Source organism: Peromyscus californicus, unplaced genomic scaffold (genome assembly GCF_007827085.1).
Source record: "Peromyscus californicus insignis strain IS unplaced genomic scaffold, ASM782708v3 Scaffold_2__1_contigs__length_46816999, whole genome shotgun sequence".
NCBI classification, from domain to species: domain Eukaryota; kingdom Metazoa; phylum Chordata; class Mammalia; order Rodentia; family Cricetidae; genus Peromyscus; species Peromyscus californicus.
Window position 1 is genome coordinate 33777016 of NW_026294540.1, and position 143777 is coordinate 33920792.

Consider the following 143777-nt stretch of genomic DNA (forward strand, 5'->3'; position numbering starts at 1 on the left):
TTGGGGTGAAACATAGACCAGCGGTTGCTCTCATGAACATTTATCCCTGAGAAACAAACACTTGTGGTCGCATAGAGCCATTGCGTGGTTTTTATTGTGGCTTTATTTGTAATAGCTCAAAGTGTAAACATCCCAAATGCTCTTACACAGAGGAGTGGTTAAACAACCTCTGCTTAATCGCTTAGACAACGGAATACTACTCACCAATGAAAAAGAAAACTACCAACATGCACCAGCTCAGATGGCTCTCCAAAACCTTGTGACTGTAAGAAGCCCAAAAGTCACACAGCATGGGATGACAGTTCCGTGACATTCTGAGGAAAGGGTGAGGAAGAGGTCTGTGGTTGCCACTAGCAACAGGCATATGATGGGGGAGGTGATCTGTGTGAGGAAAAGCCCAGTGTTCATGTTGTGTCTTCATTGTGGTGGTAACTGCATGTGTCAGGGTAAGTGTATGTGTGCGCGCACACACACACACACACACACACACACCTGCACATAAACCAAATAAGCCCTGATGCATCACAAATACATGCAGCAGTCTGTATGCTGGTTTCCAGGTTTTGATCCTGTGATAGAGTGTATAAGAGATCACCTTGGCAACAGCTTGTGATGCTCTGAAACATCACAACTTTCTATAACTCTACATTTCAAATCTAAACTATATGACATCAGGCTGGGGGCCAGCTCAGTGTAAGTACTTGCCTCCTAATCATAAGGACCTGAGTTCAGGTCCCCAGAGCCGCCATAGAAACTGGGCCTGATGGGGCACACTTACAGTCCTGGCACTGGGCAGGTGGAGACAGGAGGATCTCCGGGGCTCGCTGGCCAGCCGGTCTAATCAAATCGATGTGTTCCAGGTTCAGTGTGAGACCCTGTCTCAAAAATTACAGTGGAGAGTGATCAAGGATGACATTTGATGCTGACCTCTGGGCTGCAACCTCAAACATACACAACACACACTCACACAGGCACACACATTCACACACATCTGTGCACACACACACAAGCACGTGCACATAGACACACTCACACACCACACACAAATTTTGGGAAGTAAAGCAAAAAGGCCAAGAGAGTAGTCGTGACAGACCTGGGGTTTCCAGAGAACCTCCCATCTGCCAGGACTTCTGAGTGACGGGGAGCTGTCCGTGGTGCTGAATAGAACCACCCTCTCCAGGAGACCCCTGTGACACTGACTCTCCGCCCTCCTGTACACATTGCCCACATCTACTTCCTTGCCATCCCCCCGCCTTTGCACAGGGCACCCCACTCTCTGCCAGGGAAGATAGAACCCCTAGGAAGGGAGGCAGTCGGAGGATCCCAGTGGTCTTGAGCAGATCTCAAATTTCCATGGTTATCGCTGGGTGGAGCGACGATGTGAGCTCTCTTTTCTTTATGTTCAGCTGTGTTCTCAGGCTTATGTAATAAAAGGATTACTTCTGAGATAAGAAGAATCAATAAAACTTATTATGCTTTATAAAATACCATCGCAGGCTCCCTGGGGTTCGCAGCTCACTCGGATTTCTTCACACTTGCAAAGAAGACCGCCCAGCCCAGCTGACGCCCTGCCCCAGTTTCTAACTGCAGTGACGGCCTGCCTCCCACCCGCCTCCCTGCTGGGTGTGCCCTGGGGGGTCCATCCCCCTTCTCTGGCCCAACCTCCCGCCTCAACGCTGCCAGCTCCTGTCTGTCCTTCAAGGCCTCACATGAGCATCTCCCTTGAAGAGTGTCCCTGTCCAGAGGAGACGGTGGCTTTCTCTGCCACCATCATGGCTGGCATGTTGGCATCAAGGCTGGACCCTTCTTTACATGCTTTGCCTCTCTGATGTTGAACATTGGTGCCAGGGTCTCCTGACCCTTACTGTCATGCCACACAGCTACTGAGGAGCTCGGAGGGTGATGGGGGAGAGATGGGAAGAGAACAAGGGAGTAGGTGATTCCCCATCCTGCCAGCTGTGACCCACCCCCACGGTCCCTCTCCAGGGTCCCCTGGGCCTGTCTCTTTCTCTTTGATGAAGTTCACCTTCCCTGTGGTCCCCTACACTCTTTTCCTACAACCAGGGTTGCTGCACCCTCAGGAATGGGAGTTCGCTGATGTTTCCCAGAGCAGGGCACAAGGTATGTGTCCTATCATTGCACATTGAATAAATGAATAAGTGACCTAACGGATGTTTTCTGCTTTTGCATTCTTCCCTTCTGGGGGGATCTCTATCTGATGCCCAGTTCTCCCCCAACCCTGTCCTTTAGGAAGTGACCTGTCACTCTCCATGGCATTGGCCTGCTCAGGTGGACAGGGTACTGCACTGTATACTATATTGATGAATTGTCACCTGCTGTTTGAGCTCACTGAGAAGCTGGCTCAGAAGTGGGCTGTACCCTACCCTTCAGACCCAAACATGGCTGTCTCCATGTGTCCTCCAAGACCCCTTGTCTGGGGATGGGCTGGTCCCTCTAACTCTGTGTCAGGGAGGAGAGGACAGCAAAACAGCCCAGGAGTGAAAATGTCACACCCTCGAAAACAGCTGGAACCATCTCAGTAGTGTTCATTCTGTGGTGTGAACATGGCTGTAACAGGAAAGCTCAGTCTGGACTCCAGCCAACTGCCTCAACTTCCCCAGTCGGTGTCTGCTGGATGTCCTGAGGCCCCATTGGAAGAGGTGATCTTTATCTGCTGCTGTTTGTTTGGTGGAAGCCTCTGGTTGGTGTCAGTCTGAGGGTGTGCTCTGCTCTCTGTGGGAAGCCCCAGCTGCCTGCCTCAATGGGCAGTTGGTTTCTGCTGAAGGTTTTGAGTCCCTGATTTGACTCTCTCTCTCTCTCTCTCTCTCTCTCTCTCTCTCTCTCTCTCTCTCTCTCTCTCTCTCTCTCTCTCTCTCTCTCTCTCACACACACACACACACACACACACAGACTTTAGATATCTATATATTTAGTAAATACACTCATTCAAACAAAAGTATGGCTCCCAGATCATTCTCTGCACCATACGGAACAGACACCTATGACTGATGTAACCCCAGGGTCACTCTCATGGGGCTGGCTTGTGGAAGCTAACAGGCATGTGGAATAGGCTTTGTCCCCCAGAGTCCTCTCATCCATACCAGCCACCTGCAGCTACCCCGTGTGCTGCTTTGGTGGCAGAGACTAACAGGTGACACTGTCCTGTAACAGGAGGAGAGGATGGGGTGCCATCCCCACACCGGATGGAGGAGATAGCTGGGACTTGGTACAGGAACAGTCACAGAGCCCCTGGTTCCAGTTTCCAGAACTTCCTCCCCCACCTGGGAAACCACAAAGCAGGGGCCATGGGCAGAGTTCCCACATCCCTACTCCAAACTCAGCTCAGACCCCACTCACCTAGGGCCTGCCCTCCCTCTTCTTTCTCCTTCTCCAAGCCAAGTCCCATCACTTCCAGGAGCCCTACCCTCCACCCCTGGCTTTCCCATTGTCTTCCATACATCCCTGTGCACCTCTGAGCTGCCCACTTTCTTCCATGGCACGTAGCTGCCAGTCCGCATGTTCCCAAGCTCAGCTGGGCACAGAGTTTTGCACACAGTGGGCACTTAATAAATGTGTGGGTCAGAGCTGGAGAGATGGCTCAGCAATTCAGAGCACTGGCTGTTCTTCGAGAGGACCCAGGTTTGATTCTGAATACCCACATAGTGGCTCATAACCATCCACAACTCCAGTTCCAGGGAATCTGACGCCCTCTTCTGGCCTCCACAGGTACCAGGCATGCACATGGTGCACGTACAAACAGGCAGGCTAAACTTTTATACACATAAAAATAAATATAAAAATATTTTTAATGTGTAGGTCTTCCCCTGGCACCTTAGCGACCATGCTCTAAACTCTTTCTAGTGAGGATGTGGTGGTGTGGGGGTCTTTGTCACCAGCTCACAGCAGATGCAGAATTGACTCCATTGGCTCCAGGAGGCCCTGGGAGACTAGAAGCTGCTGCCTGGGCTCTGGAGCTGAGCCCTGCGTGCCTCTCCTGCCTCTTGCCCCTCTGCCCTAGTCCCTCTCCAGACCTGTGATTCTCCCATTATACCCCATCTTGACGGCAGCTCTCTCTGTCCTGTCTCTTCACACACATGCACTGTCTGGCCAGCTGCCTGGCCTGCGAGGCTGCTCCCTTTGTTCTGTCTGTCCTGGCCCCCTATAAATAGCTATTTTGCCTCCTTGGTGACAAGGAATATGTTGAGCAGGCCTGGCCACCTCCCTCTGTCCTGTAACCAGAACGGTCATTGAGTGGCTATGTGCCCCTGGGAAGAGAAGGCCCTTCTCTGGGCCTCTACCACCAGCTCTGGATCCTACATTCCTCTCTGGATGTGACCACTGTCTCTGGACCACAAATGGATCCTCTCTTGGTACTCAGGAAGGTACAGAGCTAGGAAGGGGTTGAGCTGGTTGGTGCCTGTTAGGCTGGATAAGAAAGGACAGGACATGTGGTCGTTGAGGGGGACCCATTTAGAGGGTTCACTGGTAGGGTGCCTGTCAAGTGCACCCTGGTTAGGAATCCAGCATGGGCTCTGTGTGTAGCTCTGAACTGGCCCCCGGGACTGTGTGGGTCTAAGGAAGATGCCTAAGGTTGGAGGAAAGAGATGAGCCTCGTGTCCCCGGGAGTATGTAAGCAGAGACTGCTGTTCCAGGGCTGCCTGCCCCTGGCCTCAGGCCTCCCCCACCCTCTCAGGCCTCATCTCCCGCTAGGCTGGGACCTAGGCCTATTCCCCACAGCTCATCAGACACCAAACCTACCTCTTTTTATAACTGTGGCTCCATATTCAAGTCCCCAGGCACCTCGCTGGATCCAGGATGTTGGCATCTTACTGGGTGCTTGTCAACAGACCGTATTAGGAACTGTTTTCCCTGGGTGGGGAGCCCTCAGTTACTAGGACCTCTAGGGGGATGAAGAGAAGGTCCTCAAAATAGTTGGGAATATTGATTGGGAGATATGCCTCCTGATTGCTCAGGTAAGAGGAGGGCCTCAAGTTTCCATGGGTATGAAGGAACAGGGTGTCCTTTCCCTACACAGCACTGGACCTCTCTGGAAGAGACCAGCATTGGGTGGGGGTGATCACAGGGCCCCTGGTGCTATTGTGCTGGCATTGGGCTAGAGGGTTGCAGATGGGTGGTCCTTGACAAGGGTTGACTATGGTCTCAATAACAGGAAGTACTGAGGCTAGCCTTGGAGTGGGACTTCCTCCTATCAGCTCCAGAAACTGAAGAATTTAGAAAGATCCACTGCTCATCCCTTGAGGATGGACCACCCAGAGAAGGCCACATGAGACACAGCATGGTCAAGAAACAGGGAAAGTTTGGCAGAGTAGGGCCAGCTGCAGGAAGATGAAGGTTGGCTTCGTGGTGCAGGGCAGGGAGGGATCTCTCTCCATGTGGGTAGGACTCTGGGTATGGAAGGACTCCCCCACAAACACACCCTCCAACCTCACATCAACCCCACCATCACCACCAGCTCAGAGGAACCTCTGTTTATTCCAGGCTGTCCTCACCCTCAGCCACCAGGCCTGCACACGGGCCCTGGTGTTACCACAACCCTGCTCAGTCTCCTCCGCCTCTTATTCCCAACCCACCCACACTGCTTCCCACCCTCACCGAGACTTCCTTGACCAGTGTGAGGCACTAATCTTTCCCCGGGGCTCCCGCTGAGCCCATCAAAGCCACTATCCACAATCACATGCCTAGTTGAGACCCTGAACCACCATCCCACCCCCAGTAAAAACCCACAGAACACATGTATTTAGATTTTTTTCCTTTGCAGATTTTTTTTTAGTAGACATAGTCTTTTTTCTCTCTCATTTTACAGCAAACTTTGCAAATATAGATTTTTTTTTTCTGTACAATGGAATAGCTACAGTGACAATGAAGATGGGACTGGGGTGGGAGGGACCTCACAATGCTTCCCAGCCTGCACCCCTCTTACCACCCTGTCCTGCCCCCAGGCACAGTCTCCGTCTCCCTGCTGGGGTCCCACAGCCTCAGGAGACTGCCAGAGTCAGGAGGTCCATCTGTCTCAGCTCCACCCCTCTGCACTCCACAGACTGGGAGATCATATTTAGGGCGTGCCGTGAAGCTGCCCACACTTGGTCACGCCCCCTCCCCATGATAGGTGAGTTAGGTCTTTTTTTTTTTAAAGAATTTCACTTTTATATATATATTTTTTTAAAAAGGAAGAAAGGAAAGAGGAAAGAGAGAAGAAAGAGAGAAAAGGAAGAGAAGACTCAAAACAGGAAAGATAATGGAAAAAATCCCCCTCCCCCACCCCCACCCGTAAGACACAGTTTTCCGAAGTCCCGTGTGTGTGCATGTGTATGCATGTGTATGCATGTGCATGTGTGTGAGTGTATGCATGCGTGTGTGTGTGTGTGTCTATATGTGTGTTTGTGCATGTGTGCATGCTTGTGCTGTGTGTGTGTGTGTGTGTGTGTGCGCGCGCACGTGTGTGTGTGTGTGTGTGTGTGTGTGTGTGTGTGTGTGTGTGTGTGTGTGGCTTGCTTGCTTGCTTGCACCAGGCAGCAGGCACAGTACAGTTTACATGAAAGTTAGTCTATCTACCGTCTCGGCCACCTGCGGCCTCCTCAAGCTGTCCCTGCAGGCCAGGCGCTGAGCCCAGCAGCCCCCTGTTGTGCACGTATGTTGGGCTTAGTGTTGAGTCTCAGTCAGGGTTAGCTGCTGCGGATGGTCTATCCTTTTTGGTCCACTGAGCATCACGAGTTTCGGAGAGGACAGGGCCTTGGGCCCTGCCGAGGGATGGAGGGAGATTCAGGACTTGTGCTGGGCAGACACGCCTTTCCAGTAGTCTAGGATGTCATGCAGGTCCTCATCTTTGGCAAACTGGACCTTCTTGCGCAGGGCGTGGCCAGCCGCCATGAACTCTGCGTCATCCTTGTGCCTCCGACGGCTCAGTCTGAGGCGCTCCCAGATGCTCGGGGACGCCCTGCAGGTGTACTCGGGGCTGGATGAATAGCTCAGGTTATGGTACTGCGGGGACAGCTGCGAGTAGACGAGGTCTCGGGGTCGTGGCCGGGTCAGAGGCTCCAGGATGGATGCCTTGCGGCCACCGAGCCCCTCATGAGTGGGTGGAGGTGGTGGTGGAGCAGGTGGCTCAGCAGGGTGGGAGCCGGGGTACGAGTGCCGATGCTCGCCATACTGGCGACCCTTGTCGGCCTCAGCCCGCAGCACGGTGGCCGCGGGTGTCACAGTGAGGATGGTCTCGGGCACAGGTGAGCTTTTTTCAATGTACTTGGTCTCAGTGGCTGGGGCCTTATGTGTGCCGGTGGCCTCAGCCCGGAAGGAGCGAGGGCTACGTGCAGAACCGCTGGATGAAGTGCTGGCCCTGGGGGGCCCGGGCGCAGCCTCCACGCTGTGGTGCCGCTGCAGGCCACCGTGGCCAAAGGCATCTTTGTATACAGGGGACAGGAAGCTGTGCTTGCTAGCCAGAGGCTCGGACAGCAGTACCAGCTGCGGCTCAGCTGCAGGCGCGGCCCCGGGTTTGGCGCCCTGGAAGGAAGTGGACTCAGACTTGAGTGCGTCGATGCAATTGTTAATGATCTGGTTGACCCGATCCACCTCCTTGGCGATGGTGGAGATCTCCGTTACTGAGTGCTGGGTTTCCTGGCCTGGCCGGCTCAGCTCACAGCTTCTGCGTTCTGGCGGCTCCCCTGTGCGCACTTCAATGTAGTTCCCTTTGGTGGCTTTAGGGGTCTCGCTACTCTCCACCAGCTTGTACTGCTCCACATCGCTGGTGGTGGCTGGCAGGTAGGGTATTCGAGTCACAGCCTCGGGACCCAGCAGCGGGCCCTGGGTCAGCGGGGCTAGCCCAGGTGCCTCAATCTCAGGCCCATACTTAAGTTCAATGATGGTCTTTTTCAGGCTGCCAGCCGCTGCCGCCACTGCCTTCTTATGTTTCTCCTCCTGTCGCCTCCGCTTGCGCAGGCAGTAGTAGACAGCGCCCAGAACCAGCACCATGCCAAAGAGGCAGCCCAGGATGGTCATGATGTAGTGAGTGGCTGTGGAGGGGCTGGGCACGGGGCCAGGTGGGCTGGGCGGTTTGGGCAGGCAGATGGTAAGGCAGGTGTGGTTGTGATGGGTGCCAGAGCTGGTGGAGACCACGCAGTATGTGTAGTTGGTGAGGGTGTAGAGGTTGGTGAGGCGGATCTCCTCCTGAGGCTGGGTCAGCTTGGACACGGTGAACGATTTGCTGTTATTGTACTGCTCCAGTGTGTACATGCGGTTGAACGGGCTCGGCAGCTGCACCATGATGGTGGCCGAGTTTTGGGTCAGCTGCTTGACTTTCATGGAGGGACGAGCCTCCATCTGAGTGGCCAGGGTAGTGAGGACCACCAGCGGCGTAGTGCCGTCACCAGAGAAGCACTCATCATCAGGACAGGGCATGTCGCTAGGCTCCGGTGGAGGTGGTGGTGGCGAATGTCCTGGCTGTGACCGGCCTGGCACTGGGCGAGGTGGGCCAAGCACCTCAGCTGTGTAGGAGTCCTCAGTACACACAGACTGCAGTTTGCTGAGGATGCTACGCTGGTGGCCATGGCGGCCCTGGCCCAGCAGGAAGTAGCCGGCATAGACAGGAGGTGACTCACACTGTACCCGGTCGTGGGTCTGCGTGGCATTGGTGAAGGCGGCCAGCCAGCGCAGGAAGCCCAGCAGCTCACAGGAGCAGTAGAAAGGGTTGCTGTAAATTTCACACACCGAGAGCTTGGTCAGGCCTGCGAAGGTGCCGCTGCCCAGCTGCTGGATGCGGTTCATGGAGAGATCTATGTTGATGATGTTGGGACACTCCCAGAAGGCGCTGGCCATCACCACCTCAATGAGGTTGGCTTGAAGGTACAGGTACTCAAGCTTGCTCAGGCCCCGCAGCATGCCCTCCGTAAGGTTGCGCAGCCGATTGTAACCCAGCTGCAGCACCTGGAGGTTGAACTGGCCAGAGAAGGCCCCATCCTCGATGTAGCCTATCTCATTCTTGGTGAGGTTGAGGTATGTGAGGTTCCCAAAGCGGCTCAGGGAGGCATACTGCACGCTGCGGATGCGGTTCTCGTTAAGCCGCAGGTCCACGATGGTGTTGTTGATCTGTTGGGGGATGGCCTCATAGGGCGGCTGGTTCTGGCTGCAGATGGCCAGCCACACAAAGCCCTTGTCACCCTCGATCAGCCAGCAGTCACCTTGGGCCAGCCCGCCCGCGTGCAGTAATGTGGCGGCTGCCACAAGCACCCATGGTGCACCCCACCCATGCCCAGCCATCTCGGGACACTCTGCCTGTGGGGACAGGGTGGAGGGCTGGGCAGTGGCCTCCCCAGGGGACTTAGGGGTGGGATGGGTCACTGCCTGTACTGTCCGAGGTGTCCTGTCCCAAGCTGCATGGCGCAAGTGTTGGGAGGGAGAATGGCTCCCTCACTGCCCGCCACCCCACGTCGTCCTCCCCGGGCCTGAGGTGACCACGGCCTGCTTTCCCATGGGCCTGTGTGTCCTGGCGGCTTCTCCTGGCTCCTCTGCCTGAAGTTCTCTCTGCTGCAAAACAAGAGAAAAAAGAGTAAGTCACAGAAAAAGCTCATGCCCAAGGTCACTGGGTGCCTGTCTGAAGAATTCAGCAGAGCCGTCCACCCATGTCTGCTGTAAAATGAAAACTCCGATACTTGTCCTAGATCATGGGGCTGGGCTGAAAGAGTCTGGGATCACCAAGGAAAACAGACGTCACTTTGGTCATTTCTTCATGTGCAAGGTGGACATGATGTCCCCTGGGTGGCCAGCTCAGAGGTATTGTGATGGGCGGTACAGTTCAGTGAGCATAGCCTTGGATCCACAGGGAGCAGCCTAGAGAAGGGACTCAGAGTCCATCCGGCAAGGAGTGCTAAGGCTGGATAAGGGCAGGACATCCATCTCATTGACTTATTGGCGCTCTGCCTGCCACCTGGAGTGCTTGGATGTCACTTCTCCCCAAGAAGGGCCAGCCACAGCACCTTCAGAACCGCCTGCAGGGGGTGCCGGACACCCAGCCAATGTCCCCAGCCGGAGGCGGATTAGTTCTTCTTCTGCCCTCAAGGAGGCAGGCGGGGAAAGTGGCCCGGCACACCCAGGGCTTGTAACTGGTAGAGCTCAGAGTGAAATCTCCCACAACATAGCCCAGCAAGCCACCTCCCTCTGGGCCTCAGTTTCTCCAGATGAATCAGCTGGCTGATCTCTGAGGCCATCTATGTAGATAGCACCCAGGACTTGAAGCTGTCCCAGCACGGCAGTGGAGGAGTGACAACCCCCTTTGCCAAGAAGTCCTCCTGGGATTGAGGGAGAATGACGACGGCTCAGCAAATCAATGGGACTACTGCCAAGCCTGGCGGCCTGAGTTCAATCCCCGGGACCCACAGGGTGGAAGGAGAGAACCGACTCCTGCAGGTTGTCCTCTGACCATCACCCCCCAGTACACACAATTAATAAATAAATGTAAAACAATTTCTTTAATTAAAAAAAAAAAGTCCTCTCCAGGCTTAACAACAGCATCCTCCACTTCCCAGGGCCAGACTCACCTCCCTCCATCCGCCATGCCTACAAGCAGCCTCACCTACCCATGACTGCCCTCCCCAGCCATGCACACCCCCGGGACAAGGACTGTGCCTCCCCAGTCCCCAGAGCCCAGAGTGCATGAGACTAGAACTGTGGGGTGATGGGAAGACACCTCACGGGAAAACTGGGGTCCTTTATACTCTGGTCCCTTTTGCCCACTTGCAGGATGGAGAAATGGGTATTTGCTTGTTAATACAGGGATTTACAGCAGCCTTGGTCACTGCTCAGTGGCCTGGCCAGCAGCCAGCTGAGTGTATTTCACCAATATTGACAGCAGCAACTAGGCTGAACTGAGGCAGCTAAAATGAGGAGGAATATATATATATATATTTCTCTCCTCTTTATAAACTTCATAAATGGGACCTGGCTCCCGAGGGAATCCATTTCTAACAGAGAAAGATGAACAGAACAGATTGGAAGCCCAGAAGAACTCAGGCACTGCCTTGGAGTTCAGCAGCCTCGGGTCTCCTTGGACCTTATGATCTGGAGCTGAAAAGGGGACATAGGACATCAGAGTGGCATGATCCTTGGCCAGGAGAGCCTGGGGATTCCTTTAGGCTCCTCTTCCTGGGTTTTGATACCAATGTCAAGTGCAGCGTGGTGGCTCAGTTTATCCACGATGCCTGGAAGCCTGCACCAACAACCGCAGGAGAGTTCAAGCCAGAGAAAGGCCAGTGGAGTTAGCCTTGAGGACACTGACCCGGGTGGGCAGGGCCTTTCTGTCCCAGCCTCCGGGAGGGGTGGCGCCTGGTGAGAGATCTTAATCAGCTGTAATCTCTTGCTCAAAATAACTGAAAGTCGAGTTAAGCAGGATTACAGGCCCAAAGAGGCGCCGTGGTGTCTCCTGCAGTGCGCCAGCCTCCTACGCACCCAGTTGCAGGTGTGTGTACGGACATTTGCATCTCTGTATCCTCCTAGGTATGGGTTTGCATGTGCATGCTCACCTAGACACATGGGACAGGCTATGTGGGGACCCTGAGGTCCTCTTTTGTCCCCTCTTACCTCTTTCATACTCCCTTGTCACCATGTCACCCCCTGCACGGCTATCTCATCATTTGTGATACGACTCACAGTGTGGAAACCAGCCCCTGCTCTGCATCACCCCATTGCACTAAAGCCTTCCAGTATGATGGTGGGCATGCAGAATACAAAGGCCCCTGACTCCAGCCATGGTCTAGTCCTCTGTATCTGCCCACTCCCCACCCCCAGCCTCCTGCCACCCCACACCTAGGCTTGTCAACAGTGCAGAGATCTTCAGTGCAGGTCAGGGTAGGAATCCACAGATGTTCCCTCTGCCATGGCCAGAAGCTCCTCAAGCACGAAAAGATAGACCCACCTCTCACGTAGCCTCTGCTTCACAGGGAACCCCACAACCTCAGCCTCCTGGGCTCCTAAATTCTCCTTCCACACTTAGCTTTACAGATCGGGGAAACTGAGGCCCAAAAAGAAAGACTCATCCTTGTAGTAGGCAGCTGTTCCAGTTTTGACCTGGAAGTACTACCCTCAGTGAGGCTTCCGGTAAATGTCACGCCTACCTATGACCTGCCCCTGAGGCGGGGCTGAGACGGGAGCCCTTAAGAACTGAGATCCCAGCACTCAGGAGGCAGAGCCAGGCGGATCTCTGTGAGTTCGAGGCCAGCCTGGGCTACCAAGTGAGTTCCAAGAAAAGGCGCAAAACTACACAGAGAAACCTTGTCTCGAAAAACCAAAAAAAAAAAAAAAAAAAAAAAAAAAAGAACTGAGATCCGGATGTACCAGCTCTCTGGGCTCCTGGTGATCCTGGATGCTGGATGGTAGACTGAACAGAGTTCTCCAGAAAACCCTGCTGGACTGCACTTCACTTCTCCTGGAGCCTGAAACCTATCCCTTTACTTGTTGTAAGTTACCCCAAAATAAACCTCCCCTTTAACTATGTGGAGTTGCCTTAATCAATCTCCCAAAACATCCTGGGTCACACTGTGAAGTGGACCATGCCTCTTCCTGTCTAGGTCAAGGACAGGTTGGGAGGGTTGACCCAATGACACCCAGAGCCACGGCACAGAATTAGGTGGAAGACAGGGCACATACCATGGGTCTGGGTCCAGTACTAAGGCCATGCATGGAACGCTATGAGGAGTAGTTACCAAGGGAACAGGCCAAATTGCCTCAGTGGGTTTTGATTGCCCAGAATGGTGTCCCGCCTCTAACCCAAGCTCTCCTGCCAAGCTCTGCCATTCATCCATTCCCTCATTCCATAATTCATCCATTCCCCTGGTCCTCACCTCACCCTGCAACCCCTCCTCATCATTTCCCCTTCCACTCTGTGCTTAGTAATTCACTCATCAATCCACAGACTCCAGGCTGGAAGGCAGTGCACAGACCCTGCACGAGGAGTTGCAGCCCGGCACCAGGCCCGGTCTCCCCATCTGGAACAGACGTTCTGGGCCATGGGCCACATTCGGTGTCAAGGTTCCTCCGCCCACATGTGGATACCTAATGTCAGAAGTGGAGCCAATGGCTGTTGGACCAAATCCTTCTGTAATTTCCCACTGAAATAAGAAACGCACGCAATCTGTGTACCCCGTCCTTACTCAGCTCGTCCTGCCCTTCAAAGCAGACATTCTCAAAAGGGTGACCCATGTTTCCATCTGTCTCTTGACTTCATCTTTTTCCAGGCATTTCCACCCAGGATCTAAGAGAGTGATGGCTCCTGTCTCTGTCGCAGGTGACCTCTGGGCCACCAACTCCTGACTCTTTGTCTTGCTCACATCATGGCAGCCGTTGGCACAGGTGCCCCCATCCTGTCCCTGAAGCTGGGTTCTCAGGTGGGGCCTGTGGCTGACTTGTCCAGTGCTGTCCCCTAACACTTTCCAGTTGGCTGAACGACAATCGGTCTCCACAGCCCCGGCATGTCCTAGCTTGTGGATGAGGTGTGCAGACATGGGAGCCGACAGGGAGCTCCAAGGCCTAGCTTGGAGGATAGACTCCACCGACAGAGTGCAGGGGCCAAAGCCAGGTGCTAGCTCAGCTCCCTGGGACCAGTTGACAGCTCTGACCACTGAGCTATCAGAGGCAGGAAGCTTCTCATGACGGGGAGGCGTTGAAGCCGGTGCCGGGAGCTGAGGGCCAGGCCATGTGGCCTGGATGGAGATGGCAGAGGTCCCTGAAGGAGTCAACTAGCCATTTAAAGAAATGTCACAGTGGGGGACGGCTTAGTTGGTAACACTCACCATGTGAGCGTGAAGATCTGGGTTGGGGTCCCCTTAACCCCCCGTAAGAAGCTAAGCGTTATAGCCACAATGCTGGGGAGGCAGAGACGGGAGGATCCCTGAGGTTTGGGGCCCAGACAGCCTAGCTGAATGAGGGAGCTCCAGGCCAATGAGACCCTGTCTCAAAAGAAAATAAAAATGAAGAGTGAATGGTACCTGAGGTGGCTGACCTCTGACCTCCATGTGCAGGTACACATGCATGTGCATGCATGCACGCATACACATTTGCACTCACGTGAACACGCACAGAAGGAAGGAGGGAGGGAGGAAGGGACAGAGGGACGGAGGGAGGGAGGGAGGGAGAGAGGGAGGAAAGAAAGACCTATCACAGGCCACAGAAGCATTCAAAGATACCCTAGGAGTGAAGAGAGTGTGGCTTTTCTAATAGGCTTTCATTAGACAACTGACTTGCAGATTGACAAGCCTGGGTAGCAAGACAACCTCCGGTCCTACCCTGCTCTATGTGACGCTCTCCCCACAGCAGGGGGATGCTGGGCATGGCGTTTAAGAACAGCAAAGGACCCTCAAAGGGCCATAAACAAAGGGACACAGTCTGGCAGGAGAGAAGAGAGTCTGGGAGACACAACGGGCTGGTGGGCAGGGCATTAGACGGAAGGTCTTAGGGGCTGAGTAGGAGTTCGTGAAGCAGAAAGGAGGCTGACCACAGCAGGCAGGGGAGGAGGCAAGGTTGCACGGTCCTGTGATCAGAGCCATCACCCTCCAGGGACCGTGGGGTGTTCAGGGGAGAGGAGAGTAGGCAGTGCCAGGCAATACACCACGCTATAGTGGGTGGCTATTGGGACAAAGTTGGGACTTAGTTTCCATCCACCTCTTCCCCTCACTGCTTCTCACCACTTCTCTCCTCTTAGGGGCCAGAGAAACTGAGGCTAGGGAATCAAGCCTGTGCTGTCCAAACCTTCCATTTCCAACCTCAGGCCTCAGTTTCCCCACCTGAGTGTCCTTGGGGTATCTGCAAGGATTCTTCATATAGTGAGAGGACCAGCACCTCATGTCTGGGAATGACTCTTGAACACACACACACACACACACACACACACACACACACACACACACACACACCTGTGGGTGCTCATGCAGGACCTTTGTAGCCCAGGGCACCATGGGGACAATGGATCGTGCTGTATTTGTCTTGCCATTCCAACCCTGCAGGCCTTCACTGATGATGAAATAGAGTGTGGTGTTCTCGGCTTTTAAACTTCTTACGATCAGATTTGCGTAATCATGGCGGACGAGTGGGACTGATCACATGTGTCTAAAAATACGGCTCTGTCCTCGATCATGGAGCTGGAAGAGCCGCCGGGGCAGAGCTGGAGCCAAGCCAAGGCTTCTGCTGATGGAGTGGACTTCCTTTCCCATCCTGCACCCAAAGGGGCAGTGTAGGCGGAGGGCCAGGGCGGGACGCAGAGAGATGAGTGGAAAGCTATCAGTCGATAACTTTTCACCGTCCCAATGTTTTGCCAATAGATCATGTTTACTGCTAACGCCCGCCTGCCCGCCGCTGCAGCAGGGCTCCAGCCAGAACTGCCCAGCACTCTGCCGCAGAGCCCGCGGGGCTGTGATGAGCAGGTCGGGGAGGATTGAAGCTGCATGGTCCCAGCCTGGCCAAGAGCAGGCGGGGGCCAGCCTGCTCCCTTGCTGCTCATCTCAGGTTGGGGTGCTAAAGTTAGTTTGGCCAAGCTCGGGCTGGGTGACCTTGGGAAAGTTACTGACCCTGTCTGAGCTGCTTTTTGGCTTCCTAATCGGTCAAGTAGAGATGAGCTTGGCTCTGCCTCCTAGGGTGATGGTAAGGAAGCATGCTCCTGGCTATTTAAGGTTTCTAGAACTTTGTACAGGGTTGTTCTCTCCATTCTTCATGGGTGGTTTTCTAGATCCTCCTAAGGAGACAGAAGAAAGGCCTTGTAAAACAGCCTGGGTAGAAAGAACATTGTGCAGCCCTGGCTTCCCATAGGAAAGGCCCCAGGGACCCCCCTCCAGTTCTCAGGGTTTCCTCATTACCCACCAAGGCTGCCTGGATCCTACCTGCACTCCCAACAACACCCCCCCACCCACACACACACACCCGTTCAAGCTCGGCATGGCCAGGAGTGCAGAATGGCTGAATCAGCAGCCTGGCTCCTTGGGAATTGGCCACAGGGTCAGGCCTGGCATGCCCTGGGCCTTGCCTGGCCCTGACTTTGTCCTCCAACTGGCCAGAGAAATGGAGGCTAGAGAATACCCTTGTCCACACCATGCCCCTCCCTGTGAGGGCTCAGAGGTCACCAAGGAGGGTTAAAGTGACAGGGACTGTCCAACGCCAGGTGACCTTGTAGGAGAACCCGCGGGTCTTGACCCACCTATTCAGAGAAGAAGTACTCTGTAAGCATAAACTCTGTTTTCCTCCCACAATCTACATTTATTGAGCATCTACTGGATACCAAAGCCATCAGTGATGACCTCAGCACAGAGAGAGAAAGGGGGGAGGCGGGGGGGGGGGAGAGGAAGAGGGAGGGAGCAGGGGAGCCTCAGAGAGAGAAAGCCAGCCAGGAAACAGACTAAGCAGGAGAATTCAGCAGGCAGTTTGTAGATGAACAGTCTCCTGATTCACTCCAAAGTTCCAGAGGGGACGGTGGAGCTGGAGCCAGATGCACAAGGCAGCCAGCCTCCCCCTGAGGCTCTGGCCCAGAGATGCAGGGAGGAGGGAGTCTGGTCTGCGGTTTCCTTCCCAACCAAAGCTGGGGGCCCCCAGATCACTCCCTGTGGCCCTCCCTCCCTCCCTTGCTGCTCCAGGCTGCTCTGAAGTTAATTAGGGACCCAAACACTTAATGGTCTCTTAAGCCTCCACCGGGCATCTTTTTTAAATTAAAAAAGATGATGTATTGCACCATTGGAGGGAGAAATCAGTCCGCAAAGGCTCCCTGCTCGGGCGCTGGCAGGCATCTTCGGAGGAGGATGCCAGGCTGGTCCCTGAAGATGACAGACAATGTGTGACCCTCTCCAGGAACTCTGCCACACTCCCCATCATCAGACAGAGAGCCTCATTTAAAGGCAAGCATGGGTCTGGGTGTCCCATCACACCCCGTAACTCTGGCAGCCAGGAGGTTCTATCTTTAGTCTGACCTGAATCTTTCCAGTTGTTCTGAGGGCTGCTGTTCTCATCCTAACCTGAGTTCCAGAAAGCCCCTTTCTGATTCTCCTGACCTCGAAGACTCTGACCCTATTGGGGGTTTGATATTGGCCTGGTGGGAAGGCAAGGAGTTATTGTAGAAGGCCGGCTGGTACCCGGGGGATGACATGGGCCACATTTCACAGTTTGTGTTCCACCAGCCAGGCCTGGGTACAGACACAGTGACCATCCGAAAGCTATTCACCAGGTCAGGCCAACCCTCGAGTCATCGGCACCCTGGCTGTTGGATCTGCATTCATTTTTCATTGTACTAAAGATTTGGGGGGGCGTCACTATTTTTGAGCTAAGGCTGTAAATGAGCCACTAGCCCTCAGATTTTACAAATATCTGGGAACTAGAAAAGTACATAAGGGGAGATGGATCAGTGGGCAAGGTGTTTCTGTGTAAGCCTGAGGACCTGGGTTTGATCCTTGGTCCCACATTAAAGCCAGGCCTCGTGGCGCATGCTGTAATCCCAGTGCTGGAGAGGTGGAGAGGTGGGGCTCACTGGCCCCATGGATCCTGTTGAATCAGAGAGCTCCAGGTTCAGGGAGAGACCCTGTCTCAAAAGTACTGTGGAATGACTGAGGAAGACAGCAGACATGGGCCTCTGCATACATTCAGGACCACACACACGATTCATTAATGAGCAATTAGTCCTCCAACATTGCATTAATTAGGGAAATTAAGAAAAACACCAAATCCATCCTGAGGGTATTGGCATTGAGACATGTGTGGCTGGAACCAGTGTGTGGCTGTAACAGCCCTCCAGCTGTCCCTCTGTGGGACACACCTCCCAGCAGATAGGGGTCTATGACCTTCTGACAGAGTCCACAGCCCTGACAGGAGTGGGTAGGAAGGGAAACGGCCCAACATCATTCCCTCACGCCCATGGCTGCCCACATGCTGTTTGTCCTGAGAACCACCAGCACGCTGCGAGTTCTATGGAGGTGAATGGAATGACAGCTTTCCTCCTACCTGGGGTTCACCCTGCTTCTTGACTATGGAATGGCATCACTCCTGCCATCGCCAGGATGCCCTGTCCCCTAGGAAGCTCCTGTAGTCACCAGTCACTTCTCAGAGGCCACATCATGTCCACCCCAACAGGCACCAGGGGATGACGGTCACTCACCAAGGCAGCTCCCCGAGCCTGGGTGTGGTGGTTCACAACTGTCATCCCAGTCCCCAGGAGGCTGAAGCAGGAGGACTGTGAATTCATTGTCACCAGACACTTGGGGTTGAGACTTCAGCCCTGGCTCCCACAGCTGTGCAGAGTGGGGACAGGGGCTTGCCTTCGGAGAGGACACTGCCTTACGTTTGCGTGACTGGAAGTCTCATGTTTGATGTCCCCGTCACATGGAATGTGTTTTCCTCTGCATGGAGAAAGGATTGGAATTGACTCCATCCCCCTCCTAAGTAGCAGCAAATGGGCTTGACAAGATGTATCGATTAATCTATTTCTTCTGGTTGATTTCTGATTCTCCAACCTCGCCCTTTCTGCCTCCCTCTGCAGCCTTGCAGGGCTCCCAAGCGCCCTCAGGACCTCTCCGTTTCATCGTAAATGATCCCACCAGGGCTGGGGAGGTGGCTCAGTCAGTATAGTGCAAGCAAGAGGCCTGAGTTCTGTTCCCAGCACCCACCTAAAACTCCAGGCCCAGAGCTGAGGAGGCAAAGCCAAGGCACTCCCTGGGGCTGGCTGGCCAGTCAGCCTTTCCTAATTGGTGAGCTCCAGGCTAGTGAGAGATCCTGTCTCAAAAAAACAAAGTGAATGGTACCCGAAGAACAGCACCTGAGGTTGGCCTCTGCCTATACACTTGCCTACACACACACACACACACACACACACACACACACACACACACACAGACGCATGCATGCACGCACGCACACAATTAAACAAGTGATAAGAAATGCACCAGCAGCTATAACAGAAGGCAGCCTCACAGGACAGTCTCCCAGGACACTTCCTGCCTCTCCCTTCTGTACCAAACTATACACTTTCTGTCACTGGTCACCATTGTCCTTCATATATTTAGCTCCATATCTGCTAAGACAAACATTATAACTAAATTGTTTATATATCCTGATTTCTTAATTCTGCTTTTTTTTTTTTTTTGTACAGAATCTCATGTAGCTCAGGCTGGCCTCAAGCTCACTATGTAGCCTAGGATAACCTTCAACTTCTGATCCTCCTGCCTTCATCTCCCAAATACTGGGACTGCAGGCATGTGCCACATACCCCATTTATGCAGTACTGAGGGTGGAATCCAGGGCTTCACACATGACAGGCAAGCACCACACTAACTGAGCCACATTCATAGCCCCAGTTATTTATTTTAGTTTTTGAATATTCATTTTTGGGGAAGGGAATAGTTGTTTTGAAACAATGTCTCCCTGTGTAGCACAGGCTGGCCTGCAACGTTCAATCTTCCCACCTCTACCTCCTGGGCACTGGGAGTCCACCACACCCGGCTCTGAATATTCTTCCAGATGAACCTTGAGGACAATTCTCTGCTGCTTTTCAAAACTGGCCACCTAGTGCTGAGGGACTGTGTTGAAACTGTAAATTAATTCTGGAATTAACTCCCAGGGAATGTTCTGGCAAGCCTCTTCGCATTGTTGTTTTTTCTTCCTGTCCCTCAGGAAGACATTATCGAGCTCTTTATAATGATCCTAAATTTTTCTTGTCAAATTTTCTAGAAATTCCTTGGGGCTTCTATGCTGTTTTTTTATTGTACCCATCTCAAGCGGGGACCAATTATTTCATTACTTGTTCAGACCACTTGTTCTTTAGCGCAAATGAAAGTTATTGATCTGTGTTACGTGTTTTCTCTCTGGCTCTGTACCTTCATATTAAATTCGTATATTAAATTATTTTTTTCTGTTGCTTCTCTTGGGTCTCAAATCACACAGACAGCAAATAATTACAATTTTTCCTAGAGATGGCTGTTCATTTCGCTTTCCTGTCTTATTGCTATGTCTACCATCACAGTACAAAGAGAAAGGCACTGTCTTTTTTCTAATAAAAGTTTTTGAACAGGAATGATTTTTTTAAGGCCATCATTTCTAACAGTCTTGGCTGAGGCAGATCCTCTACTCTGATAGCAAAGTACCTCCCCAGACCTATTTTTAGCTGTTCCTTTAAAACCAGAAGTTGGCACCAGGGCTTGGTCAAATGCCCTTTGTCATTTATTAACACAGTGTGCTGGCTGACTGGTTGGTATTATATATTATATTAATAGATTGCTCTAGCTCGAGGCCATCTCCAAATTCTTTGTATGAATCCTGAATAATCAAGGTGGATCATCTCTCTAATATTCTTCCGACCCACGACTGTCTGCTCTTGTCTTCCCAAGGAGATTTTGATGGTATTCATGGACAAGGATGGTGTGGAGTTTCAATTCTGGGGTGTCTTTGCCACTTTGGGAGTGTGTGGCCTTTTCTACACTCTCCTCTAGGTGGTCATGGGCTCAGCCTCTGATGTTCTTGGAGAGGAACCCCTGCTCTCAGGGGTTCGGGTTCTTTCTGTGGAGCTGTGTAGGTAAACATCCCTAACCTAGACCATCACCATCTGGGGTCAGCCCACAGTAGGGCAGGAGACAGGGTGATCTCTGAGACTGCATTAGGGACTCGGAAGGACTCTTGATTGGCAGATGTAAGAGCAGTTAGGGGGACTGTGGGGACTTTTGGGAGACAGTCCCCAATTAGTGAGGTCTGATTTGGGGGCCACTCCCTGCACCCCTCTCCAGGGCCCACAGGGCTAGGCTCAAGGACATCTGTGCATGGACATGTGGATACTTTAACACACCCCAAGGGTACTGAAGATACACAAGAAGAAACAGACGACCCTGACTCAGCTCGTGGTTCATCCCTCCTAACAGACAGACAGACAGGCACCATGGACAACATCAGGGCTCCCAGCAAGGGCAGTTTATGAAATACAGCAGTAATGTCACCTCCTGTGGTTGCGTGGGTGGCTCTACCTTACCAGGCCAGAGAGCTGGCTAAATCAGCCAGCACCAACCTGCAGCTGGGCCGGCAGCTCCCAGCATGTCCTGAAAGTGACTTCCATGCCCTCCTGCTGTGGGTGTGCAAGTTGTTTGTGTGGGAACTGGGGGATGGAGGCCAAGGGCCTCCTCAGTGACTAGCTGGGGGCAAGTACCAAGGCTGAGCAGAACTAACAGTGCTACCAATCCCTTCCCTGAGCGTCTGACTCACAAACCTAGATGTGGAACAGCTGCTGGACCACTTGTTATGCAGCAGCAGCAGCACTGGAGTCTACCTATCACACACCAGGGACAGGCAGGTGGCGGCCCCACCTCCCAGTTTCCCCCCCAGTCTGCTATCTGCTGGGAGGGTGTCCCCAGCCCTCAGAGCCATGCTGAGCAGCCTCATGGTTCCCGTGGCGGAGGCTGGCACAGGGACTCTAGACAGCACTATTGGCACAAGCCAGGACCCTGGAGCTCTTCAGCCTTTTTCTCCTGCCTGGAACACCTGCCAGCTGTAGGCTTCCCTGCAAACCACCACCCTAACTACTTCTTCTCCTTCTCCGTGGGTGTGGGGGAGGAGGGGCAGAGGTAATCCAGGCTACCGTCCCTCAGGCTCTGTCAACCTTATTTTGGGAGAAAGTCTCTCACTAGCTAGATTGGGTAGGCTCGCTGGCCAGAGAGCTCTGGGCATCCTCCAGTCTCAGCCTCTCCAGCACTGAGATTACAAACATGTACCTCCACATGCAACTTTTTATATGGGTGCTGGGGACCTGAACCCACTGACCCAGCTGTCCAGCCTCAAGGATGCTCCTGAACATCTCTGACCCTCATTTCACCTCTCTGACAGGCGGGCCAGCTGACAGAGCCACCGTGACAGTGAGCATCGAGGCTTTCTGTGGCTATGCACGGCACAGGAGAAAAGCCAGTGTAGTGTGCACAGGGCACGGAGTGGGCAGCCGCAGACCTTCAGCTCCCTGGGGGGAAAGCACTCGGTCTTTCTGACTTCTCTCTCCTCCCTTTAAAAATGGGGACAATGACGTGGCCTCCTAAGAGAGCCACCCACCCACTGAATTCACACCGCCACATCACCGCTCCGCAAGATGGCTCCTAGGCACTTTAACCTGTGATGGGAGTGGGAGATGGAAGGGAGAGAGGCAATATGGCTGAGGCTCAGGAGGGGAGAGGGTGGGAGAGGTTGGGAGGGGACAAGGGTGGTGGCTTGCTTGAGGGACAGCAGACAGCACCTAGCCCGAGCCAGGTGTGGCTTGCCATGAAGTCACTCAGCTCTCCAAGTCTGAAAAACAAACAAACAAAATGCAACCAATACCCCAGAGAAGCAGGGAGGGAGGGCACAGAGGCTGATGAGCAAGGCAGGCAGGGGTGCGAGATGCGAGGGGAACAAGGGCAGGGGCTGCAAAGCAGAGGTAGAGACCGGAGCGCCATCATCTGGTCCCCCCATGAGTTGGGAAGGCGGGATGTGGAGGCCACGGGTGGGTGGGCCTGGCCTCAGGCTCACATGCAGTCTTTAGGGACACAGCTTCTTTCTCAGCCAGGCCCAGAGGTCAGGGTCCCCGGAGCGCTGGCTTCTGGAGCCATTAGGCAGAGGCTGCTAGTCAGGAGGCTGAGGAAGGGTGAGGCTGGCATCTCCAGGCAGACAGAAGAATCTGGAGTCAGAGTGTGGGGATAGAAGCTCTCCTCAGGGACTGGTGAGAACTCTGGGAATTATAGAGTCATCCCTGGTTGGGGAGGGGGCGTTTTCGGGACACTGATGAACACTTGGGAGTCATCAGCTCCCTTCAGTCTCTTTCATTGGATAGAATAAAAGTAAAGTCTGGCCAAGTTACACCAGTGTCTAGCAATGTCAGAGCCTAAGATCTCCTCATCAGAATAAAAGTCTGTCTCCTTCATGCTCCTGGGCTGGAGTGGCCACAGCCTAGGGCAGAGTCAGGATAGAGATGAGAGTCACAAGTCCAGAATTTTCTATCCTGAGAACTGCCAGGGCCAGTGTGTCTGCTCATGTGATTTCATGAGCAAGCATGTCACCCTTGTCCCTGACTCCCGCTGTGCCCGACCCTAGCCTTCGCCACATGCTGCACACACGAGTCTGCCTCCTGTCTCGCAGTAGGAGCTCGGCCGCCTGCCTGGCAGCTGGGAACCTTCCATATTTGGTGTCACAGTTGGGCCTGGAAGCCACCCAACTGGGGTGTGAGCACAGCCCCAGGGTCGCGCCAGGCTGGCTTCCTGATGAAGCTCTTGGGGGTTTAATCCTGGCCCGTGGCTCCCTGCCTATCTGCCCATGTCTCTGAGTCCCTGTCTGTCACCTGCCACCCGCAGGCAGCAGCCTGTAGGCCATGCACCTCTTAGCCAGAACTCCCAGTCTTTCTGTCACACACACACACACACACACACACACACACACACACACACACACACACGTCCATCTTCCTGCTCTCTACAGAAGACCCACATGGCTGCTAGGACCTCAGGGCTGGCTGAGGCAGGATTTAAAGCTGGTAGCCTTCCTCTGAGGCCACCATCCTATTCCCCAGGTTCTTTCTACCAATGCCAGGCAGGTGTCTTGCGCCCACCTTAGGGGGCTGGGCAGAATCACTTCCCACCTCTGCTCTGGAAGACCCTGGACAGCCTCCCAGATCCCAGATTGAACTCTCTTGGACCTGATGAGTCTCAGGGCAGCCTATGGGTTCTGCCCCCACCCAGCCACACTGTGACACGCTTGAAGATCCCACAGTGAGATCCAGAGCTTCCTCTTAGAAGGGTTAGCGGCTCAAGTCATCTTGTGCAACGAAACTCGAAACTCGCACCACAAAAGTGTGGGCAGAGAAGTGTGGTCCCATGTCACCCACGGGGACAGGAACTTCAAGAGGCAAACTTGGATGATGTCATAGAGATATACGAGCAGAAGAGGGAAGACGGTGCTCTGTGTGCTGCCTTTATATCAGCTTGACGCGAGGTAGAGAGACCGGAGAGAAGGGAGCCTCAATAAAGACAATGCCTCCGTAAGACTGGGCTGTAGGCAAGCCTCTAGGGCATTTCCTTAACTAGTGATTGATGGGGGAGAGCCCAGCCCATTGTGGGTGGGGTCATCCCTGGGCTGGTGGTCCCGGGTTCTATAAGAAAGCAGGCTGAGCAAGCCATAGGGAGCAAGCTAGTAAGCAGCAGCACCCCTCAGTGGCCTCTGCATCAGCTCCTGCCTCCAGGTTCCTGCCCTGTTTGAGTTCCTGCCCTCACTGCTTCTGATGATGAACTGCTACATGGAACTGAAACAGTTAAATAAACCCTTTCCTCCCCAAGTTGCTTTTGGTTATGGCGTTTCATCACCGCAATAGTAACCCTAACTAAGACAGTTTGGTTCAGCACTGCTGGGCACTCAGCTGAACTCAGTTCTGACCTTGAAGGACATGAAGAGGTCTGACTCACATCACCTTCTGAGAAGTCCACATCTGTTCATACACCTATAGCATACAGTCATCCCATGAGGCTGAAGGAGCGGTTCCCATTTTACAGATGGCGTACATAGAGGCTCATTCACCCGCCTGGGTTCCCACAGCAGTGAGGTCAGAGTTCAAGTCAAGCAGACTGGTGCAGAGCCTGCGAATAATCTTAGGTCACATGACCTGCAGGTCAACAGAATGAGATCCAGGACGAATGGGCAACCTTGGTGGGTGAGGAGGGAAGAATAGGAGGTTTCCTGGGAAAAGTTCCGTGGGGCCTGGAATCCACAGAGCATGTGCAGGGCCACAGCCTCAGGCTGCAGGTGAGTACTGATTTCTCCAAGCCTGCTTGATGAGTGGGGAACCTTCACACCTGGGAAGAAAAATGCAGGAAAAGACACACATGTCCGAGAGCCAAAATCCCAGGCTGGGTCTAATCCCTGATGAAGCTGGAAGAGATGTCAAAAGATACACACAGCAGAATCATTCATGTCGGCCAGAGAGGGACTCCAGGAGTCCACAGGGTGTGGAGTGAAGGTGTCACAGGGCATGCACACTGTGGAGCATTATACAGCAATGAAAAAGAAACAAACCACCCCCCACAAAAGCACACTCCTGAAAACACCCGCTATACCATCCCCTGAGTCGAAGTTTTAGAATTTGCAGTGGTGTCCTTCACTGGGCTCGGGTAAGTGTAAATGTAAAACTGTGTGAAGATTAAAAAAAAAAAATCACAAAATCAAGGAAGGGGGAGGAGCTCCATGTGGCCTTCTTCACTAACCCGGTGGCTATGGGGGAAGGTCCCCAGCTCAGGGGGTGCTGAGGAGATGCTTAGTGGGTGAAGTACCACACAGGCGTGAGATTCTGAGTTCAGTCCTCAGAACTCAACTGTAAAGCCCTAGAGGAGGGAGGGGCAGAGACAGGAGCTCCCCTCCCCCACCCCAAACTTGCGCTCACTGGTCCAAGAGTCCAGGCAAGTCAGTGAGTTCCGGGTTCCGCAGGAGACCATCTCAAAAGATATGATGGAGGACAGTCAGTCACTAGCCTCCACGTTCATTCACACACGCACACCAATCCACCCCACCACCACCACCACCACCACCACCACCACACACACACACACACACACACACACACACACACACACATACACCATACATAGAAATAAATAAGATCCTCCTATGATCCTAGTACTCAGGAGGCTGAGGCAGGCGGATTATAGGTTTGAAGCCAGCCTGAGCTACAGAGGGAGCCCATGATGTGTCCCTCTCCAGATGCTATAATGGCCAATTCTGTTTTGAAGACTTCAGCCAACTCAAAATCAGACAGGCAGAGAAGAGGGACAAACCCGCTACTGTGCGCGGGAAGCCTCCAGAGTGTGAGCAGCCACCTGGGAGGGATCTCCACTGTGTTATTCTTTATACCTTTGGTCATAGTAAATATTTTATAATTAGTGAAATATTTATTAGGGATTCCTTAAATATTTGAGATGTCTTGAATATTTTATAATAAATTTTAAAACGTTTTGAAAAGGAATGGCCTGTGGTGTCGGACTGAGCTCCCCGTCCATGGAGGTATGCAAGGACAGGCTGCCCTCAGGGGGGCATTGAGCCTCAGAGCGGGGTGCATTGAAGCAGTGGTTCGTGGGGTCCTGCTGGGGTGGGTGTAGAGTGAGGATCAGGTGTCTGTCTGTCTGTCTCCAGCTCTGGCTGGGGGACCTTCTGGAGAAAGGCAGTTTTCTCTCATTCTGAGGACAAGGCTGAGTTGCCAAGTCATCGCAGGGGCTCTGGGCAGCAGCGGACGGGAGCTCGGTCCATCTCTGCCTCCATAAGGACAAACTCCATCCACTGCTGAGGGATGGAGCTGGCCCAGGGATGCTGAGGGGTGGTCCGGGAGGCTGCACACCCGCTTCAGCTCCGCAGTCACACATCTCTCCAACCACCCAGGAGCCACCTGCCCACCTCAGCCTCTGCCATCACTGGTTTCAGCCCAGAGTGGGCAAAACGCTTCCCTGAAGACACATGGCCAGATGGGATTAGAAATTAGCTGAAATCTCGACCCCTCTCCAGGGTGTTTTCTATCCCTTCCCAACGACATGGGGCCTGGAGACATCTCCTTGGCAAGTGGATTCTCCCTTGCTCTGTCCCCAAGGTTTGCAGGGGCCGGTGGCTTGGGCAGGTGACGGAGCAAGGAGTTGGAACTCAGACTTTCCCGGAACCCTTAAGTGACTATCCTTAGCTTTATTATTATTTATGTGTGTAATGTTCATGCTGTGTATGAATGCAGGCATAGTCACGTGTATGAGGGAGAGCAGGTGTGTGCCATCACACACGTGTTGGAGACAGAGGCCAACTCCAGGTGTGAGACCTTGCCTTCCACCTTGCTCAAGGCAGGGTGTCTTTTTCGCCCCTGTACACACCCGGCTAGCTGGCCCTGAGCTTCTTGGCAGTCTCCTGTCTACGCCTCCGATCTCCCTGTAGGAGCGCAGGGAGTATAGACATGGGCCACCACATTTGATATAGGTGGAATTCGAACTCAGTTCCCATGCTTGAACAGTAAGCATTTTATCTGCTGTGCAACCTCCCCAGCCTCCCTCGTTAACTTGAATGTTGCCTAAAGCCTTTGGGCCTCCAACCAGAGCATAGGCAGAACTTCCCTAGCTGACCATACATCCTACGTGACGATTAATGGACCTCGTTCTACGCTAACGTGCTGTGTGGACAGTGGACACAGCCCTCTCTCTCCGGTGCCCTTTCTTTCCTAAGTATAATAGTTTATTCTTGTTGGGAGACTCCTAGCAAAAGAAGGCGTCCTGGGAGGGGCCACAGAGAGCCTTGGAAGTGACACTGTGCGGGCTCCTACCTACATGCCTGCTGGCTCCTACCAGGTCCCAAGATCCCGGACATCCATGGAGAATCTATGTCCAGGAATTCTGGTTGGTCACCAGCTTCTGTTCTCTTCATAGCCTTTAAACTTGAGGTAAAGGGGCTTGCTGCCAAGTCTGACGACCTGAGTTCAATTCCCAGACCCAGCATGGTGGGAGAGAACAGACTCCAGCAAGTTTTGCAAGCGTGTGTGTGTGTGTGTGTGTGTGTGTGTGTGTGTGTGTGTGTGTGTGTGTGTGTACACCCAGCTGGGATACAGACACAGTGGTGGGAGCCAAAGTAGTTACTTTGGCCCCAGACAAAGAAACCACAGGTGGAGATGCCTGCCCCACCTGCCCTGGCCACCAGCCTCTGGGCTATTGTATGTGGGATACAAACATTTATCTTATTTACCAAGTTTTGGCTCATTCTCTCATCTTGATACAGAGGAAAACCTTGCTTAGGGGATTTGGTTACCGGGGAGGGGGCTCATCAGGAGCATGGAGGGTGAAGGACAGGAAGATAGGAATACATCCCTACACCTCAGCTTGTCTCTGACATATTGGGTCTTCCTCTCACGGCCTCCCTCCAGGGCCCACCCTGGTGAACCTGTCCGGCACACCCACAAGCTCCAGAGATGGCCCCCATGGAGCACACCTCAGAAGCTGAGCCTCAGGCTCCCCACATCCTCCACTGAGTGCAGCCCTCCTGGATCTGCAGCCCTACTGGGTGTTTCAAGACCAAGCAGCCATCAGATGCCTGTGATCTCGGCGCAGCAAGCAGATTGCTGGAGTCTGGGCAGAGGCCAGCTCCTCTCTGTGTCTGTCCTCACAGCCACAGCACCGTGAGTCACTTGGGCAGCACTACGGAAGGGCTCAGGCAGAAGACATCCGCGCTATGTAGACACAAGTAAACGCTACCTTCTGCTCCGGGCCATGTGTCCCCACATCACAGCTCTGAGGAAGCCACAGCTGATGACAGCCTCTGGCTCTGTGTCCTCAGCCTGCTGCCACTCAGGTCACTCTGAGCATCACTCCAGTCCCCTCTCCTTCTTCATCATGGCCTGCCCCTCCCCCTACAGCTCCATCACAGTTCATAGTGATGCCCTGAGGCATGCTGGGATGGTGAGGGAGGGAGGGGGCATGCAGGGAACAGGGGCCTAGCCACTGGGAAATATGGGTTACAGCAGTGCATGGGCTGGTATATTCGGCAAACTCAGCCTGGCCGGCAGATGCATCTACAAGATTCCTTTTCCTTTTCCTCTCTCATGCTCTCCTTCTTTCCTGCCTGAAACACAGATGCAATGGCTGGAGGTCCAGCAGCCGTCTTAAGACCGTGAGGACAAATGCTCAAGATGACAGTACAGGAACCAGAACCACTGACTAGTTCTCAGGACTGTGCCTGTCACCATGCTCTTCACAGGAGACAGAGGAGCCCTGTGTGTGGTTCAGCCCTACAGGGCAGGCCTCTGTTTTACACACTCTAACTGGCATAACATAAAAGAACATTGAACTGTTTTATTAGGGAGTGGCTCCCAATTCAAATTCCCTGCAAATGCTTCTGACTCTGTTGGATGGAAAAATCTCAGGCCAGGATTGCTAGGTCTTAATCTCTCTCTCTCTCTCTCTCTCTCTCTCTCTCTCTCTCTCTCTAATAAAGCAATAGCAAGCCTTGGGCTCTGAGCCTCCCCAGGGCTACAGCACCCAATGAGAATTTAATAACATTGTTTTCTTTCCATTGAATTTATTTTTATGATTATGAATTCTATTTATGGCCGGGGAGACCTGTTTTCCATTTGTGTAGTGCTATAAAAAAATGTATTTAAGTTTTTAAAAAGCGGATTGATTTAGAGAGAAGCTGTGAAGGGTGTCGTGGTAGGAGAGGTGGGGGCCATGAGGGCACAATGAGGGGTGTCTGGGCCCATCGCCCTGCGCACAGATCACTGAGTCACCTCTGGGGGTGAGGCGAGCACAGGCCATGAAGGTCACAGCTGCTTGCTGGGGACACAGCCTTGATGCCCAGGGGCCCATGCAGCCCCGATTGCTTTGGGGAGTTTCTAGAAAGCCAGTCTCAGAGTCATGAGTTGGACAGTTCGGGGCCAGGTGGGGGCAGGAGTCTGGTCATCCCAGCCCTCTCCACGCAGCTTTCCCCGCCTGTGGCAAGGAAGGCTTCAAAAGCCGGGACTCCGGGAGCCGCATGACCTTTCGCTAATTAGCTGGAGTTGTTTGCTGCGCTGTCTCCAGCCATTCCCTAGACAGTGGCTCAACAGGCCAACATGGACGCTGTCACCCCCTGTCGCCCTGGGGCACATAAACAGTTCTGAGCCGGAGAACAGCAGAGCATGGCAAGCTGGCTTCTGCAGCATGGGGCGGGGGGCGGGGCAGGATCACCAGGGCGGCCAGTGGCTCTGGACAAGTCAGCAGATGTTATCTGGATAGCATCAACACTGCTGGAGAGAAGCTGTGTCCATTTCTCAGACAAGGAAAGAGAGGCAGGGAGGGGGAGAAGAAGCCTTCACAGGGGGTCTGGGCTTCATCACATCAGCTCCAGGCTGTTCTAACCACAGCCACCAGACAAGCTCAGTCCCTGCTCATGGATACAGAATCCAGCCAAGGACTACGTAACATGGAGGGGTCTTTAATATGGCTTGCAGGGATGGAGTCTCTGTACTAGGAGCAAGAATGCAGAAGTGGATATGGCAGCACCTGAAACAATCAGATGTAAGGGGTCCTGGGGAATGGAGGCAGGGCTCAGTGGTAGAGCACCTGCCTAGAATCCCCCAGGGAGGGGCTGAGGTGTGGCTCAGTGGTAGAGCACCTGCCTAGAATCCCCCAGTGAGGGGCTAGGGTATGACTCAGTGGTAGAGTACCTGCCTGGAATCCCCCAGTGAGGGGCTAGGGTTGTGACTCAGTGGTAGAGCACCTACCTAGAATCCCCCAGTGAGGGGCTGGGGTGTGACTCAGTGGTAGAGCACCTGCCTAGAATCCCCCAGTGAGGGGCTGGGTGTGGCTCAGTGGTAGAGCACCTGCCTAGAATCCCCCAGTGAGGGGCTGAGGTGTGGTCAGGGGCTGACCTAGTATGAAGGAGTCCCTCAGTTCCATCATCAACACCTACAAATTATAACTCAATACCAGCAACTGAGGAACAATGTCCCGCCCCTGGGTTCCTGAGGAAGCCCAGTGGAGCATATGTGTGCCTCCTTCAGACCTGCAGGAGCCTGGAGGCCATCTGCTCTGCCACCTGCCTTTCTAGGTAGCTGGCTGGGAACTGTTCCATCCTCCATTCATTCAACAAACACTCATTCAGGGCCTGTGTCTGCCAGGTCCAGGAGGCTGCATTTTAATATGTGAAATGTCAAGCCTGAGGCACAAACAGAGGGAAGGAAAGGGGATGGGCCTAAACGAGGCCTAGAAGGGCAGGGGTGGGCACGTCTCCAGGTACAGGTGCTGCATGTTTAGCACGGTACTCTGCTTCCCCATTTCTCCACTACTTGCCCCTAAGGACCCACGCATCTCACAAATACTCACACTGAAGAGGCCCAAGAAGCCCTGCATGGATTTTGGAGGTTGAGGGGGTGGGAAATGACTTCCCCAAAGCCCAGTGGAGACACTCCAAAGGCAGAAGGGCTTGGGAGGGAGAGGGAGGCACGTGATGGTGTGAGAAGGGTGAGGCCAGACTCTACAGCCCGGAAGTCCGCACTCGGGACTGTGCCAATAGCCTGAGGTCAGCGCAGTCAAGTCTGCTCAGCATCATGGCAACCACCCATGCTTGCTCCCCGATGTGGGTCTCAGCCACCATGCCAGGGTGTATCTGGGGGTCCATGTCACTCAAGCACCTGCCCCCTCCTCTCTGTGTGTGGCACAACAGAGACCAGGTGCCTGCTGACTGCCTTCCTGAATCCCAGGCACTGTGAGGGCATCTCCATCCCTGACTCCTCTTCCCTGAGACCTCCTGGACCATCTTCCTGAAAGGTCTGGTGGCCCTCCAACCTCCAGCAGAGAAAGGCACGACATGGGCCCATCTCATCCCCATGTGACACAGAAGAGCACCCCACAAGTTTCCAAATGCTTTCCTACTGCAGTCTGGGAAGTCAAAATGTAGAATTCTTCCAAGCTCAAACGCAGCAGGCAAGTGACATCTGGAGAAAATCCCACTCAAAAGCCAGACTTTCTGGAGAACTGCCTTAGGTCCCAACAGCACCTCTTGTTGGTCATGTGTGGTATTACATCCCAGCTCTGCCAGAAAAGGCAGAAAGCTAACAGATGGGCATAGAGCTCAGAACGGAGGAATCCAAGCCCCGTTGCCCCAAGAGGACACATCTCCATGATCTTGTCCAACCTCTACAGGTGTAGGTGGGCTTCTGGTCAAAACAGCACCTGGGTAGTCCCAGAAACATCTGCTAATGGCAGAAGCCTCATCCAACTTTCCTACCAGGAAACTACAACTATATCTGTGGCTGCAGCTCCAGACAGCTCTGGCTGCATCTTTCAGTCCCAAGTCCATCCCCTGTGGCCTCTGTCTGTTATCGAGGGACAGAGCTTCTGCAGTGGACTCCACGAGCAAGGCGCCTACCTATCGAATGTCTGGCTCGGCCTCTATCTCCATGAGAGACCGACCAAGCAAAGACCACCACCACCCACTAGCTACCCTTCCCTTCGTCCCCAGGGCACAGGCTGTTTGGAGCCAGCCAGGGACCATGACTTGGGAAAACTAAGTCAGGAGAATGAAATCTTGGCTCAAGGGTATCCCTGTAGCTGAACTTACCAGTCTTGGGGCCACTAACAGGCTCTACATCTACCCAGAAGATGACTTCATTCATGCATGTGTGCATTTAATAGTTCATGCATACATTCACTCACTTGTTCATTCATCCATTCATGCATTCATTCACTCATTCATTCATCCATCCATCCATCCATTTATCCATCCATCCATCCATCCATTCATCCATCCATCCATTCATCCATCCATCCTTTCAACGCATCGGCTTTTAGTCCTTGAGCATCTAGAAAGTACGTAGATTCTCTGGTAACCATGTCAATTCATCCTTTTCATTCAGTCTAAGAGGCCCTGTGGCTGAGAAGAGGAATGAATAGCATTCTCCAGTGTCTTGCACCTCAGAACATCCTGGGCAGGGGACTTTGAAGGCAAAGGGTTTTATGAGGGGTAGCGAGGAGGCTCTGGGATACTTGTGCCCCTGGAAGGCTGGCAGAGCTGGAGGGCCAGATGAATCTGTACCCGTGCCCCCAACTGCATTTCCCAGGCTGGCAGGGAATGTTAAAGGTGACAAGGAACCTGTCACTGGAGGATTGTGCGTGTGTGTATGTGTGTGTGTGTATGTGTGTGTGTGTGTGTGTGTGTGTGTGTGTGTGTGTGTGTGTGTGTGTGTGTAAATAGACAGTGAGTGGCGGTAATTACCTAAAATTGTGGGTTAGGAGCGGATGTACATAACCAAAAAATGTGTGGGGAAGTGGGGGGAGCACTCATCAATTAGAACTAATTACTTAACAGCTAATTCAAATAATAATGGACTGTATTTGAATATGCTAACGAGGCCCAAACCTGCCTCTGTAAAGGTAAGTGGAACAAAAATAGCAGGGGGGCCTCAGGGCTGAGATGAACCCAGGGAAAACAGTCATGTTCCTTCTCCAGGCCTGGTCCCGGCCCCCACCTCCTCCCCGTCTCCAGGCCTGGCCCTGGCCCCGGCCCCCACCTCCTCCCCATCTCCAGGCCTGGCCCTGGCCCCGGCCCCCACCTCCTCCCAGTCTCCAGGCCTGGCCCTGGCCCTGGCCACCACCTCCTCCCCGTCTCCAGGCCTGGCCCTGGCCCTGGCCACCACCTCCTCTCCATCTCCAGGACTGGTCAAGGTCCCTGCTCTGGGCCACCTGTCCACCCCCAGCAGCCCCAGCTTCCAGCACTTGGCAGACCGAAGCCTGAATGCAGCGACGCCCAGGGGAGAAGGGAGAGTGCATGCCCAGTTAGCCCCACAACCAGCCCGAGACAGGAGAGAAAACTGAGTTCTGAGGACAGCCTGCTAATGACACCAACCCAGGGCAGGGCCGGGACACAGTTTCTGCCACCATCAGACCTCGCAGCAAAGCTGTCCAAGACAGAACACTAACACCAGCACCACTACCAAGTGTGAGCGGAGGTCGGGAGACCGGGGGCAAGGCCTCTGTAATCCTGCTGAGCTATGAGCCAGCTCTGTGTTCTCGTAGCTGGTGCTGGGTGCTGCCACACCCAAGTCAAGGCAGTTGCCAGGAGTCTGTCGCGAACGTGAGCGCAGGCTTGCACATGCGAGTGCACACACCTGAGCACAGGAAGAAGTCAATGTGAGTGAGCTTCAAGCCCGGCTCACTGGTCCTCTGGGAGATGGTTGCGGGGCAGGTCTCTCAGGTACATGATCTTGACAGGCTCAGAGGTGATTAAGGGCTTTAGCTGGCCCCTGACACATGTTTGAGTAACAGCATTGGTGGCTCTGCTGGAAGGGACACACACACACACACACACACACACACACACACACACACACATACACACACACACACACACGCACAGTAGGAGGCATGCCACCAGGCCCGCTTGTGGCTGAGACCTGGATGGCTCGGGCTATAAATTGCTTCGGGTCAGACTAGGAAACAGAGCTCACGGGTTCCGACTAGAGGAAACGGTCCTGCGGCCTCACAAGTGTGTGCTGGCATTCAAGTGACATCTCTGGCTGGTGGGTCTTTAATAAGCCCCTGAACTGCTTGCTGTGCCTCAGTTTCTCTCACTTGGGCCTACCTAGGAGCCTCAGCCATCATCCCGGCTGCAGGATCAGAACTCAGGGCCCAATCTGGAAACATATATATTGTCTGGGATACTGGGGAAAAGAGAGTCAGACCAAGTTCAGAACTCCAAGACGGGAAACCGAGTCTTCACTAGCTGGAGTCTTCACCAGGGTTGCAATGGGCCAGTTAAGTGCCTAGGGCCATTATATGGGGAGGTAAACTGAGGTTCTGATGCCAGGTCTCCCCGCCTGGCTGGTGGGAAAAGGGTATGAGGTTCTTCCACAGACGGGTACCTTTGGAAAGGTCATGGCCTCTGGGTCAGTGCACTGGCCAGGGCAGGTGGTACCTTGTGTTCCAGCTCTCTCAGATGGGGGCACCCCCAGTGTTCCCAGGATGAGGGCTAACTGATCGACTTGCAAATGTCCGGGGAAGAGGGGTGGGGAAAACCAACAGCGCCCAGAGTTGACATTTGCATTTCAAACACTTATATCAGCAAAACAAATAACAGTAATTATACCATTTGCATATTTGTGCCGTGATTGTTTAGCATGGGGGGAGGAGGGACGCCTGCTGATGCCAGCAGTCCAGCCTCATGCACAGCTGTTCCGCCCGCCACTGCCTGCCTGCCACCCCTGTCCCCAAGACCACACCTTGGGTTCCCTGCAGGGAGGGGTCGTGACCCACCAATACCTGACCCCGTGACCCCAGGCGGCACACTGGCTCCTCACCCTACCCCCCCACCCTGTGCTCACACCACTGAGCCTTCCCTGTCCCCCTCAGTGTGTCTTCACCCTCACTCAGAGTGCCCCACATCAGGACCACCAGCCTGGGAGACTCAGAGCTGACTGTCTCCAGCTGACTGCCCTCCCCCATAGCCCAGTTTAGTGGGGAACAAGCAACTCTAACTCCAGGCCATCCAGGACCTCGAGCCTTCCCTGGATGGGGCTGCCAGCCCTCCCGTGTTGCACAGGCAGCCTAGGCCAATAAAGGATGACCCACTCAAGCCCTTGCCTTCCACTGAGAGCTGGACATGCAGATCAGGGCACTGGGCAGTGCACAGAGCTCGGAGGGGAGAGCTGGTGGTGGTCCCCAACTGGGAAGGGAAAGGGCAGAGGGATTGATCTCCCTACCTGACTCCAACCCCAAGTTATGCTCAGGAAAATCCCAAACGCTTCTCCAGGGCTGTGTGGGAAGGTTTTTGCGGTCACCCTAGAAGAGTAGGAGCCCAGCTCTAGGAACGCACATCTGTGACCGTGTTTCTGCCTCACACGGGTCTCCATCTCCCACCCACCTTACCCTAGGTGCATAGCTCACAGGGACATGGGAGGAGCCAGTTGGCCACTCCTGCCCCCTCGCCAGGGGTCAGGCTATGATAACTCAAGTTTCAAGGCCAGCAAATGATGGAGGGGTCCCCTTGTAACAAGGTGTTGGTTACAACTACACACAGTTGAGAGAGAGTTCTGCTTCTCCCAGGAGCCATCGGGCCACAGGGCCGAAGTGCCAGAGCCTCATGTGGGATCCCAATACAGCACAAACATCCCGTGGCTGCAAAGAAGGGGGGCTAAGGAGACTGGGGTACAAACGCAGCAGGATTTAGCTGAACTGAGGAGCTGCCTCAAGGTGGACAGGGACAGCATAGTGACCAGCAGGAAATCAGGGGAAGGCCAGGCCTAGTGGGAATAAGACAGCTGGACAAGGTTAACTCCCAGGCCAGCTTGACACCCGAATCTGAGCGTGATTTTGTGTGTGTGTGTGTGTGTGTGTGTGTGTGTGTGTGTGTGTGTGTGTGTCACTGTGTCCATGGTCTGTGTCTATATGACTGTGTGCACACGGAGGCTCTGACTACATGTAGAAGTGTGTGATGCGTAGGTGTACACATACGCACATATGTATTCTTCCCCCTGTCTACGTGTCTGGTTGCATGAATGTGTGTCTATGTGTGCACGTGTGTGTGTACGGTAGGCTTTCTCTGGTGACCTTTTATCTAGGTCAGGACTGAGTGAACAAGGGACTAGGGGCCCTCTCCCTACCTCCCAGAACAGGTCTCAGACCAATCAGATTGGGCAGGAAGTTAGCCCCATTCACCAACCCATGCCCCCCTCCCCGCCCCCATCACCTGGCCACTCCCTAGAGATGGACACACTCCTCTGAACAAAGTTCTTAGCAAAGACCACAACTGTGGATGCCACCCTGTTAGAGGGTGTGACCCAGACCACGCACCTCTCACTGACCGTGACTGTCATTGTGGGGTGTCCTATGGAACCATCCACCATGCCCTCTGTGGTCTCCACCTTCAGATGCAGAAACGCAGGATCAGAGAGGTCAGGTCACTTGACTAAGGTCACATAGGAGAGCTGGGGTTTGCCGTGAGCCTGCCTGGTCCCTGTCTGCTTACAGGGCACACACCGCAGCCAGCATACCCTACTCCTCGTGACAGCTCTTAAAGGCAAGTGGCGTCATCAGTCCCTTGATTGTGTGTGCATGCATGTATGCGCATGTGCATGCACAAGTGTATGCAGGTTTACACTACATGTAGAGGGGTCTACATGTATATGTACACACGTGTGCACGTGTGTGTGTAGGCCAGAGGTCAACCTCGCATGCTGTTTCTCAGGTGCCATCCACATTGTTTTTTGAGATAGTGTCTCTCATTGACCTGGAACTTCACCAAGTGGGACAGGCTAGCTGGTGAGGGAGTCCCAGAGATCTTCCTGCCTCTGCCTCCCCACCACTGGGATTACAAGCGTGCGCCGCAGTATCCAGCTTTTTATGTCAGTGCTGGGGATTGAACTCAGATCCTCACATTTGTGCAATAAGCGCTTTACCCCCAGAGCCATCTCCCCAGGCCCTGTTTTGTTTTTGAAACAGGATCTTACTCTATTGCCCAGGCTGGCCTCAAATTCCCCATCCTCCTACTTCTGCTTCCCAAGAGCTGGGATGATGGGTGTGGAGCACCGTGTCCATTTTACAGAGAAGAAACTGAGTCAGAGCCAGGGTTACACAGCCTATAGTTGAGCTGGACTGAATGCTCTGCTTTCAACTTCAGCTCAGGCAGAGACAGCGGCCAGAACAGTCCCTATGGTAATCAGGGCTGCACAGTCCCCATGCTGTCTGCGCAGCCTGCCACTTCCTTCCTTCAATCTCTCCCTGCTCAGCACAGGCGCCCAAATCCAGACCCCAGAGACTCTCAGGTGCAAATGAGGCCCCTTCCGCTGGTAAACTTCCAGCTGCAATTAACCCCTCACCCCACACCCACGGGCCCACAAATTCCAAATGGAGTAAACAGTTAAATGTGAAATATTAAGCCATAAAGAAAAAAAGCTGGGTGGAAACACAATCCAATCCTTATGAGGTCTCAAGAGAGATGCCAGCTTTCCAAGCTCAGGAGGAGTGGGAGTGGATTGTAAAGGAAGAGAGAAGCAAATTTGGCCAAATAAAAATCAGGAAAAGGTACATAAAAAACAAAACAACAAAAAATGAAAATCTCTGTGGTACAGAGAGGAAATGTCTGTGATATATTTGGCAGAGATGGAACAACACCCACTCATACCAGCATTGAAGCCCCAACAATGTATGGACAAGAGCAAAGAATCAGACCCAAAGAAGGAACTAAAGATGGCTAACACGTACATGGGTCTGCTCAACCTTGTGCCTCAGGGAGATACATTTTGTAAGGATTTGTGTGTGTGTGTGTGTGTGTGTGTGTGTGTGTGTGTGTGTGTGTGTGTGCAGTGCCCAAAGAGGCCAGAAGAGGGCATCAGATCCCCTGGAGCTGAAGTCATAGGTATTGTGTGAGCTACCCCATGTGGGTTCTGGCATCTGAACTCAGGTTCTTCTCAAGAACAGCAATTGCTCTTAGCCGCTGAGCCATCTCTCCAGTCCCAGAAATGCATATTTTAATGAAATAAGATGAAATTCAACTTGTGCTCACCAAATAAGGATTGATCAAAATACCAAACAAACAAACAAAGCTAAAGCTAAAACTCAGTGCCCAGCAAAGCTCATTAGACTGTGGTAGACTGGGCCAAAATCATTTCGGAGTACACATTAGAAGCTCTTTAGAGTGTGCCTTGCTTCAGTCGGGAGACTGAGGCAGAAGGATCGTGAGTTCCAGGCCAGCAAAACTGCGTAATGAGGTCCTGGCTCCAAAGAAAAAGGAAACCATGACTGACTCAGAGCAGAGAGCACACCTCATGGTGAAGCTGCTCTGAAACCAAGAACAAGACAGGGACATTTCTATCTGATACTGTCCTAGTGATTTCAGCCTCTGCAACAAGGCAAGAAAAAGAAATGCAAAGTCTAAGGCTCAGAAAGGAAGAAACGAAACTCCAGACATTCCTCAAGGATATGTATATAGAAGCCAAAAGTGTGTGTGGATTACAATATTAATAATAGGTGTTTGGTCAAGTAGTAGATGTAAAAATCCACATACAATTGTATATTAGGTGTCTATGCATTTACAACAAAAAGCAGATTAAAATTGACTGAATAAAAATCTTGGTCTGGAGGGTTGGCTCAATGGCTAAGACAGCTTGCTACTCTTGCAGAGAACCTGAGACTGATTTCCAGCACCCAAGCAGCTTACAACCATCTAAACCCCAGCCACAGAACTGACGTCCTCTGCTGGACTCCAACACACACACACACACACACACACACACACACACACACACACACACACACCACAAAGAATATATCTTTATTTTTTCAATTGACCTTCTCCAGATTAGATCTATAGGTTCAATCAGATTCCAGTCAAAATCCAAGCAGATTCTTTTCTCTTTGTAGAACTTGACCAGCGAGTTCGAAGATTTGTGTGCAAGAGGCATGGCTGAGAGAACAAGGTTCTGTGGGGTCTGTGAGGACAGCTGGCCATGGAGCTATGGCAACTGACGTCACATGGGGTTAACACAAGTTTAAATTAGCATTCCCACATGCCTGCAGAGCAGATGGACCACCTAGAGATGCATCTGTGATCTACCCTTGGAGGAGGTATAACAACCAACAGGGCAAGGTGACAGCCCTCCGTCAATCGGGTGTCTAAATGCAAACACTGTGAACTTGAGTCAACCCTTCCCATCACATTTCCAACCAGTCCAGTCTGAGCCGAGACTCACACGGTCCATCGTGTTGGTGATTGTCATGTGCTGTTTGAGCTCACCGAGAAGCTGTCTCTGACACTGGGGTTCAAATCCATCTGTTTGTCTCAAAGTGTCCCCCAGAGTCTGAGGATGAACTGTCCCCTTAACTCTGTGACTGGGAGGGAAGACAATGACTAAATGGCCCGAGAAGAAGAACATTGTGTCCTTGAAAACAGCTGGAAGGTGAACTATTTCCAGAGTTCATCCCATGATGGGAAAGCACCTGAGGTGGGAAAGAGCCCTGAAGTCCAGCCATGGAGAGAAAGCTCAGTCATGGCTCCAGCTGACTGCCTCAACTTCCCCCGCTGGTTTCTGCTGGGTGTTCACAAACCCTTGGTTTGATGATGATGATGATGATGGATGATGATGTGTGTTCGTGTGCATGTGTATCTCTCTTTGTCTCTCTGTGTGTCTGCTTTTGTGTGTGTCTCTGTGTGTCGATCTCTCTGTCTCTGTTTCTCTCTCTCTCCATCCACTCATCATCTGCTTATTCTCTTACTTCAGTTCGTTGTATGCTTAATAAAGTCAGTCATTCAAAACTGAAAGCATGGCTGTGTGAGCCGAGTCTCTGAACCATACAAAATGTGTGGAAAGAGAACTGTGCATCATATGATATACTAAGATATTTTATACATTATGCTATCATGTTTGAAAATACACTAATAATGTGGTGACAGGGAAGAATTCCTGCCCACCCACACAATTATAAACTAATAAATATCACTGCTAAAATATGAGGAATTTCTGCTCTTAAAAATATACCATATGCTGAGCATGATGGAGCAGGCCTGCAAGCCTAGATATGGGAGGCTGATAGAGGAGAACCACAGCTTCAGGGGCTGCCTAGGCTACAGAGTGAGCACAGGGGTAACCTGGGCCACTTAGTGAGATTCTGTCTCAAAATAAAAAAAGTGAGATGTGCTCAGTGGTAGAGCACCTGCCTAGAATCCCCCAGTGAGGGGCTGGGGTATGGCTCAGTGGTAGAGCACCTGCCTAGAATCCCCCAGTGAGGGGTTGGGGTGTGGCTCAGTGGTAGAGCACCTGCCTAGAATCTCCCAGTGAGGGGCTGGGGTGTGGCTCAGTGGTAGAACACCTGCCTAGAATCCCCGAGTGAGGGGCTGGGGTGTGGCTCAGTGGTAGAACACCTGCCTAGAATCCCCCAGTGAGGGGCTGGGGTATGGCTCAGTGGTAGAGCACCTGCCTAGAATCCCCCAGTGAGGGGTTGGGGTGTGGCTCAGTGGTAGAGCACCTGCCTAGAATCCCCCAGTGAGGGGCTGGGGTGTGGCTCAGTGGTAGAGCCCCTGCCTAGAATCCCCCAGTGAGGGAATGGAGTGTGGCTCAGTGGTAGAACACCTGCCTAGAATCCCAGTGAGAGGCTGGGGGTGTGGCTCAGTGGTAGAGTACCTGTCTAGAATCCCCAATGAGGGGCTGGGGTGTGGCTCAGGGACATAGCACTTCTTTAGCATGCACAAGGCTCCAGGTTTAATCATCAGTGCATAAATAGCAAGTAAATAATTCCTATGCTAAGCATGGTGACACAGGCCTGTATTCTCAGACTTGGGAAACTTAGAAGGATCATGCTCTCACAGCCAGCTTGGGTTATCAAATCCTCCAAAATGAAAAGTAAAAACCAACCAACCAACAAACAAACAAAACACAGGCCACACACAGGATTTTAGGAGGTCGCTGTCCCTGCACTGTGTCATCTGAGGCAAATATCCTTTTTTCAGAATCCAGAAAGAAATCTGGTAAATTGATTAGGAAAACTCAGAAAGCTCGTCTGTAAAATGAACAGATATTAGTAAAAAGGCCTTCATTTCACAGATGAGGAAATACAAGGGGTCATAAGCCCCACCCCTGATGCTCAGTTCCAGGGTGCACCAGGGAGATTAGGAAGAAATTTTGGTCAAGCACCATGACACGCCCACCAGCCGGGCAAGCTTCCACCAGCTTGTGTCTGCCAGTGGGAGGAAACGGCACCTAAGGCGCACGGGCAGCCACACAGGGATGCTGAGGTCCACCGCGTGGGAAGCAGTCGGGCACGAAGTTGCATGTATCTGAGCCTGTGATTTCTCTCCAGCGTGTAAGTCTTTGAAACACTTTAAATGTGTGACATATATCTTATCGAAGGAATGCTTACTATCAAACTGCACAGTCCCGTTTGCTCTTCCAGTAGATTCTTCTCCGGCAATTAAGACTAATGACTACTAGTCATGACAGAAGACAATGAATCGTCACAGGGAATCCTGACCCCAAGTATAAACTCAGGGAGAAAAAAAATTCACGCCATGATTTCCAGTGCGTGCAATTTGGGAACCAACCATCCAGAGTTATCCAACCTTCTTGACAAGCTCCAGGCCAGTGAGAGACTACCTCAAGACACTGGGTGAGGGGCGGATCTGAAGTGTCAACCTTTGGCACTTCACAACATATGCACACACGTACTCAGAAACATACACAGGAACACACACACACACACACACACACACACACACACACACACACACACATCAAACAAAATATATTAATATAAAGTTTTTGGGTTTTTTTTATTTTGAAGATCTTGCTATGTAGCCCTGGCTATGACCTAGAACTTGCTCTGTAGACCAGGCTAGCCTCAAACTCACAGAGCTCCACCTACCTCTGCTTCCTGAGTGCTGGTATTAAAGATGTGCCCCATGCCGGGTTTATATTCATATAACTTTAAACGCTAGGCTAAAGAAAACATGCGCACTAATTGGTACTGTTTTATCCTTTTGAGACAAGGTCTGACTCTGTAACCCAGACTGGCCTGGAATTCTCTGATCCTCCTGCCTCAGCCTTCCAAGTGTTGGGATTATGACACCAGTCTTGAGCTTACCAGTGTTCTGTGACCTGAGAAGGCCCAAGTGCTCTGTGAGTTATTGGACGCTTACTGTGTGGCAGAAATGCTGGGGACCCCTCACCCCACCTCCTCACTCTCTCACAGCCCCAACAGCAGCTCCTCACCCACCAGGAAGCCAATAGTGCTAATTTGCTCCTGGAAGCTTGAGGCGGATTCTCCCTCTCAGGCTGTGGCAGAGAGAAGCAGCTCTCTGCAGAGGGGAGGCAGGAGGATTGAGAAGACATTAACCTGACGAATTGTGCGTGCAAGCTGTACATTTGAGAAGTGCTTATTAGAGAGACAAGAAAATGAGGCTGGAGTTTTGCTTGTTTGCCTGAGACGAAGCTAAGTTTCCCTCGGTCTCTAATGGGCTAAAAAAAATTTTGGGTGAGATGTTCAAATGTAGGCGTAGAATAAAAGACACATCTAGACACAGGTGACATATCAGGAGAAGATGGCGACAGTTGTATTGGCCCTGTCTAAATGTGCTCACCAGGAACAGGAAGGGTCGTCCCATGCTTTCTGTCCCCTCTTGCCATGCTTCCCACTGACATGAGCCTTTCCCTCCACGAACCTCTCCCAGGAAGGCACAATGTCAGCCCTGTCCAGGTAACCACCAGACCCCTGCCTCTTCTCACTTCTAAGAACCCCCCAAGCAGACTTTGATTCTCCCCTAAAGTATTATCGATCATACCTCTCATTTATCAGCTCTCTCTCACCTCGAATCTACCAAATTCATCTTCTGTTTGTCTTTTGAGATAGGAACTCACGATGTAGCCCAGGCTAGCCTGGAACTTGCGATCCTTTTGCCTCTGCCTCTTGAGTGCTGAGATGATAGGCATGGGCCACCTTGAATGGCTACAGATCCTTAGTCATCAGGAAAAGAGTCCCTTGCCTGGGGTCAGCACCTGCCACCTGCCTTTGAGCCCCGCCTATCAGGATGCCCCCCTGTGGGCTGGAGGCATCTGGGAAGAAAGCCTTGGAGTTCTGCTCTGCGTCCCTGCTCCTACCTGGTGGATACCTTTTCAAGTGACTGCAGGATGCTGAGAGATGGCCTGAACATGTTCGTGGCAGAGGATACTGGTGACTGTAAGAAAGAGGGTTCCGGGAAGAATGAAGTCATGTCTGTGCCTCAACCAACACAGGACACACACAACACACAGTAGGCTCCTTTAAATAAAATCACATACCCAGGAAGACACGAGCTCTGTTTTGTAACCCCAGGGTTGGGGTACGGGATAGACCCAACAAGATGTGCTGCAGACTGACGGAACTAGGAAATGCTCAGTTGGTAAAGCACTTGCTCTGATCACAAGGACCTAGGTTCAGTCCCCAGAACCCACATAAAATTCAGAGGTGGTGGCTCAGGCTTGCAATCCCAGCACTAGAGGGAGGTGAGCCAGGAGGCTTGTGAGTTTGAGCCCAGCCTGGGCCACAAAGTGAGACCCTGTCTCAAAGAAGAAAAACAGTATAGCATTTTCCAAATAGATGATTGCGAACCTGAGTTGGTCCATCCAGAACTAGCTGGATTTTTTAAAGGTCACATCTGGGAGAAGCAGTGTGCCTTTGCCTCTTGCACAATTTGGCCAGGAGACTACATTTTGCCCCGTGCTTCCAAGCACATTCACCCTCCTGGGAATCTGAGTATAGAGAGTGCAGCCCAGGAAGACAAGGTCCCTCTCTGGCTTAGAAACGACAGCAGTGGAGGCAGGATGCAGCACTCAGGGCAGCTGGGGGTACCAGTGGAGGCAGGATGCAGCACTCGGGGCAGCTGGGGGTACCAGTGGAGGCAGGATGCAGCACTCGGGGCAGCTGGGGGTACCAGTGGAGGCAGGATGCAGCACTTGGGGCAGCTGGGGGTACCAGTGGAGGCAGGATGCAGCACTCGGGGCAGCTGGGGGTACCAGTGACTTCATGAGCCAGGTGGGATGCTGACATCACCGGGCTACCTGGCACACGGCTCTAGAGCCGAACCTGGGACCTCTCAAGGCCCCCACTGTGCTCTTAGCTTTTCCCAGGGCTGTGTCTGGAGCTATCATACCCAGCAATAGTGACCCAGGCGCCTGGTGCCTTTCTAGAGCCAGAGCAGAGAAGCTGCTTTATCCACGCCCAACAGGGGGCGCCCAGGGGTCCCAGTGCTGCTACTGTGGATGTCCTGATGTAGACCTAAGAGCCTGACGGAGCGCCTCCTTGCAGTCAGTTGAGCCAGATCAAAGGAGAGACTATGAAACTCCAGTGCCGGCTGGGATGCGGCTCAGTGGCAGAGCTTAGCTGGCACATATGAAGAAGCACGGGGTTCCATTCCCAGCACCGCATAAACCCAGCGTGGTGGCTCACACCTGTCATCCCAGCACTTGGGAGGTGGACGCGGGAGGATCACAAGGTTAAGGTTATCCTCAGCTAAGCAGTGAGTCTGAAGCTAGCCTGGGCTACACAAGACCCTGCCTTCAAGGTCAGAGGAGGGCAGCTGGAGAGATGGACGGCTCAGCAGGTGAAAGCACTGGGCCACCAAGCCTGATGACCTGAGTTCAATCCCCGGAACCAAGGTGATGGAACGTGAGAACTGAGAACCGACTCCAGCCGGTTGTCCCCTGACCTCCCCAGGACACACACACACACACACACACACACCACGTAACAGAAGGAAGAGAGCAGCTCCGGTACAGCTCCCATGCCCCCACAGGAACAACGCCCAGTGACCTGCACAGTCACAGGCCCTTGAAGGCTGTCACTCTGAGTTTGGCAAGAGCCGCTGGTTAACCAGACCAGGTGACCGTGACATCTTTGCTTCTGGGGCTAACATCCACCTCCTCACTCCTGAAGGGACTTGGCATCTGGACAGAAGGGCGTCCCTCACTCCTCCTATCTCTGAGGACTGTGTGGGGGAGCATCCAGGACTTATTCCTAGTATCACTGGCTCGTGCCTACTGGTAACAAGTGGCCAAAGCATTATTTTTCTAGAAGGTGGAAGAGAAGCCAGGAATCCCCTCCTCAGCCTCACCCCACACCTCCCTCCGGCTGTCCTCCTCCAGCCTTTGTGACGTCACTGCTGTTGCCATGGGAACCCTGCCAGCCTGAGCTGGATGACTTCACAGGAGGGTGGGGAGGGCCTGAGCCTTGGGTCTCAAGGCAGAGATCTCCCACAATCAGCTAAATAGCAAAAGGAAACAGGGAGCCGCTGGGTAGCTGGGTTTTAAGGCAAGGGCCCCACCCACTCTACCCATGACTGGAACAAGAGGTGAGGTGGGGTCCCTTCCTTTCTCTCCACAGAGGTGGGAGGGGAAGAGTGAGGGACCTGTGTCCTTTACCTTCCCAGAAAGTGGGATTGAGACCCCCCCCTAACATGCTGCTGATCTATCACCAAGGACCACACAGTACTAAATCCTGCCCGAATGGGCCTGTGACTCATCCTGTAGGAATCACAGAGGGGGGGCTTCCAGAAGGTTCTCCTGAACCCAGAGCCTCTGCCTAAGAACCCCAGCTGGCCCTGCCCGCCCACTGTGGGGAGCCCATCCCTTGTGACTCCCCTCGCACCAACAGAGATCTCCCGACACCTGCTCTATGTCTCACCAGGACACACTGCTGGGGTTGCCATGGGGACGAGCAGGAGGGGCAAGTGCGGGTGCACACAGCTGCGTGTGAGCACACGGAAGCGGGGATCACACATCCGTGGATACTTGACTCTGCATGTTCACACAGGACAGCAACCCCTCAGGGTGACCCTGTAACTACAGGTATCTACTCAAAATGTGGGTTCTGTTAGCACACGCATGTGCACACACAGCCGTGTGTGTCCTCATGAAAGACGTGCTTCCTGGCACACACAGGCAGGCTGTGCACAAAGCACACACCACTGGGACTGCCCCAGCCTTCGTCACCCAACACTAATGTACCTGCCCAGATGGAGGACACAGGCCTCCCTGGAGCCTCTTCAGGACACCTCACAAATGTCCCTTCTACGTGGTTGGGGTCTCCTGGGTTCTGAAGAAAACCCTCCAGCCATAACCACTTCTGAAACTGGATGTCTATGTCCCAGAACCCCCTGGAACCCCCCAAGGAAGAAGTCACACCTGCTCCAAGCCTGACCTGCAGAGGGAGTCTGCTTCTAGATCATTTCCTGGGTGCTCTACATCCCCCCAAGAAGGGCCCACGATGACCCCCTGAGTTCGTCTACATTCCGAGTGCTGAGATGACAGGCGTGCGCTACCATGCTGGGTTAATGAGGTGCTAGGCAAGCACTCTGCCAACTGAGCTCTACCCATTACATAGACAAGACTAAGGCTATGAGTAACAGTCCAGGCCTCGTGGTGTGGACCAGGGGGCCACCCAGGCCCTTACAGGCGCCTTCGCTCTACCCTACAGAGCGGAAGGAAGAAGCCTGGAGCTTCTCCGACCCCCACCTGGGCTTCTACTTTCATTCGGCAGCTTTGGCACTCAGGAAGCCAGCCTTTCTAGTTTCTAATTAAGGAAACAAGCCCAGAGAAGGAAGGTAACTCGTCCAAGGTCACAGAGCCCTGGGAAAGTCTTACAGGAGCTGGTGGGGGTTGAGAGGCAGGAGTTGGGGGGAGGGCTCTAGAGGGCTCCAAGCCTCAGAAAACTTCCTTGGCCCCCAGCTTCTAGCCAGAGGCAGCTGCCGCGGGGGCGGGCGGGCAGGTCACCCGCCCAGAGCTTCCTGCTTCTGCCTTTGCATCTGATACATTCAATGAAGACCAGAAGCTGCCTAATGCAATTTAGAGCCCTGTGGCCGCGGCCGACTCTAATGATTAGCTCTGATTTTTCTTGGCTGTCTCTTTGAGGCTCCATGCAAATGAGCCTCCTCCTCCCAGCCCAGCCCCTCCTCCTGGCCCCTAGGATGGACAATGAATGAACATCTCAGACTAAGGGAAACCTCCTGGCAGCCCAGCCTGTGCTTGTAGCCCTCACCATGCCGGGAGCCCCGAGAGCCTAGCCTACTTGGAAGTGCTGACACTGTTCGGATCCTGGGATCCCTACATCAACAGACAGGAGGGAGCCTAGAATGCAACATCCTTGAGAAGCTGCAGCTAAGGGGCAGCTCACAACCAGTTTCCACTTCTGGGAGTGGGAAAGGGGATGTGGCTCAGCTGGTAGCGTGCTTGCCCAGCATGCATGAAGCCCTGGGTTCCATCCCCAGCACACCATAAACCTATTGTAGGCACGCCTGTCATCGAGCACTCAGAAGGGAGAGAAAGGAAGATAAGGAGTTCAAGACTATCCTCAGGTACTTAAGGAGCTCAGGGTTAGCCTGGGCTACATGAGACTGTTTCCAAAAAGAAAAAAAAAAAGAGCAAAGGTATTGACACACACAGGCATAGGTAGAAGTGGGGAAACTGAGGCCAAGAACTGACTCGTCTGAGGTCAAGACTCAGGAGTGCCTAACCTGGGGTCAATCAGGTCACACACAGTGCTCTAGAAACACATCAGCCACCCCACCCCATTCTGCATGACACAACGGGCCTGCCAGGGGCCTGGCGGACAGACAGCACTGGTGGAGAATGCAGAATCGGCTTTTAAATACCTCAGCGATTTCATGCCCTGCCGTCTCCCATTCCCGAGCTGCCCGAGGCGCCGGGCCGAGAGGCTGGGACCTAATGAGCTGTGAAGGTCTATTTTTCAAAGTTAAACATCTCCCAGGCTCCCTGGCCCAGCCTTTAGACACAGCCTAGCAACACCCCTGTGTGGAGCCAAGACAGGCCCTTCAGGAGGCTGTCCTCTGTGAGATTCCCGCCATGCCTGCATCTATCACCACCCACAGATGCTGCCGGAAGTGCTATGCCAGTAGTTGACTTGTGGGACACAGAGACAGGGGGTGGACAAGGCTGGAGATGCAGAGGCACGTCCTGGGAGCAGTGACTCCCCGTCTTCAGGGACATCGATTCTAACCTCATGCTTCATAAATGTGTGGTGCGGTGTCCCTTAATGTGAAGGACCAAAAGACTCCAATTCTGAACTCTCATGGTCTACCCCAAGTCAGGTACACAGTAGGTGCTCAGCCAAGGCTTCGGACCAGTTAGTGGCCACAACGCGTGGGGATGTCAGACCTGGCTGTGAGGGCACAGACTGAGCTCTTGCCTTCAGGGATCAGTCAGTCCATTGGAGTCCTGGCTGGGTTAGGTTCCACATCTCAGGAGGCTATGTTGGAAGGAAGCTGGAACTGGGTTCAAGTCTTACCACAGTGACTGAGTGAACCTTATAAGCTTGGTCAAGCCACTCCTCTGGACTTCAGGGTCTCTGCCATATGCTATTTGGTAGCATGAGCTACTCTCTCCATTTGAAGGGATTCTACACTTTCAAACTTCTAACCACGGTGACACTGTTTTTCAGACCCTGCGGGGGTATAGACATCCACCATATAACAACTCATCCCTGTCACATACCATCATCTAGCCAGTTGTCTCCATTCTGTGCCACTCCCATCATCCAGCCATCCATTATCATGGTGGATACACCTATGGTCCATGTTTGCTATCAGTCATCTGTTCACCCACTCACCTACCCATGCATCCACCCACCTACCCACTCATCCAACCATACATCCACCTATCCATCCATCCATTCAACCGTCTATCACCCACCCACTCATCCACCCACTCAACCATCCATCCATTCAACCATCTGTCCACTCATTCAACCATACATCCACCCACCCACTCACTCAACCTTCCATCCACCCATCCAAACATCCATGTTGGCTATCAGTCATCTGTTTACCCACTCACCTACCCATGTATCCACCCACCCACCCATTCATCTACCCACCCATCTGTCATCCATCCATTCATTCAACCCCTGTTTCCATCCTCCATCCACCTATCCTTCCACTCACCCACCACCCATCTATCTATCCTTTTATCCACTCATCCATCTACTCACCCATCAGTCCATCCACCCACCTGCTCATCCGTTCATTCACCCATGCATCCAACCACCAATTCATCCATCCTGAGACCCACACAACCATTCATACAACCATAAAATCTATCAATAAATGCAGCTGCCCACAGGTAAATGGAATATTCTCTCCACACAACCAACATTTAGAGAGCTCATACACTTCTGGACATGGTTTCATTCAAGTCATGAACAAAGCTGTAAAATGGCACATGGATCAAAATCAGAGTGCTTGCCCCTGACGAGGAGGGAAATGTGGGGACAGGAGACACATGATGGAAGGCTCTGAGAGGTGAGTCATATTTTACTTCTGAGTTTGGGTGGTTCTCACATGTTCATTCTGTGATATTTCATGGAAATGTATATGGTGCTTTTTAAAAACCTCTAAAATCCTTTTACATTGTGTGTGTGTGTGTGTGTGTGTGTGTGTGTGTGTGTGTGTGTGTGTGTGTGTGTGACATACAAGTCAGAAGGCAAGAGTCAATTCTCTCCTTCCACCAACTGGGTTCTGGGGATCAAACTCAGGTTGTCGGGTTTTGCTGCAAGCACCTTTATCTGCTGAGCCATCTCGATGGCCCACTATCACTTTATTATTACATTTACTTGCATAGTGTCCGGGGGTGGGGGGCACATGTGCCATGATGGGTATGTGGAGGTTACAAGACAACTTACAGGAATTGATTCTCTCCTTCTGTTGTGTGGGTCCTGAGGATCAACCTCAGGTGGTCAGGCCTGGGAGCAAATGCCCTTACCTGTTGACCCAAAAGTTCTGTATTTAAGACAGCACCAAGGAGGTGGGACTACCACTGTAGTGTAGTATAGACTTCAAAATCTTTTTTTCAAAACCCAGTTTGGCTGGGTGTTACAGTACACATCTTTAATCTCAGCACTCAGGAGGCTGAGGCAGGGGGATCACAAGCTAGACAGAGGGCTCAGTGGATAAAGGGCTTTCTTGTGCAAGCGCAAGGACCAGAGTTCAGATCCCCAGCACCCTCATAAAAGCTGGCCATGCTGGCACACATCTGTAACCCCAACACAGAAGGGGGTGGAGACAGAAGGATCCTGGAGGCTCACTGGTCATCTAATCCAGCTCAATCAGTGAGCTCTCCATTCAGCAAGAGACCCTGCCTCAAAAAATAAGATGGGGAGTGACTGAGGACACCTCCTCATTGACCTCAGGTTTCCACACATGCCGGGAACACACACACACACACACACACACACAGACACACACACACCACACACACACACCAGCTACAAAACTGGTCAAAACTCTCAATGGTGATCATTCCAGCATCCTAGAAACTAACCAAAGAGATTTATTTGGAGGAAAGCACTGACCATGGATAACAAAGGGGTCTGTGCTGCTCTTTCCTAGAACTGCCTCTGTCTCCCCACCCAATCGGCTGGTGTAGCATTTGAACAGGGCTGCACTGAGCAGGCCATGAGGTACTAGAAGCTTCTCTGCCAGGGGTTGATGTGAGTCGGAGCAAAAGGCACGTGACCCCGCTGGCCAGGAAAGTGCAGGAGCCTCGATGTTGGTGTATGGAAAGCCAGCAAGGCTGCTAGGCTGGAACGGAAACCATGACAGGGCCAGGGACAAACCAGAGACTACGCATGAGCAGTCACACAGAGACCCGATCTTGCCACACAGCTGGTGGATGGACACTGATGTGGGGAAGCAGAGGCCCAGATAGCTTAAGCCCTTGGCCCACTGAGAGCATGCAGGTGCCACAGAAGGGTCTGGCAGGAAGCAAGAGTCAAGGGACACACAAAAGCTGACTGATCTTTGATGTGCTCCCTAACTCACCCATAAGTCTACCCGCTGAGCATGGAGACCGACAGGCCCCAAGCAGACTATACAACCTCCAACTGACCACAAAGCTGGGCATACATAGAGCAGCCCCTAGAAGGTGATAGGATGGTGGAGGGGGGGGGGAAGGAGGAGGAGGAAGGGGGTGAGGAAGAGAAGGAATCGGGGAGAAGAGGACAGGGAGGATGAGTAGGAAAAAGAAGAGAACATTAGGGGAGGAGATGAGGAAAATAAAGGGGAAGAGAGGAAGGAGAAAATAAGAGGAAGGAGAAAATAAGAGGAAGGGAAGAGAAAAGATAAACAATAGGAGGAATTAGAATTGAAGAAGTAAGGGGGAGAACAAGTCTATTCCACAGCTTTAGTCCAATTAAGTTACTAAACAAACAATAAAAACAGCAGCATGAAATGCCAACGCTAACAACTCCCCAAGGAAAAACTCAGCCTCTAGATCCACTCTGAGACAATTGTCCATTCTCTATACAAAATTATACAACAGACAAAATCAGAAAGAATGGCTCCTACTGGGAAAAAGGAAAGCAGCCCATAAACACCATCCTGGAAGGTCCTCAGATGTCTGGTATGGCAGAAAAATACTCCAAGGCAGTTACATATTAACAAATTGGCTCAAAGAAACAAAACCGTGTTTAAAGAGTTAAATGAAAGTATAATAATAATAAGAGAAAGTGTCCAACCTCTGAGCCAGTCAGAGTGTACACCTTTAACCCCAGAACTCGGGAGGCAGAGGCAGGCAGAGTTCAAGGCCAGCCTGGTCGACATAGCAAACTCCAGGACAGCAAGGACCACACAGAGAGACCCTGTCTCAAAAATAACAGCAACAAAAAAGTGTGCAACCTCAACAAAGACACAGAAATTATTTTAAGATTTTATTTTTAAGTGTGTGTGTGTGTGTGTGTGTGTGTGTGTGTGTGTGTGTGTGTGTGTGTGTAGGTATGGGTCTGTACACATGCATGCAAGTGCCCACAGAGGCCAGTAGGGGGTGTTAGCTTCCTTAGAGCTGGAGTTGGAGTTGGGAGCCACCTGATATGAGTGCTGGCAACTGAACCCTGGTCCTCTGGAAGGACAGCAAGAGCTCTTCTGCAGCTTGAGTCATCTCTCCAGCCTCACAGAAATTACTTAAAAGTGATACACTTGGAGCCAGGCATAGTGGCTCCTTTAACACACCTTTAATCCCAGCATTTGGGAGGCAGAGGCAGATGGATCTCTGTGAGGCCTGCTGGGTCTACTTAGAGAGTTCCAGCACAGCCAGGGCTACATAGAGCAATCCTGTCATGAAATAGGAGGAGGGGGAAGTGATAAATTTGGAGCTGAAAAATTGGAGTTGAAATTCCACTGGCCAAGAACCAACAGAAGTAAAATATTACCTGAAGGCATTTCCACAACGCAAAAGGAGGCAGCAAAGTAAACAACAGGAGAAAAAGACTTGAGACACAGAAAATAACTGTGTGAATAGAAACTTCGAGAAATAAAAATAACTACAAATGGGCAAAACAGTCCAAATAAAAGGCAGAGACTATTGGAGTGAATTTAAAAGAACAAGAGCCAAACATAACATACACTGAATAAAAGACATATCTTAGCATAAATGTATAAACATGTGGAAATTAAAGTGATAAAAAAATAATTGTATGAAGGTAGCCAGGGCAGAGCTGTAGCTCAGTGGATGAGCATGTACCTAGGTTCCAATCCAGTGTATCACAAAAACAAACAAATGCGGCTGGTGTGAAGAAGAATACAGATTGGACAACACCATCACTAGCTGACTGATGTTTCCAAAAACCACTCTACCCAGGGGACAGTACATTCCTTTCAAACACACAGGAATATGAAGAGACGTTACAAACAGACGAAAGCACCAACACTTTCAATGAAGTGGACAGATGCCTAGACAGGCACAAGCTTTGACAAGCAACAGAAAACCTTCAGACTCAGGACCCAAAGAGACAACTGGTTTGAAATCTTCCCACGGAGAGAAGCCCAGGCCCACATGGCTTTAGTAGTAAATTCTGGCTAACAACTAAAGAGACAAAATAAAAGAGAACTCACCAGAAAAGAAGATGAACTGGGTATGGCTGTGTACTTTGGTGATCTCAGCATTCAAAAGTCTGAAGTAGGAGGTTTATGGCTTGTCCTAGGCTACACATCAAGACCCTGTTCAAACTAAACAAAAGCTAAGGCTATAACTCAAGTGGTAGAATCTTTGCCCAAGGAATAGTAGGGGGAGAGAGAGAGAGACAGAGACAGAGACACAGAGAGACAGAGACAGACAGAGATAGAGACAGACAGAAATAGAGACAGAAAGACATATTCATGAAACTGATGTTTTTTTTTCCTGGCAGTGAAAGTAAAACATCCCAGTAGAACATAGACAAGCCTCTCTGTCTCCCAAACATTGATGCAAAATCCTCAACAAAATATTAGTGAGCCAAGCTAGTAACATAAAACAATAGCTAAAAGGGAAAAACCACAGGGTCACCTTGGCAAATGTGGGAAAAGCAGTTGACAATACTATTATGGGAAAACTTGCAATCAGGTATCAATGTTAGGAAAATTTTAAACCCTAAAAAATAAAATAAAATAAAATAAAATCCCACATCTGACTTCATCCTGAACAGTAAAGACAAAAACACTTTTCTCCACAATGATGAAGAGTCTGTGCTGTTCAATGTGACTCTAGAGATGCCAGCCAAAGCAATAAGGCAAGAAAAAGAAACATGAGACATGCAGCTCAAAAAGGAAGGTGTTAATCCATCCTTCTTTGCAGACCACATGATCCTGTATGAATCCACTAACATCTGCTAGAAGGGATGATCAATGGTCACATTTAGCAAGGCTATGGAACAAAGGATCAATATGTAAAATTTGGGCTGGGGAGACGGCTCAGTCAGTAAAGTATTTGCATGCAATTCCCTGAACCCAGATTTGAAAAACTCTTGATATTGGGCTGAAGACATGGCTCAGTGGTTAAGAGTGGCTGCTCTTGCAGAGGACCCAGGTTTGGTTCCCAGCACCCACACTGTGGCTCACAACTGCTTGTAGCTCTAGTTCCAAGGGATCTGACGCCCTCTTCTGGACTCTGTTGGAACTGCATGCACATGGTGCACATGTATACCTGCAGATAAAACACTCATACACATAAAAACCCAAATCTTTAAAAATAGATAAATCTGGATGTGGCAGTGCTTGATTGTAATTCCAGCGCTGAAGAGGCAGAAACAGGTAAACTCTAGGACTTGATGGCCGGCCAACAAAGCCTACTTAGTGTGTTCCAAGCTAACACGACAGAGACCTCGTCTCTAAAAACAAGTTAGATCCTGAGGAATCACACTCAAGGGTGTCCTCTGCCCTCCACATACACGCAAACCTGCACACACAAATATACACATACATTTTGTGCATATCTAACCAATATTTCTCTGTACTGGCAGTAAACATTGCAAAATTAAGAAATAATTCCATTTGCACTAGCTTATTCTAGGAAACAAGATATTTACAGTGAATTTCCCTAAAGACATTCAGTTAAGCTGGGCGTGGGTGTGCTCACCTGTAACCTCACCACTCAGAAATAGAAACAAAAGGACCCTGAGTTTAAGGCTAGCCTGGGCTACATTATGAGACAGTGTCTGAAAAGTGTTCAATTCACAATAATTACATACAGAAAATGACCAAGTGCTTGGAGACATTAAAGACCCAAATAAAGAGAAAGGACACTCTAAAATGTCATTAGCAATCCTAAATTGATCTGTGAATTAAGCACAAGCCCCTCAAACTCCCAGCAGGCACTTTCGGAGACACTGACAGGTGGACCCTAACCTTGGCAAGGGGTGGGGAGAAACTGGGAAGAGTCAAAATGAGTTCGAAGAGAAAAACAACTTGGGTGGCTTCTAACTGTTCGTTTCCAACCCTGCTTCAGAGCTCCAGTAGTGCAGAGTGTGTGGCCCAGCCATCAGAACAGACAAGAGATGGATGACAGGGCCGGCGAGATGGCTCAGTAGGACAAAGCACTTGCTGTTAAGTGTGATGACCTGAGTCCAATCCTGGAATCCATGGAGGAAGGGGAGAACCCCCCCAAGAGTCCTCCTCTGACCTCAACATTCACATCACAGCGCACACACACACACACACACACACACACACACACACACACACACACACTAATAACACATAAATATAACATCTTTTTTTAAAAAAATAGACACCAGTGGGGTAGAAAAAAGAAACCAAAAATAAGCTCCTACATTTATAGCCTCAAGAAAATATAAAGCTGAGGAGAGTCTTTTTAAAACACACACACACCAAAAAAAATGAACTTCAGTCCTTCTACATCATAAGCAGACATTAACTTCAGATGGCCAATAAATCTGAGTAGCACAGCCCAAACACCACAACTCCTGGGGGAAAAAGGAAGGAAAATCTTTGTGACCTTGGACTAGGCAAAGCAAAACACCAGATTCGTGAAAGAAAAGAAAATGAATAAAATGGACATTGTGATAGGAAAATCCTGTGCTCCAGAAAGATGCTATGAGGAAAGCAGGGGCTGGAACTGCAGCTCCATGGGAAGAGAACTTGCCCAGGACTCAGGAAGCCCTGGCTTCCTACCTCAGCCCAGAATAAACCCTGGTGTGCTGGCACATGCCTGTACTCCCAGGGTTCAGGAGCGGAGGCAGGAGGATCAGAAGATCAAGGTCATCCTCAGCTGTGTAGCAAGTTTGAGACCAACCTGAGGTACATGAGACCCGAGAGAGAGAGAGAGAGAGAGAGAGAGAGAGAGAGAGAGAGAGAGAGAATTTCAAGATATGGCATTTATAAATCCGTTTCTTACAAAAGACTCATGTTGGAATACGTACAGAACTCTCTCACAGTAAATTTGAATAATTTTGAAAGCTAATAATGAGACAAACCCATTAAAATGGGCAAAGATTTGCATAGACATTTTATCAAAGAAGAAATATGGGTGCCTGCGAGCTTACAGAAAGACGTTCAGCATCGCGGGTCAGCCTGGAAACTGCACATTGGACCCAGCACCAGCTAGCACTGCACTCCGACTCGGCTCTCTGTAATAAAAAGACTGGCCGCACCAGCTACCAGAACACACAGAAGAGCACAGACCCTCAAGGATTGCTGATGGGGACGTAAACTGGTCCAGCCAATTTGGAAGTCTGGCAAGTTGGCAGTTTGTTAAGAATTTAAATATAAACTTACCAAATGACTCAGCAATCCATTCCGAGGGATCTACCCGAGAGAAATGAAGACTGGAGTCCACATAAAAGCTGGTACACAAATGTCACAGTGTGATTCATTACGACCCCAAACTAGAAATGATTCAAATGTCTGTCCCTCGGGGATGCAGGGAAAGGATAGGCGTTCTATCAAGACAGGGGAATACTACTTAGCAATTAAAAATAAATATGGGATGACTCATGCAGCAATAGGAGCTAACTTCAAAACCATTACACTAGGGTGGGGAGGCGGCTCGGATGGGAGGGTGCTTGCCCCAGGAGCAGGAGAGCCGGAGTCTGATTCCTAGAAGCCACGCTTTTTAAAAAAGGCTATGGTGCCACATCCCAGCTCCAGGAGAGTGACAGGGTTGGGGGCTGCCCCTTTCCTCCATTTCTGTTCTGACCCCCAGTTGTGTGAATTGGGTGTGTGTACACCCTAGAATTCTTTTCTGGTTTTATTTGTGGAGGTGCAGATGCTTCCCCCAGCCGGGCGCATGTGGTACCAGAGAGAGAGGGAGAGAGACAGACAGACAGACAGAGACAGAGAGACAGAGAATATCTTGGGGCTGAGGAGGTGGAGACAGGAGTATTTCTGAGGTTCATTGGCCTCTGCATGCTTGCACACAAACGCCCATACACATGTACGTACACACACACACACACACACACACACACACACACACACACACACACACACACGAGTCACTAAGAAAGAAGCTGAGCTGAGTAACACATGCCTGTCATCCCAGCACGAGAGAAGGTCAAGCAGGAAGATGATTGGGAGTTTGAGGACAACCTGGGCTACATCCCAACAGCCTGTCTCAAAACTAAATGAATAATACAATAGAATAAAACTGATTTTTGAGGCCCTGGTTGTGTGACTCTGTCAATGTCTAAGCCTGCAGAATCATACACTCACAGAAGGACTGGTAACCCACAGTGGGTTTGCACAGGTGGGACTCCACGGTATTTTTTGTAGTATGTAAAAAAAAAAAAATCACAGCTCAAGCTGAGCGGTGGTGGCGTACGCCTTTAATCCCAGCACTAGGGAGGCAGAGACAATCGGGTCTCTGTGAGTTCGAGGCCACCCTGGTCTACAAATTGAGAACCAGGACAGCCAGGGTTACACAGAGAAAAGGTAAGGTGCACTCTGTGACTGGAGCAGGCACCACCCTAGCCAGCCCCGCCTCATGAATGCCCAGGGCTGGGAGTTTGCCCTTCCTGAGGCCAGGACTTCCTGCGTGGCCATCAGCTCACCAGGTTTCACTCACAGCAGAAGGTTTCCTTTGACCATGGGGACCTTGCCCCAAATCCAACTCACACTCCTGTCCCTTTGGTGACCTGCCTTGGACACACCTCCGACTCAAGGGTGTCTTGACACAGTCACAGATTCAGAGGGACCAGGGCTTAAAGGCTCTCCCACACAGCATGTAGAGCACAGGGCACAGGCTCAGAGGGAGACATCGACTCGGGAGGAGTAGGGAGAAGCGGCTTGTCTTTGACATTCGTCCTGGCTGCCGCGCACCATGTATGACGTACGCAGGTGCCTACAAGCTCACTGCTGCTCCTTGACCACGGCCCTATCTCCACCTGTCCCTCCCAGGGAGAGCATGGGGAATCCAACCCAAGGACCTCAGCAGGGACCTAGGGATCCACTAACCCAATGTCTTCCTCTCCGCCTCACTCACCCCTCATTCCCAAATGTACAGTCACTTGTACCCGACACTGGCCAACCTCCCTGAGCCACTCAGCTGGGGAGGCATGATGGAGCAGGAGGGTGCCTCAGAGACCGCAAGGGGTGCATGGGGCAGGGGCATGGGAGGAAAGCTGGGTGACTAAGACCACACACACACAATTGGGTGTTCGAGGCTGAGGTGGGGACAAAGCCTTGACTGGGGGGCTGGGCTGTGCGTTCAGCACCTCCTGAGCCTGTCATGAGCAGGTAGGGACAGCCTGTGAGTAATGATGTAGACCTAGGGGCTGTACGGCAGGCAGTTGGATGCTACTAGAGTAACCCTCCATTCACTGTGAGCCAGATTGAGCCGGCTGTGGCAGGATTGGAACAGAGGGTCCCATCTGGGCACAGGGCTGTTACTCTGGCCTTCTGGGTGGGGGGAGGGGGCAGTGAGCCCTTGTGTGCACCTGGCCAGGCTTGCCTGCACATTGTGTGAATGTGTGTGTGTGTGTGTGAGAGAGAGAGAGAGAGACAGACAGACAGAGACAGACGGACAGAGAGGCCAGAGGTCAATCTTGGTCCGCAGGTGCGATTCATCCTGTTTGTTGAGACATGGTCTCTCACTGAACTGAAGCCCACCACATAGGCGAGGCGCCAAGGATCCTCCCATCTCCATCTCCCCAGTTCTGGATTACAAGGCAGGGTCCGCCACACCCAGCTCCCTCCAAGGATTCTGGGCATGGAGCTCAGGTCCTCATGCACTCGCAGCAGCCTCTTTATAGACCAGTGGTTCTCAAACTGTGGGTCATGATCCCTTTGGGGTTGAAAGTCTTTCACAGGGGTCATGCCTAAGACCATCAGAAAACACAGATACTTAAATTACGATTCATAACAGTAGCAAAAATCGAGTTACAAAGTAGCAACAAAAATAATTTCGTGGTTGGGGGTCACCACAACATGAGAAATTGTACTAAAGGGTCTCGGCATCAGGAAGGCTGAGAACCGCGGCTCTAGACTGAACCGTCTTTCCAGTCCCGACACCCTGGCTTTCTGACAAGCTGTTTTTCTAAAACGCCATCCCTGGTGAAGCGCATCCCTCAGATCTAACATGTCCTTGCTCTGTGGGGACACCAGACGGAGAAAACCAAAACAAGCCCAGATGTCTGTCAGGCGGCGGCGAACACCTCAGAGGCCTGTCTCTTCCCTGAGCTCCCAGGACAGAGGAGCCAGGCAGCACTCAGACCCAACAGGTGAGATTCACCCTCCAGCTTCCACTTGCTCCGCGGGATTTGAGAAAAGGAAAAGGCCCATGTTCACGTTACAGAACCTGAACTGTCAACGTGGCTCCTGCCCGCCCACATGTCTGCATGTCCTGTGACCCTGTCTCCAAGACAGATGCCGGTTCCTAATAATGTGCACCCCAGGCACAACTGACCCCAGCACCCACAGGAATCCTGGGGGGGCACATGTACCCCGTTTCCATCTATGAAGCATTAATGGACATCGAAAGAAGTGAGATTCACTTTCCAAAGTCTTGTTCGCCACAGGTGTGCCCCTTATTTCCTAACACACACACACACACACACACACACACACACACACACACACACACACACAGAGAGAGAGAGAGAGAGAGACAGAGAGAGAGGAAAGGTTTTGCTTTATAGAACATTTATAGAACGTGGCTCCAATTTAAGAAAATTACATTGCATTTATTGGAGGGGGTGGGGCGTGTGCATCTCCTTCCATCATGTTGGTCCTGGAGACTGAACTCAGTGCCTCAGGCTTGGCAGCAGGTGCCTCTACCCACTGAGCCACCTTGCTGGCCCAGCTCCAACTACTCAAGCAATGTCAAAAGAGAACTCAGTTTCTCCATGTCAGCCCAGATCATGAGACCCTCAAGAATCTCATTCCTGCTGGTACTTCGAACAAACATCTTCACCGCAGGGCATGGGAAGAGCTTCTTATCTGTTTGCTCACTTTGAAACAAGGTCCCTCTTTGCATCCCAGGCTACCTTTGGATTTACAAGCCTCCTGCCTCAGCCTCCTCAGCATCACCGAGACTGGTTCAGAGAGGCTGGTCTCCAGGATGCTACAAATTTCCAGAAGTTTCCCTGAGCTATGAGAACAACAATGACCTCTTCCCATGAACTTCAGCCTGGGGTCAGCCGGAACCCTGTGGCCTTCTCTTTTGACTTTTTAGCCTGTTTGCTCGTCCATGCTGGCCTTGCTGGTCCTCTGACAGTCCAGCCTGTGGCCATAGCAGGGCCTCAGTTCTTCTTCCTCCTCCTCCCTCGGCACCCTCTCTCTTTACATTCTTACCCCCACAGGACACAGAAGCGCCCCCACCCAGGATGTCAGGGCCCCACAGAAGAGAGCACCAAATGCAGGGAACTATTCCAGAGGTACGGCAGCCTTGCCTCTTCTATATAGACACACTGTGAGGGTCCAGCCAAACCTAGGCGGAAGTCGTGGCTCAAAGGAGGGGAAGGGACCCAATCCGGCCACACCCCACATCAAAGGCTTACAATCTCAGCCCCCTGCCCTGGAGCAGAGCACACCAATCCACCCCACCACCACCACCATCACCACACACACACACACACACACACACACACACACACACACACACACACACACATACACACACAATGCTTTCAGTCTTCTGTGTCACCCGATGCCTCAAACCCACTTGACAAATTAAAACCTGGAGGTACAAAGAGGAGGGCTTTACTCCCAGGTCACATGGCTGATAAGGGATCACCCTTGAACTGCAACCCACCCCTCTCAGAGGCTCCTGGTTGAGGGATCAGCAGTGGCTCTGATGTCAATGTCCCATGAGAGAAACACTGGATGGGGGGGGGTGGTTAGGTGTACCACTCTCCTGGGGTCCCAAAAAGCCAGGAGTTAAGGACTTTGGGGGATCATAGCTCTTTCAGGGATAGCATCCAGGGTACCCTGATGCTGCTAGGCACTAGAAAGGCCCCTAAAATATCCACCTCACATGAGACAGGAACCAAGATCTAGCACTTTACCAGGCAGGTCAGGAGCTCCCAGTCCATCAGCTGGTGCCCTTCCCGGCTCAAGGCTCTGACCTCCCAAGGAACATACCTGAGAAGCCTCTGGCATCTGTGCTGTGGGCACAGTGAGAACTCTGACCTGAGATCCTTTGCCAGAAGAAAGCACTACAGAAATGCATGGCCGTCACTGACTCCATCCAGAAGGGCATGGCTGACCACAGAGTCCACTCTTTAGCACTCACTGTGTACCCTGGAAGGGTCTACAGTCCCTCCAGACACAATCCTCATCCCTGCACCCCCACCTGACCAGCCAGGGCTGCCTTCATCCCTGAATGTGTGCCTGTGTGTTGGGACTATGTGGCAGCCCATACGAGCTTCCGTGTTTACTAAACCAGAGGAAGTTAATGACTAAGAGTTGCCGGGGTTTGATCCTACTGAAAATAAAACTGGGATTTGTCGGTAAACACAGCGAGTCTCAGGCTGTCAATCATTTCCCCGGGGTTCCCATGATAGGCACAATTCTGTCTGGACCCAATAGCTTCCAAGGTAGGGGTGTTATTGGGGGGGGGAGGTGTTGCCTGTTGTGGGGATGGGCTCTCTGAGCCTCAGTTGTCCTGTCAGCATTGACTGCACCAGTGAAAAGCTCTCACGGAGGTGTGATCAGCTGGGGCAAAGGGGAGACATGTGCCCCTGAGGCCAGAGGGTTCTGGGGGACACCACAGGCAGTGAGACCTCACCTCCATGATGGAGACCTACGGGCAGGGGCGGAGTTCCCATCTGCAAGCCTGGGAATCTGGCTGTGTTCGTGTTGAGGGGAGAAGTCAGGTGTGGGGGTGAGCGTGGTCTGAGTGTGGTCTGAGCGTTCTGTCTGCTCTGACCTAGATTGCCATGGCAACAGTCCGATCTGGGCCTCAATTTACCCATCTGTCATGTGGAAGGGTTGCTTTGAAAGTGGAGCTGAGCTGCCAGGCTGGGTTGATGGAAGTTTCTGGGCCAGCTCATGCCTTCCCACCCTCATTTTTTTTCTGAATTTCAGCTTCTTTGGGGGACACCAAGGCCTTGTAGATGGACCTGGCCCTGCCTGTGCCCCAGAATCTCTTCTAATTGTCTCTTCCTGTGACTGGAGTCCATGTCTGGGGCTGGCACAGGGAGACTCTTGTGGCAGAAACTGCAGGAGACAGCAGATATTAGAAGACCACATCGGAGGGTATGCTAGCACTCTCCAACGCCTGGCTAAGGCCATGCCTGCCCATCCCTTAAGGACCTGGAGACCCTCTTCTGCAAGCCACACCCCTCCATATTGGGGGCATAAAAGCATGGAACTGTCTCACAAGAGAGGGGACCCTAAGAGACAGGTCACAGTGGTGGGGACCAGAGGGAGGTCAAATCATCAAGACAGGTCCCCACCGAAGACCACTGCCTCTGAACCTTTGCCAAATGGATTGGAGAGAGGGCTGTGGGGCAGTGGTCCCAGTGCTGGTGAGTGGAGCCAACCATGACTGTTTTCCTCTCATCCTAAGCCCAGAAGGAGCTGGGAACTGAGACCCCCACCCATTCTGTACTTGCCTAAGGAGGACTAGGCTTCCTATCTCTTTCTAGTACTGAGGTCCTGGCCCAGTAGGGCAGCCCCGCATCGAGGAGGTAGATCTCGGCCTCCAGGGGTTTAAGTCCTACAGCTCATGACTCCTGATCTTGGATGGTCCTAGACCTTTCTGGAAAATGGGACCGTATCAGTTGATCTCCATTAGAAGGAACGACATTGACTGAGTCCGTCTCCCTCTGTCTGCGCCACAGCCTCATTCCCAGGCTCGGAGGTCAGTCCCTGCGCACTGAGGTGGCTGGGAGTCCCAGGCTGGCCCTCAACTCCTGCCTTCCTCTCCCCTCCAGGAAGCTGGCCTACAGCCTCGGGGGACAGAGTAGGGTCCATAGAGTCAGATGCCCAGATAGGAATGCAGAGGGGTACCACAAGGCCATGAGGAGCACCCCACTCCTTGCTCATCTCCAGCACAGATGCAAGAGAAAAACAGGTGAGCAGCCTGAGCAAATGACTACTCCTCCCAACCCAGCTTGCTGTGCAACTCTGGGCACCATCCTAAGCCTCTCTGGGCCTCCTCTCCTCATGTGAACTTTAGGAATGGATAATGCCCAAGTTCCACGCAGGGGACACCTGTCATCAGTCACTCCAACAAAGACTTCACTCAAGGCCAGGTGACATTCTATGCGTTGTTGGGAGAAATTAAATCCAGGACAGATAACAAAAGAAGAACAGTGGAGGGGTATGTGACAAGTGTATCCAGTGTCTGATGGTACACCATCATCTCATCCAAGTTTACACCCGGAAATTTATGGCCCCATTGCTGGTTCGGGAGATCTGTCTCCTGCCTGTCAATGTGGTGGCATCCTTTTCATGTCACTCCTTCTGTCCCTATCTATCTGCCACCCACCCCGATGGCTACAAGACTTAGCCCCTTTCAGCTGAGAAATATGTACCCACGGGGCCAGGGCCTCTCTGCTCATAAATATCCGGGAAGCTACAGTAACTGTGTATTGCTACTTAGAGTTGGGTCTCCTACAGATGGGAACTGGTTCCTCAGGGGGTAGGACAGTGACTGGCAGGATCTGAGAAAGACTTCCTGGGTGTTAAGGAAACTTCCCTAGAATCTAGCGCTGGTATCTAGACACTGGAGACCAGCAAGGGACGCAGGGGGAGAGAGAGGCTCTACTGTGTTGTCTGGTCCAACTCTGTCAGAATTTTAGTTCCACTAACCGGAGTGTGGTCTGAAGAGTATGAGTCCAAGGACTTAACATTCCATGATTCAAATGGCAGGGTTGAACTAAGGTCCCTGGCTTGGGAATTTCCAGGGGTCCTCAACCACCTGGGTTTTTTTTGGGGGGGGGGGAGGGAGAAATGTCTAGCAGATTCCCCAACCAATGTGTAGGAAACCCACGGCCACGACACTTTGGGGAAATCGGTGCTTTCTGGAGAGGGGAGGGTCTGATAGGACCGCCTGCTCATCTCCTGGGGTCAGAGCTCCCTGCTCTTTCTCCCCACTCCCTCAGGCCTCAGAGTGGGGGCTCGGCGAAGGTGCCCAGCCCAGCTTTTCTCAGTCAGCAGACAGCCTGCACTGGCCTGCTGTATCATGCCGAGTGACACACACACCCAGAAGGCTAGGCACCACGGCCCGGGGGGGGGGGGCGCACTAACCCTTAGGGAGCAGAGAAAAGAACATAGCAACAGACCTTTCTCACCTGGAGACCCCAAGGACTTCTGCTGGGCAGAATGGGGGACTTCAGACCGTCTTCAACCTGCCTGGACCTCTGAGGGTCCAGGAAAGTAAAAGATGAAGCTGTGAGGTCCCAGCCCCCTGAATCCAGAGGGAGAAGAAGAAGAGGGGTATTCTCTTACACCACCCTCAGCCATCTGGACTTTAACCCTCCACCTTTGGTGACTTGGGACATGTAGATGGGGTGGGACTTAAGTATCTGTCCCTTCGACACTTGTTCGATTACAAGGTGACAGCTGAGGAGGCCAGGGGAGGCACAAGAGATGCGGTTATTTTGGGCTTTTCAGTGACATAACTCCAATTTGATCATTGCCTCTTGAGGTTGGGGGGTGGCTCCTTTAGAACGTGTCTGTAGGAGAGATTAGGAAGAGGGCTTGCTTTTTATACCTGCTCCCAGCTCTGACACCTTCCAGAACTCCCATCCCCAAAGACCCCAGGCTTTCCTGAGAGTACTTCTCTCATAGCCCTCACAAACCAGCACAGGGTGGTGAGGGTCAGGTACACACCCAACAGCTCCATCTGGGTTCTGCACTCCTTGGTTCCCTCTGCCCCAGGCTGGAGAAAACAACTCCCCACATCCATCTTCGGTTAACCCTTCACTTCTCTGAAAGTATCATCCTATCCCCATTTTACGGATAGGAAAACTGAGGCTCAGCGATGTCATCTGACTCAAGGTCGCCCAACCTCTACCTGGAAGAGCATAATTTTGATCTCAGATGTTGTCGGGTTCTGGAGGGGGCGGTGGTGGTATGAGCGTGGCTGTAAACACAACCTGAGACACCCTCTGGCCCCAGTTTAACGGACAAGCTGGTTAGGAATGGTGAGAGATCAGGTTCCCAGGCTTCTCACCCCAACCCCTAGATGGATGGCCATGAGGACAGCTCCAAGTTTGTGGGGAGGGGTTCACCAAGTTTCTAGTAAAGTCCTCAACTCCCACGCCAGGGTTTTGACCCACTGGTTTCGATACAGTGGCCGAACAGTCCCCAGGTGCCCTGCCAATAGGTTCTCCAACCGTGGGAAGGATGGCAGACAGAGTAGGGATGTTGATACCGGCTGGATGGGGGTCAGGGACTCGGGAGAGGAGGTGCGTGGACAGTGTGGAGGTTTCCAGGCAGGGCAGCGGCTGTGGAGGGTCGTTGGCACTGGGGAGCAGGTTTGGGTGCAAGCAGCGAAGCATAGTGCTGGGGAAGGGGCTGTTCATCTGGAGGTTGAAGGCTGCGGCAGTGACTCTAAGGCGACATCCGTACCCCTAGTCTCTGGCTCTGCGGGACTGAACCGGCTCGGATTCCTCTACAGCCAAGTTGCTACAACTTTACGGGCTGCACCGCTCCGGGTTCGTGCGCGGGGCCTAAGGCGCAGCCAGAGGGTCAGGGGCGCACTCTGCGCGTTGGCGTGAGAGAAGCGCAATGTCGCCAGCCGGTCGCCCGCGGAGTGGCCAGGGTCCCACGGGCCCAAGCTCGGCTTCGGGCCACGCTGCGACGCAAGATCCCCGAGCTTCACGCTTACCTGCCCGGCCCGGCTCGTCCGGCGTTCCGGGGCTGCACCCGCCACCGCCACCACCGCTGCCGCCTCGCCTCCGTCCTTCAAGCTCTAAGTTCGCTCTCGGATTGAAATTCCTCCCCAGCTTCGCCCATCGATCTGCGCGCGTGCCCCGCCCCTCGCCGCGCGGCCTGGGAGGGGGGTTCGAGGGGGGGCGCTGGTTCCCGCCGCCCGCCCTCCTTCCCCTCCCCCGCCCGCCCTCGCCACCAGTCGGCTCCCTCCACCCGCTCCGCCGGCGCTCAGTCCGGCTGCGAGAGCCGCGCGCCCTCCCTCCTCCCCGCCTCCCGGTCCCCTCTGCGCTGCCGGCTTGTATCGCCCTCAGGATCCGGCTCATGGGAGCTGGGGATCGAGGAGGAAACTGCGGGGGAGGGGGGCACCTGACCGTCCCTCCTGCACGTCTAAGTAGGAGGGGGCATCTGCTGCCTCAGCAGGGGCCTCGCGCGACCCCATCACCACCAACACACCAAGACCTTGTCAGGAGCCAGGTCTTCCGGTGTAACTGGCCCAGATCCCAGACAGCTGGGACCTAGGGACGCAGAACGACACTCCTGGCTCTGACCCCCATCCTTCACTCGCTCACCCCAACCTCTGAGAGGACTTCAAGGGCTCTCCAGCACCCCCTCCAGCTTAGCCTACCATTCCCGATGTGCGCCTGCTTGTGAGGAAGCCCCAGGAGAGAAACCGAGTCAGGAGAGGCTTGCCCCAGGTCACCAGGCCCAAGAAGACCCCTAGCTAGGCTCGGAGCCCTACAGACTCCTCCTCACTCTGGCCAGGACACTGAAGACAGCGTCCTGGATAAGTCCTGTTGGCAGCCCCACCGGTGCCTCCGGCAGATCTCTTCTCCCCACACAGCCCATCTCGTCCCCACGCGGCGCCCCCTCCCCATTTCCTGTCCCCCGCCCGCCCGCTCCTGATTCCCGGCCTCAGTACCCCCTGCACGCTCTCTCCGCTCCTCCTCTCCTCGCCAGCAGCTGGGCAATTCACCGAGCATACAAAAGAGTTGACTCAATTCAGTGGCTGAGCAAATCAAGATAAATCCTATAGTGTGTGGGGACCGAAGAAGGAAAGTGAATGAACGCCCACAGCACCATCCAGTCATGTGTATGGACTGGCCCTGCTCTGGGGGTAACAGGGCTGGGCTCCCTCCTGGCCTGGGCACCTACAGGAGCTGGAAGTGGGGTGGTGGGCTCTTAGCTATCTTCCCCGTGCCAGGCCTTCAAGCACTGAATGAACTTGGAAATTGAGGGCAGGGCTCCTAGGAAGGGATACCCAATGTGGGCAAAGACTGTGTCTTAGAACTGTGCAACCAATATGATCAGGTTAGATCTGAGAGGGCAGCAGGACCCTTGGGCCATCGGAGATGTACGTAGTTTCCCAGGCCTGGCCTCCTGTCATGGCCGGGTCCCAGGCTAAGCACATCAAATAGATAAATACTGCTAACCTGAATGTTCTAGGCTATGGCCCATGGTCCTGGGATGGGAGGTGTGGGACACCTTTTCCTCACAGCTGTATCTAAAAGGGGTTCCCATCAGCTGATCTCCAAGGACAAGATTGTGTCTGGGGCCTCCCAATCACTCTTGGGTGGTATTCTGGGGCTGGCCAATTCTGTGCAGGGGAATAGGAGGGGCCTGCCACCAGTTTCCCGAGGTAAACTCCGAGAGGGGGCAGACTCTCCACATCTCTAGGGTTCCCCCTGACCTGCCTTAGCCCAAATTGTGATAACCAAGAGATTTAGGATGAGTGTGGCTTGTGTACCAGCCACTGTGTTATTACGTGCCCCCAGGTTCACTCAACTGAACTTTGCCTCTCTGATCCCTTCAACAAAGAACAAGCAAGCTGAGGTCCAGGTCCCCAGAGCGCCCTTGACCAGTACAGCCCCACCCTCCAGGCTTCAACAAGGGTCAACAGTCTGCAGGAGAGGGGGAAAATCCCAGGAGGTCAGCTTGGGGGAACATTGATAGTCGTCCTTCCGTGGATGGGTCCCCCAAAGCATCCATTATTGGAGCTTCTAGCTGGAGCGGGTGGGGGGGGGGGTGTGGGGGTGGTAGTAAGATGGTCAGGTCTTCCAGGCTATGTCCCCCAATCTCCAAGCTGCTCTGCTGGTTGTAACCAAGATCCGGGAGTCCCATGGGGCCACCCCTCCCCCGGGACCGGACAGATCGGCCGTTTGCTTGTAAGCCATTAATTCTATCACAGAGACGCCGGCGCCGCCACGCGAGGACATCTGTCAGGGACCCATCGCTGTACTCCACGCCCCCTGCCGCTCCCCAGACCCAGAGCAGCGGAAAAGATGCGCCACCTCAGCTCTCCAAGCTCTAAGGTTGTTGAAGCGGGCTCGGAAGCCGTGAACCCAAAGGGGGCGGGGCCGCGGCACCCTTGGGACAAAGAGTCCCCAGCTGTTAGGGGTCTGGGCTCTGCAACCTCTCATCCCAGACAGGAAGAAGTGCCCAACTCCCTTGTTCCCAAATGCTAGAGCCCACCCAGGTTCTGACCTGAAATTTTGGGTGAGGTGGGGAGGGGGCACAGAATCCTTCTGATACCTCAGGGTGTGGGAAGGAGACACTGGCGGGGGTGGGGGGCGCAAGAAGACACTGGCTCTTCCCCTCACAGGGAACGAAGTACTTTCTTTCCCCCAAACCCTTTCAGGAGCTTCGCAGGCCAGTCTGCTCTCCACAGCCTCTAGGCAGCTGCTGGTGAATGTGTCACGCGTGGGCGATGGGTCGCAAGGACTCGAAACTGGTTGAGGGTGATCCCCATTCATGCCAGGCAGGGTGGCCCTGGGGAGTTCACACCCATAACGAGGGGGGAATTTGGAAAGAGTGCTTTGGTGTCAAGAGATCGGCCTGGGCTCTTGACCCCAGGTGGTTAACAGTCCAGATCCGGCTGTCTGGGAAGAGAAAAGTTAGGTGAGGGGTGATGACACCTCGCCCAGGCCTGAGCGGAGAGTGAAAGGAGAGGGGTGGGCAGGCGATGGAATGGGATCCATGAGAAGTGAGGAGGGTCAGCTTCAAGGCGCAGCCAAACCCAGTCCAGCAGCTTTCCCAATCCCTACAGGCTCCTGTCACAGGCGCCTATTAATAACTAGGAGCCAGGTCCTTCCAGGGAGCTGGACAGAGGCAAGACACCCGACTGGGGTGGGGGCGCGGGTCTCACAATACCAGGGCTCCAGCGACTGGAGATCAATGAGCCACACGCACGAAATCAAAGTCCCCACCACCCACTTTTTCTCCTCCTTGGACTAGGAGTGGAGGTATTCAGACTCGGGGATGCAGCGTCTGGGGCAACTTGGGGCACCACGGCCATCCCGTGCACCTCAGAGCAAAGCGACCCCTCTTCTCCCCCTCCCCCACCTAGACAGCACACTCAGCAAAGTTTCAGGTCCCCGGTGGTGCTCCCTAATCCTAGGGGGGCGGGGGTTCTAAGCTCAGGCTCTCAGATCCGCGGAGTCGGGGAGGGAAGTTTGTCCGGCCGCGGAGCTCGCCGATCGAGAACTTCGGGTGCACCCGCCTAGTGAACGCCAGTGAGTGGGGGGCGCCCTGGAGCCTCGGGCTCAAAGCGCTGCATCCGAAGCCCCCACGGGCTAGGTGGGGACACGGCCCAGATGCGGACACCCAGGGCAGGGCGCGGGGGACTGGGGCGATAGAGGAGATCAGGGCTGTGGGAGCCGTTGGGGACTCCCGCGCCACCCGGGAAGCCGGCGAGAGCGCATCCTCCCCGCCCCTCCCCCTCCAGGGGCGGGGACCTGTAGACCCCGCGTCTGCGGCAAAGGGGACCCCCGCCCGCTGCACACCCCTTCCTACCTGAACCGGGCTGCGGCCCCCAGGTCTGGAGGCTCGGTCGCCGGCTAGCAGAGCGCGCGCGCCCAAGTCCCGGGAGCGCCGCGGCGGCGGCGGCAGCGGCGGCGGCGGCGGCGGCGGTGGCTGCCCCTGCTTCCTCCTCCTCTTCCTCCTCGGGGCTCTGGCTGGCTCCAGACAGACCTCCTCCCCCGCCCGCGCTACCCGCCCCTCCCCGAGTCCGCCTGGCTTGGGGATCGGCCTCTCGCCGGGAGCAGAGAGGAGCCTGCGGGAGCCGGGCTGCGGCGCTCACTGCGTCAAGAGCCGGGGACCGCGCGATCGGAGCAGCCCCGGACCGGCCGGGCAGGCAGGGCGGCCGCGGCGCCGGCGACGCCGAAGGGGCCGGGCGGCTCCGGCTCTCGAGCTCGGGCGCGGGCGCGGCGGCAGCGGCCGCGGCGACGCGAGGCGGTGGTTCATTTTGTGAGCGCGAGGCAGGTCGGACGTGGGAGCCGCACGGGGAGGGGACCTGAGCAGGGGCGGGGGCCGTTGCACGTCGGTCGGTGGCCCGGGGAGGGGGTCAGGGCTCCCCGAGGGGAAGTTGGCTGGAGCTGTAGGGACATCTCAGGACGCCGACACAGCCTCTCCTCCTTTTCGTGGCCCTGCCGGCATCCCCTGCCCGTGCCCCAGGCCACTGAACTGCGCCGTGGAGCCCAAGTCCCCGAGTGTCATGGGGTTGGGACCCTTCCTGGCGATGGGAGGTGGGTTTGAGAAACGGGGATGTGCACGCGCGTACAGTCACGGCTGTGCACACACACGCACCCGCACGAAGCCATGTAGAAGTTGACCCCGAAGTCAGACCCTGTGTAAGCGCGTGTGTCACAGCACCACCCGCAGGGACAGTTGTTTCACCCGGACGGCGGCGGGGGAGGAGAATAGGAGGTGGTACAAGGTTGTCTGGCTCTCGAGATGTAACATCCCCTCTTCCCACCAGTGACTTGTTCCCCCCCTAAGGTCACCGACCCACTTCACAGTCCCTCCCCTCTGTATCACTTGTCACCACCCCCTTGGGCTGAGAGACCCGGAGGCGTGAGATCAGCCTGGCACCTTCCCATTCCCGGAAGGTTCCGAGTGGTGGATTTCCCCTCCCACTAGCCTCTCCCGATTCTCGGGGGATCCAAGTCGCCCCTCTGGGGCTCTGGGCCCCAGGAAGTTCACCCCGCCCCCTTTATCCTTCCCAGAACACTGACAGAACCGGTTGCCTGGTCTCCCACTCCCTACCGCGCCCCTTCCCTAGCCAGTAGCTTTGGCTTTGGGTTGAAATTCAAAATTAAGTTCAAGAGCGCCCTCGCCGGGCTAAGGCCTTGTGCGCAGCTTCCGAGCCTCCGTGCGCTTGCAGAGCTGGAGGACCCCCTTGGGCAGAGCGGATGTGACCCTTTTAGACCCCACCTCCTAGCCAGAGCACCCCAAGAGTCGAGCTCTGGGAAGCATCGCCGACGAAGCCAGGTCGCGGAGGCTAGAGCCGCAGCGCGCGGCTGGGGACCGGGACCCGAGCCCGGGATGCCCATCCTGGTCCTCTGGCCACGCTGCGCCAAGCCTCACACCACTCCCATGCCCAGACGCGACCAGAGGACCAGGATGGGTATCCCCAGGCTCAGGGCCGGTGGCCTATCCTGAGACTCTCCTGTAGGCCATAAACTCCATCCAGCCTGCGGCATCGGCAGGCGGCCCACACTTGGCAGGACCCTAGGCCTCATCCAGCCCATCTTTCATTTGGAACACAGGGGAGTGAAATCCCAGTTGAGGCCGGGGATAGAGGAAGGTCTACACCCCGCCCCTTCCGGTGGATTCTTGGACACAAAGCATTACAGTCAAGGACAGAGCTGTCCCGTCTAGTCTATCCTTGCTCGGGGCACTCAAACCTCAAGAAGAACCAGGTTGAGACTGAAGCCCCAAAGCCCAGGGTCTTAGGGTCTCTCTTGCCAGCTCCCTCAGAGTCTAGCTGTCAGTAACCTAGACAGATAGGACCTCTCCTCCCTCCTCAGCATTCTGGGAGCCATCCCTGCTCTTAGCCGGTACTGTCTGTATGCCCACCCTCAACCCCACCAACACACACAGAGCTCTTTAAGATGTTGGGGGGGGGGAGATCCCATGATGCTTGGCTGGCTAGAATGATGCACACACACCCCCCAAAAAAAGTCAGGCATCCCTCAAGCTGGGAAGGCTGGACCACAAAATTAACCCCAGGCCAGAGCCAAAGGGATGAGGCGGGAGAGAGGCTGGATTCTGAGAGCTTTCTCCCAGTGAGAGCCCTGGCTCTCTCAACTGCGCAGCCCCCCCCCCCCCCACACACGCACACACTCCACGATCCCTCCACCCCTCTCCTATTTGCCTGAACCTTGTCACCAGCAGACACATGGACCCCAGAGCATCCTGCCATGTGGACATGTTGGATAGTGAAACCACACATTTGCAGAGAAGCCTCATACCTAGTGGGCACACCCCATAATTCATCCCCAAGCTCACCCTCATGAAGAACATCGGTTCTGGCAGGAAGTAGAAGGACTCCACACACGCCTCAGGAGCCTCGTTGAGACATTGCGGAGCAGAGCCTGTGAAGCCAGTCACCAAGGCACACCCATTGCACTCTGCTCCCAGATCGCACATTCCCTGGGTCCAGAGGGTGCTCTCAGGGTACCTGGGTACCTGAGCTTATAAACTGACATGGGACTGCAAGCATCATTCTCAAGAATTCAGAAGGGCCAGATGTTTGTACTGTGGTCTATCAGACTGCGTCCCAACAAAGAAAAGAAATCACCCCACCCCACCCCGCTTTGACCTGTTCACCACCTCCTTCCCTTTTCCTCTGCTTCATCAGCTTCCTCTCTTCCTCCTCCATATCCATCTACAGGCTCTTGCTATGTAGCCCAGGCTAGCCTGGGACTCCAGTGCCCTGCCTCAGGCCCCTGAGTGCCAGAACTATAGGTATGTGCCAACAGGCCCAGCTTGCCCTTGACGTTTCTTTATCTGCTCCCACACAGGTTCCTGCACACATCTGCTTATAACCTTCACTCACCCCACACCCCACACAGGCCTCTTTGGCAAGGTTGTCTGTGGACAGAACCAGATGCAGCCATGACAACTGTCCTTCCTGAGATGAGGGTGAAGGGGCAGGCCTAGAACAGATTTAGAAGGATGGGCTCAACTCTCCCACTGGGTACATGTGGAACCCCAAGCTCAGAGCTACCCACATTGATTTCTGCAGGCTCAGCAGAGGCCCAGCCGGGGGAAAATGACTTTACATCCATTGAGTCAGTGAGATCTCATTTCTGTGGAAGGCTGAGAAGTGTAAAGGGACATTTCCACACACCACCAAAGGAAGTGCAGCCTAGAGAAAAATGGTGACAATCCCTCCTATAGCCAGAACTTCACAGTGACAATCCACAACCCCGAGAAGACCCCAAAGCCATATAAGTTTCCTCATATATAAAGAGCTCTTGCAACTCAATAAGAAAAAGGTGATAAAGGCATGGAAAGTGGGAGAGAAAGCAAACAGAAAAGGAGGGCGCGGGGAAGATCTCTCAACAAAAGAGAAGTCATCACACTTAACAAAATGCAAATGAAGCTCGGCATGACTTTTCACTCCCAAGTTGGCAAAGGTTAGACAGTTTCCCAGCTACTCTGAGGCCACAGTACAGGGAAGGAGATGCTCTGGGAACTCCTGAGAGGAGGATGTCAGAATTCCAAAGCCACACACCCTTGGGCCTGGCATTTTCTTCTAGGAATGTGTCCTCTAGATGCTTGTCACGAATTCGAAAAGTGATATATGACTGTGTGCAAGGTTGTTTGCTGAGGCACTCTGTAACAGCAGCAGATCGGAGGTGTCCTAAATACCCACAGATGAGGGAGGGCTTATGTGCCTCACAGCACAGCCAGCAGAGCAGTGCAGCCAACAGAGAGAGACCGGACACTCTGAACCCAGCTCCTCTTATCTATTTACTTATTTTCTTGTGCTGGGGACTGAAGCCAAGGCCTTGCATGTGCTAAACAAACATGCTACTACTGAGCCCTTTTTGGGGGGATTCTAGACAATTATTCTACCACTGAGCCACACCCCAGCCCCTCACTGGGGGATTCTAGGCAGGTGCTCTACCACTGAGCCACACCCCAGCCCCTCACTGGGGATTCTAGGCAGGGGCTCTACCACTGAGCCACACCCCAGCCTCTCACTGGGGGATTCTAGGCAGGGGCTCTACCACTGAGCCACACCCAGCCCCTCACTGGGGGATTCTAGGCAGGTGCTCTACCACTGAGCCACACCCCAGCCCCTCACTGGGGGATTCTAGGCAGGTGCTCTACCACTGAGCCACACCCCAGCCTCTCACTGGGGATTCTAGGCAGGGGCTCTACCACTGAGCCACACCCCAGCCTCTCACTGGGGGATTCTAGGCAGGGGCTCTACCACAGAACACCTCTAGCTACTTTTTACTTTTTATTTTAAGACAAGGTCTCACTAAGTCTAATGTGCAGGCTTTAAACTCACTCTGTAGCCCAGACTGGCCTTGAATTTGCTGTGCTTCTCACTCAGCCTCTCTAGTAGCTGGTCTGACAGGCCTGTACCACCAAGACCCAGGTCTAAGATTTTCTTTAGAGGAGAAAAAATAGCAAGAAGCAAACCAGTATATCTAGTCCGTAATTTTTGCGTTTGTTTACAAAAGACGGGAAGGAAAGGACAGGAATTTTTGCTGTGCACAGGGATTACTTCTCTAGCCATAAGGATCTGTGGCCAGAGTTGGGAGGAAGGAGGGGGTAAAGAGAATTAATTTTTAAAATTATTCTTCAGCCAGGCATGGAGTGCAGATCTTTAATCCCAGCCCTCAGGAGGCAGAGACAGGTGGATCTCTGTGAGTTCAAGGCCAGCCTGGTCTACAGAGGGAGCTTGAGGCCAACCAGAGTGACACAGTGAGACCCTGTCTCAAAAAAAAAATCATCATACTTATTTATATGGACAGCAAAATGCAGACTTCTGTGTCCAGCTGGGAATGCGGTGCTGAGTTTTTTGGTGTGTTTTGTTTCGATTTTGTATAAATTATGCTTACTTATTTGGGGAGGCACCTGCCATGGTGATGTGTAGAGGTCAAGGGCAGCTTGCGGGAGTTGGTTCTTGGCCTGCACTGCGTGGGTCCGGAGGACACCGAACTGGAGTTATCGAGTGTGGCAACAAGCATCTTTAACGGCTGAGCCATCTCACCGCCCCGAGTGCTGGGAGCTCGGACCGTGTGTACAAGCAGGGTCACTTCCACCGTGGTGACCATGCTAAACAGTGTCAGCACCCCCTAAAAATAGAACCGATGTCCCGTGGTGGCTCTACTTCTCATTTGTATGTTGTTCAGGCTTTTCCTCTCATAATAAATGCAAACACAAAAGTGAAAATGAAGACTCCTCGCTGCCCCTTCTCTCTCCTCACCTCTGTGGTAATCAGGGAGAACACCTCCCGCCCCAGTTCGTAGGTGACAAGCCCAAAGTTCATGGGGTGATCCTAACTCCAGCAAGGAGACCTCGTTTCATGTGTACAACTTGAGGGGCTGGGGCTCAGCAGGCAAAAGTGTTTGTCTCCAAACCTGGTGGTTTGAGTTCGATCCCCAAGACCCACAGTGGAAGGAGTGAACCAGTCCCTGAAAGTTGTCCTCTGACTCCACACATACATATGACTATACACACACACAACACACACCACACACACACACCACACACACACACACATGCACACACACTACACCACATACACAGCATTGTGTGACCATACCACCATCTGATTTCAGGACATTCCCCCAACTGAAAAGAAAATCCTGTACAATTATTGCCAACCCCAGAAGACTCATCCACCTGTTTTCTAATTCTGTGGATTTGACTGTTCTGGGTCCTCACTAAGAATGGAATCATTTGCAGTGTGGTCCCCTGTGACTGACTTGTTTAACTGGCCATCATGATTTTTTGAGGCTCACACATGAGAAAGCAAGTATCCGGAGTCCATTCCCTTTCATTGCTGAGTAATACTCCACTGTATGGATATACCACACTTTTTATTCGTCCATGTCATAGGATAGACATTTGAGTGGTTTCTTCTGCTCTGGGCCTCTGATGAGCGAAGGAACGTTGTTATAAAGTTTTGTGTGGACATTTGGTCTCATTTTCCACATATATATACCTAGCCCTTGAGTTGTTGACACCCTTGTGCTCAACCTTCTGAAGAACCCACAACCTTTCCTAGAGAAGCCCTGCATTTTCCACACCTCCACCCTCACACCAACACTTACCTTGTCGTTTGAGATGATGGCCATCCTAGAGGATGTGAAGTACTGTCTCATTATGACCATGATTTGCATTTCCCCCAATGGCTATTGATGTTGAGAATTTTTTTCTGTACGTGCTTGGGAAATTTGCATAAATTCTTTGGATAAATGCATATTCATATTTTTGCCCATTTAAAAATCAGTATATTTATATTATTGTTATTGAGTTGTCAGAATTCTTTACATAGTTTAGACACAAGTCCCTCATTAGGCATATCACTTGCAAGTGTCTTCTCTGTCCCTGTGGATCATTTGTCTGCATGGGCGCTGTCTGCAGCACAGAGAATTTTAATTTTAATGAAGTCCATATTTCTCTTAATCTCTTGAGTTCTTGGTGACACATTTGAGCTCCCTTTGCTTAAGATAAAGTTCTGCTCCTGAAGTTCTTCTCTAAGGCTCTCTCTCTCTCTCATTCTCTCTCTCTCTCTCTGTCTCTCTCTCTCTCTCTCTCTCTCTCTCTCTCTCTCTCTGGTGTGTGTGTGTGTGTGTGTGTGTGTGTGTGTGTGTGTGTGTGTGTGTGTGTGTGTTGTCTGCATGTATATCTAGGCAGCACATGTTCCTGGTGCCCGTAGAGTTCAGGAGAGGGTATCAGATCCCCTGGAACTGGAGTTATAGACAGTTGTGAGCCTCATATGGGTTCTAGGAACTGAAACTAGGTCCAAAACAAGAGCAACAAGTGCTCTTAACCACTGAATCAGCTCTTCAGCCTCCCTGTTTTTACTTATTTAATTACTTACTTATTTGTGTGTGTGTGTGCATGTGCATGTGTGCATTGTGTGTTTGTGCATGTATATGGGTGCATGTGTGCATTGTGCGTGTATGTGTGTGTGTATATTGTGTGTGTGTGTGTAGGACAGAGGTCAACCTTGAACATTGTTCCTCGGGTGCTATTCAGTTTTGTCTTTACTTTTTTGTTTGTTTTTTGAGACAGGGTCTCACTGTGTAGCCCTGGCTATTCTGGAACTCTCTACATAAACCAGGCTGGCCTTGAAATCATAGAAATCCACCTGCCAAGTGCTGGGATTGAAGATAGAGGCCACCACACCCAACCCATCTTATTTTCTGGGAAAAAGTCTCTTACTGGCCAAGTATGCTAGCTGACTGGCCAGCGCTGGGGTGCACGCCACCACACCTTCCCACTTGACAAAGTTCTTGGGATCGAACCCAGATCCTCGTGCTCCTGCAGCACACACTTTGATGACAGAGCTGTCTTGCCAGCTGCATCCACCCAGTCCTCCTGTTGCTTCTTATTTCCAGATAAGGCCTCACTGAGTAGCCAGGCTGAGTAACTAGAATGACAATCCGCATCGCTGCCCGACTTTCCCGTTTGTCATTTCTCACCCTTCACTCAGCAAGTCTTCCCCCAGAGCTGAAGTTTCTATCTGGCTGACACCAGATCCCACAGCCTGCTCCACTGTCCCCTGGTGGCCTTCCCAGCTTCCCTCCTCACCTCAGTCCCTCAGGCCATCGACATCTCCCTGTGTGGATGGATTGCTCACACCAGCACCCTTCACAGCTTAGAAGATAGAGAGCGGGGACCACCATCCTGTCCAACCAAAGTTTGCTTACTGCAAGAAGGTATAAGAAGAGACTGACTGAGAAAGGGAAGCTGTTCCTCTGCCTGGGGCGCTCTGGTCCTGAAAAGGCGGGCAGGGCAGGCCAGGGTGGGGAAGAGACTGGGCAGGACTGGGGGCTGGGCAGGCACCCTCTTTATGCTCCCTAATACATGATTGCATTTTGAAGGGTGGGGTTGCTCTCCTCAGAGGTGAAGGTGAAGCCCCCAGAGTGAGACCTGTTCCCTGGTCCCAGCCGTTCATTCCAATTCTGACTCAAATGGGTCTGAATGAGAAGGTAACAAAAGTGACATTTTGCAAGGTTTTAAGTAGACGGGGCCCAGAGGTCCTTTATTTCTTAAAAAACAGCATCAGGCAAGCAGGGTTTCTCCCAGGGAGGGAGATACAAGAGGAGCCTAGGAGCAGAGCGGGAGCAGCACAGGGCTTTCAGCCATGTGGCCCAAGGATTCCTGGAGTCTAGACGGAAGGGCACTGTTGCCCCCATGAATGTGGGTTTGAACACACTGCACACTCCTGCTTCCTTTAACAACAGGTGCTTCCGGCAGTGCTGAAAGCCGCAAGAATATATTATAGAGATTCAGCTGTATATTATAAAGTTATACCTAGAATGGTCAAGGAATCTTTCTAGAGGGAAGCATTTATCTGGGAATATTTGTTGTTATTCAGCTTTTAATATATCAGCTGTCTTCTGCTATGAATTTCTTGTGTGCTCATATACTACTAGGCCATATGGCAAACAGTGTAAGCTTCTCAGACCTACTGCTGATCTACTAGGTAACACCTCTACAGAGCCTAGGAGACAGGCAGACTGTAGATGCATAGCTTTGTTTCTTGTGCAAATGAAGCTCAGACCACCCCTTCCCTTAGGCCTAGTGGCATGCCAGAGCTATTGACTCAAGACAAAAGAATTTTTTGCATAACCAGGTACAGTAAAGACTGGAGCAGAATTCCTGGTCCAGCAGAGCAGTGTGGCCGGAGAGAAGAGAACAAGGCCGAGTTTCTGTAGATGGTAAGGCAGACTGGCTCAGGCCGAGGAGTAAGGAGTAAGGAAAAGTTTTGCAGACTGTAAGTGGATTTGAATCAGGTCAGGAGAGGAGGAGAGGAAGGAAAGATGGAGGATGAAGGAACAGAGGACAAAGATGAGATCGAGAGCGTAAGAGCTTAGTTATTACTAGGGCTTGAGAGGACAGAAACAGAAGGGACCAAGAGGAACTGAGCATCAGAACAGTACTGATGCTGTGTAGACAGAAGTTTGTTATAGAGAAATAAAGTAAACGGACATAAGAAACTGGTGTACACAGATTCTGTTCCCTCAGATAATCCCACGCTGGACATAGCATCTTCCACATGACTCTGGGAAGAATTTTCTCAAGGCAGGCCCCTGGGAAAATTCCCATAAGGCAGTATCTTTCTGGACTTTTCACTGTGATCTCCTCGAGGGTCACATTTGTCTGGTAATCACTGTCAGTCATGCACATAGTAGGTACTCACAATAGCTGCAGACAGCTTTCTGGAACTGAGTACCCTGCCCAGAGGCGTGCTCAGCCTGCAGCCTGTGCCCGGTGACACTTACCAGGTCTGGCTTCACTCAAGTGCTGGCAAGGGAAGAGAGAGGCTATAGGAACTTCCTCTGCACTAGGCTGGTGATCTCCAACCATGTGTGTGTTGGTGCATGTCTGCCATGTGTATGAATGTAAGCACGTCTGTGTGTCTGCATATGTGTGCGTATTTGTGCATTGGAGCCCTGTGTTGATATATGCATGTGTGCATACACATACACGTGTGATATGCCTTGTGTGTGAACAAGTCTGCGTTGGGGCCTCCATACGTATGTGTGAAGATGTGCCTGCAAGTGCATGCAAAGTACGTGTGTGCTGAATGCTTATGTGTGTGATGTGTGTTCAGGGAGTCATGTGCATGTGTGTGCTGCAGGATTATGTGCATGGTATGTGTGCACATGTGTGTGTGTGTCCATGTGTTCAGGGTGCCTGTATGGAGGTGTGCACATGTGTATGCATGCATGTATGTACATATGCATTGCTGGGTGCTTTGCATGCATGACTTAAGTGTAACATTTGCATGTGTGTACATCCACAAGTCCATAAATATCTGTGTGTGTGACATATGTGTGCATGTGCCCTCACCATTGTCCACTAACTATCGAGTTTCACTCTACTCTTACCTAGACCACAAAGGGGAGTAGGTGCCACTAATGCCACATTCTAGGGTGCAGGGATCTGTGGAAGAGCATGTGTGCAGGCAGAGTGCTAGGCTAACTTTGCCAGGAGCCAGCAGCCCTCACAGGATGGACCTTGACACACCTAGGTCTGTGCCAATGTTCTGGGGCCACTGTCATGGGATGCCACACTCTGCTAATGCAGCAGAGGGGTGTCTACTCACAGCCAAGGTGTTTGAGGGCCGAGCTGCCTCCTGGGATGCTGTGGAGGAGCACCCTGCCTCACCTCCCTTCCCGGTTAACAGCTGTGTCTGGCTTTCTGTGGCTGCCAGCTGTCTCGTTTTCTTCCTTTCCATGTCTTCTGGGTCCAGATTTTCCCTTCTCTTAAAGACACTGTCACAATGCATTAGGGTCACCCCAATGACCTCATTTACCCTAGATCACCTCTGTAAAGATTGTGCTCAGTAATGTCTCACTCTGAAGTCTTGGGGTTGGCATACTGCCATGCAACACACTAAGCCCATGGCACCCCATCTCCCTTCCCTGAGCAGCCCAGAAAGTGAACCTCACTTATCTGTTTTTCAAAGGGCAGCTGAAGCTCAGAGATGTCAAGCTATTGACCCACAATCACCCAGCCTGGAAAATGATATTCCTTATAGCTCATAGGCACTGAAAAGGTGGAGATGCATTCTGCCCTCGACAACTCAGGTGGCTTCCTGGAGGTTGGTTGGTTTGGGTATTATCTGTTCCATGGGGGTTTTATTGTTTGAAAAAGTAGAGAGACAATTTTTAAGATATTTTCTTTCCAGTTTGGAGGAAGCCGTTGAAGCTTTCTGTCCTATCTTGTGACTACCACCCAGAGGCTCTTGGTCAAAGTAGCCTGTCACTGGGGGGTTCTAGGCAGGTGCTCTACCACTGATCCACACCCCAGTCCCTCACTGGGGGATTCTAGGCAGGTGCTCTACCACTGAGCCACACCCCAGTCCCTCACTGGGGGATTCTAGGCAGGTGCTCTACCACTGAGCCACACCCCAGCCCCTCACTGGGGGATTCTAGGCAGGTGCTCTACCACTGAGCCACACCCTAGTTCCTCATTAGGGGATTCTAGGCAGGTGCTCTACCACTGAGTCACACCCCAGCCCCTCACTGGGGGATTCGAGGCAGGTGCTCTACCACTGAGCCACACCCCAACCCCTCACTGGGGGATTCTAGGCAGGTGCTCTACCACTGAGCCACACCCCAGTCCCTCACTGGGGATTCTAGGCAGGTGCTCTACCACTGAGTCACACCCCAGCCCCTCTCTGGGGATTCTAGGCAGGTGCTCTACCACTGAGCCACACCCCAGGCCCTCACTGGGGATTCTAGGCAGGTGCTCTACCAATGAGCCACACCCCAGCCCTCTTTTTACTGCTTCTTTTGAGATAGTGTCTCACTAAGTTACTCAGGCTGGTCTTGAACTGTGGTGCCTCCTGAGTTCTGGGATCCCAGGCTCCAACAAACCTTCCTGCCCCAGACCGTACAGCCACCCTCTCAGGGAAGCCTGAGTGGGTCTCCTCTTGCCATATGCCCCTACACCTCCATTCCTTCTGGATCACCACAAAGACCCCTAGCACTGTCCTGGTGGGACAGCCGCCAGTGCCACCGACCTGAGCTGACCTTTCAGGTGTCTCTGCTGGGGAAACCCCTGAACTTGCTTGCTGTCCGCAGAGTTAAGCGTGAATATTATTTACCTCAGGGTTCAAGGCTTTCTTCCGCCAGTTCCCACTCCCTCCTCCGGGACCACGCCTCCACCTCTTGGCTTGCACACTGCTCAGCAGCCGTGTTTACGTCTGTCCACTCACTCATCCCTACTCCAGTTCTGTTTGCTAGGTTAGGGAACTGAGACAAAGCAACCTTTGTGTGGTCACTGACCGGGCTGGGATTCAAGGCCGTGTTTCAGCTGAGTCCGATCCCCATTTGGGGCCCTTGACTCTGTTGTGACCATGATGGCTGCTCATGTTCCTTCCACTCACAAGGCTCCTATGGGTGTGGCCTTCACTGTTTGCAGGAAGATTACCCTTATGGATCCCAGCCACCCCTTTGAAGAACACAGAGGTTTGGGGTGGGGGGTCACCTAGAGCCACTCAGCAAGACATCAGGACAACTCAGGAAAGAAAGCAGAATTAGAGGCTAATTGGGTCCTCCCTCCCAATTTCCGTCTTGAAGTCCTGGCTCTGAACTTCAGAATGTGGGCTGTATTGGAGACACAGCCTTCATGGAGGTTATCACACAGAGTGCCCCTCCCAATGGGTCCCCAAAAGAAGGAGAAGACATCATACACTGGGGAGGTGGCTCAGTTGGTGCTTGGCTGGCGGAACCCACATCAGAAAGCTGGACATGAGGTTTCAGGCCTATAAGCCCAGCATCGGAGAGACAGAGGCAGGTCCGAGCAGCCAGTCTAGACTAATGGGCAAGCTCCGGGTTCAGTGAGAGACCATATCTCCAAAACGAAAAGCAAAATGATGGAAATCCTGAGGCTGACCTTTGACCTCCACATTTATACACACACACACACACACACACACACACACACACAGACACACACCTCCAAGAAGAGATCAGGACAGACACTCGAAAAGGCTGGCCATCCGAGGACACAAGGGGACACACAATCTACAAGGCCCCCCAGGAGAGAGGCCCCCAGGGGAGCCGGCTCAGTCCGTACCCGAGCCCCGCCCTCTAGCCCATAGGACCATGAGAGATCAAATTCCTGTTGTGTTTTGCTATGGTGACCCAAACAAGCAGGCACAGGTAGCTCTTCCTGACTCCACACTCCAGCTCAGGATAGGTCTGGGGTCTAGAGGGTTCTTTCTGTCTATCACTCCCCTCACAGAAGCTGGCCAGCTCCTGAGGGCACTGTTGAATCAGCAGCACCAAGGCTTCGGCAGGGCCTTGCTTCCTGACAAGCTGTCAAATGGGCAGCAGATAAAACGCCTACCCTGTGTGACAGACGGGGTATAAAAAGCCTCCACGGCACTTTTTATTGACTGGAAATCTTATGCTTCACCTGCCATCATCTCCTTGACTAACAGGCTGCACACAAGCTGGGGGATGTGTGTTGACTGGCAGGCACGTACAGCCTTGTCTACGCTGGCACAGCCTCGGGATGCCTGGTTCTTACCCCAGCAACAGAATCTGAACCCAGAGCCCAGAGGATCTCTTTCCCTGGTGACTATTCTATCCACTTCCTGGAGGGTAGGAGGATATCAATGTCCCTTGAGGTGGGACCAGGGGTGATGGAGGACATGCCACATGTTGGGCCTAGGGCAGTGGCCCCAGTTATCTCATTGGCACCTTGGGCACAGACCAGAGAGGGGTCCCTGCACTCCCTCATCATAGATGAGAACATGACGGGGAGGGGAAGTGAGAAGGGACCTATTGAGCCTCTTGGAAAGTTTGGGGCCAGGCTGAGTTTGGGACCCAGACCAAAGCTCAAGGTGACCCAGGGCAGATGGTGCTCTGAACATGTGAAAGGTGAGGCAGGATGAGACCTCGGAGGTCCGTGGGTCTCCAAGGCCCCTACACCAGGAACCCAAGACTGAGAGGGATGCAGAAGGACCTGAGTTGGGGAGATAACGCAGTTGGTAAAGTTCTTACCACACAAGTATGGATCCCCAGCACTCACATAAAAGCCAGGCTCACTGGCTATGTCTGTAACTCCGGTGTTGGGAGAATGGGCAGTGGAGACTGGCAGGTCCCTGGAGCTCACTGGCTGGCCAGCCCCAGTGACCTGGAGAGCTCCAGGTTCAGTGAAAGATGCTGTCTCAAAAAACAAGGTGGAGCTGGACAATGGTGGCACACGTCTTTAATCCCAGCACTTAGGAGGTAGAGGCAGGCGGATCTCTGAGTTCGAGGCCAGCCTGGTCTACAGAGCAGGTTTCAGACAGTCAGAGAAACCCTATCTGAGAATTGAGAGATAGATAGATAGATAGATAGATAGATAGATAGATAGATAGATAGATAGATAGGTAGGTAGGTAGGTAGGTAGGTAGGTAGGTAGGTAGATAGATAGATAGATAGATAGATAGATAGATAGATAGATAGATAGATAGATAGATAGATAGATAAAATAAAGGTAGAGAGGAGCTGGGTGTTTCCGTGATTATCAGGTTAAGAGCCCTGGGACCCTGATTTGATTCCCAGCACCCATTTTGGGCAGTTTATAGCTGTCTGTAACTCCAGCTCCAGTAGCCTCCTCCAGCTTCCTGAGCACCTGCACACATGTAAGAAATACACACACATACGCATTTTCTTTTTAAATCTGCAAAGCTAGGTGGAGAGGGATTGAGGAAGAGACCGCACATCAATCTCTGGCCTCTATGTGCATGTGCACGCACACACACACACAACCACTCACAGGCACACATGCAAACACACTCAAGAACATGCACACAATGTGCTCAGGCCTGAGCACAACTGACTAGATCCCGGCTGCTGCTGTGTGGGTTTTGGGGGATGGGGGGGCGGGAGTGTGTCTGCCTCTCCCTGCACACACCCCTCCACCCAGGACCCTCAGGTAACTACCTTTGTAACTTTGCTTCTTGCCTAGCCCAGCCCCCTAGGGACCTCACTGAGCCAAAAATGTCTGTGGCCTCCAAGGCAGCTGGAAGGAGAAGCGTGCTGTTCTCAACGAAGGGCTGTTTCTTCCTTCCAGAAGAGCTGGGGGCCTTGGTGCCTCTGACAAGGCTGAGCTCAGAGCCAATCGCTGCCCGGGGAGCCAGTAATTAATAAAGATAGATAATGATGGACCATCTGTCCCGGCCCACGCTCCGTGGCAGGGCCACGTCGAACTCTCATTAGGCATTCCAGTGCCGTTGTCCCCACAGATGTTGGCGGTGGCTGCGTCGGTCCCATGGGAAGACAGAGGTTGGACTTATTTAGGCAAACAGCACCGAGCAGGCTGGGTCTCAGTCATGAAGCTCCCACAGGGTCAGTCTAGGCAAAGATCCAAAGTATAGGGGGACCTCTATTCGCCCTCCACGCTGGAAGGTGGTCCTAAGCACACACTGAGACAGGTTCAAATCCTGCCATATACTTGCTGTGTGACCTTGGGCAAGTGAGCCCAGAGCCAGGGTGAGAAGTCGGGACCTAGCAATGCCTTTAGTCTCATTGTATGCAGGGCTCATCTCATAGGAAGCTCTGGAGCTCCCAGCACACAATGGGGTAGATAGCAAGTGCTTGCTGGACATTGGAGAAGGCACGCCAAAGAGCACATATCTTGGAACATTCTAGAAGGCACTGAATAGTTTGTTCTAGTTGGTGGAGCCCTGTGGACAAGCCAGCCTTGAGGAGTATCCACTCTGTAGGTAGATGGTGCCAGGCACCTTGAAAATCCAAAGCCTGTAGGACTTACAAGCAAAACTGGGGTCCTTGGCTCCTCTGGGTAGAGGGGTGCTCTGCAGCCACTCTGGGCCTGGCCTCCTTGGTTATCCTCTGGGAGAATGACCAGATGTGTTCAGCTTGGAGCTCCCTGACACAAAACAGCCTACACCCGCCAAGGACGGCCAGGCCTGGAATACAGGCAGGGAACTCACTCAGAGGGGTCACAGTACAGAGCTGAGGGCCCCACAGAGGTCACACAGGTGAGTAGTGGGACTCCGAGTCTGACTGGGCAGTATGGTCCAGTGTGCCAAGATCCTTGCTTCTCCTGTGGTTGAGCTAGCTTCAGCTGGGGAGAGTTGGGCTGTCCCCAGGGGTAGCCCGGAGTGTGTCAGGGACACCTGATCCAAGGCCTCTTGGATTCCATGCCTGACATCCAGTCTGACAAGGCTAGAAACCTGAGGCTCCTGCCTTTGTCCTAGAGACAATGAAGACTCTGAGTGTGGAACCAGAGAGCCTGCCATTGTTCTTAGGAGGCACAAGTCCCCTGGAGGGTCAAAAGGGAAACTGAGGCCTAAGAAAGGGCCAGTCTTTAACGAGGAAGAGAGTCAGAGCTGGGGCTCTCTCTCCTGAGGTAGGGTGCTCAACAGGCTCCTGGTGAAGCTGCTGTGCCTCACTGGGTCACATGCAGGGTCAACAGAGACACTTGGCTTTGGGGGACTTAGCTGCTGTGGAAGTGCCCAAGGGCGGGAGGGTAGGGAGAGTGGCATCACCGGCATCATGAATATTCATAAACTCATAAATATTCATGATGACCTCCTCTACCAGTGTAGGGAGAGACAGTGTGGACAGATGCTCCTGAGCCCATTTCAAGACCTGATCCTCTGTCAGCCTGGACCCTGGGGCCCCCTCCATCCAAGACCTGGCAGAACCCCCTCAGGAAGGGTCACCCAGGATCTGGAACACGTGGTCCCTTCCTGAGCTGAATGAGGGTTCCGGAGCCCAGCTGGCTAGACACTTGGGCATGGCAGGCTGGGGGAAGTGCCCCACACAGGCCTGGCTGTTCCTGGTGACTGGGCAGGAAGCCATGAAAGGGCTGGGCCCGGCCAAAGCTGCTCAGAACAGGTGTCACCTGAGGGCTGGTAGGAAAATGTGCCGCTAGATCGGAGGCACCCAGTACCCAGGGTTTGCTTTCAAAGAAAGAGAGGAAGACTCAGAGAGGGTTGGTGAGTTGCCCAGTGTTGCACAGCAAAACCACAGGAAGCCCAGAGCTCCGTTTTATGAACTTAGAGGGAGGATGTCTCTGAGATACAGGCAGACTGGGATATGTCAGGGTAGATTCCTACTTAGGCAGGTGTGTGGCTTTTCGTGGGACATAAAAAAAATCCTCAGGAAGCTGGGGAATGACTCAGCAGCTAAAGCTGTGCAAGCTGGAGGATACCCAGAGCTGAGTGGGCATGGTAGCCCACCTCAGAAGGCAGAGGTGGGATTCCCAGAGCAAGCCGGGGTGGTAGTGGCGCACGCCTTTAATCCCAGCACTCGGGAGGCAGAGGCAGGCGGATCTCTGTGAGTTCGAGGACAACCTGGTCTACAGAGTGAGTTCCAGGACAGCCAGAGCTATACAGAGAAACCCTGTCTCAGACAAAAAAAATGAATGAGACAGAAGAGCCATTGAAATGATTCCTGACGTAACATCAACTACATGCGCACACACACACACACACACACACACACACACACACACACACACACACGCAAAAAACTAAGATGGAAAGAAATTGAGGAAGACACTAGAAAATGACCTATGGCCTCAGTATGCACACACACACACACACACACACACACACACACACACACACACACCACAGGCATATACACAGGAAAAGGGAAGAAACCCTCAGGGAGTGTTTGTTGGATGAAGGAATGATCAACAGGCCTCTGTCTGTGTCCGTATAAAGTGACCTCACACAGATCTTACCGGCAAGGCACGACTGGGGAGGCCTTGGGAACAGAGTCCAGGAGGAGGCAGGGCAGGGGGCATGTGATGATGAGGTGCAGGAGGGTCTTAGGTTCTCCAGCAAACCTTCAAGCTAAGACAACCCCCCCCCCCCGCATCCCTGCCTCTGTCAGGGAGGCAGGGGTGGAGTGGGGGGGCGAGGGGGGAGGACAAGGGAAATCACACTGATAAGAAACCAAAGGCTGACAGCAAGTCGGGTGGGTAAATAATCATAAATGATGGTTTTTATTTTGAAAAAAGTTCACCAGGAAAATATCTGCCTCGTTCCAGAGGCCCTCCCCGAACCCCTCTAAAAAAATGCAATAAGAAAGAGGAGATGGGGACAGCGAATTAAGAGAATGAAAATAGCCCAAGCAACCTGCCCTGATACCACTGAGAGTCCCCAGTGTGCAGGAAGGGGGGGTGGGCGGGAGGGAGGGTGTGGGAGGGAGGGTGGCACTGCCCTGGGAACCGATAAACATTATTCTGCTACTGAAATAGCAAGAGCGGCGGGCGCGAAACAGGACAGACCATCTATCACAGAGCGGAGATGAATGACTCCTGCCGGCCAAGGAGGCTAAGCTGGTCCATCCAGGGGCCTGAGGCCTGGGGGCCTGAGGCCTGGGGGCCTGACGGGGTGGGTGGGCTCTGTGCAGGAGGGACAGACTGCTGCTGAAGTTGCATAGGTAGGGTCCCTGTGTTCACAACAGACAGACCCTCAGGTGCGAGGAATCCCTCCCAGGGTGGGGGCTGGACTTAGAGCACCCTGTCTGTACCCATCAGGATACTGTCCCAGGCAGACCCCACTCTTGTCTGAGCAATCCCACCAGGAGCAAAACACACCAAGCGCTAGCCACTGAATGGTTTTCAGTGTGTCCACAGTGTAGGGCTGGAGTTGGAGTATACTTCCAAAGCACAAGGGATACTAAACCTCAACCCCAAACAGACAGAAGAAAAGTCAGGACTGATGTCTCAGACATAATCACAGTTACTCAATAGGGTGAGGCAGGTGGATTACAAGTTTAAGATCAGACTGGACTGCAGAGTGAGTTCTAGGCCTCCAGGGACAACTCAGGGAGACTGTCTTAAAATAAAGAGAGGGCTGGGGTGTGGCTCAGTGGTAGAGCCCCTGCCTAGAATCCCCCAGTGAGGGGCTGGGGTGTGGTTCAGTGGTAGAGCACCTGCCTAGAACCCCCCAGTGAGGGGCTGGGGTGTGGTTCAGTGGTAGAGCACCTGCCTAGAACCCCCCAGTGAGGGGCTGGGGTGTGGATCAGTAACAGAGCAGTTGCCTAGTATGCTAGAACCCATAAGTTCCATCACCAGTACCACAAAATAAATAGTCCCCAAGAATCCCCTGAAGTATCTTTGCACTAAGGTCAAGGATGGCATCCTAACCATAGTGAATAAATGACCCTGGGTCTGGCAGACTGGAGCTCTGGTGGGCTAGCCTGGCCCCTAGGCAGGGAGCTCTCTTTCTCTCAGAATTCAGAGAGTCACAGAAAATAGCTGAAATATCAGGTTAGTTGGCAAAAAAAAAAAAAAGTGTCTGGACCATCTCCTCCATGCGGGACTGTAGAGGGCACCCTGTGGGGCCACCCAGTCAGACCCAGGGTGCTATCAACCGCTGGAGGCCCCACAGCTTCCCAAGCCCAGCTGTGCACCCAGAGCAGCCTCACGGCCCCCTCTCAGCAGCCTCCCTGGAGACCCTACGAGAGAGACAGATGGAGAGAGCAAGAAGGAAGGTCGGGACAGATGGGGAGGTGAGGAGATGGGGAGGAAGGCAGGAAGACGGGCAGAATCCGGGAGGCAGGGGACAGAGGACGAGAAAGACTTCCCGGGAACAAACCATTTCTGGACCCCACCACCTACACAGGGCTCTTCTCTCCCTCCCTACCAGCTCCTCGCCTTGCCTCCTGGCGCAGATTTCTCCACTTGCCCAAGCCTGCCTGCTACCCAGGACTCTACATCCCAAGGCTTCTTCCCCAGGCTGAGTTCTGTTCTTAGAAGAGAGAGCTTTCATCCTGAGCAAATGGATTCATTTAGGAAAAGAAATCAAGCCCTCTTTCCTCCTGCAGACACTCAGGGCTTCCCCCAATCCCCACCACTGGGTGGAGCATTCCAGAGCTACCCAGCCCCATTTTCTAAGAAGTCATCCCTACCCTGGGGACCACCCGGAACAAACCCTACCTGAACTCCATCCAATCGATGGCTAAAACCCACAGAGGACGTGGAAGATGGCGTCCGAGGGCCTGCAGGACAGAGCAAGGCTTCTTTCCTACTGAGCAGAGCCAGCAGCTTGCCCTGCCCCACCCCATAGCCAGCCCCCTCCCCAGGCCCAGGCGGCTCCATCCAGGACCCCAGCCTCCCGGCTCCCAGCCCCCCTCACTGTGACACCAAAGCCCTCCGGTTCTGGCATTTCCCAAGGGTCAATTAAGATGTCTGGAGTTGATTAGACTGTGACACTGATGAAGCCCAGAGGTAATTAGCAAGTGGAAAAAAAAAGTTTTGATTAGTCCTCGGCATAATTCTCTCCAATTATTCAAAGTTCATGCCTGCAGGAGGTGGAGTGCCCCAGGAATACTTATTTATATCCAGATTTTTTTTTTCCCACCAACTTTATGCATCTAGTTACTGTCAGGTCTTGAACTTGTTTAGTTGGATAGCTGCGCAGGAGGCCAGGCTGGGCCGGTCAGAAGCAGTGGGGCTCAGCTGAGGGACACAGAGTGTCTCTTTTTTTAGGACAGAGCCTGGGGGTCCCCGCTAACACTCTCCCTCTGTCACTCTGTATTCAGAGTTTTGGTGAGCATGGCTCCGCCTCTGCCTTTCCTCACCATGATCTTTACACCCTGGAAAGCAAGGACCCAGACCCTCTTCATACAAAGCAAAGAGAAGCCCAAGGCAGGTGAAGGCCAAAGTCAGGCACGTGCAGACCTTTACCCCAGCCTTTCCTACCCCCACCCCCACCCCTCACCACTCTGATGGTGAAGAGAATCCTTGCTCTGGCCTGAGACCCCCCCCTTCCCGATCAAGTCCCCAAGTCCTTTCTTCTGGAAGTCATTGTGGTTTACAAAAATGAGGACCATTGTCCCGGGCCAAAGTCGAAGTGACCTTCAAGCCCCGCTGTGTGTCACTGGCAAATCTATTTCCCACCCTGAGTCTCCATAGCCCCTCTGTAGGATATAAAGATCAGAATCACAGAAGAAAGCCTGGGGCTAACATGGGGGATGCCCTGGTGACTCCAGTTGACATTGTGGGGTGTAGACAGTCATGGATGCTCCAAAAGAGGAAAGGTGAATGGGGCGGCGGGGGGGGGGGGGGGGGGGGGGGGGGGGGGGGGCGGGGGGGGGCGGGGGGGGGTTGTTGAGCTCACTGACAGGAGGGAAAATACATCTTATAGGGAAGCATTTCCCATCATCAAGACAATATAGCTGCCACTGCCCACTGCCCACTGCCCTCTGCCCACTGCCCACTGCCCACTGCCCTCTGCCCACTGCCCACTGCCCTCTGCCCACTGCCCACTGCCCACTGCCCTCTGCCCACTGCCCTTGCCCACTGCCCACTGCCCACTGCCCTCTGCCCTCTGCCCACTGCCCTCTGCCCTCTGCCCACTACCCACTGCCACTGCCCACTGCCCTCTGCCCACTGCCCACTGCCCACTGCCACTGCCCACTGCCCACTGCCCACTGCCCACTGCCCTCTGTCTCACAGTGATCCAAGCCCTATTTACTCCAGAGCTACCTTTCTGAAGTCTGGGTACTGGGTGAGTCACTGACCCTAATCTGGTATTGTGATGCCCTGGACCAATACAGTATTGCCAGGGTGAAGTGTCACAGGAGGCCCTGTGTAATGGGCCCTCTTAGGAACCCAGGCGCTCTTCTGAGGACATTCTGGATCACAGAAACAGGTCTCAGCCAGCACCAGTGTTCAGGCCAGGGGAGGGTGCATGCTTGATTGAGGGCCTTTCAACTCCAGGGCAGCTGCCCGCTTCACTCTGTCATGGGAATAGAGTCCAGACTCACCTAAGCCAGGCAAGATGGTACACTCCTGCCATCCCAGTTCTCAGGAGGCAGAGGCAGGAGGGTCTTCAGATCCAGACCAACCTGAGCTGCATAGCCAGACCCTGTCTCTAATAATAGTAATAGTAGTAGTACTAATAATAATAATAATAAATAATTTCCCATGGAACCTGCCTGGAGATCAGGAGTTCACACAGAATCGAAGATTCTTTTTTTGAGACAGGATTTCTCTGTGTAGCCCTGGCTGTCCTGGATCTCACTCTGTAGTCCAGGCTGGCCTCAAATTCAGAGATCTGCCTGCCTCTGCTCCCTGAGTGCTGCGATTAAAGGCGTGTGCCACCATCGCCTGGCTAAGACTCATTATTTTAAGGCACTGGGTTCAGATGGATGAATAAATTGGCATGAGTATGGAAAAGAAGAGCAAGCCTGCTCAAACAAGCCTGGACAAACCAGACCTGCCCAGAACCAACTCCCCAGCCCCACCCATCTCCCTGATCAAGCCCACTAAGCTTCTGAACCGGCTTGGGTCTTCTCCTCTTTGGGTTGCTGAGAGAGGCCACACCTTCCTGTCCTCATGGGGAACTCAGGGCTTGAATTTTCAAAGGGGCCACTTGAAGCCTGCCCCGCACCCCCACTCCCGCCGCATGCCTGTCAAGCCTGCCCGCTGGATGAGAGCTTCACAGCCTCTTTTTGTTTGAATTAATTGAGCCCAACCCAGCGAGGGCTCTGGCGGCTCCCGTCTTCATGTGATGGCCTGCTTATTAGCAGGGTGGTTCTGAGAGGACCTGGTCCAGATTCTGCCCAATTAACGCTGCCCTAAGCCACAGAGGGAAGTATGGAGATTGTCTAGCAGAAATGTGGCCCTGCCAAGATGAAGTGAGGAGGGACCTTAATGTCCCCTTCCTGCTGGGCCCTGCTTGGACACTGACCTGCTGGCCGATCCTTGTTGCTGCCCCATACTCTCGCAGCCTCAGTTTCCCCTCATGCAGATGAAGCAGCATGGGAGATCCGACAATAATGTCACTGATTATTTGCTCAGGCATCCCAAGGGACAGTCTGCACAAGTCATTACTACCCTTCAGCTAAATGAACCCCACAACTCAGACAGGCAAATTGTGCTTTATGAATTTTCACACCTCTATCTTTGTGTGGACAGATACTGTTGGGAGTGCTAAGGAGGGGGTGGCTGCAACTTATGGGTATATGCTTCACTCTTTGAGAGACTGAAAATGTTACCAAATTGGCCACAGCATTTATATTTCTCCATTAGCAGTCTACACAGAAGTGCTTGCCTGTTGTCCCGTATCCTTGTCAACACTTGCTATAGTCAGGTCTTTTGACTTTAGCCACAAGAGGGACTTGAGATCTCACTATGGTTTTAATACATATTTCCCTAGTGATTAATAACATTGAGAAGTTTTTGTTTGTATTTGGTTTTGTTTGTTTTTTTTTTTTTTTTAATAAAACCTTGCTGGGTAGCTGGGCTAGCCTCCAACTCTCCATCCACCTGCCTCAGTCTCCTGAACACTGGGATGATAGGTGTGATCCAGCTTTCCTGGATTTAGAGAGAAACATCCTTTTTGTGTGTGCTTGTTTTCTTTTTTAAGAAATTGGTGTGTTTCTGTTGTACACACGTGCATGCATACAGGCGCGTGTGCATGAGTGTTCGAATTCATGTGGAGGCTGGGGGTTGACTTTGGGTATCTTCCGCAGTCTCTCTCCACCTCATTTTTTGCAGCAGATCTCTTCCTGAAATTGAACTCACTGATTTCGTTAGACTGGCTGGCCAATGCACCCCAGAGACCTGCATGCCTCTACCTCCCCAACTGCTGGGATTATGGGTGCATGAGGCCATGTCCGAGGTTTTCTGTGGGTGCTGGGAATCCAAATGAGTCCTCATGCTCCCAGCCTCTTACGTTTCTTTAGTGGAGCATCTGTTTAAACATTTAGAGTGTTTTAAAAGCTCGTGTCCTTACTTTCCTGTTAATGAACTGTAAATGTTCTTTACATATTCAGAATGCAAGTCTTCTGTTGGATAAATATTTGGAAACATTTCTCCCTGTTGGTGGCTTCTGTTTCCACGGGGGAGGAATCTTAGTGACTGTGTTTGAGGGGACACAGGGAAGGGAGGCATCACTACAGATGTCTCCGCCTGGCATCCAGGTCCCTCATGGACCCCTCCATGTTTCCAGGTCCACTGCCCTCTCTGCTGCTTGCTGACCCAGATTGACCTTTGATCCTTGGCTCTGGCCTCTTCTGTGGGACCTGGAGGTGGATGTCTCCTGCAGATACATTCCTGGACCCCACACAATCTGGACACCCAGCCAAAGGCCACACAATAGCAACAGTTCTCAAGCCTCTATCTACCTCAGCGTGGTCTTGAGATTGAGACGACCTGAGCAAAACTCTGAAGCATCTGCCTGCGTCTATTACTTTCCTGTTGATATGACAAAACTCACAAGTGATGAAAGGAAGGTAGAGCTTACTCTGGCTCACAGCTCCAGGGTATACAGTCCACCTTGGTGGCAAGAGCGTAAGGTAGCCGGTAGCAATAGCAACTGCAGTCAGGATGTAGAGATGTATGAATGCTGGCAGTCTGCTCACTTTCTCCTTTCTTTTTTATTTAGTCCAGAACCCTAGCCTAGGGAATGGTGCTACCCACAGTGAGAGTGGGTCTTCTCAATGCAGTTCATTGTCCCAAGATAATCCTTCACCAACATGCCCAGAGCTTTGTATCCAAGGTGATTTCAGGTCCTGTCCAGGGGACAGTCAATCTAAACCATCAGATGCAATGAGCTCTCTGATGCTCACGCACTTCCAAGCCCCAGCATGCACTTGGTGGCCAGCCTCCATGATTCCTGCAAGACCCCCTCCTCCTGAGGTTATGACCTCAGACTGCCAGTCTGCTCTCTGGGTGGCAAGATGTAGCAATAGAGAAGGGTTGTGGAGAAAGAACTGTAGAGATGAATATATGAAAAAATCCACATAGGAGAGAGACCTATTGGAAACCTCTCCCCGCCTGGGCTACACATAAAAACAGATGGGAAGAAACTCCATGATGCACAGAAGTTAGGGGCTCTGGGAATAAGTGGTAGTTAAAACTGACCCTCAACTTGACCAGATCCAGAATCACTTCGAATACAAGCCTCTGGGCATGCCTACATGAGATTATTTAGATCCAGTGAACTGAGGCGCAAAGACTCACCCTAAACATGGGTGGCACCATCCCACGGGCTGGGGGTCCTGGACTGAATAAAAAGGAAACAGCGAACCAGGCAGTAGTGGTGCATGTCCTTACCCCAGCACGCGGGAGGCAGAGTCAGGTGGATCTCTGTGAGTTCGAGGCCAGCCTGGTCTACAAAGCAAGTTCCAGGACACACTCCAAAGCTGCACAGAGAAAACCTGTCTCAGAAAAAAAAAAAAGGAGAAAGTGAGCTGAGCCCCAGCATCCATCTCTCTCTGCCTCCTGACTGTGGATGCCATGTGATCAGCTGCCTCATGCTCCTGCCGCCATGCTTTGGCTACCGTGATGGACCGTACCCTTGAACTGAGAGTCACATCAACTCTATCTTCCTTCCTCAAGCTGCAACACAGACAACTTCTAAAGGACCAGAATTCACGTGGCACGGGGTTTCTGAGCATCTTTCCCCAGCTGCCTTCACAGCTCACAAGTACCTTTACCTTTCTTAATAAACTTCACTCTGTTCCCATCACCATCCATGTGTCCAACGAATTGTTCCGGGACACAAGAACCTGGTCATCTCTGCGGGTGCCCCCTGAACTCAGGTCTGAACAAAAATGCTACTGTAGAAGGCAAAGTGACCCCCAGGTGAGGCTGCAAAGATGGGGATACCCTTTCCTGGATGCTGAAGGCCCCTCATCAGGAGGAAACCATGCCCTGCTATGAAGACACTGGTGAGAAGCCAAGGCCCACAGCCACCAGCCACCGGAGGGCATGCACTACTTTAGATATGGATCCTCTGGTCCCTTTGGAGTCCCTGCTGATGCCACACAGTGACTCCTGGCTGCAGCTTCCAGTGTGTGAGTCCCCAAGACAGAATCACTCATCTGAGCCCCCCCAAACTGTTTCCTCCCAGAAGTTAGATAGGACAATGCACACTTATTGTTGATAATTTGCTACATTTTTGGCCAATTTGTGGTGTAATTGTAGGCAGCTGATATCCAAACCATTTGTTTTGTGAACCAAAATAAAATAACAACAACCAAAATAAACTTCAAAATTAACACACACTTCGATGTAAATCTTCCTCTGACCCCATCTGCAGAAGGCAAGGCTAACTCATCCCCCATAACGATATGGAAGACTGAGCCCCAGGGAATGAGAGGACTGTGGCTGTACTGTGGAGTTTCCCTCCGGGCATGACGTGTTCACCATCTTGGAGAAGAGAGTACCTGGACCCTGTAGCCATGCCAACTAACTTAACTGATGGGAACAATACAGAGGTACCCTGTAGATGGTGATGGTAATGAACCACTGACACTTCCTAGTAAGAGGAGGGGAGAGTCAGGGTCCCTCGCTGGGATTCCATCTGCAACTCCCTCCTGCCCTCCCCTAGCTGCCAGCGATCTTGAAAGATGCTAGAGTATACCGGAAGTGGAGGGTTGACTAAAAGGAGACTCTGTGATGTAGCTTCCATGAGGTCATCATGGGGTAGGGCTTTGGCATGACTCAAGGGTCACTCAGGCTCCTCAGTCATCCCTCATCCATGCTCAGTAAGGAAGCCCAGTAAACTCATTGGGTAGACTTGTGCTTTGAAATGTCATTGATGCCCTATCTGGGGTGAATAGACGTTTGTGCAAATCTTCCCAGGAAAAGTTAATGCAACAACTGGCCTGTGGGGTCCCCATGACTGTCTTTTTTTTTTTTTAAGTTTTTCATAGAAAGGTTTCTCTGTGTAACTTTGGAGCCTGTCCTGGAACTCCCTCTGTAGACCAGGCTGGCCTCGAACTCACAGAGATCCGCCTGCTTCTGCCTCCCAAGTGCCACCACCACCCGGCTTCCCCATGATTGTCTTTAGGGGACCACTCAGGGGGTCTCTAGGTGAGTTCTGCCATAATAAAAAATCCAGGTCAGTTGCTTAGGTTTGGAAAAGGAGTTGATGTCAAATTACCCATCTGAGTGAGCTTTATTAGGAGAGAGAGAAAAGGGAAGGGGAGGAGGGAGAAAGGGATGGTGGGGGAGACCTGTGACTACAGGATGGGGTGGGCACGATCAGGCCTTGAGGTAGAAGAGCAGCTACGAGAGACAGTGTTGCCACACCAGAGACGGCAAGATGGGGCCGTGAAGGGAGGGAGAAGCTTCCCTTCCACTGGAGAGAACCACCCCCTGAGGCGCAACTTCATCAGATCAGCTAGGCTTGCAGGGGACTGTCACAGTCAGGCTGTGGACTGCTGACATTCCCCCATGGAAGGAGGAGCTGGAGGGAGATCTCAGCCACTCCTCACAGCCTTGTGTGTGTAATTCTGTCCTAGATGCTTGTGGCCTCGCGGGGGTACTAGACTGGGGAAGGTTACCCGGGAGCTTCCTGTATGTGGCTGTGGGAACGCCATCATCTGCACTGAGTGTAGACTTCTTAGTGTGGCTTCTTTAGGGTGACCCATGCTCTGTGAACAAGTCTGATAACCTCAGTGGTCCCCCATGGTAATTGTCCTAGTTAGGAATACTATTGTTGTGATGAAACACCATAACCAAAGGCAACTTGGGGAGGAAAGGGTTTATTTGGCTTACCCTTCCACATCATAGTTCATCACCGGAAGAAGTCAGACAGAACTCAAACAGGGCAGGAATCTGGAGGCAGGAACTGATGCAGAAGCCATGGAGGGGTGCTGCTTACTGGCTTGCTCTTCATGACTTGCTCTGACTGCTTCCTTATAGAACCCAGGACCTCCAGCCAGAGATGACACCACTCACAGTGGGCTGGGCCCTCTCCCATCAATCACTAATGAAGAAAATGCCCTACAGCTGGATCTTTTATGGAGACGTTTTTCTCAATTGAGGTTCCTTCCTTTCAGAGGACTCTAGCTTGGGTGAAGTTGATGTAAAGGTAGCCAGCACAGGAAGTATACTTTGGCTTGTCATTGGAACCTTACAAGGAGGGATAGATGTTTATGTTGCCCCAGGGCAGGAATTCTCCCAACACCTTCAAAACCCAAGAGGAAGGGTGACTCAGTGCTCCAGAATATGCACTGCTCTTGTCGAGAACCAGAATTTGGCCCCCCAGCACCCACATCAGGTGGCTTACAACTGCCTGCAACTCTAGCTAAGGTGTCTACAACGCCCTCTTCTACACATATCCCCGCACACAAACACATAATTAAAAATAAAAACTAGCCGGGCGGTGGTGGCGCACGCCTTTAATCCCAGCACTCGGGAGGCAGAGCCAGGCGGATCTCTGTGAATTCAAGGCCAGCCTGGTCTACAGAGTGAGATTCAGGAAAGGCGCAAAGCTACACAGAGAAACCCTGTCTCGAAAAACCAAAAAAAATAAAAATAAAAATAAAAAAACTAAAAAAAAACAATTAAAATCTCAGGAGAAGCTGAGAAATGCTCAAAGTGGGAGAGGGAGGGGGAGCTACCACATGCAGCATGATGGGGGCCCTGGAGGAAGAGACAGGCCCTTCATTTTCCTTTTAGAAAACATGAACAGAGGGAATTTTCTGGCTTGCATTAGTGTTCAGGGAGTGTTGGGAGTTCCACACCGTATGACTTAGTCTGGCCTGGTCCATACATCAAGGGGCACAAACCACATACTTATTTTGACCTTGCGTGGGGCAGGTCAAGGCCACAGCACAGCACTGCTTCTTATCAACTATCTCTGTCCCAAAGGGAACTACAGGGGTACATGGTTCTATTTCTGGAGGAGAGAAGGTCAGTTGGAGGGTCTGTGGTCTAACAGGAACCAGAGCCCATAATGGCCCTAGTCACTTCCACAGAAGGGCCCAGACAGCTTTAAGAGCTTGTGGTAACTTGTGTTTTTCAAAGCTGGCTGTGCCACCTCTCTTATGGGGACACTCTACTCTTTCAGGGTAACTTTGGCCTTCCTTCTTCTGAGCATTGAGGTCTGTCTTCTATTTTGTAAAATCCTGGATTTCAGGATTCAGTGGGGACACGAAGGCAGATTGTCCTTTGGGGCAAGAGATTGATCAAAAGAAATATTGATGACGTAGACAGCACAGCACAGTATGTTCTGAAGAGAGTTCTGACCCACGAGGCAATGTGGGGGCTCCCCTCTGGCCTGGTTTCATTCTCTGTTGCTGTGATAAAGTACCTTGACAGAGAGAAACTTAGTGGAGAAAGGTTTCTTTTAGCTCACAATTCCAGGTCACAGGTCGACCTTCGCTGCAAGGCAGTCAAGGCAGGGTCTAGAAGCAGCTATTCACATCCCATCCACAGTCAAGAATGGAGAGCAAGCCGGGCGGTGGTGGCGCACGCCTTTAATCCCAGCACTCGGGAGGCAGAGCCAGGCGGATCTCTGTGAGTTCGAGGCCAGCCTGGGCTACCAAGTGAGTTCCAGGAAAGGCGCAAAGCTACACAGAGAAACCCTGTCTCGAAAAAACCAAAAAAAAAAAAAAAAAAGAATGGAGAGCAATGCAAACATGCATGCTTAGTGCTCAGCTAGCTCTCTCTATTCTTATACAGTCTGGGATCCAAGACCAGGGAACACCACCACACACAATGGGTAGATTTTCTGTTGCTATTTTTTCTTTTTACTCTTTTTCACTCTTTACTCTTTGGAGGGCCCACCACCCAGTTCCCAAATAAATTCACACAGAGAGACTTCTTTCTTATAAATGCCCGGCCTTAGCTTGGCTTATTTCTAGCCAGGTTTTCTTAACTTAAATTTTCCCGTCTATCTTTTGCCTCTGGGATTTTACCTTTCTTTATTTCTGTGTACCTTATCTTTCCTTCTTATTCTGTGTCTGGCTGTGTGACTGTGTGACTGGCCCTTGGAATCCTCCTCTCCTTCTCCTTTCTTTTTTCTTTTTTTTTTCTGGAGCTGAGGACTAAACCCAGGGCCTTGCACTTGCTAGGCAAGTGCTCTACCACTGAGCTAAATCTCCAACTCCTCCTTCTCCTTTCTTGCTCCTTGATCCATTCTCCTCCAATCTATTCTCTCTGCCTGCCAGCCCCGCCCATCCTTTCTCCTGCCTAGCTCTTTATTAGACCATCAGGTGATTTAGACAGGCAAAGTAACACAGCTTCACAGAGTTAAACAAATGCAACATAAAAGAATGCAACACATCTTTGCATAATTAAAACAAATGTTCTACGGCATTAAAAAAAAATAGAATGCGTCTTAAAATAATATTCCACAACAGTTTTTCCCACTTCAGTGAACTATAATCAAGACAATCTCCCATGGACATCTCCACAGGTCAACCTGATCTAGGCAATTTCTCATCCAGCCTCTCTTCCCAGGGGATTCTAGCTTGTGTCAAGGTGATATTTTAAAACTTACTTTCAAAACTTAATCACTCATTCACATAGGTTTTGAAGAGAGGAGGGAGGTGCCGTGGCGTGTCACAGATGATTAACCCATAGCGTGTGCTTGCAATCAGGTTCTCTCCGTTCCCCTGCGTGAGATAAGGGACAAGTGGACAGCCCTTCAGGAGTGTGTGTCCTTACCCCGATGTGTCACCTGTAGGGACTGACAGATTTGGGTGCTTGGGGAAACTTCCTTTGTGGAAGTGGGAACCATGGTCTCACAGAAGGTCACAATAGGTCAGACAGAGAGAAAGAGAGAGAGAGAGAGAGAGAGAGAGAGAGAGAGAGAGAGAGAGAGAGAGAGAGAGGGAGAGAGAGGGAGAGGGAGGGAGGGAGAGAGACTGCTGCCGGTGAGCATGGCCTGAGTAGCCCAGAGCCCAAGCCTAATACAATTGACCCTGTCACATGTAGCACAGCAGAAAGGATGTCCTTGATCCCTTGAAAATTCCGTGCAGGGCCTTCGAGACGGCTCAGCAGGCAAAGGGGCTTGCTGCCAAGCCTGGCGGCCTGGGTTTGATTCCTGTAACTTACATGATAGAAGGAGAGAACCAACTCCCATTAGTTGTTTTTGACCCCTTCATATGCACCATAACACACACACACACACACACACACACACACACACACACACTCACACACACACACACTCACACACACACACACTCACACACACACACACACACACATACACACACACACTCACACACACACACACACTCACACACGCACGCACGCACACACACACACACACACACACACACACAACCAATAAATGAATACAATACTGTTTTGCTTCCGTTTATTTCCAGGGGTATTCGTGTATGGAGCCCGTCTCTCACCGCCCGGGAAGGAGTTTTGAGCTTCTGGCTGACAGGCAGGACCACCCGCCATCTCATGCACCATCTTTGAGTAGAGTCCAAGCTCCTGTCTTGCCTTCTGGCCAATGCACCACGGAGTGAAGACAAGCCTTTCCCACCAAACCCTGTTCATGTTATAGATCCATGAGGGACATAAGGCAACATCCAAAGCCATTCACCATTATATCCCAGCAATCAATATGTAACAGGTATGACCCAGATGCATGTGGCAGCCAGACTTGGTCTTTTGGGAAAGTGTTACAGATCACTTGTTCATCTATATTTATTTATATATTTATTTTATGCATATCTGTGTGTGTGCATGCACACATGCGTACACGTGCATACTGGGGTGAGTACATGCATGACTGTACACCGGCATGTGGAGGACAGATGTCAGCCTTGAGTGTTGTTCCTCGGGAGCCAACCACCTTGTTTTAGGAGACAAGGTCTCTCCCTGGCCTAGGACTTGGCGATTTTGCTAGATGAGCTGGCCGGTGACCTGCCTGTCTCTGCCTCCCCAGTGCTGGCATTACAAACATACGTCACCCTGTCGACTTTTTATACGTGAGGCTTTGGATTAAACTCAAGCCCTTGTGCTCGCATGGCAAGCCCTTTACTGACCTAAGCTGAGCCACCTCCCAGGCCCTGGTGTAACCGTTTATTTTGTTAAGCAATTTTTAATGTTCTTATTCTATTTCTTTATTATGTATGTATGTGTGCACATGAGTGTGCCACACTGTGTGTATGGAGGTCAGAGGACAGCTTGAGGGGGTCACTTCTCTCCTTCCACCGTGTGGATCAAACTCAGGCCAGCAGGTAAGCACCTCTACCCACTGAGCCATCCGGCTAGCCTGTGATGTTACCATTTAGATGTGATATGGGCCTTAAAGTCCCACGTGTTGCAGGCTCGGCCTCCTCTAGCCCACACTCCTCCCATGATGCACTGGGCCACCGTAGCCTCAAAGCATGGTCTGAAAGCTTTAAAACTATAAGCCAACGTAACTTTTTCTCCCTTGTTAAGTTGGTTGTTTCGGGTATTTTTTTTTTTTTTTTTTGGTTTTTTGAGACAGGGTTTCTCTGTGTAGCTTTGCGCCTTTCCTGGAACTCACTTGGTAGTCCAGGCTGGCCTCGAACTCACAGAGATCCGCCTGGCTCTGCCTCCCGAGTGCTGGGATTAAAGGCGTGCGCCACCACTGCCCGGCTTGTTTCGGGTATTTTGTTACAGTTGCAGAAGGCTAATTCGCATGGGTTTCTGTGTGCAAGCATTTAAACTGGTCAGGTGTGGATATATACAATTTATATATACAAATATATACATTTAGAATCCTGTGTGTGCACCTGTTCGAACGGCTGCACACCTGTGTGTGCACAGTCACATACGTGTGCATGCCTGTGTCTAGAGGCCAGAGGACAGTCTCAGGTGTTATTTCCCCAGGAGCTGTCCACTTGGTTTTTTTTTTTTTTTTGAGACAGTTTGTCACTGGCCTGGAGCCAACTCAGTAGGCTAGTTGCCTGGCCAGTGACCCCAGGAATCTGCCAAGGCTGCTCCCCGGTGCTGGAGTTACAAACATGCACTGTTGCACCTAGCTTCTTTTTATGCAGGTCCTGGGTGCTCAGGCTTGCACAGCAAGTTCCTTACCAACTGAGTCATCTCCCCAGCCCCTCAAACCAACTTCTCCAAAAGCATCTACAAATACATCTGAAATACATTGTATCCGTTGCCTGCAAGAGCCTCTTTTGGAGGACCTGCCGGCTCACTGGTAAGAAACGCCTTTAAGGAGGTCTGTCTGGGCTCTTATTGCTTCTGTTCAATAAACACTTAAGGCCACAATATTTACACGGTTGCTAACATGCCCACTCCCGAGCATTCTTAGAAACCTCTTTAAACAAGGTCTGCAAATACTGCCACATTCCTCACATCCAGTGCTAAAATCACCCCAGGAGTCCTTGCTTATCCACAGATGCCAGGGATGGTGTGAAGAGACTCTCTCCCAGCCTCTGAACAAACAGATCATTCTGGAAGCTTCTTAGAAATGATAGCTTCTGTTGGGAGCTGTTAGTCAGGCCTGAGACAGCCCCCCATCAGTTTACCATTGTTAGCTTGCATTGTTTTTCTCTTTTATTTCTTTTTTTACATGGTACTGGGATTGAGCCCATGACCTCACATGCTAGGGAGTTACTTGAACACTGAGCCACACCCTAGCCCCTCACTGGGGGATTCTAGGCAGGTGTTCTACCACTGAGCCACACCCCAGCCCTTTACTGGGAGATTCTAGGCAGGTGCTCTACCACTGAGCCACACCCCAGTCCCTTACTGGGAGATTCTAGGCAGGTACTCTACCACTGAGCCACACCCCAGCCCCTCACTGGGGGATTCTAGGCAGGTGCTCTACCACTGAGACACACCCCCAGCCTCTCACTGAGGGATTCTAGGCAAGTGCTCTACCAGTGAGCTATGCCACAGCCCCTCACTGGGGGATTCCAGGCAAACAAGATATTGCTGAGCTACATCTCCAGTCCTATTCACTTTTTAAAAAATGCAATTTATTAATTTAGTGTGTATGCCTTGTTGCATGTGCTGAGGTCAAAGGAGAACTTGCAAGATTCAGTTTTCTCATTCCACCACAGGAGTTCTAGGGATTAAACTCAGGTCTTAACAGCAAGAACCTTCACAGTCTGGACCATCTCACTGGCTTTTTTATTTTTCTACTTGGAGATGGTGTCACCAAGTTGCCCAGGCTGACCATGAACTCATAATCTTCCACTCAGCCTCCACAATATCTGGTAGCTAGAATGACAGACTTATATCACCAGCCATGTCTTTTATTTATTTGCATGTCTTTTTATTTGTTTGTTTCTTGTAACTGTTTGTTCCAATGAAGCTTTTCATTTTTGTTGTTTTTTCCCCTCTTTGTAGCTGGTATTTCTGTGTTCCGACATCTGGGACTCATTAATGATCTTCTGAGTTCCTAACAGCTTGGGCAGGCCTACGTACCAGCTTACCAGCCATCTGCAACACACACATAGGCTCAGGTAGTCTCCACTCTACACCAACTGCTGTCCTTGATGGTTGTCCCACACTCCTGGCATCTCCAAATGCTGGAGTCTCCACTGCACTTGAGGCTGAACCCATGGCCTCTCCTCAGGGAGACTCTGGCCCTGCTACCCAGCGACAAGCCTCAGTTTCCCTCCATGACCTCTTTGTGTATTCCAAATCAGCACCCTGTAAGAAATTCTTACACACTATCTGTCAAGTCTTCTTGCCAGCTTGCTGTGCGGCCTGGGGCTGGTCTCTCATTGGACCGCAGCTTCTATGTGCTGACTCTAAGGAAATACTTCCCAGAAGATTTTGCATCAGTGATGCTGGGTTGTTTTTTTTTTTTCCTTTCTTAATCACAGTTGGTTTTTCAGCCCTAGCTAACCAGCATTGATTTTCCCAGTAAAGCAAATGTTTCACTTCAGTGGTGCTGGTCTCTTGTTAATTACAGCTGATTCTTCAGGCTTAGCTGATCAGAACCCTGGGTTCTTAATTCAAAACATCACACAAATAGCCTTGTTAGTGTCTTTGAGCGACTCTCAGACTTCCCTCTGAAACGTCACAAGCCAGGTCTCCATTATCTGTACTGCTCTCAGCGTTATCTTCCAAGTTCTCACAAGAGCTCAGTAAGCTCTGAGTACTCAAAACTTTGCCAGCACAGAGCTCCACAGTCCTCATTTGCTTCACACAAAAGGGTCCAAGTCATAAAAGCCACAAGGCTAGCTCCAGCACAGCCATACCCCACTTCTGGTACCAATTTCTGTCTGGTTCCAATTTTGTTTGCTTCTTTGTTGCTGTGATAAAACACTGAGCAAAAGCAACGTGGACAGGATGAGGCTTTAGTTTACTGTCCACCACCGAGGGACATCAAAGGCAGGAATCCAAGCAGGAACTCGAAGGCAGAACAGAAGCAGGAAACAGAGGAATGCTGCTTACTGACCTGCTTCCCCCGGCTAGCTCAGCTACCCTTTTTATGTAGCCCAGGCCCACTTGACCAGGGATACCACCACCTACACTTGGCTGAATCTTTCTATCAAGAAAATGCTGACACAGACGAGCCCACTGGCCAAGCTAATGAAGGCAATTCCTCGGTTGAGATTCCTTCTTCCCAGGTATGACTAGATCGATTGGAAGTTGATAATAAATAAATAAATAAATAAATAAATAAATAAATAAATAAATAATTAATTTTAAAAAAACAGCATAAGGGGGAAAAGAAGGGGTGATTGTCTTCATTTGGTTTTCTGAGACAGGCCTCATTATGTAGTCCCGGCTGGCCTGGAACTCACAATGTAGTCCAGGCTAACCTCCAACTCACTGAGATCCACCTTCCTTTGTCTCTTAGTGCTGGGATTAAAGGCATGCTTAACTATGCCTGGCAAGGGATGCAGTTTTGGAACAGTTCACAGGGGAGAGCTCAGCTTCTGTAGGAGACTCCCTGAGTCCAGCCATACCCGAGTCGCAGCTGCTTCCAGCTGGCTGAGGTTCTGGATGGATGCTCATACCATTCCACTTCTCCTGTGCCTGTCTTTTCCCGTTGTCTGCACCTCCAGAAGCTGTGGGGCCCATAAGAAGCCCGCTCCTCCGTCAGTGCTCTGCCACCGTGTCTCTGAAGCCAGATTCACTCTGGCATCCTGAGGCTCCTTTTGCTGACCTTGAGGCCAGTCCCAGTGAGACCACAGCCCCAGAACTATACCCCCAACATCTTGCTAGAACCAGGATGGACGGCTCCTCTCCTTGGGTACCATGCTGGGGTGGCCAGGGCTATTCTAAAGAATGGGTCAGGGTTAGGGAGGCTGCTCAGTGAGTAAGAGTACTTGCTGTATAAGCATGAGTTCCTGAAGTTCAGATCCCAGCAACCACAGAAAACACTGGATGTGGCCATGCACGCACCTGCAACCCCAGTGCTGTAGGAGGCAGAGGCAAGAGGATCACTTGGGCATGCTGGCCATCAGTCTAGGTCTAGATTCAATGAGATTCTATATCAAAAGAATAATATGAATAGTGATATAGAAGGACACCTGATGTCCTTCTCTAGCCTACATCCATTACAGTCACATTCAGCTGTACACAGATGCCTCTCTCTGTGTCTCTGTCTGTCTCTGTCTCTGTCTCTCTGTCTGTTTGTCTCTCTCTCTCTCTCTCTCTCACATACACACACACACACACACACACACACACACACAGAGAGAGAGAGAGAGAGAGACAGAGAGAGAGAGAGAGAGAGAGAGAGAGAGAGAGAGAGAGAGAGAGAGAGAGAGAATAGACCAGACACATGTTGTCTTTACTGATATCACCAACCACCTCAGGATTTCTCAGCCTCCCCTCTTGCTTCCTCAACGGTCCCCTCTCAAGCAGCACAAAGGCCCCCCACAGCCTCTTCCCACGCCACAGCTTGTGCCAATGAAATCTGTGTTCTTGCCTAAAATCCTTTTCCTCCTTGAAAAGCCCTGCTCTTGCAAAGAAAGCCTCCAAGCTTTCAGAACATTGCCTCTGCTGTGAGCTTTTCAACATTCTCCTGGAGAGTCCATTGATTTATTTGTTCTTAGCTCTGTCCGCAGTCCCCCTGAGGCAGCTGGGGCCCTTGACTCAACAGGCAGAGGAGGCCATGGAGTCAGGAGAAAATGAAGGAAAAGATTAAAAAAAAAAAAAAAAAAAAAAAAAAGCTTGGTTACAGCTCCAAAATGCATCTCATCAGAAATGCATCAGCTGCATGGAGGGGCCATGCACAGCACAGCAGGAGCCAGGGCGCATGGAGGGCCAGCTGTCCCCCATGCCCTGGTAGGCACTCCTAGGCATGTCACCTGCCTGTCCAGCATTCCCTGCTCACAGTGCAGCATGTTTGGGCCTTGCCAGGGTACCATGTTGCATCCCAGTATCCCTCATTGTAGATAAGTGAGGTGAGAAATAACATGGGTCAGGTGGGGATGTATATAGGTGAGGTAGATGGGTGAATGGCTAAATGTGGATGGATGGATGGATGGATGGATGGATGGATGGATGGACGGATGATGGACAAATGGATGGATGGATGGATGGATGGATGGATGGATGGATGGATGGGTGAATGATGGACAAATGGATGGATGGATGAATGGACAAATGGATGGATGGATGGATGGATGGATGGATGACTGATAGGTGGATGGGTGAATGGATTGGATGGGTAGATGAGTGAATGATGGATAAGTAAATGGATGGGTGATCGACGGATGATTGAATGGATAAACTGAATGGATAAATGGATGATTGATGGATGAATAATGGATGAATGGGTTTATGGGTGATAGATGACTAATGAATGTGTGGATGGATAGATTGTTTAGATGGATGGATAATGGATGGATGATAGATGGATGTATGGATGATGAATGGATGGATGAACTATGAGTGGATAGATGATGGATGAATGGATGGATAAGTTGGATGGGTGGGTGAATGGATTGGATAGATAAATGGATAGATGGTGATAGGTAGATGATTGACAAATGACAACTCAAGCATTAGATAGTCCCGCTGGTACCCTGGTGTTAGTCAGTAATATAAAGAGCTGCCCTGGAAACAGGATCAAAACATTAGGACAGATTTTTTTCCACATTTGAAACCCTCCTGGGCTTCGGACCTTGCAGGGAAGTGATAATTTTCAGCCCCTAGGAGACTTGGCATCTGGGCAGGAGTGAGAAAGCAGCAGGTGCCAGTAGGACCATGCCAGGGGAAAGCAGGATTTTAGGAAGATCAGCCCCCAGCAGCAAAAACCAACATCAGCCATCGCCACTGATGAGGCCAGCCACTGAGAAGCCAGAGGATTTGCCAGACTTACTCGGGTTACAAAAGATGTGAGTAGCTCAAGTGACCTTGGGAAAGAACAAGGTTAGCACACTCATGCTGCACTGCTGGACTCAGGACACCCTACAAAACTACAGTAAACGAAAAAGCCTGGCATTGGCTAACTGTAAGCAGAAAGACCCATGAACTCAAGGGTGAGCCTTGGCACAGACACACGCATAGATGATGACTGATTTTTAGCTGTGTGAGTTCATGTGCATGCAGGTGTGTGCCTGTGTGTGAGTGCCTTGTGACCAGAGGTGAGCCTCGGGTGTGGCTGCTCAGGCACTAGCCATCTTGCTTCTTGAGATAGAGACCCTCACTTTTACCCAGAACTTGCCAATTCATCAAGACTGGCTGGCCAGTGAGCCCCAGAGCCCCACCTGTCTCTGCCTTCCCAGCTGGAATTACAAAAGGCCAACCAATACATCTGGCTTTTTTCACATGGGTTTTTCATGGGGATAAAATCTGGGTCCCCTGGTTGCAGAGCACCACGGATGGCTAACTTCTGACAAAGTGGCAAAGGCTGTGTGGTGAAACTGTGATGCTTGGGTGTCCCTATGTGCAAAGAATAAACACGGAATGGCAGTTTGCTCCACATACAAAACCAACCCTAAATGGGCCGTGGACCTTCATACATGTGAAACCTAAAATTATCAAATTTCTGTCAGAAAACATGGAAAATCTTTGTGTCTTTGTTTAGATAAAGATTGTTTTAAAGCTGGGTGGTGGTAGCACATGCCTTTAATCCCAGCACTCTGGGATTAAAGAGACAGGTGGATCTCTGTGAGTTCGAGGCCAGCCTGGTCTACATAGTGAGTTCCAGGACAGCCAGGACTACTTCACAGAAAAACCCTATCTAAAAAAACAAAAACAAAAATGAACAAACAAAAAGATTGTTTTAAGTATGGCATCGAAAGCCTGATCTATTTCATTAAAAATCTACTCTTTTTAGGCTAGAGCTCAATGATGAAGGACTTGACTGGTAGAAGGCCCTGGGTTCAAGCCCCAGCACCTCAGAATAAAATATGAATAAACAAACAAGGAAATAAGTAAAGAAAACCATTAACACCTAGCCTGTAGTCCCAGCTGTGGATGACTGTGGCAGGGGTGAGAGGGTGTGGGGTAGGGGTGGGGTCATTTGAGCCCAGGAGTTTGAGATCAGCTGGGGAACAAGACATTTCCCCAGGGATAGTACTAAAAGGCCACCAAATGACATGAAAAAGGCGTTGAGCATCGCACAGAGTTAGTGTAAATCACCGCCTCAGTGGGACGCAGTGCCATCTCTCACCAATAAGTTCACCATCACCTTAGAAAAGAAAATAAGGCTGGGGACATGTGTCGGCTGGTAAAGCACTTGCCCTGCGAGCACAAAGACCTGTGTTGCATCCTCAGAAGCCTTGTGACAAAGCTAGCCATAGTGGCCTGGGCTTACTGAGGAGATGGGCAATTGAGAGATGAGATCTGTCACGAGATGGGTGGATCCCTGGGATTTTCTAGCCAGCCAGCCTAGTCTAACAAGTTCTAGGCCAGTGAGAGACCCTGACTCAAAAACCAAGGTGGATGGGCTGGTGAGATGACTCAGTGGGTAGAGATGCTCGCTGCCAAACCTGACCACCCGAGTTCAGTCCCTGGAACCCGCATCGGGGAGGACCACACATGTGGAGAAAGTGGAGCCTCACACAAGCTGGTGGGACTGTAAAATGGTACGGCCGCCATGGAGGACAGTCCAGGATTTTTGCAAGACTGTCTACATAGACTTCCCACGTGACCCAGAAACCCTGTTCCCCACTGTGTACTCCAAAGAAAATGGGTGCTAGGGTTTGGCTGAGAATCGTCGCCCACAGGCTCGTGCATTTGGACACTTGGGACTCAGCTGGTGGCACTGTGGAACCTTGGAGTCTGGGAGCACGGTTGATGGAGATGGGTCCCTGGGGCCGGACCACTGAGGGTGCCCACCTGCAGACTTCTGCCCTCCTGTCTACTGCAGGATGTGGCGAACTGTCACAATGGGCCAAACCCTCTGAAATCTTGAACCGGAAAAGCCCCTCTCCCTTGAATTGTTTCTCTTAGGTGTGGTTTGTTTGTTTTGTTTTCACAGTGATGAGAAAGGTGACTGAGACACAAGGACTCCATAGTCACGTGTCCAAAGTGCTCACTACTACGCTATTCACAGCAGACAGTGCAAATGAGTGGATGGGCAAGGCAGAGCCCACGGGTACCCAGCTCTCAGCTGATGGAAAAGAGTGGGCCTGAAGTCACTGCTGGGTGATACAGCCAGGCACGGAATGGCGCTGTCACACAGTCCCCTTTTATCCAGAGAGACAGAGGGTACGTGGGAGGAGGGAAAGAGGAAGAGGAGGGGGAAGAGGCTGGGCATGATGGTTCATGCCCATTTTCCCAGCATTTGGCAGGCCAAGACAAGAGGATTGCCACAAGTTCAAGGCCAGCTGCCTGGACTGCAGTTCAAGACCAGTCAGGGCTACATAGTAAAACCCTGCCTCACAAAGAGAGAGATGGGGGGTAGGGGGGAAGGAGAGGAAAGGGGGGAGTGAAGAAGGGCAGGAGAGGAGATGAGGAAGAAGAGGTGAGGAAGGAAAAGGAAGGGAGGGGAGAGGAGAGACCAGACAGGACAGCAAGCAAGCAGAGATGACATTAAACGGGAATGAAGCAAGGGGAAGGTTCTAGAGAGCGTTCCGCCCCTGTCATGCTGGGCCTCCGGATTAAGTGGCCTTACTTTCCACCAACTCTTCACTGCCCGGACACCTGCTCAGTGTCCTCTCAAGGTCAGGGGAGGTGCCTAACAGCCCAAGGACTCAGCCAGCCTTAAACCTGAGTCTCAGCTAATCCGGATGGCAGGCAGGTGGCCTGGGCTGTGGCGAGCTGTGGAGGGGGAGGGGCGCGGTGCTGGCCTCAGGGCTGGAGCAGGGACTTTCCCATCTGCACTCGCTTGGCCTCAGGCCAGTGAACCAGCTGCTGGACCTCGGGGCCACCTCCCTTCCGGAGGTCTTAAGCCTGGAGTCCAAAGACCTGGCCGACTTGGCGACCCCAACTGCCCTCTCAGCACCCCCTTCTAGCTCCCCAGGGCATAGCATCAGCAGGAGGCTTTCAAGTGGGGAGCTGACTACCCCACTAGAGGGCCGCAGGCTCTTCGCTGTAAGTCTCCACCAGTGCAGGGTACACCTCTTATGGCACGGAGGGGATTGTTTTTTCTTGGCGATGTGGTTCCAAAGTTTGGGGATACAAGGGACATGAGCTCCTGGCCACACTACTCTGCCCATGCTACTGGGCAGGAAGAAAGCAGGCCTGGGCTTCTCTCTGAAGCCCAGAATTTCACCTCTCCTTCACTGTAACAGGACGGAGCCCGGACTCTCCGCCTCCTCCCTAAACAGTGGGCTCCAAAGCCCTTAAGCATGCATGTAGGGGGAGGGGGCTGGTTCTCTATGCTGCTGCCGCTGGGCCATCCTGCCAGTGGCTGGGGGTGGCTCCTTGTCCTCAACCACCCCATCACATCCTTGTCTTTCTGGTTGCCAGATACCTCAGCATCCCCCATCCCTCAATCGGTGTGACCGCCTTCTGGCTCGTTGTGGCCAGTGAAGTAAAGTCCCCCCAGGTCCTGAGACCTCTTGCCCACCCCTCCCACAATACAAGCTTAATCGTGCCTCCCCCATTTCATATGCTGAAGTTCTAACCCACAGGCTCTGATAGGGTGGTTAAAGGACACGGGGTCATTGGGTGGGTCTGATGAGGGTCCTTATAAGAAAAGATTAGGGGGCTAGAGCGATGGCTTGGTGGCTAAAAGCACTTGCCGCTCTTACAGAGGACCCAGATTCAATTCCCAGGACCCATATGGTGGCTCACAACTGTCTACAACCCAAATTCCAGGGGATCTGACACCCTCTTCTGGATTCTGTGGACACTAGGCACACACATGGTGCACAGACATACATGAAGGCAAACACTCATACACATAAAATAAAAACAAGCAAATCTTTTAAAAGAAAAGGCTAGGGGTCAGGGAGCTGGCTGGGTGGATAACGCGCTCACTGTGCAAGTGTGAGGACCTGAGTTCGGATCCCCAGACTTCTGTGATGTTAGGTGAGGCAGCATGTGTCTATAACCCCAACATTCCGAAGGCAAATGGGAGGCATAGACAGAGGACACCTGGACGTCGTCGCTGGGCCAGCTAGGCTGGGTGCACACAGTGAAGACCCTTGTCGGGTGGAAGGTGAGAAAGGACACCTCGGGTCACCCTCTGACCTCCACATGTGCACTGCGACACAAATGAACAGGGCATGGGGTCTTTAAAAAAGAGGGAGATGAGGCCAGGACTAGGGGCCAAGTCTGCAGTAATAGCACTTGAGTAGCTGAGGCAGGAGGATTGCTGTGAGTCAAATTCAAGGGCAGCCTATAAAGCAAGTTCCAGGACAGCCTGGGCTAGACTCTCTCTCTCTCTCTCTCTCTCTCTCTCTCTCTCTCTCTCTCTCTCTCTCTCTCTCTCTCTCTCTCTCTCACACACACACACACACACACACACACACACACACACACACACACACACACACACACACGGAGCCCAAGATGGCTTCAAGTGGAACTTGCTCTGTCCACAGTTTGATCTTCTGGGATATCCCCTAATTTTCTCCTTCAGTCCTTAGAACCTTCCACTGCCCTACAGACCAAGCCTGTAACTCCTAGCTGGGTTACCTGCCCTGATCCCCAAGTGGAACCTAAATTTAGGGAGGGAACCTGAATTTCTGTGGCTGAGTGAAAAGAGAGACACTGGACAGAGCATCATAGGCATTTTGCCCTGGGTAGTGGCCGTTGTCCTGTGCTTCCCAGAAAGTCACAAGGCCTTTGCCGTAAGCACATGAGGAAAGTTTAGGAATTGTGCCCATTCCTTCCCCATCGCTGTGACAGAATCCCTGGCGGAGGGCTGCAGGGGTAGCTCAGCCATTAAGAGCACACCCTGCTCTTCCAGAGACCCAAGTTGAGTTCCCAGCACCCACATCGGGTGACTCACAACTGACTCCAGCTCCAAGGGATCTGATACCTTTTCTAGCCTCCATGGACACCTGTACTCATATCCCAAAGACACACATATACATACAATTAAAAATAATGAAAATAGCACTTAGGAGGAGGAAGGAGGAAGATCAGGGCTATACGAGACTGAACTAGTCTAAAAGAGAAACAGAGCTTGGCAGTGGACATACACGCCTTTAATCCCAGCATTAGGGAGTTGGAGACAGGAATATAAGGCGGGTGAAGACAGGATCTCGGGCCTATACAGTCTGAGGATTCACAGGGACAAGATTGCCACCTATTTGGTCTGAGATTTTGAAGAGGTGAGAAGTGACTGTGGCTGCTGCTCTGCTTCTCTGGTCTTTCAGCTTTCACCTTAAACAAAAAAAAATAGTAATAATAATGAAAATAGCTAGGTGGTGGTGCTTTTAATCCCAGTACTTGGAAGGCAGAGGCAGGCTGATATCTAAGTTCAAAGCCAGCCTGTTCTACAGAGGGAGTTCCCAGACAGCCAGGGCTACACAGAGAAACCTTCTCTTGAAAAAAAAAATGATGATGATGATGATGATGGTGATGGTAATGATGATGAACATAAAAAATTCTCAACACTTGACAGGAGCAACTTAAGGGAGGAAGGACTTATTTTGGTTCAGGGTTCATAGCAGGGAAGTCATGGCAGCTGGAAAGGAGGGAGCAGCTCAGGTTGCCATAGCAACAGCAGCAGCAGCAGGAAGTTGCAGCGTGACTTGCTCCCACATTGGAAGCTCGGGCAGCAGAAAGCTCAGGTTGGATGTGGGACTCAGTCATAAACTCCAAAACCCACCCTCAGTGACCCACCTCTGCCAGCCATGCATGCCACACCAGAGGTTCTACAACTTTCCCAAACAGTGCCACCAGCTGGGGGCTGACGGTTCAATCACAAGAGCCTGTGGGGGACATCTCATGGGCAAACCAGAAGAGAAGCAAAGAGAGCTACTCACAGACCCTCCAGCTGCGGCTACTTAGATGAGAGGGCAAACATTCCTCACATCTACAGGTTTTTGTTACTCTCTCCCCCTCTCCATCCCCCAACCCCAAGTGTGTGTGTGTGTGCGTGCACATGCACACGCGCACGTGCGCACCATCTGGGAGAGTACTGAACCTTTAGGAAATAGTACTTAGCTGGAGGAAATGGGTTGCTGCAAAGATTTTGTGTTTTGTTTTGCTTTGTTTTGTTTTATAGGCTGGCTCTGTTTCGGGCCCAAACTCTCTCTGCTTCCTGACCTACCAAGATGGTAGCAAGAAGCTGCTACATGCCCCCATCCCCACGAGCCTCCTTCCACCATGCCCTTCCCACCATAACAAACCGTCTCCCTTCAAACCATGAGCCATAATAAGCCTGTTTTCCCCTTAATGTGGTTCCACCGGATCACAGGTCACAGCAACGAGAACAGGTAACTATGACAGAGTTCCTTCCCCTCCATGTCCTCCCCATGGCCCAGTCACTAACACTCCCTTCTCCCTCCACAGTCTCCCACACTCTCCACTTCTGTGATCCCCAAGCCTCCCCGCTTACCTCTCCAAATCTCAAATCAGCCTTATACATGGAAAACACCGCAAACCAACTTACAGCACTGACCAGTGGGGTAAAGTCGGGTTATGCTAGAACCCAACCAGGGAACTCAAAATGAAGTCTGGGGAAATGGCTCCATCAGTACAGTGAAACACAAGGGCCTAAGTTTGGGGCCCAGAACCCACATAAAACCCAGGCACTGTGGTGTGTACTTGCCATCCCAGCGCTGAGGTGGAGGCAGGAGGATTCCTGGGGTTCAGTGACCAGCCAGCCTGGCTGACTCAGCTCCAAGTTCAGGGAGAGACTGTGTCTCAAAAAACAGACTGGAAAGCTGGTGAGATGGCTCAGCAGGAAAAGCACTTGCTGAAACCAAGCCAAGTGACCTGAGTTCCATGCCTGGAACCCACGTGGAGGCGGAAGGAGGGAACTGACTCCACCAAGTTGTCCTCCGACCTCCACGTTGGCCCGTGTGCAACCACACACGCACCATACACACAGAACAAAAATAGGTCACAACTAGGAAAAAAGACAGAGAGCGAGAGTCGACACCCCAGGTTTGTCCGCTGGGCGCCACATAAAGGAAACTCCAAAGGAGCCCTCCCCCCACAGCACTGCACACACAGTCAGCGGGTTGCAGGCTTTAGCAAGGCAAGCTTCCTGCCATCTCCAGGCAGCGGGAGCTTCCTCCACAGGCACCAAAGACACAAATCATGGAAGGAAAGACACACAGGACTCAGTAGAGCAAAATTAAGAATCTCTGTAAGACAAACTGCACCATCAACAAAGCCGCAAGACAGATGCAGCCGCAGACAGGCGGGATGATTACATCCCACATAACCGAGCGAGTATGAATGTCCCAGATCTGTGGAGGACGCCCACAAATCAATAAAGTGATGAACAGCCCGATGGAAGACTGGAGTGGGATGGGCAAGGGCATGTGAGGGTCCAGGAAGAGGGTCCTGGGTGCATTCCATGAACAAGAGGCGTGTCACAGCAGTGACACCCAGGAAGATCAGAATCACACCCTGGTTCCAAACCACCAGGTGGGCACAGAGGGGCACTCTTTGGTGAGAGTGAAGTTGTTTCAATTACATTAGACACCTGCCTCTGATCTCCCCTCCCTCTTCATGTGTAGGGGAGACATTCTAAGACCCCACGATGCCTGACTTGGACCAAACTCATAAGTGTTTTCCACACACATACTCACAATAAGGATTTATTTTTAGAGTGGTGAGGTTTGGTGCAGCAGTAGAGCATCTGCCTAGAATCCCCCAGTGAGGGGCTGGGGTGTGGCTCAGTGGTAGAGCACCTGCCTAGAGTCTCCCAGTGAGAGAGAGGCTGGGGTGTGGCTCAGTGGTAGGACACCCATAACCCACATAAAAAAACAGGCACAGCAGTACACACGCCTGTCACCCCAGCCCTGGGGAAGTGGACACAGGGATCCTTGGGGCTTACTGGCCAGCCAGCCCGGCTGAATCAGTGATGGGTGAGATTCATGTTCAGTGAGGGACTCTGTATTGAAAAATAAAATGAAGGAATGATAAAGACACCCAACATTGGCTTCTAGTCTTCACACAGGCATGAATATATGTTATACACACACACACACACACACACACACACACACACACACACACACCGTACATATATACCATGTACACACAAAGAACACAAACACATCACATGTATACACACCACGTGTATACAACGTGCATACACAACCCAGATATACTACACATGTACACATATACCACATGTATGCTACACATATACCACATGTATGTAACACATATATACATGCCACATATGTATTGCTTGCACACCACATACATACATGTGGCATACAACACACATGTTATACCTATGTAACATACAATACCATGCACACGCACAAAAACCTTGCCCCCTTCCACCATGGAGGACCTGGACACCACCTTCACCAGGCACAGAATCCACTTAGCGTGTGGCTGTGAACTTCCAGACACAGAATTGTGAGAAACTGTGGTCTACCGTGGATAAAATTCCTGTCTGCGGGTTTTTGTTACAGGCCAGCGTGGACAGACACCCTCCACCATGCTTAGGGCATGGCATGACTGTGACCTTGTCTTCAGTGCTCCCCACTACACGGGAACTTCCTTTGTTCCCGGCTTCCTGGCATGATCTGTCTTCTATGCATGGGGCAGTGCCTGGCACACAGCCCGGGCTTGGGCAACACAGGATAAAAAGCAACTAATTGCCATCTAAGTTCTTTATTTCTGAGATAGAATCTCATGTAGCCTGTGTTGGCTTGATGAGTGCATGTGTTTTATATATGTTGCATGTGTATGTACATGTGTTATATGCATGTGTTATATGCGTGTAGCATGTATGTGCCATGTGTATGTGATATGTGTGTTGTATGTATGTAGTATGCATATATCATGTGTATGTGGTGTGTGTGTGTGGTGTATGTATATGGTATATGTGTTTATGTGCATGGCCTGTGTATATATTTGTGTTAGTGCATGTATTTTTATGTGGTGTGTGTGCAGATGTGTATGTGTCTGTATGTGTTGCATGTGTGCGTAGGATATGCCTGTGGTACACATGCATGTGGTATGTGTGTGTTTTATGTATATGGTATATGTGTATGTGCGTATGTGTGTGTAGTATATTATATGTATATGTGTGAGATATGCATGTCTCTGTATGTGTGGAGCCAAAGGACAATCTCTGGTGTCACTCCTCAGGCACCATTTCTTTTGAGACAGGCTGCCCATAGCCTTGGAGCACCCTGATTCTGCTCTGTAATTGGCTAATGAGGCCATGGTTCCTCTTGTCTCTGCCTCCCCATCCCTGATCACATCCATGCACCACCACACCCTATGTTTTACATGGGCGCTGAGGGTGGAGCTTGGACCTCATGCTTGTATGGCAAGCACGTCATGGGCCAAGCCATGTCCCTAGCCCCCAGACTGAGCTCTTCCAGCCTCTGTCTCCCTGGCGTGTGGTCACAGACACCTGGCTCCTGTGTCAAAGTCTCACGGATCGGCCACTTGTCACTCGCTGAACCCCCAGCCATCCCTGACAACCGCACTTTCCAGACTGATTTTTCCAGGGAAAGCTCTCACTTCCCCTTGTCACGTAAGGTTCTGAGCTCTGTGGAGCTCTGTCGCTGCAGTCTGTCTCCCCAAGGGAAGAAGCTGCTCCTGAGGGGGCTGCATGTGCTAGGAGCTTCAGGTAATGCAGCGGAGCCGCAGCATGCTGCCCCAGTCCCTGATTTACACAAATCTCCAGGGCGTCTCCTTCAGGAAATTCCCTCTTACCTCAGCTTCATTCTAGAGAACTCTGACAGGCACGGGTACGACCTGCAAAGCAGGGAGCTGCCTTTGCTGATGAAAAACCTTGAGGGACAGGTACAATGGCATACTCCTCTAACCCCAACACCGGGAAAGGCTGAGACAAAAGGAGGCCGTGAGTTCAGGGCCAGTTTGAGCTAAAATACAGTGGGTTCAAGTTCAGCCTGGGCTACAGAATAAGACCTGTCTCAAGACAAAACAAACATCTGTACAGATGAGAGGCCACTCGGAGTAGTTAGAGGTGTCCTCTACAGTCCCTCCTGGCCCCGGGGCAGTGACACGTTGGTCCTGTCCCTCAGGGTCCTGTTTCTCTCACTATAAACTTGACCTGACTGCCAATTCTGACAGTTGGTGCTCAGAACCGCCTCTCGGGGACTTCTTCCTGAGGTAGCCCGTCCCCCTCCAGGAGGAAGGTACCCCAAACCCGGGACCACGCTGGAGTGATCAGAAGACAGAGCGATGCCTGAATCCACCTTCTCGGGCCAATTTAGTGCAGCCCCAGCCTGGCTGGGCCACCCCGCCTCGGCGGTCCCCCAAGGCTGACAATCGGCAGACGCGGTCAAGTGGATCTAAGGCGCCTCTAATTGGCTTCTTGACGATTGGGAAGCTAACGAATGCTATGCTCGGCTCATCTTTAATTGGCAAGGGGCCGCTGGAGATGCCGGTGTGGGGAGAGCCGTGGGGCCTGTCTGACACCAGACTGTCATTAAGGCTGCGCAGCTCCATGAAGGCTCACCCCCCAAACCCCACTTTGTCCCTCCCAGAGCCCCGGCCTCAGCTGCCCGCTCCTCCTCACCTCTCTGTCTCCTCAGCCAGCTGCACCCACTGCAACTCTTTTCATGTGGGTGATGGGAGACCCTGGGCTTGTATGCCCCAGGCTGGGAGGGTGGTCATGTTAGGGGCCGCTGAGGACTCCCTTCCTCCTCCCTTCCTTTCCTTCTCTTTCCTCTCCCCCTCCCTCTCTCCATCATTAAAGTGTTCACTTTTTCCAGCTGGGACTCGGCCTCAGGAAGGACCCACTGGCAGGCAGTGTTCTTTACATGGCCACCCCTGTGAGCAGACAAAGGCCTGCCAGTCACCTACTTGGGAACCCAAGGGCAACCCAGTCCAGGGTTTCATCTGGGAGCCCTCATGAACCCTTATAATATGATCTGGAAACCCTGTCACAGCTTCTAACTGTTCACATCAACACCCTTGCGTATACATTTCTATGTATGTGAGTGTTTACACGTTCATGTGTGTGTAGGTGGGGGTGTACACATGTGGAGTGGAGACCAGAGGTCAACCCCAGGTGCTGTTCCTCAGGAGTCATCCCATCTTTTTTCTAGTGTGTCTCTCTCAGAGAGCGGTAGAGAGGAGGAGGGACGGAGGCAGAGATGTGTGGGGATGCTCCGTGTATGAAGTCAGAGGACAATTTTGTGGAGTTGATTCTCTCCTGCAAAGACGTGGTCACCGGGATCAAACTCAGGCCATTAGGATTGCGTGGCATGCGCTTTTTCCACCAAGCCATCTCTCAGGCTCAACCTTGTTTTCTGAGAAAGGTGCTGTCATTGGTACTCGGGCTCACCGATTCAGCTAGACCAGACGTCCAGGGAGCCCCAGAAATCCACTTGTCTCCTCAGGGACCATCCTTCAAGTGTGGACCACCACACCTGGCCTTTCTAAGCCTGTGATGAAGACCAAACATGGTCCCTATGCTTGGTGAGGACACCTCTCCCGCCCCTTCAAAAACCAAATACCAAGGGCACCAGGCAGGCAGCGGGCACTCAATCAACGCTGAAGATGGAGCGGACACACATGCCAAGCTGAGCCTGCAGAGCTGAGTCTTGGGTATTTCTTGGGACCGGAAGCCCAGCCCCTACCCCATGACCACCAAGAGCCAAACAAAGCCAGGACCTCTCCTCACAGGGCCTCAAGCAGGAGGGTGTGGTGACGGCTCTGGAGCACCGGGTGACCGGATGTCCCACTCCTGTGCTTAATGTCGACATCCGAGTTACCGAGTTACCTCCGGTTCTCCCGATGTTGTTCCAAATTTCTTCTGTTTCTACTCAGACATATTCTCCCATTAAAATGGCTCCAGCTTTGCTGGGGATAAATCTTTTTTTATTCCTCTAATTTACTCAGACGATATTGGATGGTTTTAACATCTCCTATATTATCAGGCTTCCTGTCAGTTTAATTTCATCTACAAATTTCCCTTGATGGATTTGCCACCTGCCCTCCAAAGTAGGAATCAGTGTGCTTCACTAGGGCAGTAGCAGCAGGGGCTGAGCCAGCTCCAGTCTCCGGGGCTGAAAGTCAATGTGACAGGCAGCCATCCATATTCCCCGTGGAGGGCAATAACATGGTGTGTGTGTGTGTGTGTGTGTGTGTGTATGTGTATTTGTGTGTATGTATATGTATGTGTGTGTGAATATGTGTGTGTGTGTGTGTGTGTGTGTGTGTGTGTGTGTGTGTGTGTGTGCATGTCAGGCATGCCTGCTGATGTGGCCTCCTCTGACTTAGATGGGTGTTAGGAGATCTGGGACTCTGAGATCAGAAAAGGAGAATGTCGTCGGAGCATGCTAGCTGTTGGGCATTTGAAGGGGGGTGAAGAGGAAGAAGAGGATGAAGAGAGTGAGGAGGAGGAAGAGAAGGAGGAAGACAAGGTTGGGGCAAGAGGCAGAGCAGCCCATTGCTGGGCCCCTCACAGGCGTCTATGTCTTAAGCCCAAAGAGTAAAAAGAGACCAGAGGGAGGGCAGATGGATCCGTGGATGCAGTGTTTACCATGCAAACGTGAAAACCCATGTTTGGATCCCTGGAATCCACGTAAAGGCAGACACGGCAGTGCACATCTGTAACTCCATCGCTTCTATGTCGAGATAGGAGGTGGAGACAGGAGACTGCCCGGAAGCTCTTCTGGCATACACAGCCATGATGACACCCCATATCAAACAAGACGAAAGGTGAGGATCAACAACCGAGGTTGTCCTCCAACCCCTACACGTGCATTTATGTGTACACACAACCTTCCGTTGTGCATTCACACACATGAGCATGTGTGCACACGCAGACCACACACAGGGAGATTTTTAAAAAGAAGGAACACAGAGATGAGAAGGTCCCAGCAGCCTGCAGGTAGCGGGACCCTGTTGTTAGCCTTGGTGAGCCTTCCCTGCAGGCTCAGCTGGCTTCCTGGGGAAACAGGGTTTCCAGAGTGGAAAAGGAATGGTTTTGATTACTGTTTCATTTTCATGTGTAGGGTCTCACCACGGTGCCAGGCCAGTCTCCACCTCCGAAATGAATCAATCCCGGATCGATCCTCCAGCCTTAGACTCCCAAGCAGTTAATGCTACAGTCAGGGATTTATTCTTTTAAAATAGCTAACAGTCATTGAATACTTGGCATATGCCAGGCAATATTTAAAGTATTTTACAGAAAACAAACAACTGTCTTAACAACCCGTGGAGGGCTGGCACTGCTGTATCTTAACGGGCTTGTTAAGGTCTAATTTGCATGCCCAGTTGCATAATTCACCCAGTTGGAGGGACAACCCAGTCCAATGGCCTTCTATACAGCCACCGATGCTGTAATCTGTCACCATGGCCAATATTAGAATACTCTGTGTGTATGTGGCACATGCATGTGCATGTGTTCATGCATGTACACACATGTGGAGGCCAGAGGTCAACTTTGGGTATATATCTCAATCTCCTTCTATCTTATTTTTAGAGACAGCCTCTCTCAATGGCCTGGAGCTCATGAATTGGGCTAGGTTGGCTGGCCAGGGAGTTCAGGGATCATCCTACGTTTGCCTCCCCAGTGCTGTTACTACTGGAATGCACCACAATGCCCAAATTTTCATGTGGGTGCTGATGATCCCAACTCAAGTCCTCACGCTTGTGTGCCAAGCACTTTACCTATTGAACCCCCTCTCCAGCCCATAGAACATCCCCATCAATTCATAGAGAGATCTGGCACCCTTGACCATCAATCACTCCATAGCTCCTTCCCAGCCCCGCCCCCAACCATCATGCATCTACTTCCCGTCTCTGTGGAATTCTGGGTATTTCATGTTGATGGAGTCATATCAGATGTCTGTCTTCCATGTCTGGCTCTGTTAACTCAGCATATTGATCACTGACAAGACTCAGGCACATCCTAGCACGTCTGCATCCTTTCCCACTGCCAAGTGGTACTCCACTCAGTGGATGGATCTCACTCTACTTGCCCATGAAACTATTGGTGGGAGATATAAGGTTGTAAGTAGGAGGGGTGCTGACTTTTCTTAGGTAGAAGTGAGGAAATGTCTGTTCACCCAGATAGAGAGGTCACTAGCAGACCAAAGAACGGTTTCCACCCAAATCCAGCTTGGTGAACCCATGAGTTTATTGGGGTCCCTTACAGCAGCATGGGTGACTCAGGGACAGTTGCATCATCACGGAGTAGTTCCTACCCCTGTCAATTATTTATGTCTTAGCTATCAAGGCACAGCAGGGCCTCAAGAGGATCTCATGAGCCATGTGGGTCTCTTAGCCCTCCACCTCCTACACACACTTGAGGGAACATTAATGGATCCCATATTTGTCATTTTTCTGGTTTCTGTGACAAATCCCCCACAAAGGCAGCTTTAAGAGGGGAGGGTTTGCTGTGGCTCTGTTTGAAGAGCTGTAGACCACCACGGCAGCAGTGTGGCGGCAGGAGCGTGAGGCGGCTGGTCACGTAGCATCCACAGTCAGGGAGCAGAGAGAGATGGATGCCGGTGCTCAGCTCGCTTGCTCCTCTCTGCTCAATGCAGACATGCTCAGAATGACTCCTGGTGGCTCTGGACCCTGTTGGGTTGACGGCATTAACCATCACGGACCCAATCACATGCCGGTTATCACAGCTGCTCTGCTTCAATACGCGACAGTCACAGTCCACCCACAGGAAACAGTTATGGTTTGAGTGCCCCCCAAGATGCTCATGTGTTTCAGACAGTGTTCCCAGTGCAGCATGGTCAGAGGTGAGCTCTGGGAAAGCGCCGAGTCATGGTAAGTGATTGAATCACGGGGACCCTGACTTTACTAATGGCTTAACTCATGAGGGTGTCTATGATTTTTATGCATAGGTGTATGTGTGTGTGTTCATGTTTGTTCAAGTCTCATCTCTGAGGCGGTGACGAACACTGAGCAGAAGTAGCTTGGGGAGGGAAGCATTTCCTTGGCTTATACTTTCAGGTCACAATCTAGCACTTAGGGAAGTCAATGCAAGAGCTCAAGCTTTCTGGCTCACTGGCTCATGCTCAGCTAGTTTTCTTATACAACCCAGTACCACCTGCCTAGGAAACAGCGCCGCCGGTAGTGGGCTAAGCCCTCCTACGTCAATTAACACAAGCAAGATTATCCCTTATAGACATGCCCACAGACCAACCTGATAAACAACATTACTCAACTGAAATCCTTTTTCAGGTGATTCTAGGCTGTGCTAAGTTGACAGCTAATGTTAACTAGGACAATGATTGTGTGTGTGCAGCTGCACATGTGTGCCCATGCATGTAGAGGCTAGAAGACAACCTTAAGTGTCGTCCTTATAAATGCCATCACTCTCCTTTGAGACGGGTTCTCTCAGTGGCCTGGAACACACCAAGCAGGCTAGGCTCTAAGGTGGCTAGTGAGCTTCAGGGATCCACCTTGTCTCCTTCCCCAGTGCTGGGATTATAGGCTTGAACCAACACACCTGACTCTTTTCCATGGGTTCTGAAGGACAAACTCAACTTCTCATGCTTGTAAGACAAACACTGTAAACCGAGCCACCTCCTCAGACTGATATGTCTATAATTTGATGGAGATGTTTGGAACTGGTGGAAACGACCAGATGCAGGGCCTACTTAGAGGAAATAGCTCACTGGGAGCGGGGTCTGGAAAGATACTTTATCTCTGGATGCTTCCCAGCCACCATGGTTTTTGTTTTGTTTTGGTTTTGTTTGTTTTGGTTTTGGGTTTTTCGAGACAGGGTTTCTCTGTGTAGCTTTGGAGCCTGTCCTAGAACTCACTCTGTAGATCAGGCTGGCCTCGAACTCACAGAGATCCGCCTGCCTCTGCCTCCTAAGTGCTGGGATCAAAGGCATGTGCCACCACTGCCTGGCTCCCAGCCCCCAGCCCCCATACTGTGAGCAGCGCTTTCCTCTCCCGATTCTCTTCACCTGCAGCATTTCAGCCCCGCCATGGGCCTACCAGCAAGAGGGCTAGCTGACCATGGACTGGAGGCGCTAAAGCTGTGAGCCAACACAAGCCTTTCCCTGCAGTGATCTGTCTCCGGTATTTTGTCCCAGCAATGGAACGCTAACATGGAAGCCTCCACAGCTTTGCTGCGGGAATGCTGAGCATGTCGGGGACATGCATATGTGAGTATTTCCTTTGCTCCCGGGGATGTCCTAGAGGCAGAATGGCTGGCTCAGGCACTAGCTGTTTAACTGCCAGACTGCTTTCAAAGGACTTTATTTTGAAAATAAAAAGCAAGGAGACAGAAAGTCGTCCTTCAGGGCACAGTCGGACAGATTCACCCCCGGGAGACTGGGAATGCTTTCCATTCATAGCTGTGTCCTGAGGCCGAGTAGGCGCTTCCTGAATGAATGACTGAATTAACGGATGAACGAGGCGATCTGAGGGAAGAGGAGACAGATAGGAGAAACTGAGTGTTAGCCATCTTGAAGGTGAATGCTGGTGAAGGCAGACACCGCCAGGTCCTGTGGTTGGGTGGGTGCTGGAAGAGACCCCGAGAAGTGACCCTGGGATACCACAGGCTTTTAACTCGTCTTCACCGTCTGTGGTTCAGGGGCCTCAGCCGAGCACTGCCTTCTCCACTGAGTGGTCTTTTCCCACCTCTCTCTCTATAACAACATCTCCAGAAAGGTGTAATTTTTCTCTCCTTGCTGTCAGAGGCAGCCGTAACAGCCTATTACACAAATAACTAGAGAAATAAAACCCACTGAGACACGGGACCTTGAGGCCCACCCAGCACACAATGCTGGAGTTACTGAGCCAGACTAGGAAAGGGTCTCCTGTGGATCAGCACATCAGTGGGAGACATCCAAGCTGGGGGAACACGAGCCAGGGGTCCCCATCCCCACAGTCGTGTGCTTCGGCACCGGGCCTGCGGGATTACTGTGGCCGTGATCAGGGCTGTCAGCTGTCTCTGGGCAGGTGACACCTCAGCGCTTTCTCTGCCTCGGAGGGAATCTGCATTAAACAGTCATTCTGAAGTGTTAGGAGATTCAGCCCCACGAGGCCCCAGCCAGCTACAAATGTCCCCACTGCCGGCAGCAGCTTGTGAGCTGCTTGGACACAGCCGGGTCCCTGAGCTGTGCTGTAGTCCTAGACCCAGAGCTCACACAGGCCCTGAGCCCTGCTGTCCTGAAGCTTCGAGAGCAAGGTCACACTGTGGCAGAGTTGTTTCCTACTGAAGCCTCATCCCACCTTGGACACACACACACACACACACACACACACACACACACACACACACACACACACATGCACGCACCTCTTCCCTCTTGTCCTTACAGGGTTGTTCCTCTGTTTGGGGAAGGGGTGGCTTTTTTTTTTTTTTTCAGTTTCTTGGTCTTTGTTTTTAATTATTCCTCAACCTTGTTAGGCAGGTGCTCTACCACTGAGCCATACCCCAGCCCCTCACTGGGGGATTCTAGGCAGGTGCTCTACCACTGAGCCACACCCCAGCCCCTCACTGGGGGATTCTAGGCAGGGGCTCTACCACTGAGCCATACCCCAGCCCCTCACTGGGGAATTCTAGGCAGGGGCTCTACCACTGAGCCACACCCCAGCCCCTCACTGGGGGATTCTAGGCAGGGGCTCTACCACTGAGCCACACCCCAGCCCCTCACTGGGGGATTCTAGGCAGGGGCTCTACCACTGAACTACATCTCCCACCCTCTTCTTACTTTTTTTTTTTTTTTTTTTGAGACAAGGTCTCAGTAAATTATCTGAGCTTCGGTTGAACTCACTCTGTAGCCCATTCAGGTCTTGAACTTGTGACCTTCTAGACTCAATCTCCCATGTAGCTGGGTTAAGAAGCCTCCGCCACTACACTCAACCTGATCTCTTCCCCTAACATAGCAAGCACGTGGGATTGTGACCACCCAATGACCTCATCTTACTTTTGATGACCTCTATAAGACTTGGGCTGAAATGCAGACACATCCTGAGAGTCTGGGTTTTGGGCTATCGCACAGGAACTTGTAAGGACACAAGTCAACTAATGATAGACCAAAGACAACCTCCAAGATGGGTCACCACAGAGGGAGACAGGCACCATGCTGTGAGGGAGCCTGGGGCACAGGAAGAGGTCCACGAGAAGACTTGAGACCTTTCTGGTCCTTAGCCTCAGCCGAGTTCCTGGCCAACAGCAGTGGGGTGAATGGCCATCCTTAATGGAAACCAGGTCTGGGCAAATGAACTGCCTGTATCATAAAGGCTCCAGGAGCCATCCCTGAAGGATGGGAGGAGGAGGATGCAGGAAACAAATGCCCAGAGAGGGCAGTTTGCTCACTTGCCTGGCACAGCAGTCTCTGAAAACTCTTGGTCAAAGCTCTGAACTCCATCAAAGGCAGGTATGGTGGCACACACCTGTCATGCCAGTGCTCAGGGAGCAGGGACAAGAGGACTGCTGTAAGTCTGGGGCCATCCCTGCCTGTATAGAAAGTTCCAAGCCATCCAGGGCTCTGTAGTGAGACCCTGACTCAAATATAAATAACAAACAAAAAAGGCTACCACCTCAGCCTCATCGGGCACCTCAGCCTCGTCAGGCTCCACTTGGTACCATTGCACCAGGCAGGGTTACTGCCAGGCACCAAGGAGCAGCATCAGAGAGGCACCAATCACAAAAGGCACACAAAGGCACAAGTAGATGGATACCCAGCTTGCTCTGCTGGAACCACTCACCCAGCCAAGGCAGGTAAGAGATGGAGTGCTAATGTGCAAGCTAGGGCATCCCCATGGATGGGGATGGGTGGGCCTCGAGAATGCTGGTGAGTCCTGGTCTCTTGTCCATATCACTGTGGTTAGAAGTGGGGTAGGTCTTAGGGCCAGATAGCCAGAGCACCACCAGCCACCAGGGGGCTCTGTGGGGATGTGGCTGTGGGTGTGGGTGTGGCTGTGGGATGTGTCTGTGGGGAGTGGCTTAGGGAGTGTGGGTGTGGGTGTGTGGCTATGGGGGGTGGCTGTGGAGGGTGGCTGTAGAGGGTGTAGGTGTGGGTGTGGGTATGTGGGTGTGGCTGTGGGTGTGGTTGTGGGTGTAGCTGTGAGGTGGCTGTGGGTGTGTGGGTTGGGTGTGGCTGTGGGTGTGGGGGTGTGACTGGGGAGGTGGCTGTGAGGTGTGGGTGTGGGTGTGTGGCTGTGGCGGTGGCTGTGGGGTATGGCTGTGAGGTGTGGCTGTGGGGTTGGCTGTGGGGAGTGTGGCTGTGGCTGTGGGTGTGTGGGTTGGGGTGTGGCTGTGGGTGTGGCTGTGGAGTGTGAAATGTAGCTGTGGGGTGTGGCTGTAGAGGGTGTAGGTGTGGGTGTGTGGCTGTAAGTGTGGCTGTGGGTGTGGCTGTGGGGGTAGATGTCTTCTCTCCAGCCTGGAATCCCCCCGTGAGGGGCTGCGGATGTGACTCAGTGGTGGAGCATCTTCATATGGAAGGCCTTCAGTCCCATCCCCAGTACCATATAACGAAAGTTATCCTCTGACCTCGACTCGGGGTAAAGTCAGGGTTTTATCCATTCTTAGGTGCCCAGTGACCTGGAGCGATCCTGCCTTCCCTCTCATCAGCTGCAGGTCCTGGGGCCCCCTGCCACCTCCTAATCACGGTCCCCCAAATCTGGCAACTCACTCTCCTCTAAACACAGCGGATCTGAAAGGCTCTGCCGGGTCATTGATTCCCCCACCTGACACCACTCCACCCCTGGTTTCTCCCCCTCGGGAACCACGGCTGTCAGAGAGGCTGCATTTGAGAAGTGGATAGCTGGGTTACAGGACTTCCTTGGACCAGCCGGACCAGCAAAGGCAGGCTCAGAGGACTTCAACAGTTGGTAGGAGGGAAAGAGAGGGGGAGTGGGCATGGGCATGGATGGCATCAGCACGGTTGTGCACGCAGCTGTGTGTGGCTCCACACCCAAGGTCCAGGAAGCTGTGTTATCCAGGCCTCTGAGGCCTGGTGGACACTTAGAGAGGGCCTTGTGCTGACCACAAACCCCAAACACACAACACAACCCCAAAGGACCTCTTATCATCACTGGACACCAGGGGCCCTTGGAAGCTGGTTTTGAGCATACATTTTAAGGTATGTCAGGCTCATGAGTCCTTGTGGCTTAGCCTTACCTACAGGCATGTAGGAGTGGCTTCAGGGTGATCATAGAGTTTCCAATCAGGTGTCAGGCGGAGCAAAGATCCAAGTTGGTAGCCAGTTGGGAGTGCCCAAGGCCAAGGGCTTAGTATGGGAGAGGGAGGTAGATGGAGGTGACTCGGACCTTTGGGGGTTACTTCATGGATCAGAGTTCAAGGGGCTTGTAGGCTCTGAGTCCCCCACATGGCCTAGGCAGCCCGCTCAGCCTCTCCCAGGGCAGCTGCTCACTGAAGAGTACTGAGAGCAAAGGGTTGTGCTCAAGGGTAGAGTACCGTGTGCAAACCTCCAGCACAGCTTGAGGAAACAGGGCTGACCTTGTAGAGCTCAGAACAAAGATTTGGAAAGTCAGGAAAACTAGGGTGGTCTGGTCTCTTCCTGGGACCCTTAGCGGTGGTCTGCCCACTTCCAACAGGACATGACCAGGAGGTCTCAGAGAAGTCGGGGACCCAAGGAGAGGAGATACCTGGAGAAGGAGAAGAGGTCATAGCCTGAGGGATGTGGTGACCGGAGCAAACGGCCTTGACAAAGGACAGTGCAGAGCCATCCTCAGGAACGAGGCAGCAGAGTGGACGCCAGCCCTTCCTGGCCGGTGTCCCCATGGAACCCCAGGCGCTCACGAGCTTGGCAAGCATCTCCTAGACTCCAATTTGTGGGAGAAGCGACCTTTTATATTTCAGATCACATGAAGTTAATTTGCACTCCAAGTTCAAGAACGCAAGAACGCTCCGCGAAGGTACGAGTGAGGCTTCCCACAGCTGTTACTGTGGGGCTCAACGTGACAGAGACAGTGTCGTTTTTTACACTGAAATTCTCTCTCTCTCTCTCTCTCTCTCTCTCTCTCTCTCTCTCTCTCTCTCTCTCTCTCTCTCTGCCATCAGAAGAGAAAAATCCAAGGAACTGTGAGGGTCAAGCAGCCACCTTATTCAACATCACTGCCACACCGCGGTCTTCACACTGAATGTCTCCAGTGATGAAGAGCTCATTACCCACAGGGTCAGCCAGTCTATTCCTGTGTGGCTGTGACTGGGTCTCACCGGTATTAGGGTATCTGATTTTACTGACTCCATGATGCTCCACCTGGGGTCATGTAGAACAACCCCCTTCCTTATTCCCATGATAGGCTTCTAAGTGTTCACAGTGGCAAAGGCAGGTGGATCTCTATGAGTTAGTTCAAGGGCAGCCTGGTCTACATAGAGTTTCAAGTCAGCCAGGGCTATATAGAGAAACCCTATCTCAAAAACAAACAAACAAATGTTAGAAGTGGCCAGCCTGTTGGACCACCTCTAGTTCTGTGTGCATGTGTGTGTGTGTAAATATATGTGTGCACATATGTGTTTGTGTATATGTAAAGTGGCTAGAAAGCAATGTTGATTTTGTTTCTTTTGTGTGTATGTTTGCTTGTTTGTTTGCTTGTTTAAGTCATGCTTTCTCTGGGTAGCCTTGGCTGTCCTGGAGACCAGGCTGGCCTCAAACTCACAGAGATCCACCTGCCTCTGCCTCCTGAGTGCTGGGATTAAAGGCGTGTGCCACCACCGCCCGGTTTGGTCTTGTTTCTTATGCACTGACCACCTTGTGGGTCTCTCTTAGGTTGGAACTCAACAGGTTTGGCTAGGCTTGCTGGCCAGTGAGCTCCAGGCTTCTTCCGTCTCTGCCTCACCAACACTGAGTTTACAAGCGTGTGCCATCACACCCAGTAATTTTACATGGGTTTGGGGGGGAGGTCAAACTCACTTTCCCTCCTGAACCCTCTCTTCAGCCCCCACCTCTGATTCTATAATCACTGTCCCTGAGGGGATGTTGAACCCACCCTGGTCCCTGGGATGCTCTAGTTTGGGCTGACCTACTGACATCCCTGCTGCTCTCCTGTCCCGACACTGTCCCCTGCATCCTTCCACTGCGCTCCAGGGTGTCCTGCAGCCTCTTGGACAATGTCCACAAAGTAGACGGCATCTGCTGATCCTGAGTCCTTCACCGGAGGCTGAGTGAGTGAGCACGAAGGGAAGTCTCTAGTCCCTGTGGCCCAGTGGCCCAGTCACCTGGCCGCAGCTGGACTGAGCCGCTTCCTCACCCACTGGGGAGTCAGGACGGGAGTTTAATCCCTGCAGGAGGCTATGGGATTGCTTGGTTCCTTCTAGCCTCTGCAAACTTGAAAACTGGGTTCAGAGAAAGGAGAGCAAAGCCAGGTGGGGGTAGGGAGAGCTTCAGTTCTGGGTGTGTACAAGGCTAGTCTGGGCTACAGAGAGAGAAGGGGATCTGGAGACAGACAGACAGACAGGAAAGGACAGAGAGAAACAGAGACTGAAAGACAGAAACAAAGAAGAAGAGGTAGAGAGAAACAGCAAAAACTATTGAGAGACACAGAAACACTGAGAGACAGAGAGAGAGACAGAGAGAGAGGGGGGGAGGGAGAGAATAGAACACTGAAGAAAGACAGAGAGCAAGCAAGCACACTGAGGTTGAGAGGAACTTCAGATGAAGAGTAAAATAAGGGGTTGTGGAGAGAAGCCACACCCCAGCCCCTCACTGGGGGATTCTAGGCAGGTGCTCTACCACTGAGCCACACCCCAGCCCCTCACTGGGGGATTCTAGGCAGGTGCTCTACCACTGAGCCACACCCCAGCCCCTCACTGGGGGATTCTAGGCAGGTGCTCTACCACTGAGCCACACCCCAGCTACCTCTTTAATTTTTGTTTTGAGGCAGAACACCACTAGCTTTCCTAAGATTGCCTTGAAGTCACAATCCTCCTGCCTCAGCCTACAGAGTTCTTGATGGTCCGCCCCGTGCCTGGCTTGACTGTGAACGTACACCTTTCTGTCTCTTTCCATCTAACTGTGCTCTGGGCGCAGATGCTCCCACCTGGGTCCTCCACCAGCGTCATTTGGAATCCACTCAAAGAGCAGGGCTTGATGTGATACACTGAGATCTACCTTTCCCACAGGCCTCTCACCCCACCCCCACCCCCACCCCCATTCTTCTCTTCTTGCTTGGTTCCTGGTTCCTCCATTATCCTGTCAACAAAGTAAGAGAAACCCTGGCCCTCCACAGGCCCCACAGAAGGCTGGGAGCAAGCCTCTTTTCTTGACTCCATCCCAAACCCTTAAAAAAAAAATCAAAATGGTCAACGTCTTCCCCCAAAAGCCTAGACTCCAGCCACGCCCCTTCCCTGGGCTTCCATCCTGGTCGATGCTGCCAGCATCTTGCTCTGGCTCCCAGCTTCATCCTGGCCACCCTGTAATCTGCCTCTCCATCTCTGTGCAGCTGTCCCTGGCAACAGCAGGCGGGGCTGTTAGTCTAGAGCAGCAGTTCCCAACCTGTGGGTCTCAGCCCCTTGGGCAACCCTCTGTCTCCAAAAATATTGACATCACTATCCATCACAGCAGCAAAATTACAGTTATGAAGTAGCAACGAAAATGATCTTATGGTTGGGGGGTGGGCTCACTACAACATGAGGAGCTGTATTAAAGGGTCGCAGCATCAGGAAGGTTGAGAACCACTGAGCTAGTGAGAGACAAGATGGGCCAACCTCTGCCAAGTCCATGGCGTGGACGTGGACATGAAGTTGAAGTCAGCTTCGTGTCCAGCCCCCCTGCCCTGTAGAGTCTGGCCCTGCCCACCACCACTGGATCACCTGTCTCTCTGAGTTGTGACATCAGGCATCAAGCACCCACTGCCTACAGGGGGTTGGATGGCCAGGAGGTGGTGGTGCACACCTTTAATCCCAGCACTTGGGGGGCAGGCAGATCTCTGTGAGTTCGAGACCAGCCTGAGCTACAGAGTGAGTTCCAGGAAAGGTGCCAAAGCTACACAGAGAAACCCTGTCTCAAAAAAACAAAACAAAACAAACAACAACAACAAAAAAAAAAACAGGGGGTTGGATGTGGTCCAGAAAGATGTACCGAGTCTCGGATCCCGAGCTATGCCTGGCCCCTTACTTGAGCTTATTGCGCAGTTAGTAAGGATCATCCTGGATCACTGTCCATGAGCTAATCCATGACACATGAGAGAGAAGGAGACTCATGCTTGTCACCCCGGAACTTGGGAGGCTGAGGCAGGAGGATTGAAAGCTCAAGGCTAGGCTGGACCACAGAGTAAGCTCCCTAAAAGAGCAAAGTTAGGGGGACCTGAAGAGATGGCTTAGCGGTTAGGAGCATTTAGTGCTCTATCAGAAGGCCAGAGTTTGGATCCCAGTGCTCAGACAGGGCTCACATACACCTGTAATTCTAGCTCCAAGGGATCTAATGCCCTCTTCTGGACTCCAGGGGCATCCATACACACACATGCACAGACAGACAGACATGTGCACATGCGCACACACACACACACATACACACACACAAGCAAAGTAAAACAAAATGAAATGTAAATGATTGCAGTGGTAAATTAAAAGAGGAGGGTGCTAAGTCAGGTCAACGACTCAGTCAGTAAACTGCTTTCTGCACCAGCAAGAGGACCTGAGTTCAATCCCCGGGGCTCATGTCTTAAAAAGCTAGGTATGGTGGTCTGCACTTTTAATTACAGTCAGCGTTTTGCTTGTTTGTTTGTTTTTGGTTTTTTTTTTTTTTTTTTTTTTTTTTTTGGTTTTTCGAGACAGGGTTTCTCTGTGTAGCTTTGCGCCTTTTCCTGGAACTCACTTGGTAGCCCAGGCTGGCCTCGAACTCACAGAGATCCGCCTGGCTCTGCCTCCCGAGTGCTGGGATTAAAGGCGTGCGCCGCCACCACCGCCCGACAACAGTCAGCGTTTTTAATCCCTACTTCTTCACTGGTACCTACATGGTTTATTTATTGATGTCATGTAGCCCTTTCTAGCCACCTTCTTGTTAGCAACGAGGCGGGCACAACATCTCTGGAAACTAGCATTTTGCCCAGGGCCTGTGATGAACACATGTAGACCCTACAGATAGAGTGGTGGTACCCTGTAGAGGTTTTGAAGAGAAGGTGACTGGGATGCATTGCAGCCCTACACACCACTCACTTACACTGGGGTTCACTGTACCCCAGTTCAAGGCTGGGAGAAAGACTAGGAGTTCAGGTCTCCTGGAGACTGATGGACACACTAGGTTCTGGTTCCTTGGGCAGCATGTGATCCCTGTCACAGGCCCATTAGTCACCGGGACAGAAACACAAGCATTAACGTCTCACGTTATTCATTCTGCCTGGAAACCCAACCTCCACGGGAGACTGGCACTCGATGTTACTACCTGAGGTCATGTCTCCGCTCAGCCCTATGTCTGATGCCCATCATGCTACCTCATAAACCAGCTCCACTCCCAGAGCACCCCAGATTCAGCGGGGGGCTAGGAAGCGGTGCCTGCAGATCGACAGGACTGTTCTCTGGCTGGCTCAGAAGGGGGACCTTGCAGCTACGAGACACCCAGAGAAGGAAGCGTTTAATTAATTTTTGATGATGGATGTTCGCAAGGCCTTTTACAGAGGAGAGGCCCCTGGGTCCCCACCGTGTGACTTCGCTAATGAAGTAATGAAGTAATGAGTCTGTAGGGTGAGTTAAATAACACCCAGTCCCCAAGGGTCTGTGAAGCCAGAGCAGGCTCCTGGGTGAGTAATAAGCTTCAAGTGTTTGGAGAAGCGGTAGGTGACTTGGGGAGGGGATCATCTTTCTCATTAAACCCCTGTCCCCTGACGCCACTTCCCTCCCAATCTCAGCTGGGCTGACAAGTCCTTGTCTGGCAAGGGAAGGCTTGGGGGAGGGGCATGGCAGAACGGACACTTGCTGTGAACCACACTCACAGGCCTGGCCTTCTTGTGCTGCGTCCCCAGCCGGCCTCCAGTGACCTCCATACAAACTGGCATAGAGTCTCCCCGCTACCCTACAACCTGAAGGACTCCCGCTTCCCCTCCCAGCCAGCGTGGCTTCTCTCGGGTCCTCTGGGCGCCCCCGCCCCATCCAAATGAGTCCCGCTGGCAGTAGCTCGCTGGCTGCTCAGCGCTCGCTGCACATGCGAACGTGGGCTGCTGTGTTTGTCTTCTCACTCTCCCACTGAGCAGAGCTCCACAGAAGTGGGGGGATTTCCAGGCTTGCTCACCCCGGAGCCTGGGAGCCCAGCTCAGCTGCCTCCCTGTGCTGAGCAGGCAAAGACTGGCTTGGGGCTGGGGCTAGGGGCGGGGCACGCGGACAGGGAGGTGGGCAGATGGGAAGGATAATGAGGTGGGGGGGGAGAAGGGGAGGAGAAGGAGAGGGGGGGTTGGAGGGAACAGAAAGGGGAGAGGGGAAAGGACAGATGGAGGAAAGGAGTGGGGGTAGGGAGATAATGGGGAGGCCAGAGAAGCAGAATAACATCCTTGGCCAGAGGTTCTAACCCTCTCCTAGAAGCGGGGCTGGGAACCTTGGAAAAAACAACAGTGTTTCTGACCTCAGGGGTCGGCTGACAATCCTGCCTCTCTTCCGTGTGTCATCCTGCCCATTCCTCCTTGTGACAGCTTCCCGTGGTCCCAGTGAGAGAGATAAAATGATAATATTGGCTAAGAGCAGAACACTGTTCAATGTTGTTCAATCGTGTAAGTGTTCATTTTAATGTATATTTTGCCTTTAAATATGCCAAGACGTTGGGGTCCAGGCAATTTGACTCTCGTTGACAGTTTCTAGACCCTCCTCTGCTGCTCAGCTGTCTTGAGCTGAGGACGGCCAGCCAAGCAGTAGGCTGCACTGCTTTGAACTCTGCACAGACGCCCTGGGAAGCTGCACAGCACCTACAACGGCTTGCTGCTGAAGGACCTGTCCAGCCACCGCGATTTCAGTTTGCACTTGAAGCCAACATGTGCCTCAGTGAAGTTTCCATGACACTGAAGCCATTTCCACCCATGCCAAACGGGAAGGGCAAGCTCAGCAGGAGGCTTATGGTTAGTGCAAGCACAAGCCTTCAATTGCATGCAACACTGTGCTGTGATTGGTGTAGCTATATCCCTTCATTTGCATGAAGCATTCTATGCTGTGATTGGTATAGATATAATCCTTCATTTGCATGAAACACTCTGCTTGGATTAGTGCAAATATCCTTGTTACACCCCTTCTCTGGCTATGTAAGTAGGATGTTTGGCTCACTGTTCTAGTTAGCCAAGAGAAGCGCTCCCGAGCTGCCCGCCTTGTGCTACAGTGTTAGACTCAACAAAAGCCTCCTGAGTCATCAGACTGCTCAGAAGAGAAAGCGGGCTGGTGACATAAGGGAAGGAAGCAGCAGTGAGTGGATGAATGACTAAATGTCCTGGACAAGGGGCCGGAGAGATGGCTCAGTGGTTAAGAGCACTGGTTGCTCTTCCAGAGGACTCAGGTTCAATTCCCAGCACCCACATGGCAGTTCACAGCTGTCTGTAAGTACAGTTCCAAGGGATCTGACATCCTTACACAGACACAAATGTAAGCAAAACACCAATGCAAATGAATAAGTCATTTTAAAAAAATGAAGAGTCCTAGGCAAAAGCCAGGAGAGAAATGATGGAGACAAGGGATGTTGGTGAGGCGAACAAGCAGAAGGAGACTAGAACCTCCCCCATTCAGTTTGAGGCACCCCCTGTAATAAGCACTTGGCAGTCTATTTCCCTCACATGCATACACTGTGCACACACCTCTCTCCAGACAATGCATTTAGCAGCCTTGGAATGCTCTGACACACAACCCCCCATACACTTGCATCAGGTGACACATACTCCCATCTCTTAACAACAGGGTAAGTATCCTGGCCCTCATAACAATCAAATTTAGACGGCTTCTCTTCAAGTGTTTTCCCAACTATCCACATATGAAGACTAGAAGGCTGATCTGGCCAGAACTGTTTTTAAATGCATGCTCAGTAAGGCAAAATTTGTATCCTCTGGAAACCTTTTAGGGAGAATCCCCTATTTACCATCTTATGCCTGTGCATAATTGGGCATGCATATTATTAAAATCAGATGCATTATGGGAAAGGATATGTAAAGCAGAGAATGATTATATGACCTAACCTGTCAATCAAAACAGAGTACTACCTAACTATGCCCCTTAGTAACCCGGTCTCCCCCCCCCATTTAGGTCCCATAAAGAGACACAGGCTGCACCTGGGCCGCTGAGCACTCTGACTCATGTGGCTTGTCAATACTGACAGTGTGGCCCCTCCATAGCCTGTGCTACCACTTCACTCTGAATAAAAGTATTTTGCTTCTTCTACAAACCTGGCTGAATCCTTATTCTGAATTCTTTGGCCAAGAGGCCAAGGACCTAGAGACACTCAGCCCAGACCCCAACCATTGGTGACAGGAGAAGTTAAGGAGAAGGCAGAGCTGAGACTGAAGGATGAGAAAGCCACGAAAAACCAAAGACAAGAAAGCTTATGGCCTGGTCGTGAGACGCTGTCGGGAAGCTGCTGAGCCTTAAGGGCTCGGGGTCTAGACACCATAGATCTGAGAAGCTGGGACTCCTGGGCCTGTAAGTGGGCATCTCAGTGCCCAAGGCCACCGGCAATGCTGGCAGACACTGCTGCTGCTGCTGCTGTCACTGTCTACTCCACTGAGGACCACGAGGAGCCTCTACCACAAACGCCAACAGCCGTCAGTCTCTGGCTGCTAGAGCCGTACGCCTCTAGCACTCAGAGCTTGGAGCTGTGAGTCTCTAGATCTGATCTGTTAGCTCAGCACATAAGCCTTTGGTCCTCAAGGTCCTGGGACTGTCCTCTATCCTACATAAGCTTACCCTGTTTAGTTGTGATTTCCAGTTGGATGGAGCAGGACGTCATATTGGTAGCATGAAGCTGGTGGTTGGTAGAGTGCTGGTTCACCATATGCAAAGCCCTTGAGTCCATTCCCAGCACTGCATAGCCCAGGCATAGTGGCTGTCTTAGGGTTTCTATTGCTGTGAAGAGGCACCATGACCACGGCAACTCTTATAAAGGAAAACACTTAATTGGGCTGACTTACAGTTCAGAGGTTTAGTCCATTGTCGTCATGGAAGGAAGCATGGCAACACACAGGCAGACATGGTGCTAGAGAAGGAGCTGAGAGTTCTACATCCAGATTGACAGGCAGAAGGAAGAGAGAATGAACCAATGGGCCTGGCTTGAATACCTGAGACATCAAAGCCAGTTCCCAGTCACACACTTCCTCCAACAAGACTGCATCTACTCCAACAAGGCCATACCTCCTAATAGTGCCACTCCCTACAGACCTTTGGGGGCCATTTTTATTTCAACCACCAGTGTGGTGCATGCCAATAAGCTCAGCATCCAGGAAGTAGAGGAAAGAGGATCAGAAGTTCAAGGTCACCATAGGCACCATAGCAACTTCAAGGCCAGCTTGGGCTACATGAGATTCTGCTTTTAAAAATAATAATTATTATTGTGGGATAATATTTTAAGATGTGTTACATTTGTTTATGCTGTGGAACATTTGTTTTAATGATGCAAAGATGTGTCACATTCTTTTATGTTGCTTTTGATTAACTCTGTGAAGCTGTGTTACTTTGTCTAAAACACCTGATTGGTCTAATAAAGAGCTGAATGACCAATAGCAAGGCAGGGGAAATGATAGATGGGGCTGGCAGACAGAGAAAATAAATAGAAGGAAAAAGAGAGAAAGGAAATCAAGGAACCAGAAAAGGAGGTGAGGAGGACTCCAGGGGCCAGCCAACCAGCCACACAGCGAGACATGGAATAAGAAGGAAAGAAAAGATATACAGAAATAGAGAAAGGTAAAAGCCCAGAGGAAAAAAGATAGACAGGATAATTTAAAGTTAAGAAAAGCTAGCAAGAAACAAGTCAAGCTAAGGCAAGGCATTTATAATGTGTGATTTGTTTGGGAGCTGGGTGGTGGGCCCCCCAAAAGAGCAAAGAATAAAGACAACCAACAACAACAACAAATAGTAATAATAACTATTATTATTATTATTATTATTATAAGAGATCCATCCATCTCAAGCTTCCTCCTCCTGGGGAGGTCCAGATGCCATTCCCAAGCATAAATCCACTCCGATTTCCAAGACAGCAACCTCTCATCCAAGCCCACTGATCTCTGGAGGCCCAATCTTCAAAACAATGGAGGGATGCATGCAGATGGAAGAGGGTAGCTGCCTTCCCTACAGTGATGGTGTGGCCTCTGCCCCACTACTCAATGGCCAACAGTTCTGCTGAGTGATTGAGGAGCCTAGAAACCATCATGTTTCAAGTGTGATCAGGGATGGCCTCCCGGCCACCCGTCCCTAGACACCTTCTCCTTCCTTCCACTTCCTACCTCTCAGAGCAGAAGCAGGCCAGGGAGGGAAAGGCTTTTGGCATTGAAGTTCTGTGGGTGCCAGAGAGTTAGCAGTGAGCTGCGGAAACCCCAGGTGCGGCCTAACCTACAAATGCAAAATTATGGTAATGAGGACGAAGGATATTTGATGAGGCAGAATCTTGGGGGAATTGGATTTTGGCTGACGTGCAAGGAAAGGCAGGCTGGGGGAAGGTAGAGAAATGTGGAAAGCCTGCAGGGAGGGCAGGTGTGGGAAGCTCCGTGAGCGGATGTGGAAGTGTGCTGGCAGGAGAGGAAGTGCCACCCACAGCCCCAGAAGGACACTCGCTGCCAGGCAGCTGCCCCAGGGAGAAACAAAAAGAGCAGCAGCCTGGTCCTCACTCACCCATCCTGCAATAAATATGCACCTGCTGAATGCTCCCTGTAGCCTATATAACTGGGAAATGGCTGAGTGGCAGTCATTTTTCAGCATACAAAGGTCCCTGGAGTCCACCCACAGCGCTGCACTTTGAGAGCAACTCCAGGTTGTTCTAGGCTTCTGCATGGGTCTTCAGATGCCAGGAGGCTGGGCAAGCTCCTGCAGGCTGAGGCAACACCCATACCATGCTGGAAACCAGCATCCTTGGTGTCTGTGTGTGGGTATGAGAGCAAGGGCCCTAAGACCGCTGTGACCCAGATGTTCCACCTGGGCCCTTCCTTGCCTGGCCTTCCAAGTGATGTCCCCCCACCCCCCATGGCCCATACGAAATCAGATCTCTGTTCATCATCCTCTTACAGCCTGGACTGTGTGCCTGCAGAGCAGGTGACCAGAGGGCAGTGTCACAGCTACAGCCTCCCTTGCCCATCTACCCATCCCAAGCTGGGAAGACACAGTGCTCAGGAAGGGAGGGACCCAGACAGCTGAAGGTCTGAAGCCTCCTGAGCAGGATGTTCACACCCCCACCATCCTGCGTGGACCACCACCTCACTCTTCCATTTGCAACAGCCTGGGGGTGATCCCAGTTGCTTGTCTGAGCCCTAGTAGCTGGTTGACTGTGAGCCACCTTCTCTGAGACACCAGAGAAGCTTGTCCAGCCACACTCAGAGGAAAGCCAGCAGGGCTTCTCATGCACAGAGGCAAATATGGAAGCTGCAAGTAACCTTCAGGCCTGAGGCCTTGCAAGACTCCTTTGGGCCTAGGCAGACCCACAGGCTAATAGAAACAGAAGCAGTAAAAGGAGCTAGAACTACCCAGTCCTAGCCTCACAAAGCCTCCAGCACCCCGTCACCTTCATGACAGCCGTCACCCCCAGAATAGTGACCTCATACACCTTCACGACACTTAGCAAATTTGGGCACCAAAAAACACCCCAAGTCCAATTGAATTAGCCCCCACCTGTTCAGCTCAGCTAAATAAATTACCCCCAGCTCCAATGAGATTAAAAGGCCTGACATTTTAATGGCCTCATTCAGTGGGAGATTCAGGGGTTTAATGAGTTTAAGTTCCAGCCCCGTGTCTTTCTCCCTGGCTTCAGGCCTCTTGGGAGCCACAGTCCCTGGGGGTCTGCAAAGGGGAGCCAGATCAACCACTGGTATAGTGAGGAGAGAGTAAAGGGGAGAGAGAAGAGGTAGGTGGCAGAGGCTTTGGAGACACTCCTGACGTCCGTCCGAGGAATGTGCCCATGCTGGCTTCAGGAATGCCATCCTTACAGACCTACACCCTACAGACACACACCTGCGTGCACGCCAGCCCCAGGGTCAAGAAACCTCAAACAGAGAGTCCTGCAAGGTCTGACTCCAGAGCTACATGGTCCCAGCCACGTGGGCACACGAGGGACAGAGAAGCTCCCCGTGGGCACCTGCAAACAGTACAGGATCATGAGGAAGGATGGAGACTAGAAATGTCACTTTTTAGCTGGGCGGCAGTGGCGCACGCCTTTATCCCAGCACTCAGAGGCAGAGCCAGGTGGATCTCTGTGAGTTCGAGGACAGCCTGATCTACAGAGTGAGATCCAGGACAGGCACCAAAACGACACAGAAAAACCCTGTCTTGAAAAAACAAAAGAAAGGAAAAAAGAAATGTCACTTTTTTAGACAAGATCTCACTATGTAGCCCTGATTGGCTTGGAACTCACTCTGTAGCCCAGGCTGGCCTCAAACTCACAGAGATCCACCTGCCTCTGCCTCCTGAGTGCTGTGATTAAAGGCGTGTGCCACTGCCGCCCTGTTTTCCAGGTGTATTTTAATAGATTTATTAAAGGTATTGATTGATCGTCCCAGTTAGGTTCCCTCTGCTGTTCCATTCTCTCCAGTATCCCCGTGCCTGGAGGGATGTGCCTGGAGGGGTGTGTCTGTAGGGGTGTAGATCTGTAATGACAATCAAGGTTAACCTCTGGCCTTCTTGTGCACACACACCTACAAACGCATCTGTGAGGTCAAGAGTACAGACACATAACACACACACACAGAGACACACACACAGACACACACACACACACACACACACACACACACACACACACACACACACCAGAAAATAACAGTGAAGCCAGGCCTGGTAGTAAGGATCTGTCATCCCAGCTGCTTGGATGGCTGAGTCAGGAAGATTGCAAGGTCAAGGCCGACCTGGGCTACACAGTGAGACCCTGTCTCAAAAAATGTGAAAAGAGGAGAGAGAAGGGTGGGAGGGAGGGAAGATAAGGGGAATGGGGGGTAGGAAAAAGAAAAGTCACGCCTGCGTCACGCCTGCAGCGCCCCAGTGTGGTGTCCGGACACGTACCTGTGTGAACCAAGTCCTTTGGGGATGTTGCTGGGTGGTGTCCACGCAGGGCTCTCAGAACTGAGGTGGGGGTGGAGAAAGGAGAGTCCAGCGGTGTCACTTCTAAGCAGCTGCCTAGGATAAGGGACAGAAGAAATATGATGGCCCTAAGGCAGGATGATGGGTAGGATGTGACAAAGGCCACCAGACGTGACTAGTTGGCTGTCACAGGCCCTGTGTGATGACCGAAGGACTGGACACTCATGGCCAGTGTCCGTTGTCCCAGTTCATCTAACGATATTCTAGGGCCGGGCATGCAGCTCAATCGGTAGAGGGCTTGCCGTGCACTCGAGAGGCTCTGGGTCCCATTCCCAGCAGCACACACACAGGGAGTAGTGGCTCATGCCTGTCAGTTCAGCACTCAGGAGGTGGAGGCAGGGGGGATCAGGAGTTCAAGGTCATCCTTGCTACATAGGAAAGTTAAGAACAGTCTACGCTACAAGAGACCTTTCCTAAAAATAAATAAATAGTGCCAGCGGTGGTGGCGCACGCCTTTAATCCCAGCACTCAGGAGGCAGAGGCAGGCGGATCTCTGTGAGTTCCAGGCCAGTCTACAGAGCAAGTTCCAGGACAGGCAGAGTTACACAGAGAAACACTGTATGGAAAAAAAGAAAATAAATAGATAAATAGTAGAAATAAGTAAATAAATAAGTACATTTGTTTAAGACAATATTCTGGCAAATGAGGCTAGAGAACACAGAACAGGGTGCTGGAGAGGTGGTCCAGTGGTTAAGAGCATTTGCTATTCTTGTGGAAGACCTAGGTTTGGTTCCCAGCACCCATATGGTGGCCCACAGCCATCAGAAATTCAGTTCTGGGAGATCTAACATCCTCTTCTGCCCTCCTCGGGCACCAGGCACACATGTGGGGCACAGACATACATGCAGGCAAAACACGCACACACATAAAATAAAATAAATATTAAGACAACAACAACAACAAAGTAGGCTCATGGGACTCAGGACTGGCTGACTGCCGAAGTGACTCATGGATTGGATTTGGGGGGATGGCAATGCAGGCCCACGCCTCAGCTGGATCCTAAGGCTGTGTGTGTGTCAAAGTTCATAGAGCTGTACCCCAAAAGAATGCCTTTGTTGTGTGTAAATAATACCTTTTTTTAGTTAAAAAAATAAACAGGCTGGGCGGTGGTGATGCATGCCTTTAATCCCAGCACTCGGGAGGCAGAGCCAGGCGGATCTCTGTGAGTTCGAGGCCAGCCTGGTCTACAGAGCGAGATCCAGGACAGGCACCAAAACTACAAGGATAAACCTTGTCTCGAAAAACAAACAAACAAATAAATAATAATAAAAATAAATAAACAGGGGCTGGAGAAATGGCTCAGCGGTTAAGAGCACTGTCTATTCTTCCAGAGGTCCTGAGTTCAATTCCCAGCAACCACATGGTGGCTCACAACCATCTGTGATGAGATCTGGCGCCCTCTTCTGGCAAGCAGTCATAAATGTTGTATACATAATAAATAAATCTTTAAATAAATAAATAAATAAACAAACAAACAGGCATGGTAGTGATACCAGTGATTTCAGTACTCAAGAGGCTGAGACAGAGGGATGGAGAGGTTGAGTCTAGTCTGAGCTATGGGAAGTTTAAGTCCAGCTTTGGCTCTATATTGAGTCCTTGTCTCAAAAAGCAAGAGACATGCTGGATGGTTCAGGCACTTCCTGTTCTTGCAGAAGCCCCAAGTTCAGTTCCCAGTGTCCATGTTGGATGACTCAAGACTGCCTGTGACTCCAGCTCCAGGAGCTCTGATCCCCTCTTCTGGACTCCTCAGGTGCCTGTATCCACATGTCATGCATTTACACAGACACACGTGCCTTCACAGAAATAGTAAAACAAGCCATCTTTTAAAAGGAAGAAAGACAACCCCAGGCAAGAAGACCCCTTGTTCCGTGAGCCCTGGTGGCACATCTTCCTGCCTGCCCACTGGTGGTGCACTCCAGACAGCTGAGCATGTCAGAGGACCCCAGCACTGTCCTGACACCTCACTTCCTCTGGACTGAACTTGAAGGGTCATGAAGGGCTTTGAAAGCCTCCCCTAAGGGCTGGAAAGAGATGGCTCATCCATTAAGAGCACTTTCTCCACCTTGGGAGGACCAAAGTTCAGTTGCCGGTACCCACCTCAGGAAGCTCACTGACTCCACTCACTCCGGGAAGCCTCTAATCCCACCTCCAGGAGATCTGACGCCCTCTTCAGGCTTCTATTGGCATTTGCACACATGTGCAAACACACATACAATTAAAAAAATCTTTTAAAGAGAAGAAAGAAAGAAAGCTAGGTATGAAGGTGCATGCCTTTAATCCTAGCACTCCAGAGGCAGAGGCACATGGGTGTTTTGAGTTTGAGGCTAAAAGCCTGTGAAAAAGAAGAAGAAGAAAAAGAAGAAGGAGGAGGAGGAGGAGGAGGAGGGGGAGGGGGAGAGGGAGAGGGGGAGGAGGATAAAGAAGAAGAAAAAGAGGAGGAGGAGAGAAAGAAGATAGGGAGGAGGAGGGGGAAGGAGATGGGGAGGAGGGGGAAGGAGATGGGGAGGAGGGGGAAGGAGATGGGGAGGAGGAGGAGTTGGGGGCAGGGGAACAAACCGGCTTTCTTCCCGCTCTGCAGCTGGTGACAAGGAAGTAGGAACCTGTGTGCCTGGTCTTGTTTCCCTTTTTGCCAGGGCTACCAGGGAAGTGAAAGACACATCTGAGACCTAGCGCTAATAACCACGAGTAAGCCAGTGTCTGGTGTGCACAAACTTTGTGTTTCCATTATGTTCCTGTCCCCAACACGTGGTCTATTCCAGTATATGCTCCTTGCTTTTGAACGTCCGAGCCATTCTGTGTCATCCTACCATCTGTGTGTACAGGGGATTCTTTCTAGATGGTGACAGGCTAAGCCTGTGTCTACAGTGCACAGAATCCATTCTAGCCTACACCATGGGCTCAGCAGGTGTCTGCAGCATATAATTGCCCACATCTTTGAGGGACACAGGTGACTGAATGTAGAGACATCAGATAAGATAGAGAAAGGGAGTGGAGAGAGGCATAGACGGAGGGACAGAATTGGTTCCCATCCTCCCGGAAGACATAAAATTTTCTGGTGCCCCCAGAGGAAGGAGTGGGATTCACAGCTTTCCAGGAGCGAGGAAGGAAGCGAGGGAGGAAGGAAGCCGGTTCTCAACGCACAAGGTCTGGGCGTGCGTGCTTCATTATTCTATGGCCTCTGCTGCCCCCTAGAGATGATGTCTGGTAATACATGCTCTCTATCAGGCTGGCGACCCTGCTGCATATCCTGGTGCCCAGTCCTTGCCCAGACAACCCTAGGTTCACCCCAGCGGTTATGAGTGGATCCCCAGGCTCCCAGGCTGTAAGGACTGCAGTATTTTTTCTTCTTATTTAATATAAATTAGTACCTGCATGATAGTATGTGCCTTCGACCCCAGCACTTGGGAAGCAGAGATAGGCAAATCTGTGTGTTCAA

At 51.9% G+C, this 143777-nt stretch overlaps 1 protein-coding gene and 1 long non-coding RNA gene across 7 annotated transcripts; one reads left to right on the top strand and one right to left on the bottom strand.

Moving 5' to 3' along the window:
• Positions 1-6114: 6114 nt before the first annotated feature.
• On the bottom strand, positions 6115-69465 carry Elfn1 (extracellular leucine rich repeat and fibronectin type III domain containing 1). Of its 5 annotated transcripts, none has more exons than XM_052754239.1 (2): positions 69352-69465; positions 6115-9537 (listed from the first exon to the last, which is right to left on the bottom strand). In XM_052754239.1, exon 2 carries the CDS (start codon positions 9268-9270, stop codon positions 6781-6783), a length of 2490 nt encoding a protein of 829 aa, XP_052610199.1. In that variant the 5' UTR covers positions 9271-9537; positions 69352-69465; the 3' UTR covers positions 6115-6780. The 5 variants fall into 5 exon arrangements, with proteins under 5 accessions (XP_052610199.1, XP_052610202.1, XP_052610201.1 ...); XM_052754242.1 differs by lacking the exon at positions 69352-69465 and adding an exon at positions 66482-66502; XM_052754241.1 differs by lacking the exon at positions 69352-69465 and adding an exon at positions 66188-66363.
• On the top strand, positions 68703-105819 carry LOC128120361 (uncharacterized). Of its 2 annotated transcripts, none has more exons than XR_008221851.1 (3): positions 68703-69071; positions 100110-100976; positions 103078-105819. It is a non-coding gene; the product is annotated as an uncharacterized LOC128120361 (long non-coding RNA). The 2 variants fall into 2 exon arrangements; XR_008221850.1 differs by lacking the exon at positions 68703-69071 and adding an exon at positions 69484-69819.
• The last annotated feature ends 37958 nt before the right edge of the window (positions 105820-143777 follow it).

Coding starts and splice junctions, on each gene's coding strand:
- Elfn1 (XM_052754239.1), bottom strand. CDS start 9,270: ATGGCTGGGCATGGGTGGGGTGCACCATGGGTGCTTGTGGCAGCCGCC.